At 28.3% G+C, this 144179-nt stretch overlaps 1 protein-coding gene across 1 annotated transcript; it reads left to right on the top strand.

The window, feature by feature from the left end:
• Nucleotides 1-23139: 23139 nt before the first annotated feature.
• Nucleotides 23140-115842, top strand: LOC107443645 (uncharacterized). Its single transcript, XM_021146422.4, has 8 exons — nucleotides 23140-23979; nucleotides 49366-49675; nucleotides 62750-62904; nucleotides 64266-64395; nucleotides 65412-65581; nucleotides 84931-85096; nucleotides 105300-105383; nucleotides 113660-115842. The coding sequence occupies exons 1-8, from the start codon at nucleotides 23788-23790 to the stop codon at nucleotides 114040-114042; spliced, it is 1590 nt and encodes a 529-aa protein (XP_021002081.1). The 5' UTR covers nucleotides 23140-23787; the 3' UTR covers nucleotides 114043-115842.
• Nucleotides 115843-144179: the final 28337 nt, after the last annotated feature.

The following is a 144179-nucleotide window of genomic DNA, read 5'->3' as shown; positions in this document are numbered from 1 at the left end:
GAAAATGTTTTATTTACGGTGAATTCTTTAAATATTTATTATTTAAATTGTTCCATCATAAAACTGTTTTCTTTGAGTCATTCTTCTTGACTAAATTGTTTTTCACGATAATCGACAACGGAAAAAAGAGAATTTTATAAACGGAAAACATAAAAAATATTAAAATTATGAAGTGTATCAAAAGAAATGTAGCGTTTTTCTGAGTTTAAATGACAAAGTTGTAATTTAATTTCATTCATCATTACATATATGTGTTAAACTTTTTCCAATCAGGGGAAATAGTTTTTTTTCTCTTAACTAATTGGAACGAATCATACACAAGGCTATTGAGGTAACGTAAACTGTGATGCTAAATGTTTTAAAATTTTTGTAAAAATACAGAGTTAATTCTACTGATTTTGTAATTGCTGGTTTTAAAAATAGAGATTACATAAAGCTAAAAGCAATGATATTATTGTTTTAAGTATTAGAAGAGATTTAAAAATGAATCACAAAAGTTAACTTACATAGTAAGAAAAGTTATATTGGGAAACGAATTTTTTGTTGCATTTATACAAATACTTGATCTTGTCTAATTCAGGTGTGGGGATTTCAAATCTAAAATTTGTTTTACTCTGAAGGTGACAGCCTTTTTTTAAATGACTTTTTTAGTTACTTTAGAACAAATTCATTTTTCAAAAAACGTCATTTTTTATTACAAAAAAAGTCATTTTAAAACATTTTTGCTCAAGTTTATAAAGGTTAAATATAACAAGGGTCACATAAATGTTGCACAAACTTCTAAGTGAATTAAGGCATATCATCTGGTTTAATATTGTGAGTATATCAGGTTTAAAGTCATCGTACGTGGTAAAGGGTGCTTCCCTATTATAATCTGTTCAAAAGCACACGAAGAAGTCGTTTATTAAAAGGAAGTGTCTATTACTGCGTATACCACCATTTCGAGGGATGGGTTCCTATGCTATTTTATTCCTGATGATGCGCCCTAACTGTTCTAGAAGTCTTTCGCAAAATTTACTGATACCATGAAAGTATATATAACAATTTTAAAATTAAACATTTCACAAAAAATTCACTAAAAATGAAATTTAAAAAATTTTGTTGCTTTGCGAGAGAAACCAGTTGCAGATAGGAAATCAGCTGTATCAAAAATACGTTCAAAAAATCACATGCAACAGGAAAAAAAGTGTTTCCCGGTGTTATTATAATTAAAAATAAATAAATAATATTTCAAAAATTTATTTAGAACTATGATAGTATCAGTTACTGCTATTTACTGTTCTGAACTATACATATACGTTTCTCATTCACTCTTTTATCATTCATTTACCTTTAACGCTAAATTATACGTTAATATTAAAAATGTACATAAATATTTGTTTCAAACCAAAATGGTATATGTTTAAGTAAAAATAAGAGTAAATATTAGCACCAACCAATGGAGAAATTCTGCTCTCAGTGTACATAGTTGACATCCGTATTGACAAGTAGTATCTGGTTAGTGCTAAGTATTTTCTTTTCTTTTTAATTTCATTGTATCTGAGAAATGTTTCCCTTAATTTGATTGGAAATGAAAATCTAATAGTCCTTATTTTTGAAAATAGAATAAGGTAGATGATTCCATTCTCCAAACGATAAAGTCCCTTGTCTTTAACCCCTTCCTTCTCGCTCCCGTGAAAATAACGGGGTTGAGGCTTCGCCCTGTATTTCTCGTTCCCATGATATTGACGGGCTGGAGTGTTCAGTAGTAACGCGCCAATGAGAATAAGACTAATTAATTTCTTTTGCCCGGAAAACATTTTATTTCTCATTTTACACACCAGATGGCAGTACCAGGATATTTTTAAGGTAATTGTAAATAGCTAGTTTATTTTAAACTAGTTGCCAGCACTAATCAAATACGTAATATAAATACAAAAGCCGAAAAAATTGGCACTTTTATGACAATTTCCTTGAAAATTAACCGATCATTAAGGGGTTAAGAAAAAATAATATTTTTAGGCCTATGAAAGCAAATAAAGTTTATGCCTGTGGTACTTTTCATCAGTATTAGCATTGTAATTTGAACCGATCCAAATTATGTGCAATGAGGGCCTAAGAACGTCTATTATTTCCTTAAGAAGTTGCTGAATACAATATGTAAAAATTACTATGTTCATGCACTAAAAAATGAAAGTACGGTTTTAACTACCGAAATATGGTACTGGAAACTGGAAATATTTTTTACCTTAGTAGGATCCTGAATTTTTTACATTGTAAAAGACTAGCTCTCAAAAAAAAAATTTGACTGTTATAAAAGGTGTAATATTTAGTGGTCTAAGAGAGCAATATGATAGTCGAAGTTATCGAATCATTCAATTTCTTTCTATTCATATTCATTCATTCAATTTTCAGCAATAACTAATTTTTAGTAAGAAGAATTAGATGATGCTGGTGATGATGAAATTCGACAAAATATGCATCCAAACCTATTAAAGAAAAGAGGAAGAATGCTTGGATACATATGTGATTTATATATTGATTGAAGTTCATTTCATATTATTAATCGTTTTTATTTCATGATCATGTGCCGCCATTTGCATATTTGAATAATACATTTTATTTTTATTTAACGAAAACAAATATTTTTTAATCATCACTTTTAAAAGTAATTATTAATTTTACGCATGCAAATTTATGTTTTCTACCCTCACAGCAAATAAGATCTACTTGTATACTAAGTATACTTATTGTATACTTATATACTACTTGTATATAAGATCTACTAAGTATACATCTGACAGAAAGAAAAAAAAAACTTATTTTTCCAAACATAAAAACTTTCCAATGGTCGTTGCTACTAAGAAGGGGGGATATATTTTCTAATTAGAGAATCTTATTTATTACTTAATTAAAAATATTCAAAGGTTAACATTTTTAATCTAATTATTCGCATTATATACAATTTTTAAAATATATGAATATCAAAATTAATCAAATATATATCGTATACAGTGTAATATCAATAGAAAATAGTTGAAGAGACGAACTACTTTTTAACTAGCTAATAAATTCATTTTATTAAAAATTGAGAATAATATAAAACTAAAACACAACAAAAGCTATGAATGTTATAGTTAAAAAAAACTTATTTAATTTTTTTTTTTACTTTTGCTGCAATTCTGATTCATTAAAAGACCGCAGGAAAATAACGGTTTTTGTCCATAAAAGTCAATTTTGGTAGTGGTAACAAAGGTTTTTCTACAGTTCGGGTCGTTTTCACTGAGTAATGACTCTCGGAGAGAGGCAATTTTTCATGCTATTCATCTTTCAAAATTTAGCAATCCTCAAAATGCAACATATTGGAATCCAATCACTATTTTTGTATAAAAAGGGACATAAACCATTCTTCCAAGTTGGACTTCATCCGTCTGAAATATATTATTTTCATTACAAAACTAGTTGAATTCACGAATTTTAAAAAATCAGGAGTATAATTGAATAGTTGAAGTACAATCAGGAGTTTCTTTCATATATTTCATATAGATTTATTTTAAATTCTCTTTATCAAAAGAAAATCATAATTGGATCACTTTGACTTAAATGATATACTCATATTAGAATGTCAATAAAATGTCCGTATTTTAACCAATTTGTTAACCAATTGGTGTTATCTTTTGGTCAATACTTCAATTGGCATGCCATTTCTAAAGTAATATATTTTGTTAACATTTTTTTTTCGATAACATTGACAGTTACTAATAATAGTTGCGACACAGAGACCTTCATTAACCGTCAAACGCAAAACTGATGCTCAATTAAGGTATCCATCATAATTAATTTTGTTATTGACATTTTTAGGCACGAGATTTATTCATTAAATATATTTATTGGAATCTGGTGAAAAGATTAGTTAAAGACATTAAAAGCTTTAGATTTCATCAAATAGAATCATTTACTTATATTTATAATGATCCCAGAAAATGAATTATGAATTAATTACAAAGTAATAAATTTGGTAATGCATTTTATTCTATAAATGATAATAATTTGTCCAAAAAAATCAAGGTTTGAAAGTATTCACGTCAGTTCTTCGGGAATTTATGAAAGTTGATTTGGAATTAATAGAAAGAGGAGAATTCCAAAGTGGTATTTATTTATATACTTATTTATTATTTATTTAACTATTTATTATTTTACATTTTATGCATAAAGCATTTAAATTTGAATAAAGTTATTTCTATGATTTTTCAAACACAATTTTTCGAGATTTTTTTCTATGTATACTCTAGCTGAGATTAAATACTTCAAAGATAAATATACAACGTGTTATATTTTCATTTTTAACATATAACGCAAAATGCAGAATGCAACATAAATCATAAATATGTAGAAAACAGCATAATAACATGATATAAAATTAACGTTTTAACTACTAATGTAGTTTTAAAATAAATTACAAACCTAAGTGAATTGTTTTGAACAAAACTGTTTTTAAAAAATATACAAATTTATTATCATAAAACTATTAATTTATTACCATCAAATATATATTTATTATCATTATTAGTAGAGAATATATTCGTCATCAATTTTTATATATTTAAAAATATCTTTTAGTATATTGGTATATTGTCAAGTAGATTGAATCCAATGCAACTCAGAAAGTTAAAAAGATTTATTAGGAATCTTCAAGCGTACAGGGAGTACCAGCCTTTCGACTTGAAACTGATCTCTTATTTAGCTAAATGACGGAACAGAAAATGAAGAATTAGAACATTCTAGAAACTTCTAGAAGATACAGAAATAATAAATAAAAGTTTATATCCCATTTACATTTTCGGCAAGCTTTGAGGATCGAACTCGGTATCTCTTTCTCGCCAGGGAAATGAGTTTAACCATTCGGTTTCCCAGACGCACGTCAATGTACGTATATGAATGTTAAATATTTAGGTTTCATTCCTTCAAGAAGTACAAAGGGGAAAATGGTTTATGTCAATGAAAACTGATTATGAGAAACATAAATTTCAAGTTGTGAAAATTTTCAGGAGCAAGCATATGATTGAAAACGCAAATATAAAAATATATGACTGTCACAAACATTTATTTACGCCACCTTAAAAACAAAATTTAAAATTTTTAATGCCGATAAAATATAAAATTTTGACATAGGGTCAGGACCATTTTTTCTTCAAAATTTCAATCCAATCAATACTTTCTGACTAGTCTTCCAAACGTGTCCTTCATTCGTCTACGCTTGGGGTGGAGTCGTTTTTCTCCAACACGGCTCATCTTCACTGCGCAATTACTCGCCGGAAAAAATTATTTTCCATATTACTGATTTAAGAAAACGTATTAATCCTTAACGTGTACAAGATGGCGATCCAATCATCAACAGGAATTCCTCGACCACATTACTATCCTTCTCTGGCCTGCTCAATCCCTAGATCTGTCACCGAACGAGCATATCTGTAACAACTTGGAACCGCAAGTCAAACAGAATCCGAGTTCAGTTGATTTAGTCGACTGTTACAGCAACTGTGGAACGAGATGCTGTAGCACAGCATAAGGGACTTTCTGTTTCACATCCTGCATTCGCGCTGAAGCGGTCCAAGAAGATACTGAAACCTCCATTCATTTGGGTTTTTTCCTGTAATAAATGAACATTTTGCTTTAATGTTTTAATAACTTACTTACGTTAATTTTTTATAACGTTCTTACGTTCATAAAATTTCGTTTCATTCTGACAACTCTTTCCAAGTGTGCTAGTTTTCATGACATTGAGTGCATTTTATAATCGAAACATTGTACGAGTATACTGATCTGATATTCACATACAAAAATTAATTTTTGCAAGTATTTCTGATAAGAAAACCTAAGTTAGATGGCTTCGTTAGAACAATTTAAAAGCTTTATAATTATTTAATAACTTTCCAATAATTATTTAATAGCAGTTTAATAATTTTGAATTAAGTGTTTTTTAGCTCATTCATTTTTGTTTTAGACATAACATTAACGATTGAGTTTTTAAAATGGTTATTAATAATAAAACCTATTTTTGTACTTATTTTATATTAATTGTCTTATCCACTATTCGGAAATATAAGCACTATTTGTACGAAAAAGAATCCCATTAAAAACCCTTAAAAACAATTTTTTCTTTATGTTTTTGTAGTTTTATAGTATGTTTTTATGGATAGTAGCATGCATATAGTTTTTTTTCTTCTGAGACACGATTCACACAAGTTTGTCTACCCCTGCTTCAAATCATTCATTTGAAACATTTTTTTAACCGTAAACATTTTTTTTAATGATATTTAATCTACATTACAAAACTTGTCAATCAGTTATAATATGCATTAAAGCTACATATTATTATGCTTCATTTTAAATACCTACCGGCAGATACTGCGATTTAATGGCATATGTGACGCGTATCATATTTAACGGTAATTCAAAACGTTACTCTTTCTGAGATATGGTGCGGGCAGTTGCCTATGGTAAACACCCGCATTTATTTTGATTGGCGTGTTTTACCACAAGGTTATTTAAGAAACTTACTACCATTTTTCTTTTGATAATGAAGACAAAGAACTCTACAAAATGAATTTATATTTATTCCCATTTAAAAAGAGTGTTTTTTTGTTTTGACTTGTTTTAGCTTGAATACAGACCAGCATCCTATCTAGTAATCATTGGTAACCCCAGTAATCATTTAACAAACACTGTGATTATAACTGGCAAATAGTTTACTTGTCTATCTGATTATTACCATATATTTCTAAAAAAGATGATTCACTTATCTAATTGTAAAGTAACGGCAACATTGCTCATGACAAAACTGTTATTCTTTCACAAAAAAAAGAAAAATGTATAAAATTAAAATTTTGAGTATACGTGACTCAAAAATATTAAGAGGAATCAAAAAAAAAATATTGTTAAATTTTTAGAAAAATTAAACTCCGAACTGTAATACTTTTAGTTGCATATTGCAAATTTAAAAATCGGTTTAAAATGTTATTTTATTTTAATGTGTTTTCCTGTAAACTGATTGAACAGCATTTATTGAAGTGTTTCGCATCCAACGCAATTATAGTAGAATTTTCTTGTGTGCTTTTTTGCCCTTTCATTAAACATATATTTAGTAATACTATCTGATAAGGTGAAAATTTAGCAGTTTTTTCATCTCTGTTTTTCTTCCCCCAACCACACTATAATTATCTTAAATTTGATAACTGTTCTTCCTAAATAAGTTGAAATTTAACGTAATTTCTTTTCTTTCAAATTTCATAGCACCCAATTATTACAAAATTATTTTAAAGACGATAAGATTACTACCACGAAAAAATTTAACGTAGTTTTTTTTTCTTGTACACAGTTATTATACAACTGTCTCAAAAAATTACAATAGTTTTTCCGAAATGCATGAAAATTTGGTAAAGTTTTTTTTCTCATTTTCTTGCACCTAATTTAAGAGTAGCGCAACAATTTTGTAGCAGTAATAAACTTATTTCCATAGTATCTAAAATAAAAAGGCACATTTTTGGTGCAGTTTTAATAAACACAAAATCTCCTCATAAAATATCTCGAACCTGCACAAATCACCATAATACTAGTACAGCATATTACCAAACATAATTAAGCGCTATTGGCGTCAATATTTGTAGAGCAGTTTTTTCGGAGGAGATTCTCTTAAATAAAATAGTACCATTTATCCTTCAATTTGCCTCTATCTGCTTCAATCCCGATATATATTTTCACTTTGAATTGAATGAGACCAGTTTCAAGATAGTTGGAAAATCGTTATAAAAGAGCTTATAATGAAAGTTATAAGGGTTTTATATACATGTAGCTTACTTTTTCTTCAATTATCGCCAAAAATATTTGAGCATCAATGCCATTTAAAATGGTATGAATTTTTAACTTGTCTTGTAAACGAATTAGTGCTATTACTCTATTAATTTGTCTTTTATTACTATAGTTTTTTTTCATACTAATTAGAACCTAATATAAAAACTGATTAAGGATCACTGGTGATTTTTTATGTTCTATTAAACGAATTAGTGCAATTTTTCAATTAATTTGTATTGCTTTTTTTAACTATAACTTATTCTTTAATTCATTTAATGATTATTAACAAAATTACTAAGCATCATTAAAAGCAAAAATGGCTTGGCGATATTTTACTTTTCTCTTAAATGAATTATTATTATTTCTCTATTAATTTCGCCCTATAGCAAAAAGCTTTTTTTTAACTTCAAGTGCTTCTTGTTACCAAATTAAAAAAACATTATCTGTTTCAATAATTATATGACGATTTTTACGGCTCTTTTAAATGAATTAGTACTATTTCGCCATTAATTTTGCCTTTCAGAGCATATTTTTCGTTTAAATTACTGTTAATTTTAAATTATTTGATTATATTAAAACACGATTTAAATGCATTTCTATAAACAAAATTAACACACGGATACTAATATGGAAACGTAGTTTGCCTATACTACCACGTTCATGTTTTTCATTGAGTTTATCTGACATAGTGAATGAAAAATAATTAAATGTCGAAGAACATGCACTAAACTCTTGTGACCCAAATTCTAACGAACAGCACTGATGCCAACTTAAAACAAAACAGAATCGCATGCTATTTCGCTTTTATCAATGGTGATTTCTAAGCCAATATATAGATTTCGTCTTTCCAAACATCTCTACTAAATAATCGCATTGAAATTTTTGAACTATTTTTAGGATGAGGGTCTAAAATAACCCATTTCCCTTACAGTTCAAATTTCAAGAAACTACTGTATAAATAGTTCTGGAGTTAAATCACACACGCGCGCAGACAAACTCCTAATTTTATAATTAAAGATAAAATGTGTGATTTTTGAAAGGCACCTACAAAGACACTTATAACTTTATTACTATTAATCCGCTCGACTCTATTTTTATACTTTAAAGATTAAATAAATTAAGTCTTTAAAATTAAAAAAAAATTAATTAAAAATGTAATCGTGAATTGTACTTCACATGTTTACATAGGCTCTAGACAGCAAAGTAAGAAGCGTAATATGTCATGCCAAAAATAATACTTTTTTTTCTTAAAAAATCATGCAACTTTTAAACTGTCATTCGATTCAACGCACAAAAGAAAATTGGAAACAATGTTTCACTCAATTGGAAACAATGTTTCACTTGTTCAAATAGAAATATCAGATGCGAAAACAGGAACAAGCGCAAATTTATACTTTTTGCATAAAAACCTCCTTTCAACTTCCAAACCATTCGTTTGATCGTCTTGGAATCGGTCTCATTCAATTCCCGGTGAAAAATTCGTTGGAAACAATGCTTCACTTTCCTGTGAGGACAAAAGTCTATTCTCCCCTCAAATCACCCCCATTTTCCTCAAAAAAAGGGGGAAGCGTACAGATGAGAGCAAGGAATCTTTTAGATGTTATTTATAATAACACAACAAAGCTTATCTAAACACAACAAAGTTCTTGTCAAAAGAAATATCGTAGGTATTCATTTTTTTGAAGAAACCCCATTTTATTTTCTATAATAGCTGGACTATTATATTTACTTTTAGAATAAAGCTTTTAAGTCAGTTTTAACAAATCTAGAAAATTTAGTTGTCATCAAACAACTCTATTTGTTATATTAATTCTCTTAAAAATAGCTTTTGGTGTTATTAATATTTTCTCCGATTTTTATCAACTTTCATATCTATCTATATTATATAAAACGGTAATACGTACGTATGTATGTATCAATAAAACCGATGATATTTCTTTTCTCGCGCTGGCAACAGTTTTCATTTTTAATTGATTGGATTCGGCGCGCAAGAGCACGTAGTGAGCAGCAACCAGATAACAATAACCAGAGTGAGCATTATCAGGTTGTTCAATTCAGATTCATGCACTAAAAACAAGACAATATTTAATTTAAACTCAATTAGGAATTAATTAATTAATTGAAGTGAGAATGCTTTAAAAGGCCGCTGTTGAATTGATATTTTTCTACTGGGAGCTACCTATACGTCTAAAAAACGTTTAAGTGTTTGTATTGAATGCATTGAATTTTTTTTATATTTCGCGTTTATTTACGCATTGAATTTTCACGCTTTAAAATGCAGAATATTAGTGAAGCAATATTTGATAATTTATTTTGCTAATATGTTTCTTATTTAGCTAATGTTTTGATTTTTTCACCATGTACAATCTAAATAGCTAATATACTTTTTTAAAAGCCAATAAGAACATTGGTAGAATTCTTCTACATAAGTACAATACTGTGTCTTTGATGATAAAATACTATGTCTTTGATGATAATATATTATGTCTTTGTGCTATAACATTGTGGTCATTGGCGAGCGAGCGCAGCCAGTCATGGTTCACGGCGTGAACCACATAGGATTGTGTAGCAATTCTCGGGGGTTGGCGAGCGTTAGCGAGCAGGGGGCGGAGCCTCCTAGTAATTTAAGAATTTTCAGTAAAAAAAAAAATTAAAACTGTCTGTTATGAACGTGACACAACAAAAGCTACGCCTATAATATGCAGTTTTTAATTTTTAAAACAATTTACATTTCTAAAAATCAGCACAAATTGGCGTAAGTGCTAATAACATCAACGATTATTTAAAAGAAATCAGTCAACTAACTTGATTATTTTAAACTGATTTATTTGCTTTTAATCTCAATATTTCATAATATTCTATAATAATCTCAATGCTCTATAATTGCTCAATGAAAAAAAATGAATGATTCAAAATACTATCCCAACAAAATTTCGAACTAAATATGTGAAACCATCGCTGTTATTATATAATAAAACATTTTGTTACTTACATTCAAATATTTTTTTTTTTTTTGAGTTTGATATTGCAATCTTTTTGTCGTCATGGAAAAAAAAATATCACTTAGTTTACGCAATACATACAACAGTGCCAATACGTCAATATGGCTAACATTTCGTGCGAGTAAGCTATGGCGTCACAGTTTCTAATAATTACCCGTTTCCTCTTTAGGAGACACCGCTTGCATCATCACATCAATAATAAAAAAAATAAGTAAAATAAAGGTCAATAAAAATCCATGGAGACACTATGTTTTCTATACCCTGAAGGAAGGTTATAAAAAACCGCTATAACATCCAAGGGAATAATTAAAGAAACAAAAGCTTTCTTGTGATTTATCCATCAGATTCCATTAGGCCACCATCTGCCTTGGGTACAAGCCGGCAATTAGAAGTCAAGTTATAGTACCTAAGGTAAACATTAAATTCGGTGCCATACTTCGAGCATCATGCATAAATACATGATTAAAGGCATATTGAGTATGGATTACGATTTACCGAATGCATATGTATGGGGAGTGGATGTGTATGTTCGAAGAATGGGAGGACACTGTCGGCAATTTCTTTTTTGATCAAGATGGCAATAAGGTCTTGTCTTGCAAGTCTGTGGTGAGGCTATAAGGAGGGTGACAAGCCCTCGTTGTGCTTTTTTTATTATTATTATTCTTGACTTTGTCCTGCCAAAGTGGGGTGTGGTGGTATTACCGAACTGCGATGAGGCTTTTAGAAATGTTGATTTGGGACTTTATGACCGTTGGCTCATACTGTTGTTTTTCATTTTGCTGTTGCGACATATTGACCTTGAATGAATGTTTGTGAATCAATTCTTAAGTTTTGTTGACGGGAGTAATAGTTATGGGACGATCAGAGAGCTAAGTTCTAGATCGCATTCATTCTAGAGTATGACGTAGTTTTGATAATTATTGTGAATATCAGATGCCCGCACGCATAAATCAAGGTCTTTACTTGAATACGGTAGAAGGTGAATGTGATGAGGATTGATTGAGAAGTAAAGAATCATCTGCTCGCTAAATATATACTTGGATTTATTTATAAATGTATAAACATAAAAAAAACAGATAACTCATGTCATGTTTTGGTCAAATTTATTGATTAGATGAGAAATTTCGAGATTTTCTCTCACAAAATAACATTTTGATTTAAACTTATAATTAAGTATTACGAAATGTAGTGAAAGAGAAAATTGTTTTCATAACCGCATGTTTTAATAGAAAACAAAGAGATTCATAATAAAAAAAAGTAACTCATAGTAAAAAAAAAGGATTTTATAAAATATAAACTATACTTCAATTTTTAAAATGATCACTTGTCAAATTATTAATTTTACATATTTCGTTAAGTTTATGAAATTTCAAGTTATTTATAGTAAGTTATTTCAGTAAATAAGTTATTGAAGTGATTCAAGCTATTGATAAGTAAAGACTGAAAGTAAATATTGATGTTGTATTAATAAAGAATTTCTAATTTTTATTTTCTATATCGGTAAGTATAAATTAAACCTATAGTGTTTTTAACAGGAATCACGAAACGTTGTATAATCAAAGAATGTCTTAGCCTCAATACAATTTATGCTAATAAGCTTAAATGAATGATAATAAATAAACGGTTTATAACCATAGCTATATGTTTTAATATTTCTTCTCTAACTAGTTTTCGGCTATTATATCAATGAACATTTTTTAAATTGTTAAAGATAAACAAATTTTGCTTTAATCTTTAAAAAAAACATCATTAGTTTTTAGTATTTAAACACATCTATGTTGAACTCTGCATGAAAAATTTACTGAATAACTTTTAGTTACGTAAAAATAGATTATGGAAAAATATATTATTTTCCACAATTCATTTTTTTCTTAAGTCTATTTTTTCTTATATTTTTACTGGCTTTCAAATTCAAAATTTGGCAAAATTAATTCTAATGTTTAAAATTATCTTAGCATGAAACCTTCGATTTTATTGTTCAAATTCTAAAATACGTTTCAAAACACTTGAAAATAAATTATAAGCATATAAAATTAATAATATTTCCCCAACCTCAATGGTATAAATTGAAAATGAAATTAGCTAACTAGGTACCTAAAATAATTGCATTCATTGAATTAAATTTTAATTTAAATATATGTCTGAGCTATCTTTTTAAGATTTATTTATTGTTGACAGAAGCAAAAAAATCAAGGTTATAAAATTCATTATTTAAATTTTATAAAAAAAAACTTGCTAGAAAACCGCTGTTTCATGAACCAGTTTTCCTTTTCATTAACGATCTTATAATTCTAACAACTAGATATCTCTTTGATAATAAGATAATAAGGAAATATATAGTTTCGTTCTGATACACTGATAGAAATCTCTCAGAAAAAATGGTAAAATAACAATTTATTTCATTGTTATTTCACCGTATTCAAGCAAACAGTCAAATAACCATAAATAAGACCGTATTCAAACTGTTAACTGTGAGATAAAAAGGTAACTAACTGCTTTCATCTAATATGGTTAAACAATAATAGAGTCACCTAATAACTAAACCTACCTAATAAAGTCACTTAGTTACACGCAGATGGGTACACATTATAGCTATAACTGTAAGAACTGATCTGCTAATACCATAACCGAAAGAACGGGGTTTGAGTCCCAACGTTGACCCTGCAATATTTCTTCCATTCCCTTTCATGCACATGAGAAGTTTCCAGTGTCTTGCCCTCCCCAATTTGTGATCTTGGTCGGCTCAAATACGATACTCTCATTCACGCATAACTGACAGCACCAGAAAGCTGCTAAACTATCTCCAATGTTCAGTTAACTCTCTTTTTAATGGTTTTAAAACCATGCTGGTTGTAAATGGTAAAAAAAACCGTTACAGTTTTGCATTCATAATTTTATATTCGTAGTAGTTGTAAATGGTTTAAAAATCGTAAAAGTAAAAATGTTCTGTTAAAGGACAGATTGCTGCCAGTTATTTTGCTATAATTTTAGAGTTAAATTCTGGCAGTGCATGCCAGATAATAATAACATTTAATCAGTGTAATATCTTTCAAGTACTGCTTTCAAGAAAAGGATGTTGTCCGAAAACTTTATCCAAAATTTATCTTGTTCTTTATGATCTTATCTAATACATTGTGCCATAGTAGTTCAGTGGTCAGAGCAACGGATTTCAGTCCGTAAGGACTGAATTTCTATCCTTGAAGCCCTTAAAGCTCACCAAGCAAGTGCAATATATGTGCTCATAAAATCTGTGGAATCAAAGCTCCTGTGGTTGCTCAGCAGTACCATGAGTACAGGGTCTGGCGAAAATTTCCTTCCCCTTCTCATCTACTTCTAAATTGTATAAGTGGCCTCAGGGATGAGTAGAGCTGCCATCGATCTAAAGGATTTTGACTTTTTCCATTGCGGTATATTCTCTGGTCAAACAAAAGGCACTCATTCCTTACCTTAGGCGAGATTGGCTGGTCCAAGTGTCATTAGAAATAACAACTTCTACTTCAAATTTACGAGATTTCAGGGTTTAAGAAACGTGTACTCTCCTTATAGATAAGTCTCTCATCACTGGTAAAAAACTAGATTTACGAAAAAAGTGAAGTAAAACATAAAACATTATTAAAAAATCTATGCATAAAACGGAGGCAGAAGACAAATCATGGTTTAGATTTCCGGATAGTTGTTCATTTTATTCTTCAACTTTCCCCAAGCGGATTTTTTTTTCCTTATTGTATTCCTCGTGTAACTCAAAATATGAGCTGCTCTTTTTAAAAGATCTTCTTCAAAACTTAGTCTGCACCGATATTTTAAGTCAAGTTTAAACTGATTTTTGAAACACATTTCATTTTAAGCATTAAGAAGAAAAACTGCTTATAGTTTAAACGAAAGATTTTGAATTATTTTTAATATTTGAGTCTGTGTAATTTTCAAATTCTCTCAGCAGATAAATTTAAGAAAAAAATATAAGCCAACAGAGTCCTTTTTAATAACCTATGGCGTGTTGAACTTCATACGCTAATCTTCCTCAGAAGATAATGTCCTTCATCGATTTCAATCTAAACGTGCTTGTGTTTCTGCTTTAGGCAACGGAAGTTGCCAGGTTTGCAAAGCTTCTCTTTTCATTATTTTTGCCTAATCCAAACATGCAACCTTTCTTTACTCGTTGAAAAAGATCCATTCTTGATTTCACATTCGCCACCTCATGATCGAGTATTTCAGAACATCTGCCGGCATTATAAAAGAACCATTACTTATATTTTAAACCTCCCTGTCCACAATTTTATTTCTTTTAGTCTTTACATTGTGCAGGAATATGTTCTAAAGATATGCTTTTATAGCCCCGCTTGTTATTTTCATGGCAAAAGTCGATCCAATTATCCATAAAACAATGAGAGTCTATTTTTTAGAATATCAATGGAGTATTTAGTTCCCCCAGAGCCGTAAATATTGGATTAGATCATCAAATGCGGGATCCGGTATTAACTGACTGGCCTTGAAATTACTGCATGCAATTATTATTTTTTTTTTATGTTGATGAAAGGATTAAGAGTTTTGCTGCATTTATTTGTACCTTGCTTATAGTTTTATAAAGTATTTAGTAAAATAATTAAACAATTGCGTAGTAAAAACTAGCATATAAATTTTATTAGAAATGTTATGATCTATTTATGACCAATCAAACAAGCAATTATTAGGTACTGATAGATTATTAAAATACAATTAAGATCACTGTCTATAAATAGTTGCGAATAAAAAACTTAAATTAAAATGAAGAAAATAATTTCAAAAGTTTCAAAAAGAAATAACATCAATGCAATATATTTGGTAAAAAGTTCAGAATTATGGAATATCATTGTAGTATAGTTTTGCTCTGCGTCATCCTAAAAGTAAAATAAAGAAATAAATAAAATGTATACAAGTTTTTTTAATTTTCTGTTTTTTTTTACATATTTATATGCTGAACAAGGAATTCCGTCTTGAGCTAAAAAATGATTTAGTCTGAAACTTGACAATTTTAGAATAATAACTGAAAGAGACATTTTAAACATCATATATTTTATGAAAGATTTTATTTCTTTGTTGTCAATTAATTTTGAGGGCGATGGTTTAATTCCCTTAGGTTAGTCAATATTAGATAAGATAAAATTATCAAATGCCATCCCCCGTACAATTGTCTGTTTTTGAAACTACTGCGTTTCTTGACAAACAAGTGTTGTAGTAATCACTTTTAAGGATAAGTCACAATATGTAATAGAATTGTTATTATAACAAGTTTGTTGCCTTAAGAAAATGTTTATATTCAATGATAATTAAAATGTCTGAGTACCGCAGTGGACAGATCGTTAAGATGCCGTTCCCAGCAGATCACCGAAGTCAAGAATCACTGACTGCGGTCAATGTGCAGGTGGGTGACCACTTGGATTTGTCTGCGTAGAGACCGATGGTGTGCTGTTAAACTGTTCTACCGTTAAACTATTCCTCGTTAAACTGTTCTACCGTAAAGTGCTCGACTTCAAGTGCAGATCGCCGGGCTACCAAAGAGGGGGTGCCATCCGTTCTGCAGAGGATCAAAATTGTGATGGCGTCTCTTCGGATCATCCTCAGGGACGTTTCCCAGACCGTTGCCAATAGCCCATTCCCATTATATAGCTCTATTGCGATGTAAATGGACTACAACAAAAACAATAAAATGTCTTAAAGATAAAAAAAAACACTTATTTGCATTTTTATTTTTATTTTGAAGTGAAAAGACGAAGTTTCCATTAAATTAAATTAAATTATCAAATGCAAACTCAGGTTGAAACTTTCTGCATGTGAAATTACCGCTTTTCTTTACAAGCAAATGACGTAGAAATCTGTTCTAACGACAAATGACAATAGATGATTGAATTGTCCTTATACAAGTCTATTTCTATAAAAAAATCTTAAATTTAAAGATAAAATAACAATTAAAATATCTAAAAATGAAACAGTTGCACCCTTTCCCTTTATTTTGAGTGAATTGCATGATAGGCTCTTTCGCCAACGGATAAGATAAAGGCTTCTTCTATGCTTAAAATGATTAGCCAACAGTATGAGAGGCAGAAATTCTTTATCCTTAAGTTCTGGCTTAAATACATGGCTTTAATTTTGAGTATTGGGCAACTAATAAGAGTTTTTTAGCAAGATATTTTGGAACTAAGCAAAGATAGCTTTTTCCAATTCTTTCGCGTTTCCTTACATTTGTAAAAAGTATTTTCCTTTATTAAGGATGCCTCTTTGAATGTATCATCATATAAGCATCTTATATTCATTATTATATAAACAACGTTGGTTTATAAAATCCATATTTTTTCTATTATATACTTTTGGAAATATAATTCGAATTAAGTTTTTAAATACTTTTTAACTGCTAGAGCTTTCCATTTTATTTCCATTGTACTGTGTTCACCTCTATGCATTAGACGCAACAAGCATTAAAACTCTAACTACATAGTAGCAATAATTTGCTAAATCGAAGCAAATTTTAGTAAAAAGTAAGAAAGATATGAAATGAAGTGACCCATCGTATAGCAGCTTAACATGACGTACCCAGTTTTTTACATCAATGGTAACACTGATTGTTTTCTGTTTTTTTTTCCAATAGGTTACTTGAATTACAGACCAATTTTCAAGCAACCTATGTAAGTAACATCTCACAGTATCTTTAACCGGCTTAAATAACCTATGTTCCAAGTACCTTATGTGCGGCGACTGCGTACTCTTTTCATTAGTACACTGTCAACAAGAGTAGCATGGTAGAGATGTGGTTTAAAAAAAGGTAATTTCTATTAATATGTGCAACAGAATTCCGAAAAACATAATTTTTTCTGCGAAGAGGAACTAATTTTAAGCACTGGCAGCCCACACATGAATGCTTTCAAACATAAAATATGCAAGGAGGAAGTAAAATGATATAATGCTCGTTTTCCCGTTTCTGTATTAATGTCTGAAATAAATAGAAATGTCTTTCATTTTAATGAAAATGTCGCATAATATTGATAACTAAAACAAAAGAAAAACGTATTTCCCACAGAACAAATTTGTAGCAATAGTAACAAAAATAAAAAAAGGATAAGGGCTCTAAACTTACATATATGCTGCACATATTTTATAGAATATTCTTAATATTTATCTATTTATAGTAATTGAAACAAGTAATCATAAGGAATTAATAGATAATAGGAATAAAATTAAATTTATTATTTAATTAAACTCATACACATAAGAATATCTTTTACTATTATTTTTGAAAATTTTAAACTATTGAACATATTTAAATGCGTTTAAAGCAGAATCATATATAATTTAACAAGTAAAAATATATTTATTAACCTTTAAATTTTAACAGAAAATAACTTCAACACATAATTCCATTTCAATATTTAATAATGATATTTTGTTTTTATGTAGTTTAAGGTAGAATAAGTGTTATGTCTCAAATTTGAAGATGATTTTTGGAAACATGGTAGTTTTAAAATCATCGAAATATAAACTACTAGCCATTAAAACTGCTACACCAGGAAAGTTATACGGAACTTTTGGTAAAATTGCATGACATTTATTTGTAGACATATTGCATGTAGATGTTTGAAGGATATGCAAACGAATTTATTTTCTGCACGTTCATGCAAAGCAGGTGGTGATCAGAATAAAAACTGAGATTTGTAGAAATTTCATCATACTCAATTTAAATTTGAACGCTATTTTTCATTAAAAAAAGCTGCTGTAATGCCTCGTGATAGGAAGAGAATGGCCTTCAAGAATATGTCTGATATTTTCTGAGGATAGATTATAGCTTAGTGGGCGTGCACCTTATAGTACCTCAATATAACTGCTCAAGTCGATCGAGATCCCTTAACTGCCCTTAATGCCTCCAAAACATTGAATCTAAGAGTTCAAAAAGGACATATGGAACATCGTTTTAGATTTCATCGGTTACCCACTACCAACAGACAAGAATCAAACCTCTTATGCACATTGCCACAGGAGGTCACATATCGAACCATGAGTCGAGATATTGAGTCGTTTGCAAGAAAACATGTTTCTTTCCGAACAATTCTATGCCATTTGCAGCAATATGGACAACCAATGAAGCAATGACATCCTTTACACGTGACTCCACGTCACAGATATTAGTGCACTTTCAATGGTGTGGTTAACGAATAAACTGCACACACAACTGGCGGTAAATCATCTTTGCACATGAATACCGATTTTATATACAATATCATGTGGGCTACAAATGTGCTTGTGAGATATAGTAAAAAAAGTTCGTAATTAGCGTGAATTCGACATTATTGTACAGACACATCAGCTGCAATGATGGTGAATTGATAAATCGACCACCTCTTATTTCCATTCCTGGCACTTTGCAAACAAACCGTTACATTTTAAGCGTATTAAGGTCATTGCTCAGCCCTTTCTTCAACCCCCCCCCCTCTCTCTCTATTTTTTAGCAGGGAAATCCAGGACTGCATATTGAATGTATTTGTATCGTTTTGAAGAAATCTAACTCCAATTTTCGCCACCAGGAGGGGCTGTAGAGGTTTTCCTTGCGTAATTAACAACAATTTTACTAAATATAGACCCTACTTTTATGACTGCAGCTATTTGCCCTTCAGAAACTGTTGGAGTGACAATGAACTTTAATGACCACAGTGTATTTGTTTAACAAATTTTCTTATACAACTCCATTATACAACTTTTTTTAAAGCCTTTGAAAAGTACAGTAATATGATTCTTTCGTGTTAAATTTGTTACTTAAGATTGAAACCACTGTTTGTAAAGGTATATCATTCTACAAAATAATTTGAATTTCAAAAATAACTAACGTCAAGGTGTTAAATGTTTAATCAATACATATTTCTTCTATTTAAAGCTGAATAGCCTTAAGAAATCATGTTTTTGTTTATGCCTTATGTCGATAAATTGAAACTATGCGAAACAAAAGTTCTTATCAAAATAGGCAAAAAAAAAAGCATTACAATTTACAACATATTATCCCTTTTTATAACTTAAAATTTATAACATATAATTTATAACATATATATGCATAGTTGTTTACTGTTTAGGTTGAATATGATTAAACATTATTCCCAGACTTTTCTAGCAGTGTTTAAATTATGTTTACAATTTAGTATGAATCTCATTAATATAGATATGCGTAGAATTTTCTATGTTTAAATCGACGAGGAATGCTGAATATGCTACTATCATTTGGTCAATAATCCTCAATAGAGAAGACCTTCAAGTTAATCCTTATCTAAAGGACTTTTAAAGGAATAACTGCTTACCTCTAAGGACCGATATAATCATTTCCTTAATCACACATCTTTAAATCTCTTTAAATTCTCCATCCAGCTGAGTTCTAAATGTCACAAAGAAGATTTAAAATAAACTAGAAATTACCAGCACATTAAAGTGTGCAATATTACGAAAATAATTTCAAAAAATATTCAGACCAATGTTATGCTTGGGTGGTTATTTTGATTGTATATTTGTTAAATGCTTTTTTTTTAAAAAAAAGTTCATAAATAGGTGGAAATATATATTTATTCCCAAGGATAAATATTTTTGATAGCTTCATTTTATTCTCATTATAAAATACATAAAAAAGATCAGAGTATATGACGTAAAATGCATAAATTATCCACAAATGAGGACTATTTTTAATATTATAAATCATTAACAATATACAATAAATGATCACTGTTATAATATAATAACAAATGCATTTTACTACTAATAACATCAATGGGTAAGCAACTAATAATGGGTAGGTATTTTGATTGTATATTTGATAAATGTTTTTTTTCTTTTGAAAGAGTTCATAAATGGGTGAAAAAATATTTTTATTCTCATGAATATAAAATGTGGATAAGTTTCATTTTATTTTCATTATAAACTATATAAAATTTCAAATAGTCAGTTCAAAATTTTGGCTATCTCAAAAGCTCAAAGTATACGACAAAAATGCGTAAATTATCTAAATTTATGACTAATTTTAATATTATACATCATGAACAATATACAATAAATAATCTTTGCTATAATATATTAACCAAAATATTTTACTTCTAATTACATAGTAACCAATAATAATTAATTTCTTATAATAAAATTAACAAATTAATAATTACTAATAGAATGAAAATAATAAAAACTGTATTAAAAATAGTAAATTTTTGCTTTGCATTTCAGCAAATGAAATCTTCCGATGGAAGAAACTTTTGCAGACAATCTTAGCCTGCAACAGGCAGTGGAGCTACAGACAAAGAAGAACACCGTCCTAGTGCTAAAAAAAGATGCTTTTAAATTATTCTTGAAATAATAAATTGAAAATAATAATTGAAAATAATTATTTAAAAAGTAATTGATATTAATTATAACAAGCATTTTATATGAGGGAGTTTTTTTTTCCCTTGAAAAAAATAAATTTATTACATTTTTCGTTGTGCTGTGTTATATGAAAAGCATTAAAAAAATTTAAAATCTTCGAACTATTAATTTTATTTTACTTTGAGAATTGATTTTTTAATTTTTGATTTCGAGTTGAAAAATGTTTGCTTTAAAATATTTAAAATTACTTAAAATAAAATGATTAGTATATAAATTTGATTTAATGATTTAATATTGGATTTTAAAAGAACGAGAATTCAAATAGTGTATTTCCATATATTATTTAATATATATATATATATTTAAATTATTGTTGTATTATTTTATGTATATATTATATTAAAAAAATATTATGCAGTAAAAACAGAGAAAAAATATAAAATAATATATGTAAAATATGCATAATGCGATCTTTATGTAATTAAAACAATATAAACAGTTTTTGAAATTTCTATATTGTTTTAAAGTTTGGAAAAGATTATGAAATATAATCATAAAGAAATAAAGCGTGCAAATTATTCTTTTCCCTAAAAGTTAAATGCAGGAGACAAAATGGTACAAAGTCATGAGCAGAACTGTAAAACGATCAGAAGAGCTGTTTTTCTCTTGCTCGAATTTCATTTCTAAATATTAAAAACTTTATGTATTTTTTTTTATCAATTTTTATATCATATTATTGGTTATTAATATATTCTATATGTTAAAATATATTATTAGTAGATTATAATATTTTGTATTATTGATTAAGTATATTTATAACTCGCCTTTGTGCCTCTATAACTCCATTTTGAGAAAATTAATCCAATTCATAAAACTATTTAAATGGTCATACTGACCTTTACACTGACTAAAACTGACCTTTTAAAAACTACTTATGATATCACTTTGAAATTTTTTGGATATTTGAGATTATATCAGTTGTATAATGTTTTAGCGTTAACAGAAATACTTTTTAGAGTTATGAAAACTTTTTGCTCAAAAATGATGAAACTTTTTAAAAAAAGTAAAAGTTCTCAGATCATAAAATTTAAAAAAAAACTTCTGCTAAAGTTATGTATTAACAGTTATCAGAGTGTAAATATGTATAGGTAAATATTTTGTGGAAAAAAAAACCGAAGCAATTATCTTGTTTTGATGCTGAGAAAAGGTAAATTGAAAAAAGGTCAGTTTTACCATTATTGGTATATGCCCTACCAAAAAAAAAAAATTTAAAAAAAACAGTCTACAATTTTTTTTAATGGTCTGTTCCTACTTTATTATTAGAATAATAATAAAAAATTTATAATAATAATAAAAATAATAAATAATTATAAAAAATTAAAAAATCGTTCCGGACCCTCTTAATTTAATGAAATAATGGGTGAAAATATTTTATAAATGGGGATTGATTGAATGATTAATTTATTACCTATAGTAATTATTTAATTTGTTACTAACTATACTACTAGTAACTAACTAAGTAACTAACTATACTTATAATTACTACTAGTAATTATTTAATTTATTACCTATAAATTCATCAATTAAATATAGTATAACTTTGTTTTTATTTTTATTTAAAAAAAAATTTGAACTCAATATTCCGCATCCTCAGTTACTTTTCGTCTCACAATCGTTCAGATCAAATCTTTTCACTCAGCGGTCAGAGGTACGAACAGATGAAACAAAATATAAATTAAATAACCGCACGGAAAAAATAAGGGAAAAAAATGAAAATAAAAATAATAAATAAATAAATGACCGGCTACTGAGCAATCGATATGGGATAGACAAAGACAGACCAACGAGATCCACCCGTCCCGCCTCTTCGGTCAACTTCGCTTGATGTGCAGCGCCTCCTGGTGGACAGGAAAATGCCGGCACCTGTTGAGCAAGGTGTTGCTGAACGATAGACATAGAGTTTGAGAACAAGAAGGGAGGGGTGGAGGTAACTAAAAAAATAATAAATAAAAAATAGAATGAAGAGAAACAGTTTGGGATGTGCCCCTGAGAGTACTTCTCCTAGTCTTCAGATAGAACTTTAATGAAGGATTGAAGAACACGTGTTTTGTTCTTCTCTTGGTCGGTCTTATGTAACTAAATCGAATTTATCGAACACTATATGGTAATTTGATTTAATAAGTGTCGAATATTAAATAGTTATTAACTAATATATTATAAATATAATAAATCATTTATATTCCAGAAATATTTTTTGGAATAAAGTCAATTCCATTTGTGAATAGTTTTTGACTGTGGATTATTATTATCGTTTTACCATGAAATAATTTTTTTTATAACAGACACATATTTTTATAATACTGGGAACTGTAATAAGACATTATTTTTTCATATAAATAATCATTGATGATGTGATTTTTGAATGGACTTACTTCAATATGGTGCCTTATTAATCTCTATCAGTATATTTTCCATCAAAATGATATTTTTCTGAGGACTTCCATATACAATTAGTAAACTTATGTTTGGGAAGAAAAAACTCTTTTGAATAGAATCTAGTCTTACAATTGGTGACTAAGTCAAGGAAATAAAGGAGATAATCATGGAAACATGTGTTTTGATACCAACAGAACTGTCTCTGGTGCTAACTACTTCACCATCATCCAAAAAATCATATACTGGAGCATCTGTTTGGAGCAATCAGCGCATCCCAAGAGGCTCAAGATTTCTTCCTTTCCAGGGTACAGTTAGACTTGACAAGCTAGACATCTATTCAAACCTCGAAGATAATGACGTAAGTAATATTTATGCTTTTAATATCTTTAAAAATGGTGGGATTTTTTTTTTACATTATGTTTGTGTTTAATGCATCAGAATTTGTTTTTATTTTCGAAGTTTAATAAAAGCCTATTTAAATTGAATTTAAATATTATTTATGAAATAAAATTTTTTTAAATATATTTTAGGGTTTTGAAAAAAATTCATGCCATTTAAATTAATATTATTATGTCGTTGTAATTTACTTTGCGAAATTTCATTTTCACTACTGAAGCCATGAAACTGTTCGATTCATTAAATATATTACTTTTGAAAATTTACTTAAAATTATTGCAACCTGCGCAGAGGAATAGTGAGGGTATTTTAAAGAGATTTTTCCAGGGATTCTTTTTTATTTGAATGATTCCTTTTATTTAAATATTGTCGTGAATTTGCCAACTGAAATAGAGATATTGTCGCGAATTTTCAAACTGAGATGTTTGTTTTCAAACAAAAGTATTAATATAAGTTCCATATAATGGGAAAAAGTATCATTTATTAGATATATGAATTTTCCTTTTTGAATATTGTTTATTCAGAATAATACGATATTCTTTAATATGTGAAAATGAATGTTTTGGCATGCAAATAAACTATTTCAAAATAGTTCAAAGCAATTTACCGATTGTGATAAAAAAATAAAAATAACTTAAATAGAATTATGAAGAAAAAAAAAGAAAATTATAGTTGAGCTATTTCAAAGAAATCATTAAAAAAGAATAAATTGCTGTATTCCTGTTACTGCTGATAGACATAATTTTATTATTTGAGTATAAACTGACTCAAAAATTATTTGCATTTTTCTCTTTCAAACAAATTATAAAAGTAACTTATCCAATGATTTATAAGACAATAGTAAATTTAAAATTATGTCAGATTTCCTTATAATTCGCATCATTTTAAGTTTAAAAACTTATTTAATGATATAAAAGAAAATAAAAATATTGCTATTATTTATCTAAAAAAATTGTCGGTGAGTTTTGTTCATTTTGTTCAAAAAAATTTCTTTTCTTTAAATATTTTTCTTCAATCATTTTATTATACCACAAACTTTTAAACACAAAACTTTCGCCGGTTATTTTACGAAGAGTATTACAATATTTACAGACAAATCAAAAACTGTTTCACAAGTACGAAACTTTTAAGCACCCGATATAAGAAACACAATTAATCTATGAAAGTGTAATTTATAGGGAAATTATTAAGAAAAAATAATTGACTTTGCTTATTCTATCCTAATACTTTAATAAACTTTAATTGCTCACTACAAATCAATAAAACACTACAAATTTTTAAAAAAAACATAAAATTAAATAGAGTATAATTTTTATAGCAAAGAAAATGTTAATAGAATTTTCTTTCCATAAATGCGTATTTCGTACAAGATAAGTACAAACCTTATTTCATTGTTTCTAGAAATTTCTTCAAAAAATAATAATATAATTTTAACAATAAAAAAAGAATTTCAGCATGCCTTTCTATGCAGCTGATAATCTTTTATGAATAAAGTATGATACCATCATAGTACTTTTATTTATTTCCAAATGAAAACTATCTTAATTAATTTTAGTACTGTAAATTACAATGATATATAAGTATTCGAAGTATTAGTAGAGTATTTATGATATATAAATAGTGTAAAATGATAGTAAATAACAGTTATTAAAAAATTAATGTTAAATATAATTGGATAATATATTATAAATAATTATCTTTTTTAACGTCACGATAATCTTAGTTAAAAGTTTGTTCTTAAAATTTATCTTAAATAGCATATTTTTTATGAAGTACAACGATAGAGCAGAGATTATCAGTGTCAAAAGAGCTGTTGAATACGATAATATTGTGTACATTTTCGATGACTATAGAATAGTAAATACTACAGAGATCTATAAAGAAGAAATACGATTTTTCCCAATCATTATAGCAACAGTTATGGAATACAATGATTTCAAGAAAACTTTTAATAATGATATTATCGTATGCATGCTAGTTTTACTGAAAGTATTTTTCAATTATAACTAACTGTGTTACACAATATATAGACAATATACATATCATTACACAATATATAGGCAATATAGAATTTTAAGAAAATGCAAAAATATGACAGTATATAATAAAATATCAATATTTTACTACGCATCACCATTTTAAAATTATTAAATTGCATAACACTAGTTACAAGAATAATTAAAAACCCTGAGTTATTTTCTCTTCCTAAATTTTACTGCGTAGGTAATAAAAGACAAATTATTCAATAATAATAATGTATTCATGTGTCAACTAATTACTATTCTGTTTACTCAAGTCTTTTTGCTCATAATAAACAACGTTTTGATAGAATAAACGGATATCAAGCAGTTTTTCAAGCCCACTATCAGATAAGTTTATTATTATCAAGTGAAAATTTAAAAATTTTTATAGAAACAACTAACGCCACGCCTAAAATATTCCATGCTCGTGCCAGGAATAAAACCATAACGTTTAATCAGGAGAACCATTTCAATATTTCACAATTTATATTGACAGATTATATTATTTTGCTTCATTTTGACCTTACCTTTACAAGTGAAAACTATCTAACTTTTACCTATAACAAGATCATTTCACATTAAACTAGTTATAACTAGAACTCTTATTTAATTATCTAGCCTTGACAGTGCAGAATGGTATAAATAAAAACAATCAAAATCAGTATCTATGTTGATAACGCCTATTTATTAAAACAAACACTAGCTCTATTTGCCTAAAGTTATATAATCGTTTAATAGTTAAATAGATGTTGAGCCTGTGCTGATAGTTTTGTCATTATTTGAAGTGAATACATTTTTGTAATAAATAATTAATTTAAATGAAGAACTTGGAGTTTATTGATTGAGGATGTTAACGCTTTTGAAGAGTTTAAATTGTAAGAATTCAACTCAAAGAAAATATTTAAATTTATGTTTTTTTTTTTTCATTTACTGACGTTTTATTAGTCATTCTGGTGCGAAATATATAGCCGAACGGAATTACATTGTCGCAAGCAGATACTTGTGAAACCTGAACCAAATGATCGACAAAGATAACTAGAAATAAAAAATAAAATAACAGCAATAGATTTTGCTGATCTTGACCTAAAAGGCAACGTTGAATTTAATTTTAATAACAGAACTAAGCGTTAAATTTGTAATCTTGTTAATAACTGAAGCTGCTTAGAGTCGAAAAACAAATTTCAAATATGAAGCATTTAATTTTTCAATGTATTTTTACTAACTGTTAAGACATTCATGACTGTACTCCAGCTTTTTAAAGATTTATTTAAAATGAAATCTCTTGCATTTTCTAATTAGACTATAATTATGAATTTGTAATTAGCATCAGCTATATAAAATTATTTGCTTTTTTCTAATATGTAAGATATAATTCATGGTTTTATATCCAGGCATCAGCTTCCTAATCACACTAGTATTTAGTGTGATTAGGAAGTGCACAAACTAATATAATAACTAGTTCATATCAGACTAGTGATATATTTATATAAAACTAGTGTTGCGTTATTGAAGTTAGTTAATAAAATGAAAAATATTTAATAAAATTGTTATTTCAAAATGTTAAAAAAGTTACGAAAGTGTATTTCTATTTTCTTAAAAATATGAAAAAATTATCTTTTTAATTTTCCGCAACTTTCGTTTACATTGTACTTCAATATTGCGAAGAACACTATTTAACGCAAACAATTTTATGAATATTTGTGGCAATCTCCTAATTTCTGTATATAAACTTTGGTCTTCAGAGTTGATGTTAGAATCTAACCTTGTTTTGATCTTAACAAGTTTTAGAAGCAGGCACCTTTTAAACTAGCATTTTAAACTCAGTACGTAGTTTGCGCAAAATTTGAAAAATACTTTTAATATAATTTTGTTAGAAAATATGGGTGCTGATTTTTATTTTGCGTATTAAGTAATAACAAATACCCTCATTTCTGCATTTCTTTTAAACAGAATGACTTTTTTTTAAAAAAAAAAATATTAATTGGCTTTGTGTTTTAAGCTAAGATGCCACATTGGTTAAGGCTCCTAGTTGTCATTGTGTTAGATGACAGCTTAGTGCCTTAACCAACATGCCAACGCAGTTACAGCACTGTCTTAACCGTAGGCTTCAGATCGATGTATACCAGCTTATCTGGGGAATTAGGTTGGCTGGTGCGCAATGCTTATAATATTTCACTATCATGTTATTTATTTTAAATTAAGGAGTCTTAACCTCCAAATTTGCATTTTTCTCATCTAGCGTACATTAAATATAGTTTGCAATTTTCTAATATAGCCCTCATTTAATATAATTTGTTGTTTTTAATATAGCTTAAATTTAATATAGTTTGTATTTTTCCAATAGTGCGTATGTTTAATATATTTTGCTTTTTTCTAATCTATCGAGTAATATAGCTTGCATTTTTCTAATTTAGCGTACATTTAATATAGTTTTCATTTTTTAATTTTGGAAGATTTAATATTGTTCGCATTTTTCTAATCAACCGTACTTTTCAAATAGTTTTCATTTTTTAATCCAGCGTATATTTTGTATAGTTCGCATTTTTCTAATATAGCGTACATTTGCTATATAGTTTGCATTTTACTAATGCAGCTTACATTTAATATAGTTTACAGTGATTTTAGTAAAGTTTCCATCATAAAGGCTGATACATAGGTTCTGTTAGTTTTTCTTTACATGCAAATTTAATAATTGAAAGGCTCACTTTAACAAACTGCTTTATCCAAAATAAAATCAGACTTATAGTTTCATTTTTTTTTTCTTGTCATTCTTCCAAAACAAGTTTTCAACATTTTTGCGCTTTTCCAAATATATTATTACCATATACATAAAAATTTCATTTGATAACAAAATTTTTTAAGAAATTATTTAAACTATTATTCCTTTTGATGTTGCCGAGCTATAAAAATGAAATATTTTAAAATTCTTTTGAATTCCGAAAGGAAGAGTGACACGACCCCCTCAGATTTTTAACCCAGGTGGTCGTGATCTATGGTAAAAAAAAAAGTGAATTATGGATTTTTCTCCATTATTGATAATCTAAAGATGATATTCGTCATGCAAAGTCGGCATGGTGTCTCGCGTGAGCGCAATATATTTAAAAGGATGAAGTCTCAGACTTAAAATCTTGAAGAAAATATTCGAACATATTTTTCTTCTTTAAAATGTAATTTTGTTCTTTTTTTTTAAATATTGCTAGACTATTTCATTCTTGAGTCAAAACGAATAGTACATACACACAGAAATAAAATTCTGGTGAAATTACAATTCTGTATGGTAATGATATCTCTAATAAATAAAAATAGTAAAAAATAAATAAAAAATTAAAAAAAACATAATTTTGGTTAATAAAACCAGAATATATGGTGTTTAAACCATTTAATTGGTATATTTTCCGTTGCTGTGCTAAAGTTTTACCGGAAATTTTAGCTATCAAAATTATATTTCTCTTTCCAATTACAATTACACAAATTCAGTAAAAAATACCAAACTGACAACTATATTTAACGAAAAATTGGTTTTCGTGCCATGCTCTAAGGTATGGTGGTAAAACTACCGGAATTTAACACATTCACACACATCAGATTTTACCACACATTAAAAAACTATATTTTATTGCTAATTTCATCAAACTCATTACCAAAGTGCCTCGGTAAAGTATACCGATTTCTTGACGTTCCCATAGAACCAGAAATATGGTAAATTTTACCTTATTCTAATAGTTTTGGCTATACTTTTCTTCTCAGCATCAAAAGTATAGCATCAAAATATGTGCTATATTAATTATGCGCTACATTAAATAAGGAAACTGTATGCATAAAACAATATTTTATGCTTAAATAACTAATAATACTATTATATCATAAAGAGTTTAAAAACATTCGAACAATTTCTTACCTTTTATAATCTAACACTTCAATCTAAATCAAGCTTCAATCTAAAGTCATGAAGTACTTGCACTGTGCGCATTCTGTACTCAAAACAATTTTATTCAATTTTGTCACTTTTAGAGATAAACATAATTTAAATAATCAGTTTATAAATAATAGTATTTTTATTAATCTTGAAAAGAGGGATTATATTAGAAAAATATCCCTCGTAGTATTTAAAAAAAATCTAAGTACTAGGTGAAATAAAACGTTTCGAAATATAACATGAAAGTAAAAAGTATAAAGTAAAAATGAAAGATAATTTTTGAATTTTGTGTGATGTTGTTTCACGTTATTTTATAGAATCTATTTCTTTAGTTGATTAAAACTGAAATTCATTGAAAACAATATTTCTCAGTTTTACACCGAGCAAGAAACAATTGACTTATTACATTTCAACAAAGTTCCAATGCGTATATAGTTTTGAAAATTTAAAAAAATAATACTAATAAAAGAAATTTCATCACTAATGCTTAGCTATGCATTATTTCCTTCGATTTATGAATCCAAACTGAAAAATGCATGAATATATTTACATACATGAAATTCCTTCTCTTATAAAACAAGATAAAGCTGTTTTCTGTTTATTAAGTCTGAAATAAAATTGATACAGTTTGCACAAACAAAAAACTTTACATCACTTTATAAAAGCTAGAAATTAAATACTGACGCAAATTTTTCTTAAAAGTTTTCCTTAATTGTGGTTCTTGAACAAAGTAATCGTAATAACTATGCTATTATGACAGACAGAAAATAAGTAAATATATATTTTAAATACATTAAACAATCTACTTAGCTATCGTTTACACCTTTAATGATGACAATATTGTATAAAATCATAATTAAAGCTAATATTTGTCAATAATTAATACTATTTACTTGCTTATAAAATGTAATTAATGTGTTTAAACGGCTTTCTGTTTTATTGCTTAACCTTATTCCACATGAAAGTGGTTTGCCTTTCTGAGTCTACTAGCTTTAGTGACGCCGACGAAGAATAACTGATAACTTAATAAGTGATAAAAAGGGAAAATATTATGTGTTTTATCTTTGTTTTCTAAAACATTTCTTTCTTTTTCGAACACAAACTAATTAATCGTCTTTATTTTATTACAGAATGGAAGGGGTGGTATATATAAATAAAAATTAATAACAAAATACATTTTGGTTTCTAAATTTTGCCTTAAACATTTATATCACGTTCATTATCATCGTTAATATTACTCCACAGTTAGAAATTTCTCAGTAAAAATATTAGGTGGACTGGAAAGTAATGTCGTTTCGGCGCAGTTTATATTTGTAATCAAGATTTTATTTTTAATCAACAATGCATTCAACCTAGTTAGCAAAAGCCTTTCAATGCCGGATCGAAAATCAATCAAAATAGATCGAAAAAAATAAATTGGCATTTAAGACTAACGAATATTTATTGCACCGAAACGACATTACTTTCCGGTCCACTTAATAGTTAAATACCAATTTATTTAATTGTTATTTTTAAATATTAAACCAAAAGAGTCAATTTAACATAAGAAAGATGATGTTTAAACTGTTAAGTGTGGAAAAAAATTTGGATTGTTTTCTTACCTTATATGGATTAATAACCAGAATTCTATTCACGCCAACTAATAAAGCTATTTTCTTCCATGCGTTTGGGTACATACTGTCGCATAGAAGGTATTTGGTCCATCTCATAATCGATTGTACAGGGGTTCAAATCCCAGTGTGGATACATCAATATTTCTTCTATTCCATCAATACATAAAGAGTTTCCAGTAACGATTGGTGACCCTAGACTATTAGAATATGAAATTATTATTTACGCATAAATGCACAGCACACACAGAGCTCTAAAATCCATTTAAGTGTTATTTTTACGGTTTAGAAACTATGCCAGGTACAAAATGATTACAAAACTGTATAGTTTTGTATTCACGGTCTTATGACCTCACCATTTCTAAACGATTTCAAAACCATAAATTTAATTAAAGTTCCTAATCATGAAATTTTTGGCAAATCGGATGAGCGTATTGCTGCTGGTTACGTTACCGTAATTTCAGAAAGAAAATAATGACAGTGTGTTATTCCTTAACTTTTATTTGCTTTCCTATTAGAATTTTACTAAAAATATTATGATTCAATAGTAAGGGATTAAATTAAATATTAAAATATAATGCATTGAGATCGTTCCTAGTAATAATAACTTAAAATAAAACGGATACAAAAAAGGAGAGAATGACTCTTATTGAATATCACATTGATAGCGCAGGTCTTATTGCTTAGTTGAAATAACAAATAGTGCCCCGTTTCAAAAGTTTCATTTCAGAGAGAATTATTGCATACATATATTTTTGAGTTGTGGGAATACGTTTAGTTAGCTAAAAAGATTACTAGCATTTTATTTATCTTTATTAAAATTGAAAGTATTTTTTCCACCTTCATTATTGAATCTTCAGTTTAAATATAAATATTTTGGAATTAACCATTTGTTTTTTCAAATATTTGACACAATAAAAATAGCCTTAAACTAAGAATTTACAGCGGAATTAAACGAACTGTAAAGCAATCGTCTATATGTTAATTTAATCTGCAAAACTTTCAGGATGTTTTTTATACAATTATATTCTTACTTATAATTTATCAATCAACCTTATTATTAATTATTTGTAAAAAGAAGACTGATTAAGAGAACTATTACTTCTTTTTTATTTATTCTCTAAATTTTTATTTTTTTTTAGAAAAAGATTTTTTTAATAATAAAAGTTTCATTTTAAAAATATATACTAATTGAATATCTTTAATTATTCAATTATATCTAAAACGCATATGAAATAATTCAGATTAATTCAGATTAATTACTTGCTAAAATAAAAATATATTTTTAATAATCTATTATTTTTAAATTTAAATACCACTATCAATATTTTTTATCTTACTCATAAATAATGTGGTTTAACATTACAAAAAGGAGTGATTTATGACATCCTTTTATATTAGATGATAAGTTATACATTACCGTTGCATTTTAAAAGAGACAAAATTCAGGTCAATTCCACATTAAAATAAAATCATTATTCTAATAACTTTATTTTCAAAGATTAATTGAAATTGTATTGAATTAATTCGAGATAAAATTATTAATTAATTTATAATTGCAACGTTGATTTCATGAGTAATTACTTTAAGTACCAACATCAAATAAAAACACGCGTTGAAGTACCACTATAATGCCCTTCTTAATACTTAAACATTCAATAAACAAATATGTGGATAAATAAGTTTTGTAGGGAGCATTACCTGCGCTGAATTACAAATAAAATTTATTGCTAATAAATAACAATTATAATGGGTGTGACAAGTTTTCTATCAACGCAAGCATCACAACCCCATACTATATAACAACTTTTTAAAAACTTGCTAAATACCGTACTGACCTACCTCATGCCTTACGTTAGAATGGCTCCAGCTATTGTTATAACAAAGGACCTCATTTATCACGTCTATATTTTGAAGGTTATTAATTGGTTGTAAATATACACCTGGTATTTTAATCAAAATTAGGTATTATATTAAAAAACGTGCCTGTTATTGTTTTAGGCGTGTGATTTTGCTGATAAAATAGGCAAAATCATTGATGTGATTAAACAAAAATTAATAAAAAGTACATCAGGTAAGAATTTTGCAGAAAAGCAACCTTCGGTTTACAATGCAAGGTTTTTTATTTTAAATTAATCGATACATTGAACTTTAAGTAATTAATTTAGCTTTATAAATTCAATTATGATACACGTGTCAAAACTTCTTGTGATTGAAATAAAAAGCGAAGAGTATAAATATTCCAAATCAATAGATAATGAATTTAGAATCATATTTCTGAATTGTATTTATTGTGTAATTAAATTTTCTGACAAGATGAAGCATGTACAAATTCTCACCATGATGATAATAATATCTCTTTTAACTTATCTTAAATCATTAAATTAATTAATAAAATTAAACTATCTATCATAAAAAAATCTATAATTAATTTAACTGTAACAACATATATTTTATAAAAATTTATATAATGTATTTTGTAGCATTTGTGATATTAATTATTTAAAAAAAGTTTTGTGTATAATTTCAATTTCTCTACAGATGGTGAACTTTTTTACTTCTCTTCCTAAAGACAAAATGGTTTAGAAAAGCACCAAAAAAATTTAGATAAAATATACAGTGATATTAATAATTACAGAGATACGAGAATTCAATTGTATTTTTAACAAGTGTAAATACGTTTTTTGGTTTTTTTTAGAAGCAATTCGAAGAGGCATCAGTAAAACGTTTAGAACGGCAGTTTCACGTATCTGATTCATATATTTTTTACTTCATAGAATTGTTGTGAGAAATCAAGTCTCTTTATTATTTCCTACAGGAAAGAAAAAAGAATTTAAATTTTTTATACTTTATGGGCATAAAAAACATAATTCTGGGTAAGATAACCGATATATACGGTATTTAATTCCTCCATTAGGCAATTTTTCCGTTCATATCTTAACGATTTACCGGAAGTTCTGGATATCAAAAATATAAATCTTATTACCAAACAGTTAGTATAAAAATATGAAACTGAAAAATAAGTTTAATCGCATAAATAGCCATTCTTTAAAAAATTTCTTGAAGCATTTAATTTGCGCAATAATTTAAATTCACCAAATTTCATCACATATTATAAAACCTTATGTTACTGTTAATTTTACCAAAATCATTACTGCAGCACTTTGGGAAAAAAATACTCACCTTTTTTTGTTTCCATTGAGTCAGAAATACTGTGAATATCACCATATTTTGGTTGTTTTTTACCATACTTTCTTTTCTCAGCGTAATTAGGCAAATTATGAAAAACAAATTTATATAACTACCTTCTTGAGGGCAAAACAAAATAGAAATTTGATGATAACTTCAGAAAGACATTTTTACTCTCAGAAATAAAGGTTAACGCTTGAACCAAATACCTTAATATTATTAAAATATGTTTTCATGCAATTTTTTGCAAATTTAAAAACACGTTTCAAACTGTATTCCCGTTTGAGATAAACTAAAACATTATGAAAACAAGTTTAAGATGGATAAATTCGCACTATAATATGTTTCACTTTGACGTCATATTATGACTGTAGCAAATTTAAATACTATTTAAGTTCAACACGCACCTAAAATTCTAACAACGCACTTAGGGGCAACTGGGATCATGAATTGTACAGATTAGATAAGATTTAAAGCAATTTATGCCAAAGCGCTTATTTTAAAATTGATCAGAGAATCTGCTTTTATAACGTTCTGTTCTGTTAATATTTAATTCTTTGGTATTCGAAAAACGAAATATAAATAGAACGGAAACAAAGGAAATCGAAAGGTTACTTTTTGATTTTGAGAATTCATGCCTCTTTTCACAAAGATTTAGTTTCTAGAACGAAAATATAATTATATTGGCTGAATGTTCACAATTAGAATTCACGATTACCATTAAAAACAGGAAGCCAAGAAATAAATAGAAAAACATTTTCCTATGATTTATGAAAAGCAAAGTATTAGTACTGAAATAAATATGCAATACTCAAATATGCTTCTTTGTTATTAACTAATTTTATTCAACCAAGATATTATTACTTCATTTTATTATTAGTTTTGCATTATTTTATTATTATTTTAACTCACTGAAAGTTCAAAATTAGAGGAACGCGGTATAAATATTTCCCTTTATTATTAGATTTGCATTATTTAATTATTATTTTAATTCTCCGCATGATCAAAATTAGAACAATAGTGTTTAAGACAAAACAGGAAACAGATATCTTGTAGTTCATATAAGGCAAACTGTTAGTACTAAATTAAATATATAAGACTTAAATATGCTTGAGTTATTTTTATCTAATTTATACTACCAATATATTAAATATTTTATCCTATTAGTTTTCTATTATTTTAATTATTAGCTTAATTCACTGAAAGTTCAAAATTAGAAGAGCAAACCATTATCATTTGTGCCAAAGACAAAGCTGGAAAAAAATTATTTATGGCTTATAAAAGGCAAACTGTTAAAACTAAATTATGCATATAAGACTTAAATATGCTTCTGTGTTATCCTTATCTAATTTATATAACTAAGATATTAATATTTCATCCTATTATTGGTTTTGCAAAACACCATCTGAATATATATCGTTATAAAGTCACGAAAAAACCATCTGCCACAAGTTGTTGAGCTCTATTTCTCTAACCTTGTGAACTCTAAAATACTTTAAAAGATCAGAAAATCCCAATTCATAACTCCAACCTGTAAATCTGAGAAATCATGTTCTTTAGAACAAAAGAAATCCAATTCTTACATCTGTCGCTAAATTATGAATTCTATTCACAATATAGTAAGCGTGTTACAGTGCCTGAAGGTTCACATAGATTCTGTCTACTTCATGTTCTGGATTCTGAAGCAGGTGTTGTATTATCTTTAGTTCCTACATCATAAAATATCAGAGGGGATTAAGGGACCTTCATACCTAAAGCATCACCTGTAGCAATCAGTTTTTTTTTTTTCACTGAAACCAAAAGCTGAGTTTGATAACGTATTGTAAGATTGGATTAAAAAATTGCATTTTTATTTTTTAAACAAATGCAATATGATTTTCGGGACAAACACTTACATTTTAGCACTATATAAATAAAATATTTTAAAAAACTACATTTATAATTATTTAATAATATAGACAGATGAATAGTATTATATTTAGTTCTTATATCATAAAATATCAGAGAGAATTAAGGGACCATCATACTTAAATTATCACCCATAGAAATTAGTTCTTTTCCACAAAAGCCGAATTCAATTTTATATGGTGAAAGTGGTTTTATAAAATTGAATTAAGATTTTGAAGTATAAACCAGTGATTAAGATGATAATTAATTTAATTCAATTTAATTAATTTTAGTACTATATAATTGCTATTGTGAAACTATTCTTTTAAATATTTTACGAATCTAAACGTACAACTAATTTGAGTAAAATATTTCATATATATCTATTTATATTTAAGAAGCAAAACTCAAGTTGAAAAAATAAAGAAAACTCATTGTTAATTTCTTGACCCGATTCTTCTGCGTATGATTAAGGTGACTGAATGGTAAAGAATAATTAATTTTAATTAATAGCTGCGTAGTTGATTTTTTTAAATATATTTTTACTTGTAATTTTAAAAAAGTCCTCAATGAATAATGAGCAAATTCACCTAAACTGATCGTTGGTTTACTATGTCCAAATTATTTGGATCAGCTAATAATTAAATTATTCAGAAAGAAAAGTTAGTAATGCAAAAACGATTACTATACATTTATAACTGATACCTATTTTCTTATTGTTGTTGACATCTGATGTTATAAACGTTTTAAAAATACCACATGCATTTTTATTTGAATTTGCAGCTATTGATGAAAATTAATCAGTTTTTCTTATCTAAGTTTAAAAAATAATTTTTATTTTCAAAACTGACAAGTTCATATTTATTTAAACCAAATTTTACATCTTTATTGTGCATAAATAGCAAAAGTTTTTGTCAAAAATTTATCTTGATGGTACAGTTAAACTCGTTTATGTCTAGATACAAAAAAAATCATACATATGTGAAAACACCTATGTGAAAGAGTGGTAGTACTTGCTTGTTTTTACCAAGTATATATTTCTTTCTGTTAACTATCATTTTATCATTAAAAAATACTTTGCGCTGACTTTAGATCCAAATGTATATATTTATAATATTGATATAATACTATCGAAACAGTGAGAAAAAATGTATGATAGAAACTTCTATAATATGGTAAAATTTACAGTGTTTCTGACTCTATGGGAGAGACAAAAAATTCTGCAATCTTTACCGAAGTGCTTTGGTGATTTTTTTCCTTAATTAACAATAAAATATGGTTTTACAATTTGTAATAAATTTTGCTAAATATGGTAAAATTTGTTAAATTTATCATGTTAACTTAAAACATTATCATGTTAACATAAAAGTCATTTATTCGGTTAAATTCTTTATCAGTTTTGTAACTACTAAATTTGTGATAATAAGAGCTGTATTTTTGAAAACTTGAATTCCCAGTAAAACGTCGCCATATGAACGGAGAAACTACCCAATGTATGGTATAAATACCGTGTATTTTGATTTATTAACGTAAATTATCTACCCATTTTTTTTTTACCAAAAGTACAGCATGCTAATTTTTTCAGCATTTATTTTCTCTGTGCAGAACTACAATTAAATTTTGTTTCTGTGAAATTAATCCAAATAAGAAAACACTTGCGCTGTTTTTTTTTTATTTTTAAAAAAGAACAATTCTTTTAAAAGGACACTATCACAAATGGATAAATTCCTCTTTTTCTCTGCTCCCATTAATCAAATGACGCAATTTTACTACTATAATAATTTGAAATGAATTTATTCCTTCTGAATCCTATCCAGACTCTTCCATTCTTACAAATCTAAAATCAACAGACTTATCACGTCCTACAATGCAACTTTTAATGAATAGCCATTAAATCTAGCAATATCCTTTCACTTGAAACTTTACTTTTCGATCTGCATTGAATCGCTTGAGTTCACTCTTTAGGAGAGGGGGGAGGGCTTTCACTTCCGAAAGCAGTAACTTCCAGACCATTACTTAATTATTCCCAATCTCAATTCACGCTCTCATTGTATCACTTTGAATGAAATGGATGCACGTGCACCACCGCATCCACAGGGGTGAATTGCTCGCAATCATTGCCATCTATAGCATGTAATGGCCAAAGTAATGAAACCATTTAAGGATCACAAAAGAATGGTTAACAAAGGAATGCAACGCTCTGCCAACTATGAAATGGGAGGTGTTTTGTCCGCAAACCAACCATGTCCGCAACAATGGTCTGGAGCCACCTTCAAGACACGCGACCGGCTAAAGCCAAGTTGACCGATCGGACAACCTAGAACTCATTGGCTTAAGTAGCCGTGACAATCGTTTGATCTTGAAAACTGTTTGATCTGATATCTTTGACAAAAAGAGAAAATAACTTGTTTTAAGATGCGGTGAGATTCTTAAAATAAGTCTTACATCGCATCGGTATAATCTTAAGTTTATTTCAAACGGAAATGTCACTTATATTTGCTGATAAAATATTTATTACCTTCTGTAATAATCTAAGTTAAAAAATACATGAGCATTAAACAGAAACATGCATCAGGACATCTGTAATTTTATTTTAGAAGTTTACAAGTAAACGTCTGTTCCAATAAAGTGCAAAAAAGAAATAAATTTGCTCTAACAAAAATAATTTGAAAGATAATCGCTATATTGTTATGAAATCCATCACATACATAATTAAATATAAAATCTCTTTACAATTATGCATTATAAAGTACTAAAAATAGTATTTAAAGTTATAAAAATATTAGCAATTTGAAAAACAAATGCAATATTAAAGTTCTAAGCAGAATATAGTTTAATTTGTAATTACCAAAGCAATTTTAGAGGCAATGTTAATATTACTAAAGTTGTATCTCGAATATTGAAACACTAACAAATTCCTGATCAAATTACGGCATAAATTTCCGGCACTTTGGGTGCCTTATGTAAAACCCATTTTTACCGTATAATACTATACAGTAGTTTTTAGAATAATATTTATTTAATTGGAGTGACTCAGTAATTTTAAGATAATTATTACTGTATAAAGTATAATACATGAAATTTTTTGTTCTGTAGCACGTTCCTTTAAAAATGGATTGTACGATAAACAGTACTGTTACTCTTAACCGTAATTTGATCCGGAATTTTTTACAATGAAGTTACGAAAATAAAATGTTAATTTGATTGGAAACTGAGAGATTACTTAAGTTCTGTAGAGAATATTTCTAGTTCCAATGACAAAAATGATCTGAAAGACAAATTTGATATTCCAAATGTCAAATTGAGGACATGAAATATTATAATAGTAAGAACAATTTGAAAGGAATTTAAAATATCAAAGTTGTATAGAGAAATTTGTTGATGTATGTAATATAAATTATTTTGGTGTCTGCCTTATGTGCTTGTAGAGTCTGTTGCCTTAATGAATTTTGACCATTAAAATGATTTCAAACAGCAAATCGAGAGAAAAAATCAATTTGCATATAATGAAATAACAATTTGAAAGACAATCGCTATATTAAAGTTATGTAACGAACCCTTGTAGGTAAAATAACGAAAAGAATTTACATTACTCTTACAATTCACATAGTCTTTCTATCGTATTCCTTATGTGACCGTAGCTGATGCTACTTCAACAAATTTCGATCATTAAAATAATTCCAAACAGCAAATAAAAAAATAAAAGCAAATAAAAAATAAAAAACAATTTACATATTATAAAATAACAATTTATTTTAAAGATAATCACTAAATGTAATTACGTGAAAGTAATTTAACAAGGTAACTCAACTGTGAAACACATTATCTACCCTTTCAACTAAATACACAAATTAACCGTTATATGGAATGCATTCTAACGGTATTCCAAATCCTTCATGAGAAAAACGGAAAATGTTGAAGACGTGTTGTGACATGAATCACCTTCGCATAGCTTTACGCATGGTTGCACCGTGTGAATCAAGCATCTTGTAAAAATATTGCATAATCAAGCGTGCATTTACATGGGAGAGTTATTTTAACCATAAAAACAAACTCCATTAACCGTTAGCTTGATTTGAACAGATTGTAATATTTTTTCCTTTTGTTTGACTCAAGTTAATTATCGATTAATAACGTGTCAAGTTTGTCGCAAACCGTTACAACCGTCTTTAATATTCGTTAGATTCCAAGGATGAGTATTATAAAATGATTATACATATTCCAAAACTGGCGATAAAAAATTTGTTTATAGTCTATAGCAATATAATGCAGTGCATACAAAATATATCTCATGCGAATAAAGTGCTTGACTAACTTGACGCAGTTTAGAAGTCTTTTTTTTCTTCTACTTTTTGATGCTCTGTGAATGCTTTTGGTTCTTGTACCGCACTTGCACTTTAATGGCTTTTCTAGTAGAAAAAAAAACATCATAATTATGATAATAAAGCTAAAATATAGGATACTTAAACCATTCATTTGTTTTAAGCATTCATTTAAACCAGCGACGGTTGTACACTTAAACAACAAATACTGTTATCTTATCATATTTCGTATCACCCCACCATCTAGTATAAAGGCAAAACTGAGAAGTAAATTTAATTAAAATAATAGTTTTTATACCATGCTCTGAAATATCAGGATAAAATAACGGAATTTTATCAAATTTATTACCACACAGCATAGTAATGAAAACATATTTTATTGTCATTTTAGCAAAAGTCATTACCAAAGCATTTCGGTAAAAATTACAGTACTTTTGGGTGTTTCAATAGTGTCCAAAACAAAGTAAAATTTACCATATTCTGGTAGTTTTGACCTTACGTTTTTCCTCGATGTTACATTTTAAAGAATGCTTCAGTGTCTAGGCTCCATTTTCAATATTATTTTCGAGCAATTTGCAGACTTTTCAAAATTTATAATAATTATCTCTGCGGTAATATGAAAGTTAGTCATGATTTGGGCAATTAAAATAAATTTTAATTTTCGATAGTAAATAAGTTTAGCCGTATACATTTTTTTATTTTACGAACATGACAAGATTCAATGACCGATTCTTAATTAAATGATTTTTAAATACCTGTCAGAACTTTAGTGATGCTATTTTTTTCTCATTTTGTTAATCTTCTCCAAAGTAATTAAAATTCTTTGTTAACCAAAGATTTCAAAGGCGTTTTTATTTATTTCCCTCTATCTTCCTTTTCTTTTCTCAAATTCTATGATATGCTATCTTAATTCTGACTATAAATGAGCTACTTTTAAATAAATAAGTCGCATCATTGCTCATTATGGCAACAAAAATACAACTTTGGTTTTGTAGAAGAAATGAAAGCTTGGATTTCGTTATTACACGCATCCCTTCATATATATTGTGTAGCGTAGTCTCACCAGTTAGACCTCCACTTATTCTAAAAGGTAAAGTGACATTTTAACCGTGCCAGAAAAATAAACTAGTGCGAATGGAACCAAGATACTGACAAAGCAAATAAATTTGTGTCACTTAGTTCTCCCTGCAAGAAATGCTGCTTATTTATTGAAAAAAAAAATTAGGTACTGCGTTCTATAAGAGTACATTAAAAAAAGAAAGTAAGAAGTACTGCTATATATTGCAATAGTGCATGTGAGTTTTAAGATAAAATATTTTAATGCATATTTGAAAAAAAATCTTTCTTAAATGTTTACATTAAAATTAATTTCAAACTCTACTTTACAATATACTACTTAAAATTTTATTTCGATCGTATTTTTTAAAGAAAACAGTTTTAAAAATGATGTAACATCCATAATATCTAAACTTCGATTATCCGAAGTGGGTCCTGATTTACTCGGATAATCAAGTTTTTAGTTTAATTGAAAAGAAGTCCTTCAGAGTAGAATTCTGTATGACATCATCTGTTAACATAAAAACTGTTAATATAATAAGAAAAATAAAAATTAATTTTAATCAAACATTTGAACATGAAGGGTACGGAAATGCACTTTATTTTATGGTTGGCTGCCCTTTAAGAATAACATCGATTAATATTTCTTTTAATAATAGATTTTAATATACGCTTGTGCTCTGAGGGCTCTCGGTTAAAATTATCTAATTTTCCAAATATGTTCTACGGTTGAACAATTATGGAAGAAAATTTTAAAGCAAAACAATTCCTTCATAAAGAATAGAAGAAAACGTCACATTATCAACCGATAAGATCACATCTTAACAAATGTGACCTCGACCTATAACGGACCCAAAATTTCTCTTCCAAAGTCTCAGAGAGACATACCTTTCCGCCAGGTACCTTCAAACTAATTAAACTCACCCAAAATATGTCGAAGAATCTGTAAGAAGAGAGATAAGATTCTCGAATAAATAGTTCCAACACGAAAGCGACAACTCAACTCCACTCAGCACGTAATTGACGTCACGGAAAGCCGAGTAAAATGGCGATACAAAGATACAAACTCCTAATGCGATAATAGTTGTCGGACTCATCTTCAAGTCTGGTCAAAGACTGGAGTTACGGAAAAGGGTATTTTATTATTTTTAATGTTTGTGCAACGATGCGGTGAATAGAGGAAGAAAAGAATAAATAGTCGAACAAGAGAGGGGGTTCTAAAAAGGAAGTGGGGGTTGAGGCGTATATTGTCGTGTGCGTGTCGAACGTTCAATCTGTCATTGGGATTCTTCTCACTTTGGATATTATGGAATAATTTTTCCTCTTCTTTCTCATAAAATCCTTGCGGCTATGACTTTGACTGTTGTATTTATTAGGGAGTGGGTTTATAATGACCGGAATAGATGACTTATCCATTTCCCAGATCTTTATTTTTTTACAATATACATATTGCAAGCAAACTAACGAAAGAAGGACATTATATATATATATATATAATAAATACAAGAAAACACGAAGAAAGTTACGAAAAACAATAAGTTTCATTTATTGCGCTGCTGCAAGTAAACAGAACTCATTAGATAAGTTCAAAATGCAGAATAAAACAAAGAAAAATTATAGACATGTGAGAAGAAGAAAAAAAAGGGGGGGGGGAAATAATAAGTAAAAAAATAACAAACAACAGTTTAAAAAGAAAAAAAAAGGACGAAATTTTATTTAAAAAACCGGAAAAAAACCGGGAAAAAAAAGATATAATCTTTTCATCAGCCCACACGATTGTATCCGCAATCTTTCTGCGAAAACATTTTTAAATCATTCTTGCAAAATTCCCGTCCATGTAAGTTGATCTGATTTCGTTACTCGCTTTATAGTCCATTTTTATACAGTTTTTTCTTTTTCTTTTATTTTATTTTATTTTCTGTTTTTACGTGTTATTTTTACTTTTTGTGTTCTATTTTATTTGTTGTAATTTTCATAAAAAAAATTTTCGAGTGCTCCTCACACTTATGTATTAATATATTTTGCTTCGGCTTTATTGATACAATATCAGTAAGCACTCTGTTTCGCAGATATAATCGTGTGGGCTGATAAAAAAGATTATATCTTTTTTTCCCCCGGTTTTTTAAATAAAATTTCATCCTTTTTTTTTTTAAACTGTTGTTTGCTATTTTTTTACTTATTATCCCCCCCCCCTTTTTTTTCATATGTCTATAATTTTTCTTTGTTTTATTCCACATTTTATTATTCTACATATATATATATATATATATATATATATATATATATATATATATATATATATATATATATATATATATATATATATATATATATATATATATATATATATATATATATATATATATATATATATATATATATATATATATATATATATATATATATATATATATATATATATATATATATATATATATATATATATATATATATATATATATATATATATATATATATATATATATATATATATATTTCTACATCAGCTTGCAAGGAATGATCCTCAGAGATCTAATTTTTATGGTTTCTTGGTCATCTGTGTTTACGATAAACACATATTGTTCACTATATATTACATATATATGAATAGAATTTGGAATAAATATTTTCGGGTATTTTATGCAATAACTGCACATTATTATAATATAACAAAACTTTTATAATTTGTGGACTTTTTAGTTATTTATTTGAGAGGTTATAAATCTAAATATTATAAATAAAACGGTTTTTTGCTTCGTTTTAATGTTTTTCTAATAATGTTAACCATATTATTTCTTATATTATTTGGAGTTAGACTGAAAAATACATTTGAAAAGTAGGGCTTGAGCTTCTGAATCTTGCGTAAAAGAAAAAATAGAGATTTTAATTTGTGGGCAATTTCTGAGAAGGATTTTGAAAGTTATGATAATTATAATATATCATGATATCACATTTTCAAAATTAATCTCTCATTGTAGCAGCATTATTACTGGTGTTAAATTCTATCGCAACTTTAACTTCATATTGTTCTCTTTATAAGAAATTACATTGCTTTATAAAAACGAATTAAATGGCTATAACAAGGAAAATGATTTTATAAAAAGATTAAATTTTGCACACACTATTACTTAATTTAATCTAAATTTTTAATAAATATTATTAATCTAAATTATGAATTAAAATATAATTATTCTAAATTATTATTAATTTAAACGAAATTGTTGTTTAAATTTAATCTAATTTAATTTAATCTAAATTTCTCGAAATTTAAAATCTCCTGCGTACATCGTAACTTTCAAACAATTAATTTAATGCTAATTAAATCAAAAAACATTTCTTTTTCTTTACTTCATTAAATTTCTTTAAGTTCGTAACAAATTTTTCATTAAAATTAAGTTAAGCGTGTTAAACCGTGAAATTCTCAAGTGAATATTCATAAAATATTTTTACACAAATTAATAAAAAATAACGAATGATCTAAACATTTCTAGAAGCGTAAAAACACGTTCGAAAATAAAAATCAATAAAATATTTTTTAAAAAAGAAGTTAAAATGATATTTATATAAAAGAAAATTAAAACCAATTTTCAACAACGCTGTAAGCAACTTAAATCCTGAACATAATATCTCCCTAGTGAACCGTAACTTCTAAGTAATTACTTTATCGCTAAACAGCACCGAAAAAACTAAAAAAAACTAATCCACTTTTTCCCTTTCTTCATTAAACTTCTTCAGGTTCATTATCCAACATTGTTGCGACATTCAAGAAAGATAAACTCTACTGATATATAACCCCTTTCCATCATCTGTCTTGGTGACCATACACGCGACGGTCAGCAGCGTGGAACCATTTTTCCGGTTCAGATGACGCAATGGATCCCCCAGAGTCAACTTCTCCTAAAACCTTTATCTTTGCCACCTCACTAAAGCAAAGATAAGAATCGCGTTACTTAAATGAACGAACACTAAACAAAAGGTTGGTAATGACTAGCATTAAAAATGGTCATTTTCATTCTTTTCGTTTGTTCAGTTTTTTTTTTTACCTGAAATTGAGGATGAGCTTGTTTCCTTTGTCAAAATCCTGAGGAAGTTGTTCCGTTAAGAAAACGCGTTTCCTTTTATTCGGTTGAGAGGGTTTACGATATTTGTACAATTTTTCCATACCAGTGATTTTGTTATCGGCAGACGATCTAAAGCATATGTATTTATGAAACTTAGTTGAAGAATTTGTCGTTTGCATCTTGAATGGCTCAAATTGAAATGACAAAGGCAATTATTGTCAAATCAGAAAAGGAGAGATGGAAATGAATGTTGATGTGTCCATTAAAGTGAAAATTAATCTTTTAACCCTGAAGATCGAGGTGAATTGTTCTTAAATGTGAGTTTTATTTATAAAAATTATAATTTTAATTTAAGAACTAGGATTATTTTGAAAATACTTAAATCATTTTTTTTCAATGGTTGCTTGAAAAATATCACCCATTTCTTATTCTCTTATCTCTTATTATCTCTTATCATCTGAGGTTAATTGTTCTTAATGGTAGACGTTAACCATTATGTCTTGTTGCACAAAATGAGAACCCAAGCTTACTTTGTGGCTATGTAAATTAAAAATTTATGTTTATCTTAGTTATGAAGCTCTAGATAATACCGAAGATTTTGGCAATATTACTTTAATTTACGTAGCTTTGTCTTTTGAAATTAACCTAAAATCTAATAGAACTTACGAATTAGGTTTATTCACGTTGCACTTAATTCAAAAAGTAATGTAACATATCAATTGGGCATAATTACACTGTTCTATAAGTTTGAATCTAACTCTAAAAGCAATTGAACGTATGAATTAGATTTATTTACGTTGCTCTGAAATTTTGAATTCTTAATAGCAATAGAACAATTTTCAATAGTAATAGAATTTATGAATTAGGTTTATTTACGTTATTTATATTTTAAGTCGAATTCAAAATGCAATAAAATTTATAAATTAGAAATTGGATCTCAAAAAACAAATCTTATAACATTAACGAGTCAAATTCAAATCCAATTTTAGTAGTTAATTTTGTTTTCGGTTTCTGTGTAACTACAAGATAGATACACATTGATGATGAATCATCCGGCATTCCACTGTTTTTTGGAGACATCTGAGAGTGAAATGACGATATCGACAATGATTATTTCAATTATTGGTTCAATTCACTGATTAAAAATCTGAAAAAATAAATAAAGTGACTTAAATAAAATAAATTAAAAGACCAAGGATGATTTATTACAATAATACCAAATACCATCAGCAGTACAAAAAGGAGTTTATCTCTGATTCTGTTTACTGATTTGCACAGCAATTATTATGCTGTTTTCCTGTTACTGAAAACAATGTAGAGATTATTTCCTCACATCGAAATAGTACGTCATTCTAATCGCAAAAACAATTAAATTACACTTCAAAAAATATCTTATTATTCCCATGGGTAAGATTATTCAAAAACTCGAAAACTCTTGTTAAAAAACTAAGTGAAAAGTATTTATCCTGGTTTAAAACTCAAATTTGTGATACAAATTCACTATTCTCTCATATTAAGTTGCAAAATGTAAGGCAAGATCAATATAAATAATGAAACTTTTAATTGGAGACTGGAAGTTTAAAACTCAATAAACCAATGTAATTAATACTTTTATTTCACACATTGTTTAAAATTTCGCTTTAAATTACATATTATTTTTCTTCTCCTTACAAAACCTTAGAAGGTATCAGGTGATAGAACTAAAGCAATCTTAACAATATCATTGCCTCGAGCTTTTGTTTAAAACTAACTTTGTTAAAAGCAATTTAGTTCCTCAAATTCAAACGGTTCGTGCCTCGAGATAACAGCCGTTACCAGTTTCAAAACTTACGGAAAGCACAAATTGTGATTCTTAGTAAGCCGAAAAATCAAGTTCTTAAAAAAAGTCTCACGTTGACGCTGGAAAAAAAAATGAGGAAATAAATAAATACGAGAAAAGAGGGTGAAGGCTGATAAAATGTAAGAGACGGGAAAAGTTAGATTCGGCCATTGTCTAGGTCGTGCAGTCGTAAAACTCAGTAGGAAATAGCGCGGGTCGTACCCAAATACCTCTATTAGTTACGTCGCTTTCACTTGAAGAATAAAAACAATGCTTTCAATAGATTATGAAGCAATAAAAGCCTATAAGCAGTGTTAAGAACTGTTAACAACCACAAAAATATTCGCTTTTTTAAAAAAGTCTTTTGATTTGAAAATATTTCAATTAAAGTTTGGCAGAAAAAATCCATTCTTTTCTTATAAGTTTTAATTTTCTATTCTAAGAAAAATTGAATAATGTGCAGCAATAATATTAAAAAAAATTCAATGCGAGATTTAAAACAGCTTAAATTCAGCGTTTTTTCTCCCCATTTAAGTATTGCATTTATTGTCATTCTGGCAAATATTGGAGCAAATATTAGCAAACTTTTTGACGTTTTTCTCACCTTATTTTGACAGTGATTGGCAGTTAGAGTTGGTAACGCCTTTTAATTTGACATAGTTTTCTAATTATTTGATCCAACTTGCTACATTTGCTTAATTGTTTTTAATAATTTCATTTTTGTGCGTAACAGAGGCTCATTTAAAAGAAAAAATTCAGATTATCAATATTAACATTTCACATTTTAAAGCACATTTAATTTTATAATTTTTAATCAGCTATTAATAAATAAATTTCTACTTAACTATTTGATTCAATAAAAAAATCTCGCCCGTTGAAAGGAATTCATAATTTTTTAGCAGTCACTTTATGTAATGTTCATAAACTAATACAAATTTTGACACAGTTAGAACTTAAATGTTTCAACATTTTAACAATCCTAGATAAGTATTCTCTCTAATGAATTGATGACACGCTAATATTTTTATTCTATAGCATTTGAAACAATCTAGAGCTTTTCTGAAATATTCAAAAGAGTGAATGTGATCAGAAAACGGTTTCTCAGAAATACATAATCTTAAAGTAAAAGCGTTTGTGTAAAATTTTAACTTGCATTAAAAATAATGCAATTTCGTTTTGGCGTTCTTTTAAGTCAAGCAAGTGTATTTTTTTTTCGACGTTCTAAGTTGACATATCACTATGCCAACTTAATTTAAGTTGAAATATATAATTGGAGTATATAGTTGTTCCCAAACATCATATTAGAGCATTATTTATCGCATCATCAGTTTGATTTAAGAACTATTTCAACTTTTTATAAAATTCATTCATGTTGTAGAAATATGTAATTTTTTATCTATTAATATATTTACTAATTCTATTTGCCCATGTAAAATAGAACCTCACACATTTGTATTTCTTTTACAGGTTCGATACAGGTTTGGTTGCTACGATGAAGTACAAAAACTGGACTGCCGCAGAGTCCGGCATTGCAATTGGATTCGCTTCTTGCGTTGTTCACAAACTCTTAGCAATGACGTAAATCTTATAGGAACACTGGTAAAAGGTGAACCAGTATTTGAAACTGTAAGAACTGTACCGTCAAATACCGAGCTTATTGTGTACCTGGAGAGTGGCAGTGAAACAGACGATTCCTTACGATCTCAAATGTCTCTTATGGCTTGTCGCACTCTTACAGCTGCACATTACAGACACGCAATGGGTCTCATTCTTGAAGGTAAGTTGGTATAGTGAAAATTATTCTCTAATATTCAAGTACTTTTTATACTTAAATCTATTCTCCTTTTATTCTCGGTAAAGCATGCTCATGTACACTCATGTCTTGTTTATTTATACCGGATACGGCTATTAACGTCCAGGACTGATTTATTAACACTTGAAAATAAACAAGTGAATAATATACACATTACATTTGCTCCAAAGTAACCTCAACCTCACTTCTGTACTCAACTGTAAGTTTCAGAAACAATTTTTGAAGCCCACTAACATGTTCTTCATCTCTGGCGTCAAAATTTCCTTAAAATCTTCGGCATACTTGAATTCCATTAAGTTTTTTATATTACTGCAGAATAGCGGTTTGGGGGTTTAGCCTTTGCCTGCAACAATGGGTTTAGCCGTGGTTCAACCGTTCTAACTGCTGTATATCAGATATCAGGGATTTTTTTTTTGTGTGTGTCTGGGTGGTTTGGAATGCAATCTAGTATAATGTTCCTAGTTTCAGAACTGGAGAAGACAACGCAAAGTTGGGTGGTTTCGATGCGTGGTGAGGAGATCGGGTGTTTATTACCGCCATCTGCCCTCCAATCTGAATTGTAGAAGCGCAGTGTACGCTTATGCTAATATTGTCGTTGGATTATCATGAAGGATAAATCCCTGCTCATTGCCTATAGCTGATTCCATTAATGTAGCTTTACTGAGAAGATTACAAAGAAAGCAATCACAGTTTTTCTTTCTTTCTTTGAACTTAAATCGACAATTCTTCTCTCTATTCGTTCGGTTGTTTTCTTTCTTACTATGAACTCACAGCAATAGCGCTTGAAAACATATTCCGTTTTACAATAGGTTCTAATTACAGTTACCTATTTTTTTTATAATTTCATATCAGTGGCAATTAACTTCAACTGAAAGGAAGATTTCCTTCAGGCCATCAAATTTAGAATCATTTAGGCATCAATTTAAGCTTAATTATCCTTACACCTCGATTCAATTTTATAAGCCATCAATTAAAGTTTTATTTACATAACCATAAATCGGAATGCAACAAGCAAAAAGGATACTCATAATCCATACAGACATCTCCAGGAAGTTCGACACCATTCTCTAACCATAGAACTATCTTCAAACTGGATCGAGTTCTGAAAAAAATGGCATAGTGGCGGTTACGGTACGCTGACGCCTTCAGTGGCAGACGTCAAAAATATCATTTAAAAGAGTTCCACAAATTGATGGGGATAAACTTGACGTGTCTCAATTTTCACATCAAGGGTCTAGGAAGCCTGTTATCGTTCTCTATGATTATTTCTTGGATGCTCTAGTTGGTGAATTGAAGTCTCCTTTTGAACGGAATGTTACACCCGTTTTGGAATACGGCAAAATTGTTTTTTCATTTTTTTATTTTGCCTTTTAATGAAGGATAGAAAAAGTAAAAAAAAGAGAAAAGAGAAGATTCTTGGTAATTCATTCAATACCTTCAGGTCGATCAACTGTTCGGGCCCACCTAACCCTGCGGGAAAGAAACCTTCAAATATGTTTTTTTTCCATATATATCCAACATCATATGTTTCTAAAATAAACAGTTTAGATTTACGAAGTGTGGCCTTCTTTTTCGAAAGGTTACTGATCGCCATGGATGAATTTGGCTTCCGAGGCAAACGTTTAAAATTTGTATGGTGTTACTATACTAAAAAAAGTATAGTTGCTATTTTTCAATTCTATGCATTTTAAGTAAATTTTGCTTATTACATTTACAGTGCATTTTAACTATTCGTGTAATAAATTCTAATAACGATCAGACTATTCTTTCCAAAAATTTTATTGTATTAATCGTTATATTCTGCGTTATTCCTAAATCTTTATCTGCAGGGTAGAAAATGATATGCTCGCCACCGCGCAATAACACATTCTCTCCATAGCGTCCCTTCCCATATTCCACTTAAAGACATATTTTTTTTGTTTAATTCTGATGTTTTGGGCTTGTTTCGTCAGAATGTTTTAAATTAGATTAGATGCTTTTGCAGATATTCACTTCATGAAGTCCTCAAATTATGAATCGAACATTGCGATTCGCGATTGTAGTTCGTGAATATCATTAGTGTTGAAACGGTATCCAACTAGGTTTAATGTTAACTCGATATCCAAACTGCGCTTAGTGGTTTTCATGATTTACAAATCACAACTTCTATTCATTCAATTTTAAAATACAGCATTGCAATGTATTGTGACGTAGTCTATGAATCACGTGTCATAATCCTTCAAATCATAAATCTTTATTCATATTGTGATGAATTGCAAAATATATACCGAGCTTTGATATTACTGCATTACGATTTGAGCATCATATTTTGCGATTAGTGATATTCCAGTGAATTACAATTTGGAATTGCACTAGGATTCGCATTCGCGTTTGTTAAACGTTACTTTTCAAGATTTTTATTACTAAGATTCTTGCTCACAACAACTCTCAAAATGCAAAACACGCCTTTTTTTTCTTCTTTTTATTATTCTTTTTCTCACATCGCCATTTGTATTGCGTATGCTCATGAGTGCGAAACTTATTGATATCATTAAAATTTCACAAATGAACTTCAAATTCCGCAGTTATCTACAAAACATTTTTTTTCGATTGCTAATGCTCGCCTTAGAACACTGCCAATTATTCTTTGAATAATAGTACGTGTAAAATTTAAGTACATCTTTAGATGTTGCAATTCAGCAACTCAGAATTATCAGCAGAAAAAAAAATACATCTTTATTCAATATTTTAATGCAGAACATATTTGTTAAGGATTCATCTAATTATCTGTTGACCAGCATGGGTTCTAAACGTCCTTAAGTGACGTTGAAGTCAGCACATCAAATTGCAGTAAATATTGTTCAATCATAAGTCTATATAGTAAAATAATCATGAGACAGATGCTTCAAAAAAAAATTTTCTCCTCTATTAGTACTGCATTTATTTATTTTTTTTTTTAACATTTCATTCATAAAAAGAGCTATGCGCAATACAGTTTTATTTCAGAAATTGAATGAGAATCGAGTGATTCTTCAACAAAGAATTGACCTCATGAGTACAATTTGTTTTAAAAAAACTGTTTGATAATTACATCAGCGTAAGCATTCAGAAATTTACTGTCAAAAGGAACGCTCAACTGTCAATCGATAGTGAAAAGCAATCTTTAGTCTGGAGAAAGTCTGAAGACTAATTACGAAATCAGGGAGCAATAGAACATTTATTGGGAGAATTCTTTATGCTTTTATGAAGAATTTTCTTTTTTTTCCCTAATGTTTGAATAACTGAATACTATGTATGGCATTTAATAAAAAAAAACTCATTTGATTGGGAAAATCTTTATGCATTTTGGTTTTGGAGAACCATTTTTACATATGGGCGGTTTTGGCAACTATGGATCTTCTCCCTTTTGGTAGCAAAAAATAAACAACTCTTATCCTTATGCAAAATAATAGCAACTCCCACTATTTATTTATTTTTTAATTTTGAATTTTACTGTAGCAATATACATGGTGAAGATAAAGTTTTCCTTCTTTATTTTTTGATCTTGATGTTTGAATCGCTGAATACTATGAATAACTGAATACTTTGAATAACCGCATACTATATATGACATTCAATAAAAGCAACTCGATTGATTGTAAAATCTTCGTGCATTTTTTGGGAGCCATTCAAATTATTACGCATGCATGTTTTTGACAATTAAGGATCTCCTTCCCTGCTGGGTAACAGAAATAAGCAACTCTTATCCTTACATAAAAATGTAGCAATGCCAACCAGCCTTTTGCTTTCACTTTCAATTTTACTGTAGTAATCTAATTTAGTGATTAAATTACGATGAAAGATGTAACTTTTAAAAAACTTATGTTTTTATTTGTTTCATAAAATTTTGATTCGAATGCTCTACAGGAATCTTTCGTATATCCCTTCAGTAGTTATAACTCATTAAAGATTTCCTTTTTTCAATTTTCTAATTCTCGAATATTTACTTCAATTTTTGGCTTATACTTTTTCCCTATTTTCCAACTTTTTTGGCAATTAAATAAAAGGAAAATAAAAGATCTCAGTCTCATACGTAAGCACTGCTGACACCCTTCCACCCTTTTTGTTAGTCTAAGTAAGCAAATTCCAAAGTCTTTTTCTCCCTTTAGCATCTGCGTAATTTTGAATGACTGTCCAGAAATCAGCTTTGCGTTAGTTCATATTAAACAGTTGTACTTTTATCCAAGGCTTGAGAAAAGTTTCAAATTAAATTGAAATCGAGATCCCGAATGTGTGCAAAAGAAGTACCTTATTTCGCTTAAAAAAAGCGTTGTTCTGATTTCAATTTATTTATTTTTTTAGTTTATAATAATTTATTAACCACATAAGAAAAGTTCTGTTCTGAAAAAAAAATAGTTAGAAAAACTTTATGCGTTGCAAGCTAGAATAAGAAATGAGGTAGTGATTTCGGTTTTTCCTTTTGTTACTTCTTTATTTATTAAATATTTTTTTTGGTTAGACATTTTAAATAATTAGCTATGCAAAAATCTGAAAAGTTTATTAAAACATAAAAAACACGCTTTTTGTCTCAGAATCCTGAACATAAATCCAATCAGAATTCGTATAAGAATCCTGATCAGAATCCCAACCGAATTCATTTCAGAATCTTCTAAGAATCAAATGAATTGTTAGCCTGCATTGGCTACTTAATTATTATATTCGAACTTCGAATAAAATTTTTAACCTAAGTATTATTCGTATACCCTTATTGAAAAAACCCTTATTAACCCGTATAGAAAGTATGGCATATTATTGGCCATTTAAAGCCAAATTCAAATTGTTTTAGAATGTTTTAAACATTATCTATTTAAATGTGAGATTTCTGAAAAAAAATAGGCAATTTGCACTTCCAAAAACTATTAAATTTAAACTTATATGAGATGTACATTTTTTTTGGTAAAGAAAACCAATTCAAATGTTTTTTACGCATGCCAATATTTTAAATTATATTTTTATTCAAATTATATCAAATTACTTTTTAAATGACCAATTCAAAGAATTTATGAATTTGAGTTCATAAATTAAAAAATGTAATACGAGGCTATTTCATGGTCTTGTCCCTTACGGAACACATGAAAGTATAAATATATTTGTCAAAAAATACTTCATAAATATGCATCTATGTCTGAAATATCTAAGTGCTTAATGCGAGCACATAATAATTTTGTTCGTATTTATAAAATAAGAAAGTAAAGATAGAATTTCCAGTTTTCTCTCCTATGTTGAATCAACCTATCTAATAAAAAAAGCAGACTGCTTTCATTTTAACTAAATAAGTAATAGTTGAGGAAGCAACCGAAATTGATGTAAATTATTATAGAACTACCGTCATGCTCCATTTTACTTTATTCGAAAAAGTTCATCGATCCTTATAGACAAGAGTACAAAAGTGAATATTTTACAAGCAGATATTAGACAACTAATAATTACAAACTTGATTTACCTCCTACGCATTTTTTACAATAGATCTACTATTCAGTGTCTTATAAAATATTTTATCACTAATTGTTATATTGTATGTGACATGATGCCGCGCAAATATTTAGCAAAAACCTATGACCTGCATCGCCTAACATTTGGGTGCGAGCTCTTCATTCAAATAAGGCTAATTAGTGAGTACACAGTAGAGATAATATGAGCTATTCAGGTGAAATGATTTAATCTTTTGTCTTTAAGTAGAAAAAATAGTCATATTTTCTTTTTCGGAATCACTAAGAAATATTTCGTTTCTAATGAAATGAAAGAGAGTACATAAATATAAGTACACCCTTAAGAATGGTAATTAAGAAGGATTTGGAGTAAGCTGTTAGCTGTCAAATGTTTTGACCTTAAATGTTGCAGACAGGTCTAGACGTAGTTCTATACAACAGTTAAATGTTTTTTATTTATTTTATTTTTTTTAAATATAGTTCTTATAAAGAAAAAAAATCGAAATATGTAATATTTGGAACTCTTAAATTATTTCGTCACAAATAGTTTCAAATTATTTCTAAATGAAATGTTTTGAGTCAAAATAAAAGTTGCATACAATTCCTGACGGATTTACATACGGTAATTAAGATTTTTCAAATGCAGAATTTTTAAGAAAAGAAGTTTAGAGTTCTTCATGTTTGGTACTTTTAATTTATGCTGTCACAAATAATTACAATTTATTACTAAGTTAAATGTTAAGAGTAAAAAAAAAATGAAAGGATGTTAAAGATAAATGACTTTTTAAACAATGCTGCAGAATATTCTATTTTTTACTTACTTGCATGTTCCTTTATTTTATAAAGTTATGAAAATTGATGTTATAATCCTATATAAGTACTGGGAATTCCACATTGCCATAATTAGTGGGAAAGATCTTGCAAAGAAGATTTTTGTACAAAACCCTACACTAGTTTAAAAGAGTAAATGATAAAAAAATAATAGTTCTATTCCGCTGAATCAAATTTTGGAGTGAAAGAAGTAAACAGCTGGTAAATAAGTAGATATTATTGTAGGAGACAAATGTGATAATGCGACAATATGTATGACAATACCTTGTACTGTAGGAGTCTTTAACAGTAGGCCTTGTCTCACTCTGAGCTGTCAGATCAAATAAGAAAATGATTTTCTTAAGAGCCTCAAAATACAATTCATCTATATCCTAAATATTTTGAAAGAAAAGCTGTTATCCACCGAATTCAGTAGAACCTCAATTATTTGTTATCCGATTCTGACACCCTTTCTACGGTATATGGTGACGGCTTCTGGTTCATTGATCACGATGCTTACTTTCTATATATTGTGAATATTAATCACATGACGCGATTTGTAAATCGGGAGAACACAAATCGCGGTGAACGAATTGTGGAGCATTAGTATCATGATAGTATTGTGTGGAAGAACAACCATTCATTTTCACAATTCCCATAATTTAATGCAATGTTTGTAAACTTGAGCAGCAATGGTTCAGGGTATAGAGCGTTTGCCTTCCAATTAAGTGTGGTGTTCAAATCTCAGTGATGGCTGGTCGATACGAGTCAGCATTCGGCTTGCACCGACCACAGTGATGACTTGAAATATCCTCAATGGTAAATGGATCATGCGTTAGAGTCCCTTTGCCGTCAGACTAACCGTTGAGGTTCTCCTGGTCTACTTCTCCGTGTAACGCAAATGCGGGTTAGTTCCACCACGAAGGCGAATTTCCCCCAATACTTGATCCAGGAGTTCCCTTGTCTTCCGGATTGGGTTTAAAAATACAAGGTTACGGAGTTGAATATTAGTAGTCGGCTGTTCAACGACGGTTATAAAACAATATGTTTGTAAACTTAGAAGAGGTAACTAATGACATATTTTAATTATCTAACGTATTTTACTGTCCTACATACCACTGGTAAAATTGGGAACAGATAATTGATATTCTAAGTTGTAATGCATGATGTTTTTCAGTTATTGACGATATTTTCTTTTTCATAAACATGACAAAAATATTATTGCACAAAGTGTACAACTGACGAAAGTGCTTTTCGTTTCATAAAACATTAATTGTACTGGATTGAACCAGGTAGTAGGATCGTTACATCTGAAGATAAATTTACAAGCATAGAGACAAATACGAAATGCTATGTTTATGTGATAGGCTAATTAAATAATCCTGCTCCTTGCAAGTACCTACCTTTAGTTAGCCATACGCAGAGCAAATCGAAAAAAATCTCCGGAACAACAGAAAGATCTTATGCTTGTTGTAATAGATTCATATACATTTAGATTAAGTGAAAAATATGTCATTCAATATTAATTAATCATAACTTATTCCAAGCAATTTAAAATGTCTCTAAGTAGCTTATAATACAAAACCTTATTAAAAGGTTTGTTATAAATCCTAAGAAAATTCAGTTTCATTGAAAAATTATCTGCATATTTTTTTAATTAGCCCAGAAACATAGACTAGGCCAATTGATTGCTGAAAAACTAACAGATTGGAGGTTACTGAAGACTTCCAATTTGCCTGGTGCATTACAAATTGCCAACAATGTTTACAGAAAGCGAAATTTTTCAATATCGTTTAATGAGTTGAACGGAATGAAATGAAAGTCGAACTGAAAACTGAAACGGATTTAGTAAGCATTTAAAGGAACTCAGCCGTTTTTCAATTTATTTTCATAATGAGATTTTTGTTTGGCCCAAAGAAAAATGTTGTCATTCTGCTTGCCACTGTTGCTTGCGCTATTAAAAAAAACTTTCAAGCATATTTGATGAATATGTAATAATATATTTCCAACACTGAAGTTTGGAAACGAAGTCATCAATTCAGAAGCACACTGTTTAATAATTTCCCATTCTCCTGTAAAATTTAAAATGTAGGATAATGAAAGTGTCATGAACAACCATCCTTCAATTAGTCTTATATGTCTTAATACCACCTGTCACCTTGTAAAAATCATCATCCATCATCATCGACCTTTCTGAAGTGTCATCTTTTATTCCCTGTCAAGATATACGTCTTATTCTCAGAATCCAAGATGCTGAAATGCAACCCAATTCCAAGAAGGTCTCTCTTTTGAATATTAAAACTCGGCCCATTATTACCATTTGAATAAAGATGAATTATCAAAAGAAAAATTACCAGTCTTAAAAGCAACTTGATGCCAAATGAGAGCTAATTCGGTAGTATTTTGGAAGCGAGCCCAACACCCACAGTCGGGCAAAGCGGCTTGCAAAATAACTAGAGGCTTCTAATTGCGATGGATTTGCATAAATGAATGCTTAATTAGGCGAGGGAGGGTAGTCGGAACATTACTGTACTAACTGCTTAGGTTATTCTATTAAACAGCCTGTTGAGAACAAGTAGCAGATGTATTTTGTCAGCTTATTGCTCGCTAGATGCATTTTAATCAATGAAAATATGCTTAACTTTTCATTAAAATGCGTTTTAAGTGCTTCCTGGAGAACTTTTGGTTTAATTGCTTTATTTAAATTACTTTACTAATGTTGAATGCGCAAAGAATATAGGATTGCGCATTTTAAGTTTCACGTAATCTTCCAGTTATAAGAAAATTTAGTTTAATTATACTTCGAGAACTCGTTGTTTAGACAAGCAAAATTTCATTTTGTTTCTTTCATCTGATTTTTTTTTAATTATTTATTTAGATTAATCAAGTTTTTGAAAGCTTTTATATGTGTTAAAAGGTTTTTCTTCTTGTTTATGTTCGATAAATATTTTTACTATTATAATATTTGAAATATAAAATTCAAATGAATAATTAATAACCTTAGGGTATTATTTAAAATATAAATTATTATAAATTAGGAAGAAAAAAAAATTTGAAAAATTAAAGACTTTAATTGTTGCTGTATATGATATTAAATTTTTGTCGAATAAAATGAAAGGTATGTAAATAACACTGTTTCTTTTTAATTATTTGAGGTGATGCATATCAAATCCATACCAAATCTCTTAAATACCAGAACGGTTCCTTTATTTATTCATATTTGTTCAAAGAAATTGTTCCGTACGTTTTTATCAGTGTTCTTAAATTTGTTCTGATCCCATCTCCAACGTTCTAACCTTAATTTCTTAAGCCCCAAAAGCTCATTTATAATATTTGTGACGTTTTTTTAAACAGTTTAAGGATTATCTCAAAATTCAGTTGAGCTAGCTTTACACTGCTTCATACAAACTAACTCGTTTCTATATCACTGTTATTTAAAACAAATATTTAACTTTGTAATTTAATTATAAATTGTTATTTTACTTTTATACTACTATTTACAATTTTAAATAATTAATTTTAAAAGAAATTATATTTTTAAAAAATTTTTATTCATTATTTTTTTATAAATTTTTCAAGTTACATCTTATAAATTTTTTTTAAAAGGAAACTTCTGATACTTAATTCTGATACTTAATCAATGAAAATTAGATATTTTTTTAAATTCCTTAAAATAATGTCATTTTTGTTTATGAATTTATTTTTTTGTTCTAATAAGTTGTTGGAACTGCTGAACAAATATCTACATTCGACAAATGTTTTACATTCTAAGATACCTGAATAAAAATAACATCAGTGTTTCGTTATTGATGCCTAAAGAAAAACAAAAATATGAACATAGTTCACTGTCCTATGCCATTTTAAAAAAGAAATTGTACATTATAATACTGAAATTCCTTCCATCTAAATTGTTTTAAGCATTTCAAGAAAAATTATCCATTACTATTGAACGCATATTGAGTATTAACAATTTAACTCTTTGACGATCAAATAAAATATGACATGCCATTTTTTGTCTCATGACAACATCGAATTCTCAATACTCTCGAATTAGCGACTTATATTTAATGCAAATGCCATAAAATAGTCATATCTTTTTAATTAATGTTTAAATCTGAATTAAAACGGCCCTGGGCATTTTTAGTTTACCAAAATTACTCAGTGCGGTTAAACAAGGCTTTCTCCATGACCAATAATAATTTATATTTCAAAGGACTCTACGGAAATACTTATGACTGCTCTGTTTCAATTTAAGAACACTCCATATCATGGCGAAAATTCTTTCATTTACATTAGTAATTTAAAATTTTAGCTATAGAAAACACATAGACGGGCTAAACAAACACTAAAATTTGAAATATCTTTAGTTATTATTTTCTTTTTTTAAAAGTTTGAAATTGCAAATAAAGTATGTCAGAATTAAACCTCTTCATAACAGCTAATTATGTCATAACTTGATTACAATCTGACAAATAAAAAAAATAATATCTGAAACATCATTTAATTCTTGGTAAAACAGAACTCATTTTATCTCTAGTTTAAATTTAATGTTACGAATGGAGCTAAAAGAGAATCTACCGTAAATGGTATCTCTTCCCTTGGTATGATGCTCCCTTATTAATTAATTAAAACGCGTTTTGTATAGTAGCTTTTGACTCAGTGACCTTTCACAATAATAAGACTCTTGAAAAATGCTTCTGCAAACAATAATATACAATGGTACAATTTGGATGAATCATGATTCCAAAATGGTGCGTTTTTTAATTTCTCTTCTTTTGTTTTGCAATCGATAAACTTTAGCACAGTTTATAATCAATCAAAGGTCCATCTCTTCCGCTTCAAGATATTTCACCTCTAAGGCATTGATTCGACAGCTCCTCATTAATAAATGACAGGCCATTGAGACAAAATATTGTAGTGTCTCCAACAGGTAATGGAGATATGTTTTTGCTTTTCCAAATCCGAACCCTCCCCGAAGTAAAGAACGAATAAAAAAAACAAGGTCGTTTGGTTCTTCTTTTACAAAAGATCGTCATTGATGTGTGCCGCGGGTGATGTTCATTTATGCAAATTATTGATTTCAAACATAGAAGAGCGGGAGACTTTGGCGACAACATTCACATATGAAACCTGTCATTGTGAACTGGCGAAAAATATATGACCATATTTTCTGTCTTTTTTTCTTCGTGACAAATTATTTATTGCTTTTTCTTACGAAAGAGGTTGATAAAAGTTGTTAAAAATAAGGAAGGCATGTTTGAAGAAAGGTATACATAAGTCAAAATAACTGATAGCAATCTTTATTTAATAAACACTTTTACGTCCTGTTTATGTACTATTAATATACTTTATCCGATAGTTATGAGATGTTAATTATAAATATAATGAGAGAAATACATAAATCATATCATCTAATTGTGTTTATAAATAATATTTTTGCGTCTTACTATTAAAAAACAATGTCTGGTAATTTTTGACATTCTTTGATAAATATCAACATTTATACACACTATTAGAGATTTAAGATTGCTGGAGCATAATATGGTGCCAATTTGATGGAACTTTAATGTAATGCTAATTTGAATTGCATTACCGTAATTCTTTAAATTAGCTTCATGATTGCTTAGTTTGAGTGATGGTTCAGTTTATCACTTCATTAAAGTTGTAGCAGAAATATGAGCACCTGGTGCCAATATTATGCCAATATATATGCTGATTCCATCTTTCAGAAAATGCATAAAAATTTTAGTTACTTGCTGTAAAATATTACTAAATACCATCATTTCTACACAAGCAAATGTTAATATTTATTGGAAATTTTATATAAAAAACATTCATATGCGCTAAAACTCAAATGCAACTTTATTTTTCTTTTATGTAGGAAAATATCGAAATTCACCATGATCAACATTGAAAAAAAAAAAACATTTGTATGATGCTATGACTGAAATTCCTATGGCCCTATATTTCCCCTCGATATTATTTCTCCTTTGCACTGGAGAAGGTCGACATTCACCATCGTCGATGTTAAAAAAAATATTTTTATATCATTAAGACTAATAAAAAAAGGGCTAATATTAACTTGTTTAATGTTTGGCCAGAAATAAAAGGTACATGATGAAGGAAATACTCAGTATTCCAATTTAAACTTACTTCGCAAATTTTGAACTAAACAAATGAGGGATAATTTTATTTTAAAATATGTCATTTAATGTATTTAAAAAAAAAACTTATCTTCAATATAGATAACTTCATTTAATTGTTTTCATACAGTAAAAATATTTTTAATATATATTTTTTTTAAATTCTATCGTTCTAAGCTTATCATAGCTCCCACTACAAACATCTGGAAATTAATTTGAGGTTATTCTATTTCAGACACACCATTAGATTTGTCGCGTTCTCTGTTATTAATTTTAAAAAAAATTAACTTATCTTCAATATAGATAATTTCATTTAATTGTTTTCATACAGTAAAAATGTTTTTTTTTTATTTTTTTTTTAAATTCTATCGTTCTAAGCTTATCATAGCTCCCACTACAAACATCTAGAAATTAATTTGAGGTTATTCTATTTCAGACACACCATTAGATTTGTCGCGTTCTCTGTTATTAATTTTAAAAAAATTTACTTATCTTCAATATAGATAATTTCCTTTAATTGTTTTCATACAGTAAAAATGTTTTTTCATATTTTTTTTTTTTCAAATTCTATCGTTCTAAGCTTATCATAGCTCCCACTACAAACATCTAGAAATTAATTTGAGGTTATTCTATTTCAGACACACCATTAGATTTGTCGCGTTCTCTGTTATCGTCTCGAGTACCAGTGATGACCCTTGATGTCCCTCAACCAACGAGGACATTAATGACACCTCCCTCCGAACCAGAAGAAAGGAGATCCGTATCAAGTGATGGTTTATCACCCAGTGACGAAGTAAGGATATTTTGAATATGACATATGTGTAGTTTTCAGCGTCAGATCTGATAATTGTAAATTATTTGATTTTGCTTTTACATCAACTGTTAAAAAATTCAGCATACACCATTTCTTTGTTATTTATTTATTTAATTAATTTTTTTATTATGCATAAACCTACTTGAAACCTGAAAAATCATTGTTCGTCTAATAGAACGTGTCACTTCACAAAGAATTAGAAAAGTACACAAGATGTAGTTCACGAAAAAAAAATACTGGTAAAATTACCATACTGTGTGGTAATCACATTCCTTCTTTAAAAAAAAAAAATCTGATTAAAAAAAACAAAATATAAGATATTTAAACCATTCATATTGGAATTTTTCCGTTCACATGACTTTCTGAAAATTCTGGTTTTCAAAATTATAGTTGTTATTACCCAGCATCTAGAAAAAAAAATACAAAACTGAAAAGTAATTTCGACCGAATAAATCGTTTCTATTTCATGCAAGCATCATGATCAAATTACCAAAGTTTACCACATTTGCCTAACATTAGCTCATAATAAAAAAAACATATTTTTTTTGTTAATATTTACTTAAATCATTACCGAAGCACTTTCATGAAAATTATTGAGCTTTTTGCTGTTCCCCTAGAGCTGTAGGTAAATTTAATCATATTCTGGTAGTTTTGATCACATTTCCTTATCTCAGTGCAGTTTTAATACTTTGTTGCATAAGTTAATGAAATGTTTCATTCTGCATAAGCAGGAAGGAATTTATGATTTCTCCGAAAGCATGAAAATATGAAAATTGTTCGACATTTATTTGTTAAGAGGAATGCTTACTACAAGCTGTTTACAAATATTTGTAATCAAACTTGCACCGAAAAGAGAAGTAATGAACAAAATATTGCAGTAAAATATGAATTTTCTTTCAAAAATGATTTCCGTACAGGATGAATTCCGTACAGGGCTGAATTCTGTAGCATTGTAAATGCTTGATATATTACACGCCATTATTATTTAATACATTTTTGCACGTTAGATTTTTTATAGATGATAATATAGCCATATATAGTTTATCATTTAGTATATGGTACATATACTAAAGATTCACAATAAAGTTTAAAACAAATTTATAATAGTGTATTAACGAGAAATAATTAAGGTCTTGCAAATAAAATAAAAAAGCTAAAGAAATGCAATTTGAACAAAAATATTGAAGAAAACAAAAAGTCAAAAAACACAATACAGAAAATAAAAATCTAAAGAAAAAAAAAACGTCCATTACGTTTTGAATAATTATTTGATGTGTGATAAAATATTATTAATGTCATTCTGTTGTTTCCAATAAACTTTTTTTTAATTTATTTCCTAGTCTTTGAATAGTGAAATAAGGCCAACAATAGTAAAGAAAGGAAGAGAAAGAACATTACTGCCATGTGAAGTTTGCGGGAAAGCCTTTGATCGACCATCCCTTCTTAGGAGACATATGAGAACGCACACCGGTAATTCTTTTTCCTCTCTTTTCTAAGACTATTTTTAAACCTCAAGAAAATTCTTTGTGTATAGTTTTCTTTTTTAAAACCGAATTCCAATAAACGTAAATGGATTTTTTTTTGTTAAAGCTGGCCTTTTAAAAATGACTAAACTGCAAAAGTTTAAACTCAGATCTAATTTGGCTTTGAGCTTTCAGTCTATTGTTATATTTCAATCAGGATTTTTTTCTTTTTTTAAATGTAGAAAGACATTTTTCGTGCTTAATAAAAGAGTTGTTAATATTTCAGTTCAAATTATTATTAGACTTAAAGATTGTGTTTTAGAAGCAAAAAGTGACTTTTCATCGATACTTAATCCTAGATTTTTCTTTTTTAAATTTATTTACACACAATGAAAAGTGAAAATGACAAAATCTAATTGTAAGTATCTTTTATATTAAGTTAAAATTCTAGAAAATAAATGCAAAGTAAAATATCCTTTATAAGGCGAACTAGATCTTTCTAATTTTTTTTTTTTTTTTTTTTTTTTTTTGTTAATGCTTCTGGCACGCAGCAGATCCAAAAATGTTCATGAATCTTGAAATTTGTGTATTTTTAAGACTCATTTGAACTCTGTTCCACTAAATTTTTTAACGCCTCCCAGGCGGTGTGGTAGATAGAGCCTCCGCCTACCATACTTTGGACCATGGTGTTATTCTCAGAGCTATAGGCCGGAAGTTTAATCAGAGTGTACTTTCTTTATGTTCGAAAGTTACTTTTATGTAATGTCCCAGGGAGATTCAAAGACGGTATAATGTCCACGCGCAGTTAGGTAGTTACGGAGCTTACCATAGGCTAATTATTTGCTCTATCTATCTGCTTTTAAATTCAAATTTATAATAGTAAACTGAGAGCATGAGCTAGTATAGTCTCTAGATCATCATATCATCATTAAGGACCGATTTCCAACTGTTACCAACATAGTGCAATGCAACAAATGCAGTTTTTAAATTTTATATTTACATTTCGTTTCTTATTATTTTTAGGTGAAAAACCTCACGTATGTGATGTGTGTGGTAAAGGTTTCAGTACTTCTAGTTCACTTAATACACACAGAAGAATTCATTCCGGTGAAAAACCTCATCAATGCCATGTCTGTGGAAAACGGTTTACAGCAAGTTCTAACCTGTATTACCATAGAATGACACATAGTAAAGTAAGTACCATATGCATTAATAAAAAATCTATTTTCAATTTTTTTAAAAAAAGGAATTTAATCTTTTTTTATATGAAAAACCGAAACCTTCATTATTTACTTGAACTTTCAACGGGAGTTCAAATAATTGTAAACTGTAAAAAATTTCGAATCAAATTGCAGTATAAATTACCGATACTTTGGATGTATCATCCGTAAAATTTATTTTGCCTTAAAATCGTTTTATACCGTAAAATATTGTACGTAATTTTTACAGCAATATTTATTTAAATGGAGTGATGCATTGGTTTTATGGTAACTATTACTGTAAAAATTACAGTGTGTTAGATGTTTTGTTTTTGTTGAAATTTATTATTATTATTATTTTTTAAATATCCACTTTTTTTCATGGTAAAAGTACCTGCTCCCGGAGTGCTGATAAATTTTACCGTCATTTGATCCGGAATTTTTTATTGGTAGCCTTGTAAAATGGTTAGTTTAAAATTGAAAAAAAATATTGATGCTAATTTTAATGAAAGTCTCGCAAAATCGTATATTTGCTTACAAAAGTATGGGAGCATCTGAACTTACATAATCTGAATTGTATTATGTGAAATATAAAACTAATGATAGTAAATACAAAACAGTTATATCAAATTACTTAATATTATATTCATTAATTATTATTATTCTTTTTTTTTTACAAAAAATTTATTCTTTCTTTAAATATACACTTAAAAGCATTAGTTTTTAATAGTGCCATAGTTCTAGATTAAGTTTATCTTTTGAGTCAAAAGTTTTTAGCCTATTTTTTTTTTAAATATCCACACAATAATTTTAAAATTTACTTCTAAAGAAATAACGCAAAATAATTCACATGAAGTTCTCACTGTTAATATTAAGTTAATTGCGAATCCCTAAATCTTAGAAAGTACAAGTTCAGAACATCAAAAATATACAACGGCAATTAAATGGTTGCTCAATATCATGTTTACTTGAAAAAATGTTAATTAAATTACTGGATTAAAAATAAGCAATGATACTAATCTCAACTCTGATCAAAATAAATACCGATTTCCACAACAAATTATCTGTAACGATACGGAAATAATTAAAAAGAAATATAGCAATTAAGTTCTTACAAGCTTACCACTGTCACATAGGGCATGGCATTATTTAGGTGAACCAAATGAGATAAATTACCTTTGAATTTGATAACTTAATAAACGTTCCGCTATTTTTAAATAAAACTGGTTTTTGAAAGTCAATTTTACCATATTTAAGAAGAAAATAGCGCAGTTTGAGCTATTTTAACACAGAAAATAAAAATAAAAAAAATACAAAGGTTCCACCCAATAACCTCTGGTAGTAATAAACAAGCTGATAAGTGAACTATTGATAAATGTGAGCTTACTAACCCTTTATCAGTTAGCCCGAGGTTAGACAATGACCCAAACAGTTTAGAAGATTTTATTCTAATCAATTTTATCGTTTTACATTAGATAAAACGCCATAAGTCACTTGCGTTACTTGTTTAGACATTGACAGATCAAATGTGATTATGCACACTTTGAAATAATGCATTTATAATTGAAGCCTAAAATGATGTGCAATGCATATCAAATATTCCATTACTTCTTTGCAAATTTTGTAGGGTTTATTTCTTTGCGAAACTTACGACTAAAGTTGGTTTTGTTTGAGGTTTTATATGTCTTATATGAATTTTCAGTCTTGAACGATACGTTGTTTCTTTGAACAAAAATAAGCTATTATTAAATAAATCTTTATTTTTAGTCTCTCTCGGCAACTAATGTTTTTTTAAGTTTATCTCACCTTTATCTTCCATATTTCTTCAGCAACTTAACTTTTTATATTTCAAATCACTTTTTTTTCTTCTCCTTAACGTTTGGCATGTCTTGAAAATGAGTGCCTATTTTTGAGCGCTGGAAACATGTCAACTTTTTCTTCCAATCTGTATATTTCCGTAGCATATGAAATTTCATTACCTGATTCTGATAAGACAAAAAAAAAAAAAGATCAAACAGTACAAAAAATTAAACATTTTGCTATCAAAGATATCACATTAGGGTCAAATAAAGTTTACATCTTTTTATCATACTGGTTGGAATACATTTTAAAGGGATATAATATGTAGAATATCGCTGAAAAAATGATAAATATTAAACATTTTTTTATTTAATACTTAATTCCAAATAATTGTAAATTTCAACCTTAGATAGAAAACATATGCATCGAATATATTATTCACGATTGGAACTATATCACTTTTTAAAAATGATATTTTATGTAAACTAATCTAAATTTAAGTTTAAAAAAAAACTGCAAACACCGCAACATACAGAAAAAAATATGAGATTTTCCACAAAAACGTATTCTCTCAATCCCTTGTACTTAAACAGGAAACTTTAACGTTATAGAATTAAATCAATTCTTTCAAAAAATCTAGGAAACTGATCTATATTTTACAGACAAATGATATAAACTATTTGAATCTCTAAGGTATATTTATTACCATCCAGATGTCTTATAACTAAAAATATAAGCCTTAATATATAACCTTAAATATCCTTAAATATAAGCATTATTTAAGGACCCTGATTTTCAAATTTCGTAGGATGAAAATAAAGCTATTTCAAATAATGAAAGAAAATTGAAACTTAATGATTGACTAACGAATAAAAATAAAAGTAAGAATAAATATTCAAAGAAAACTCATTTCAATTAAAAGCCGCGACCAACTGATAATATAATTTTTTTTAAATAGTTCCACAAAATTTGCACAAAATATTTAAAATATTATTTCTAATTTTTATGAATTGAGTTTCCGGTCGTTAAGTGACATTTTTTCCTAACCTAACATAAGAGAATAAACTCTAGCGATGACAACAGAATACATCACTTTAATAGTTCAATCCATACATTTCTTCTTTTTATTGCCTAAGTATGCTTTGGAATATAAAAGAGGAGAATTCATTGTGTCAACGCAATTGAAATATTTATAGGTACAGCGTTTTTGATCATTTAATGTTCAACATAACTTATTTACTGAAATAAAATCATTTGACCACACAGAAGCAAAAAGTGTGTATTCGGAATAATATTTGCTGACAAATGCGTCCTCTACAATTCAATGACGAAATGAACACGCGTAATTTATAAGTCCATGAATACAAAGTATGTGTTGTTAAACTTAGGTCTAAATTTTTTTTTCTCTGTCATTAATCAATAAGTTTATTTTGAGCCAGGAGATTTCTTACACTGTAAAAAACTTCAGATTAAATTAAGGTATTAAGTGGTACCTCATCCATAAAACTCACTTTACTGTAAAACCCGTTTTTACCATAAAATATTATACCGTATTTTTTACAGTAGCATTTATTTAATTAGAGTATTTCAGTGATTTTTACGGTAACTGTTATTGTAAAAATTGCTTTACATCAGATTTTTTAAACATGTCATTCCCGTAAAAATAAATTTTACGGTAAATAGTACCGACAACCTGAATGCCGCTACTTTTTACAGTAATTTGATCCTAGATTTTTTGCAGCGTTCTTAGTATTAATTATTTATGTAATTCATATAAAATCTTTCATAATATGTTTTCGGAAAAAAAATCTGCATTCATGCAAAACTGCATTTTTCCGTACATTAAACAAAACAAAATGAAGCATTTGAAATACAAATTTCTAAAAAAACATTTATAAACATAATCTAATAATATTATGAGAATATTTAAAAATTGAAGTACATTTTTTTTATTTTGATTGCACTTAAAATCTAAGTCTACATAAAATTGAGATTTATTTTAGACTTTTTTCGAATCGTTCCTATCTATTAGAAAAGTTGACAAGTTTTCTGCTTTAGAGTTGATGTTAGAAAAGTTTATTATCCAAGACTAACGCCAATGAACTTTAGAAATATTTAGAAAGCTGAGAATCTAAGATAAGTTAATATTTGCTTTGACCCCAAGTTGTCTGAAAACGGATTCTAGAAAAGTTGTCTAACAATGTATATTTAATATATTCCGCCATTAATTTCCGTAGACTTTCTATCTATTTTAATCTGTATGCTTTCGAATGATCTTGGAACGAATATTAAATTATTTATAATATATGCGATTCCCACGCAAATATGTATCGTAATTATCGAAAAAAGAAAGCAAACATCATTAACGAAAAATCATTAATCAAAATTATGCTGTTTTCTTTAACTTAAAGGGAAAAAATAATAAATAACCGAATTATTACTGTTTTAATGTAATATGAACACAGGTATTCTGTATCATATTTTAGAAAAACCTGTAATTGTTTCATTTTCTGTATATTTATGTAAACTATCATTAACTTTCATAAGGTTTACAGCATACGTCAGTAACATAAGGTTTACAGCATACATCAGTAAAAACAGCCTTGATATTTAATCAGTTTTCTACCTTCTTTTTAATAAGATATTACAACTAATAGAATAGATTTTTATCTGATTTTTCTTACAATTTTATTTTCAAATAAATAAAAGAAAGCATGGTAACAAGTTTTTTAAGCCTGTTAACAAGTTTTTAAGCCTGTTAAAGTCACACTATGCATTGATAACTAAGCTAAAATTCTGATTATAGTTCATATCAAAGTAGTTTCTTCAAAGTTCATTCTGAGGTGTCTGCATCGTTTGCAGATACCATTAAATATCGAAAGAAAGAAGATTTTTCTTTCACCGTCTTTGGTTCAGTTTTTCTTACGATAAATCTCACCTATCGCGCAAAAATGAGTTAAATGTTGCAACCTCAAGTTGCGATCTGTACCCTGTGACCCTTCCATGACCTCATTAAGCTGCAATTAGTACCTGATTTCAATAACTTCTGCTCCTCTTTTCCTTTTTTTTCCTACTCGCAACCACCTCCTATTTCCGGCATTTAATGATTTAAGACTTGCAACCACGGCAAACTTCTGAAGAAAAGGGTTTGGTAGCTTTTAAATTTGTTTTTGATGCAACTGAGCTTTGTGCTACCAAATTATCTTCGCTCATTTGCATAGCCCTTGGAACGTTGACTCAAAAACCCATTTACATCACATATAATTCATTTGTATTTAAAAATATTAATTGCATTTAATGCAAGAAATGTCTGAAGCATAGTTCATTTTAAATATGAAGCATATTTTTTTACTTAGTAGAAAGTAATTACGTATTTCTTCTTCAGCTCGTTTACTTCAAATATTTACCTTTTTTCCCCTTTGAATAAGCTTTAGTTTGAATAATATTTCAAATCGACATTGTTTTATTTAAAACAACAAAAAAAACGCTTGTGATTGGTTGTTTGACTAAATCGAAGTATTAAATAAATATTATTTGCAAATTAAATTATCATTTTTTAATTTGAATCATTATTTTCAAATATGAATAGTATTTAAAACCACAAATGTATGAAACAGTTTATTTTAAGTATGAAGTATAGTTTATTTTAGATATGACGCATATTTTTTTACTTAGTAGAAAGTAATTACGTATTTCTTCCTCAGCTCGTTTACTTCAGGTATTTAACTTTTTTTCCCTTCGAAAAAGCTTTAGATTTGAAGAATGTTTCAATTCGATATTGTTTTATTTAAAACAAAAAAAAAGTATGTGATTACTTATTTGACTAAATTGAAATATGAAATAAACACTATTTGCAAATTAAATTATCATTTTTTAACTTGAATCATTCTTTGTAAATATGAATAGTATTTAAAGCAACAAATGCATGAAACATAGTTTATTTTAAATACACTTGATAGAAAGTAATTATGCATTTCTTCATCAGTCAATGGCATCAGTCAATTATGCATTTCTTCATCAGTCAAAGCTTTAGTTGGAAGAATATTTCAGATTGATATTGTTTCACTCAAAAACAATAAAAAAAGTGTATGATTATTTATTAGACTAAATCGAAATATTAATTAAAGATTTCAAAGTTAAATCATTCGATTTCAGAGCAACATTTAGAGATAATGCTTTAACAATAATTAAATACCTTGCTATAAATAATATCTGTAAATAAGTAAACCAGGAACTATAAAATCTCATTGAAGGCTATCAGATTGACTAGCAATTAAAATGTTCTATTGCTATATAAACTTTTTTTATATTATATAAACTTAATGAATGAAACAATCATAATTTTGAAATTTTAAAATTACCAAAATTTAACTGATGCAACTTTTTCGTTATTTAACTAGAAAGTGGCAAAGTATTCTCGAAACTCGTAAATCAAAATTTATTTTAAAAAGCATTTAGCAAAACAAGAAAGCTAATCTATAAACTTACATACTCTACAGAATGGCCAGAAATATCATGCCCTTGTAACTAAATTAAAAATCGTTAATATTAAAGTATAAACCATGAACGAGAAATGTCTTGCACTACATGCAAGAATACTTCATTAATTCTTAACTGAAAATTTATTCAAGAATTTTGGTCTTATTCACAAGCTTTAATAATTCTGAACATTGCTTTTACTTTTTTTGAAGTATAAACTCAAAAGATGTGCGCTTTGATAGCGTGTAAAGTCTCCATGTTCTGAAATCTTTGCAATTAGGACAACGAGTCACGTAACATATCACTGTATGGGCCCCAATAGTCTTCTTAATGGCACACAAGTTACGCAAACATTTCCGGCTGAAGACATGTTTCGATTCTAAACTGGTGACTGAAACTTCCATTTTCATTCATCCTTCCGCCGGAAATAGGAAATTTAAATAAGTCAGCATGGATTCATATAAGTTTGATTAAAAAATAAAAAATTCAACATCCTAAAATTTTCCTAAAATCTATTATTTTCCAGTTTACAGCACCTAATAACGCATTAAAAAATAAAATTTGGCCAACACATGACTCTGAAGAGAAACAATTTAAAATATGTGAAGTATTTTTAAGAAAAGCATTTAATTTTTTTAAAAATAGTACTCATTTTTAAGAACTATTCATTTGTTTTTGACTCAGTTTAGTATTGTCTCTCTATGAGGAAAAATTGCACTAGCCCAAATTCGATTCACGTCCTCAACATTCGAATTTTTTTTTTCAGATCCCATATTATGTTTTCATATATAATGTTCTTAGTGGTAGACAAAGCATTAGTTTGGAATAAGTTTTATTTACAATTTGCACATCATATTTGGTTGCACCTTATTTTTGCCCACTGTTCTTTATTATCTATATTTTCAGCAAGAATAAGTCTTAGGAATTCCAAGTTTCCTTTGTCCCTAATGTTCATGATGGATCAAAGGGTATACCCTTAAAATATCCTAAGGCTACGGTTAAAATATCGCAAACGATTTTGGATTAAAGCAAACTATTTCAGATTCAAATAGACGATCGATTTTTCTTCGATAACAAATGTTAGTTTTTAGATCAATTTTATAAATTCAGTCTATGAGAAAGAAACTCATTTGCTTCTTTATCCAATACTATGTTTATTGCTCTACATGGTACACATGTCATGGAATCCCTAATCAAAATCTTTAACTTCCAAGCAGTATCAAAGGCTATAAGCCCCAGCCAAAACCACAAAATAGATCTCGAGACTTTACAGTATTTTTTTCTTCTCTTAAGACTTTATAGAAACTTCTCTATACCAAACTCTACCTTATTCCCCTTCAGAAAGTAGTTTTTCTTCATTCGTTTTACAAAAGTAATGCATTTAGTTTTGTTATTTTTATAAAATAAAATTAAGGAAGGCTACAGAGGTACTTACTTTAAATAATCAACCTCATATTTCCTAGACCATCCAAGTTGCGTTATTTAAAATTTTAATCAACCGAAAGTATCAATTTTACATTAATTCGAAAACAAAAGTTAAAAACTTCAAACATAAAGAAAACGGGGTTGAAATTCTTAATTAAGCCACAGAGTTTATGAGGAATGTGAGCTTATCCAACCTGATGCTCAACTCCTCGAGCATGGTAACACATCCAGCTCATCAAAACGTAGTGGGAAATAAATCATTAATTGTTAAACGGATCCTTCAGGCTATTTACTCAAATTATGAATTCATGCATGTTCATGATTTAAACTTTACGACCACAGGAACTTAATCCACCGTCTACTGGTAATAAAACATCAATTTTATAGTACATCAAAAATCATTTATACTCAAAGTCTAGGAAACTTATTAACTACTACATTAAACGGTACCCTCATCATTGAGAAAACAACTCCCAGGAGAAGGGCCATATCGTTTTCTATTTAATCACATTGTAATTCCTGCAGCAGAGGCCCGCACCAATTTGCTTGAATAAAGGTAGGGCCGTTTCAGAAGTGCTGACGTTCTTAAAATACAACCGATCCCTTTTACCATAATGCGCGGGTGCGTAGCAAATAAATTACAGCCAAAACCAACATTAAAGTCGTTTCCGACGATGGGTAGTGTTGAAGTAAAGCGCCGTTCGTAAAAGAAGGCGTGTTTATGTTTCTTTTCTCATATGCAAACAGTTTTGCTTGTAGGGCTATTAAGAATGGAGCGGATAATTTGAAAAACTGTTATGCGCGATGAGGTAATATTCATTTAAATGGTTAAACTTATGGTAAAAACTGAAATGCTTTTCGGAGCTATAAAAAGTTTTAGGGTCTACAGAAAAAGTTAGTGTGCACTTAGAAAAAAAATGAAATAGTTAAAATGAAAAAAAAAATACATGATTAATTATTTAAAACAAGGCTCATGAGAAAAATAAATTAGTCACTTTCTGTTAAAATATTATTCCTGCATGATGTTTAATAGAAAAGGAAATATTTCGATTGCTGTTTTAAATGCCGAAAATTTAAATATCGTAGAATAATTTACAATACAATTTTTATCTAATAATTTTGAAATATTTTTTATATGATTTTTAATAGATAATTAAATTTAATCTTGTTTAATAATGTAATAGATCAATTGTTCAAATAGATGTTTATATTTAATAAATATTTGATTTTAATAGATTTTAAAAATTTTATTTTATTTGCTAAAATTTTTACGCATTTGGAAACTTTGAAAAATTAAAATTGCTTATTTAAGTAACATAAGGCAATTAAAATTATAAAATGCCAATTAGTTCATTTGACAAAATCAATAGAGAATCATTATCAGTTTTCAGTTTTTTGTCTGATTCAATTATTTGATAAATGACAATTACTAAATTTAAATAATATACTTCGTTTATAGCTAATTTCATTAACTTAAGCATTGCTATAGATAAGAAAAACTAAGGAAAAGTTTAACCATATCATATGTTTTAATTATGATTCTTCAAATGAAACATAAAAAAAAAACTGAAATTTTATTAAAATAAATATTTTATAAGCATTACGTTTTTGAAAGAGGTAAATTGTCTTCTAGCTCTCAATTTTAAAACGTACCAAAACACGGTCTCAATTACCGCTATTGTAATCAATTGTAAATTATATTAAACTGGAAAGCAATTTCTAGCATAAAATATGAAGGCAGAATTTTCCAGTATTTAAACACTGAAAAACAGCAGGAAAAAGTATAAACTACCATTTGAAAGAAAAAAACAATAGCATACAGCTTTGTAAAATAAATCAAGAATGAGAAATAGATGCAGTTATACAATAATGTACAACTTCCGGTTACAATACACTTCTGTAAAAACACTTAACTACCTTCAATGTATGGCATGCAAAACAATGAAATCAAGGACAGCTAAAAGAAAACAGGATAATAAAAAAAACAAATAACATAGGATAACATAAAATATAACTACTGTCTTCATAATAAGCATCAAGATAAGGTCTGCAGCTTGAAAAAAGGAGGGGTCGTGTATATTGAGCAACCTGGACCATCTGCCTTTGGACCAATTTACCGATTGTTAAGTCGGCCAAAACTGGAATCGATTGAAAGTTCCAAATGACCAATTGCAGCGGTGGCAGGTGAATATGTCCACAGAACTACCGGTATTGAGGGATACCCAGCTTCATCAGATCGTCCCTCAGTTATACGTGGTACGTATTTACACGCACCTTTACCTGTATGAGAAGAAAAGTGGTAGTTAAAAGTTGGGAACGTATACTGTAATTTCCGCTTCGGTAAAAAAAGAGATTTCAGCTGCTTTCTTGCCTCAGTCTTCGATCCGCCTGAGGCTTCTTTGGAGATATTGCAGGTGGTTTAATAGAAATAATATTGCTAGAAAGCATGGTAAACCGTTGAAAGTCTGAAACCAACGCAAATCTGGAAGCCACGTGTATTGTAATGAATAAAAAAGTTTAACGACCCATACGTTGTCTTCTGTAGCTTTAGTCATATTTTATGCTGCATCACCTGCCGCGAAAATTTCAATAAAGTTGCTTAATTAAGGATGAAGTCTAAAAGCAATATTCTTTTATGTTTTAAAACGACGGAGAAAATAGCAATCCGTGAGCCGTAGGTTATTCGATGCCGTATTATTGAACATCATTCATGTATTTTATAAAAAAAAAATTCTTTTATTAGTTTGTGTACACAGCATTTTTAAACTTTTTTCTTATTTTATTTTTGCACTACTTTTACTTTACTCTATTTACTGGATAATCTCTTAAAATTATTTTTTCGAAACGTAAAACAAATTTCAAGAAATTAAGTTTAGTTTATGGAAAATAGATTTCACTGAATAATAATTTGGTAACTTAAAATAGGTATTGGTGTTATTTAAATAAATGTCATAAGGCTATTTTAGTAACAAAAAAGTTATTAAAAAAATAGAAATTAGTGACTTTTTTTTAAAAAAAAGTTGTTTTTTAGGATGAAAATTTACATTTGATAGTACAGTTTCTTTTTCCAACAAACATTTCTGTTTTTTTTTATTTGAGAAAAAAAAAACAATTAGAGTTTTTAAAAAAACGCGTATTCGCACTGATCACAGTGCTGACATAAAAATTATCCTCAGGGCCAGATAGACCATGAGTTAGAATCCCCTTGTCCTCGGGCTAACTTTGTAAGGTTTGGTGGTGTTCCTCTCCATGTAACGCAAATGCGGGTTAGTTCCACTAAAAAGTCCTTTACGAAGGCTAGATTGTTCCAATACTTGCTCCAGGAGTTCTCTTGTCTTCTGTGTTTAGTTTAAAACTACAAGGCTATGGAGTAGAACATTGTTTGTTGCGAACTTCAAAGTGGATCAGCTGTTCAACGCCAGTAATAAAATACTCTAATATTTAAAGTGGAAGCAACATTTTGTTTCTGTTTGCATACTACAATTAATAACACAGAATTCAGTTTTCCCGTCAAAATAAAAGTTTAATTTCTCTTTATGTAAGAAGTTAATTTTTTGTACAATTAGTCATAAAATAATTAATTCCAGATTTACTTTTTTTTTTCATACAAAACATTAATGCTAAATATTTTTTTTTATACTTTATCACTGTTTACTAGAAATCTAAATACTGACGTTTCTTATACTTTAACATTATGAAACAAAAAGCTTTAACAGTATAAGAAAAACCGCAAAATAAACCACCAAAAGCTTAGAAAAACATTCCACGTTCTAAACTGTTTTATTTAATCCTAAAGTAATATTTTCACTTCGATATCATATCAGTATACCTGATGAAGTATCAGCATAACGCCCTCAAGCAGCTGACACCTGATCTTTCAGGTAACAGCTCTTGACCTTACAGATTTTTTCAGAGTTGCTAATGCGACGTACTGCGAGAGTAAAATATCATGCCTACTGATTTATGCTGTTTTTTGATTATCGAAATATTATTGCTTGCGTGGTTTGCTGCCGTGGAATTTGTCATTTTTTCTTTACTTTGTCATAAAACAATACATAACAGTAGCGGGTGGTTTTGGGAGGTGAACTGTATAGATCTCGGATCGGGTGTTGTTCTTAAATAATCATAATGTTTTGTTTTAGATTTGTTGATGCAGGTGTGCGTTTTAGATGATTTAACTTGAAAATAAAATTACGGTGTGATGAATGCTATGGAAATAGTTATTAAGAAATTGCGCCATTTCAAGGAGAAAAAAGTTCTAGTGAAATTACCATTCTGTATGGTAATGACATTTCCGGAAAAAAAATTAACTTTGATTAATGAAACTAAAATATACGATATTTTAAATTTTCATGCGGTAATTTTTCCGGTCATATAGTTAAGGTTTACCAGATATTCTGGATTTCAGAATTGCAATTCTTATTACCACACATTTAGTATAAAAGTGTAAAACTGAGAAGTACATTTTAGTTAAAGCAGGTGTGTGTCATAGATAATTTAACTTGACAAAAAAAATTATAGTGCGATTAATGATGTGGTAAAGAAAATTGTGTTCTTTTACGGAGAAAAAGTTTTAGTAAAATTACAGTACTGTATGGCATTGACATTTCTGAAGTAAAAAGAAAGAAAACAAATAATAGTTAAAATATAAGATAATAAAAGATAGTTAAACAGTTCATTTGGAAATTTTTCCGCTTCCTATAGTAATGGTTTACTGGAAATTCTGGTGCGAAAAATGTAAAATTCTGAGAAAAGAGAAAACATTTCTGGTAAAATTACAGTACAGTTTGGATATGAGATTTCTGAAGAAAAAAAAACCATAACTCTGGTTAGTAAAATCAAAATATGTGGTAATTAAACCATTCATTTTGTAATTATTCGGTTCATGTGATAACAGTTTAACGGAAATAATGGTTTTCAAAATTATTATCCTTATTACCACGCAGTTAGTAAAAATTCAAAACTGCGAAGTAAATTTAGTCGAATAAATAGTTTTCATGCCATGTTTTAAGGTATCATGATAAAATTACCAAATTTTACCAAATCTAACAAATTTTTCTCAGATAAACCATTTTTTATTGTTAATTAACCAAAATCATTAGAAAAGCGCTTCAGTAAAAAAATTTTGAAACGCGAGTTTTTTGGTGATTTCATAGCTTCATAGAAATACTGTAAATTTTAAATTTTAGCATATTCTTGTAGTTTTTATCATATTTTTTTCTCAATTATAAAGTATAGTCAAAGAAAATGTAATATTTTTAACATTAATCTAAATATTATTATTGTTCGTAATGCGGAAGCTTAAAAATATTTTTATTTTGTTTAATTGAATGATTTCGTTATAATTTTTTTTATTATCTAAAAATAGTTTTAAGCAAATAAGCTAGATTGATATAATTTGCAAAACGGTTAACGAGTAACTTCGTTTATTATATTAATTGGATACATCGCAATTTTTAAACATGCGTGAACATATCTTGATGTCATAACCATAAATTAAACTTATAAATTTATTTTGAAAAATAAAATTAATTAAATATTTCCTTGAAGTTCCTTTAACTCATGCTATGGTAAAAAATTTATAAAATTTATTTTTCTCCATATTTTATTTTCTATCTCCAGCAAATCTCCAACTTTTGTCAAAAATAATATTTAATATCCGTATGTAGGAAAAAAAATTAGCAACTTTATTTATAAAATGTGAATTATTAACTAGTATTACATTTTGTGAAATCACTACAATTTAATTACAGTATATTCCAAGTAAAGACTAAAACGAATATAAAACAAAATATCGATTTTTCGCCAATAATCAATAGTTCATACATAATTCAAAATGAAAAAGAAAATACTTAAGACATAGCCTTTCGTTACAAAAAAATTAAGGAATTCGTGGTTTTTATACAGAAATATACAATTAATCTTTTAATTGCCACTCAAAATTTGTTAAGTTTTTGACAATTATATGTTATGACACAATAAATTCCATTCCAATTCATTTCTTTTTTCATGAAATACGTTTTTTTTTCTTTTTACAAATATATGTGCAAATTCATGTCTGAAATTTTAATAAAAAATAAGTTATTTACTTTTGAGGCACAGGATAAGAATATTATAATTTAAATTTAAAATGTAGCCGTCAAAAAGAGTTATTAATACAAAAGAAGTACGTGAAGAAAAGTTCCGAGCAAAAAAAGAATATGTGAAAAATTTTACATGTTATTAGATCTGATATGCCAGTGACCTTAAGATAAATGTTTATTGGTGATAAATCAAATAAAAACTGCTTTTTCAAAGAAAAAATTTTTCTACTTCCGCATTTTGATTTCATTTAACATCTTTCAACTTCTGATCGGAACAAAAATATCGTCATGTTTTCAGTCTAATTACAGTACTCGAATTCACTGACAACAACCATTCAAAATTATTACCCCACGATAACACTTGCTTTGAGACCACTAAAAATTACACAAAACCATTCAAAAAGATAAACAAATTCCATCGTGCCGGTAATTCAGTAGCTCTTTTTTTCCGATTTCACATGCAGATATCTGTACTTTGATATCACGACTTGCAGATTTCAGCTCCAGTTCAAAAACTAATGTCATCAGAGGACTCAGATTAATCAAAAGTTATGTTTGCGTCATGGATTCTTTTAGATCCGAAGAAGTTGTAATAATAATTAGCTTGTCAAAGTCTACAAAGTAGCTCTTCACGTTTCCCAGGGTACAGGTCTCCAACTACCGACGTGATCTACCCTCTAAAAAAACGTGTGTTATAGATATCTCTTATATTTAATGACTGCGACTACCCTTTATTGCAGTGGAGGAAACACAGGTGCAATATCACGATGTTTCTTAAGGCTAAGGCATTCCGCCGCCTGGATTGCTCATTAATTTCAGCTCCCTGCCATACTGCTCCTTGAAATATCTTTAATGAGATATAGGAGGCTGGAGAAATATCTTCTGAAAGGTACTTGGCGAAGATTTCGTGAGGATTGGGTTCCTCCCTTTTCATTTTTTTTTAATCTTCCTGATTTACTAACGAACCTTTCAATTTTTCAGGCGATATTGATGGTTTTGTTTTTATATCTTCACTTGTTATTGAAATTGAACAGATTAATCTTAGATCTTGAGTCCAAAAATACAAAGATATTTTATTGAAAATTGTTTATGTAAATGATTAGTGTTATTTTGGTGGTTTGAAATTATATTAATTGTGAGATCATCCAGGGGAAAATAAAGGATGTGTTTTTGTCTTGAATGAAATTAAAATAATGTGTAAAGATAAAAAACAATGAAGAATGAATAGATGGATAGTTTCAAAAAGATTAAAGAGAAGATAGTTTTAATACAATAATGATGCAGAATTAACATTATAAAACAGAAAGGATCGTGTTTCCTAAATTAATAAGGAATCCATCAATATTTTTAGTTATATTGATGGTTGTGTTTATATATCTTCACTTGTTATTGAAATTGAACAGATTAATTGTAGATCTTGAGTCCGAAAATACAAATATATTTTATTGAAAATTGTTTATGTAAATTATCAGTGTTACTTTGGTGGTTTGAAATTATATTAATTGTGAGATCATTCAAGGGAAAATAAGGGATATGTTTTTGTCTTGAATGAAATGCGATAGATTAGTGATTAGTAAATGCGATAGATTAGTGATTTGAAATTATATTAATTGGGAGATCATTCAGGAAAAAGGTTATGTTTTAGTCTTGAATAAAAGTAAAACAATGTGTAAAGAGCACAAATAATGAAGCATGAATAAATGGATAATTTCAAGAAGATTAAAGAGAAGATAGTTTTAATACAATAATGAAGCAGAATTGCCTTTACAAAACCGAAAGGATCGTGTTTCTGAAATTACTAAGGAATCCATCAATATTTTTCGTTATATTGATGGTTGTGTTTTTATATCTTCACTTGTTATTGAAATGGAACAGATTAATCTTAGATCTTGAGTCTAAAATGCGAAGTTTTTTTTATTGAAAATTGTTTATGTAAATGCGATAGATTCAATGTTTTGAAATTATATTAATTGGAAGATCATTCAGGGAAAAGGTTATGTTTTTGTCTTGAATAAAAATAGAACAATGTGAAAAGAGCATAAACAATAAAACATGAATAGAAGGATTGCTTCAAAAAAACTAAAGAGAATATAGATTTGGTAAAAAAAATGAAGTAGATTTGTTATTATAAAACTGAAAAGATCGTGTTTCCTGACTTACTGAGAAAAATACTCAATATTGCACTAAGTTCAAGCGATATTGATGGTTATTTTTCATAGATATCTTCATTTGTTATTGAAATTGAACTGATTAATCTTAGATCTTGAGAGCTAAAATAAAAAGATATTTTATTGAAAATTATTTACATAAATGCGATGGATTAATGTTGTTTCGGTGGTTTGGAATTATATTAATTTTGAAATAATTCAAAGGAAAACATTTTTGTTAAATTAATAAAATTCACACACCAAGGATAGAGAATGAATTATGAAACATAAATAGATGGATCATTTCAAGAAGACTTAAGAGAAGATAGTTTTGATACTATAATGAAGCAGGGTTGTATTATAAAACCGCAGGGATCGTCCATCTGATTATGTGACATTATCTGTGTTATTTTCATGAAGTTTTACTTTGTTTTTACGTAACAAAAAGATAATATTTATCTATTAAAATATTCTTGTTAAAAAAATTTTTTTTTAATATAAAAATACATTATTTGTTGTCATTCTAATTAATACGATTCATTACTGTATCCTAAAAGAACTACGGATCAAACTACTATAAAAAGTATTGGCACTCAGGGGGCTGGTAATTTTCACCGTAAAATCCATTTTTACCGGAACATGTTACGGAGCATAATATCTGATATACCGTAATTTTTGCAGCGAAAATTGCCGTAAAATCACCGAATCACTCGAATTAAACCATTAGAATCAATCTAATCTAACCATTAATCTAATCAAATTTAATCTAATCATTAATCTTTATTAATCTATTCTGACCAATAAAATTACCATAAAGTCATGTATTAAAAAAATGTCCCTGAATTTTTTTTGCAATGATTTGGGAATTATAATAAAGCATGTGCTATATTGAAACCTTGCCCTGAACTCAAATGTTTTCTTTAAAATAGTAAAATGCGGGTAACGGCCAAGTCCCAAACAGGTTTCAAAAACGAATTAACTCCGAGCATGCATTATTAACTATAACTGGGATTTTTTGTAAATAAGTTACAATGTTATGAGTGATTAGTTAATAGCTCTCACCACAAACTATTATGTATAATTTTTCATGAATTATTCATAAATTAGTAAGACAACATTCATTTCCTTAGAATAGTTACGAACTTCGAAGTTAATTAGTAAAAAACCACGAGCATTTATTTTTATTATGAAATTACTGTTTTTTCATTAGAGATTATTAAAGGTAAGTTAATAATATTAACCGCTTTTCTGTTATGCATATTTTTTCAATTAGGAATGGATAGATAGGACTATATTTTTTTCGGGTTTGTGATCATGTAGAAAATGGCTCAACTGATATGATCTTTTATGAGTTTTAATTGACCACTCCTTTCTAATTTAGCGTTTCTTAAGAATTAATTAAAATTAGAGTAGGTTTATTTATGTAACATTTTGAGAAATCCAGTAATTAATAAAAATTGTTTTAAAATATTATCGACGGAAAGAAACAGGAATAGTTGTATCATATACTTTCACTTTGCTAGTTTCAGCAAAATATAATTCAATATCAAAGATACTTTTTTTTTGAAAAAGTTAGAAGAAATTTGATGTCATTGTACTTCAGTAATTTAATTTTGGTTAATTTAATTTCGGATATTGGTGCTGCCATGACATTTACATGGACTAAAAATTTTGTCAGATGCATCTGCATCTAATTTAAATAAATTAAATGTGTTTTAGATTATTTTAACCCGCTGTGCATTCATTCATCACGACCTACCAACCTCTAAGCAAATTAGAATTTATATGATAAAACCGATTCACATCAAAACAAAAGTGTCCTTATTTCAAGCGCCATACAACATTCAAAACACGCAGACAATTTATTTTAAAGTTGCTGAATAGCGGTTTAACTATACCAGAAACTCCCTTTCATAAAAATAAAAATAAAACAGAAATGTATTTAGTACAACGTTCTAAACAAAATACCATCATTTAGCAAATCTTAATAATCTAAAAAAGAAACTGAAGAAAGCGGCATAAAAAAAATTTAAAAAATTATCTGGGTGTGTGGAACCGTCAAGCCTCGTTGGAACATTACCGAAGTCGGCGAGGATCTTTGCAGAAGACAGGGCAATGTTTAAGGAAGAAAGATCCTCGTAATCCAAATATGAGCGTATTACTGCCTCTTAATTTGAGGTGTGGTGCTTATAAAATAGAACTACCAAGCACGTGATATTTTTGTACAATAACTGTGAAAGATTTTTGCCCAGAGGTATTGGGTGCGGAGGTAACGCGTCTTCACCATCATCTCCAGACGCTTTATGGTAAAAAGTGCGCTTTGTTTCATCCAGATCTAGATAACAATGAATTAACTGTTACGTTCGGTAATTGGATATGCGGTGTTTCACCCACATTGCACCTTTCTAACTATGAGAAATTTAATGTTGCTGTTCTTCTGAAAGGTAATTGAAGTTATAGTTTTATGAGTACCAACATGAAAAGACTTTCTTGGAATTAATTAGAGCGTTATTTTTATAAGAAAGGGGGAATTCAATTAAAAAGACATATTAGGTTGAGTCTATAGGTTGAGTTCCTGTTAGGTTGACAGTGGTGTATATATCTAGGTTGGTGCAAATATCTGTTAGGTTACCAAACTATATATTAGGCAGTCTTAAAATTTTATCTTGATGAGTTAGAATGGATTTCAGAAAAGTAGAAACTTTTTTTTTAATGCTTGAGGCAATAATAGAGAGAAAAACAACTACAAATGCAGATGCAAACGGTTTGGATATGATCATCAGTATCAAATACTGAAACTGATTCCTCAACATTATCAACAGCAATAAACATATTTATTATGTTTAAATGCGTTTTGTTTAAATTATGACTTTTGTCTGGCATTGATATGGCTATCCCGGCCTTTTCCTTGTCTCTTGGTTGGTTCAATATTGCAAAACTATTTAGTTAAAAATTAATAGTTGTAAACTCAGAATTGGATCGGCTATTTAACGCCTTTTATAAAATAAAATAAAAAATGATCATATCATATTTTGCTGTTATAAACCTTTATATTAGAAACACTAACCAATTTAAAATCCATTAAATAAATTCTTTCAAACTGTTTGAAGGCATTCATGGAAACTAATCACTTATTATTATATTACGTATTGTTAATCAATTCATTACTGAAATATTTTCGCAAATATAATTCATCATTTGCTTATCTTTTTTTAAATAATCTAAAGTTATGACTTTTAGCAATTAGTCTCTTAAGACGTTTTTTTTTTTTAAAAAAGTCCAAAAAAAAATGACGTTTTCTTTTTTTTTAAAGCAAATTTACAAATATTATGTTTTGTAAGTAACGGATAAATTATGTCTCTATTAATGAATGATACTTTTATTTATCCATTTTCTTTTTCTCTTTTAGGAAAAACCTCATAAATGCAACTTGTGTTCGAAGTCATTTCCTACTCCAGGAGATTTAAAAAGCCACATGTATGTCCACAATGGTTCTTGGCCTTACAAATGCCACATTTGCAATAGAGGATTCAGTAAACAGACTAATTTAAGAAATCATCTCTTTCTGCATACAGGTAAGAACAATAACACATCTTGCAATAACAATCATTTTATGGTTTCTGGCCGCACAAATATCATAACAACAATAGAGAACTCAGCAAAAAAATAAATTTTTAAAAAAAATAAAAGAATAATATATAAATAAATAAAATTAAAATAAACATAGATGTTAGAAGTAGAAATAGTATCTTTTTACAAGCAAGAAATAACAATAGCATCTCGTCGAGTAACAATCTGAGCTTAGCTTGATTTGTCTATAGTTCGTGGTTGAGTAACTGACTGCCATATTTTCATTAGAGAAATCAACCAGCTAACTGATTTACTCTTATCTCTTAATCTAATCTAATAATCTCTTCCTGCGTTCAGTTCCTAAAAAAAGAAAAATTTCTAATAACAATCGCCACATATTCGAAGTATGTGCATCTTAGTTTTTGGTTTCGTAAATCTTACGCTCTGTAAAAAATTCCGGATCAAAGTACTTAATCCGTATCATCCGTAAAAAACATTTTTACCATATGATCTTACAACGCACTTTTTACCCTAATTTGATCTGTACAATTTTTTGAAGTGTACTATTTTTTACAGTGTACTCAGTACATCCCATTGTAATTCAAAATAAAAGTTAAAAGAATGGTATAACTTTATAAACTATGTATTTCTGTTTCTACATAAATATCAAAGCTAATTTTCAAGAACAAATTGCTTGAAATATACATGAAGTAGGAAAAAAATAAAACCCAGTATTAAAAAAAATCTCTAATATTAGCGATAATTTTTATTAATCAATAAATTAATTTGAAATCTTAATAACTGAGTAATACAATCTCATAAAAACATTCGATAATCAGATTTGTTCAGTGATAATACACGAAGCGGAACAACCTCCACGAACTCGTCACGCATGAGATTCGAAATAACGACGCCGTGCACATGGTAGTTGACAAATTTTTTGATGAGTAAAAACTTCTATTCTTAAACAGATAAAAGAAAAAAAAAGCGTGGAACACTTATATTATTTCTTTTATAAGGAAATAAACCGCAAAGCAGATGGTGTCCTCTTCTATTTTAACCTAGATCAAGTGAGCGAATGAAAGATGAACAATTATTTCCATGCTTTTATCTAAAAATTGATGGCAACAGAGATTTCTAGAAATATGAGAGAATGAATGACAGACTACGAAGATTGCTTTTTTTCATATAATTAAAGGGGACGTACACCCTTGAAAGTTCCGGATAGGATTACCACAAAAAAGTACCGTACTCTGATTGCAGCATCCGTAAAATCCATTTTACCGTAAAATCCATTTTACCGTAAAATCTATTTTTGCCATAAAATCTTACACCGTAATTTTTACAGTAGTATTTATTTAATTACAGCAATTTAGTGATTTACAGAAAATATTACTGTAAAATTTACAGTATACCATACTTTTCAAGGGAATTCTATCCGGATTTTCTTATAATGTATTAAAAAGCGTTAGGTCATTTTGGAAAATAATCATCGTTAAATTTTTTATTTGCTTTATTTTTATTGTGTAAATACTAAATAGTGAATACCAAATCTTAAAAATAATGCTCAATTTTAATTTAATACTTTACCATTACAAGCAACACTTTCATAAATCTATAAAATGCTCTTAAATTTAACATCATTTGGTAATTTGGAAAAATAAATAATATTAATACGATTTATTAATACTATTTATTTATTAATAATATTAATAATATTTATTATGATTTATTAATTTATAAATAGTAGTAAAGGTAAATAGTTATAAAACTTGCTTAAATAGTTCAAAATAACAAAAATAAAATTTAGTAATGTTAATTTCAGAATTTTTACGTTGTTTGTTATTTTAATTTAAAAAAACTATTTTAATTCAAAAAAAGTTAAAGTTAAAAAAAAAAAAACGAATCTATAAAAAATTTCTTAAAATCAACATTAAAAGAAAACAATATGGTGTCATAAAAATATAATTTCACCTTAGTTATAGTTCAATAAACAACTACATTCATATTTATTTTTCCTCTCATTATTTATAATGTATTTATTAACTCACTATTCATAGTTAATTTATAAACTAATTATTCATAGTTTCAAAACAAAATGTTTTTTAACATTCAAATTAGCAATTTTCTCATATACTAGTTGCAGTAATTCACCAATATATTTTACCATTTTTACCTATATTTTTCAAAATATGGAAACGACCCCCTTGTTTCGTAGAATTATGCCCTTTTTCATGGCGTAATGCACCTTCATTCAACAGGTGTCAGTTAATAGTTGTAGGCGGATTGCGTTGACCATATGTTTTGATGGGGAACGCGGAACAAGTTTAGAGTGCGCCACCCCCTCTTAAAAGCAGACATTTCCGCGGGCTAAAAAATTAATTCCGAATCTTAGGGACGGGCTCTTCCCGTTTGTCCAGGGGATGGTCAACGATGTAATTAGATCCGAGCTGGTCCCGTCTTCACACATGGGATAATGCTATTTTTTACGGGTGCGGAAAAGGCCTCGGGGACATTTAATATAAAGTTTTTTCTTTGTTATTTTTTCTTTCAAATTGTTATTTATATTTTCTTATACGGAAGAAGTTCGAGGTTATAGTTTATTACATTTTGGATTAATGCGTTTTAATAGGTAACACTTCATTAAAATTAATAAGCTGTGACGTATGAAAAACAATTTCAATGTAAATCATAGCTTTAATCATATTTCTATTACTTGGGAAAGTATCACATATAATGATGCTAATAAGCTTTTTCAATTTAATAGTATTTGCTTCTAGTACAATATAGTGATATTTCACTCTCCCAACAAAATATGAATGTTTAAATAAAATGTATCATTCTGAAATGTTATAAACTGAATAATTTGTTTTAGATAATTATTTACACTTCGTCAATTTAATAGTATTTGCTTCTAGTACAATATAGTGATATTTCACTCTCCCAACAAAATATGAATGTTTAAATAAAATTTATCATTCTGAAATGTCATAAACTGAATAATTTGTTTTAGATAATTATTTACACTTCAAAAATAATTGAAATTTTAACAATATCAGCATTTTAAACCGTAAACCCGTAAAAAAATTTTTGATACGTTCATAAGGTTTGGAGGAGTCGCAATGACTCTAAGGTGGGAAGGATTGGGGTTCGATCCCCAATGGAGACTTGAAGCTTCAGGTGGAAGGATACCAGCTTGCCTGAAAAGTGAAGACGGTCGGTGCACAATGTTGACTATATTAGAACGATAATGCGGTTGGTCACGAAATCGCGAAGCCTTAAACTTCATTAACCCCTTGTTCTACGATAGACTGTTCTGGGAATACTTCAGTTCATTTTATAAGCTTTTGAACTGAGTCGTTTAAACGGTGACATAAATCCTAGTATAATTTCAGACAAAAGGATTTAAAATCCGAAATTTTTGGTTTTAGAATTCGAGCTTTCTCAAACTAAAAATAATCATAAAAATAGTTAAATATTTGTAAAGAATTATATGGAAATAAATGAGCGATACACTTAATAAAAAATAACTGTGAAAGAATTTATCGTAAAAACTATATTTTTCTCCATAAGAAGTTTTTTTTTAGCATTATCTAAGGGGAGATACTGTGTTTTTCTACTTTCATGTCTGAATAATTATATTGTAAACTAATAATAAACAACATTTAAACTGTTTCAATTTGAATTTTTACTTCATTAGTCCCTTTTGAAAACCTCTCTGCTGACAATTATTACTGCTACAAGACATATTACTATAGAATAACTACTTTTTACTCGCGTTTAAACCTAGTTGTAATCGATCAAGCGAACTCATCATGAATTACAAATGAGATGTCAATCGTTAGCTTTAACCACACCTTCCATAAACAAAAAACAAAATCTTGTTAAAGTGTACTTTGTATGCAAAACTAAGTCTGGTATTATTCAAATCGAAACTGGAAAGAACGATATTTTAACTTTTAACACTTTTTGATTTTTTCTTGGCCTATTTCTTTCAACATTTTTTTAAATTTTTTTTGACACTCGCCTTGATGAATGTCTATGATTAAAAATTAATCATCTCTTGGTGCCGAATTTTTTTTAAGCACAAATAATAGAATATATTTGCATTTTTGTTTGCAGTGAACTGCTCTTTTCACTAAGTTACATACCGCAACAGTTCCATTGAACTAATATTAATAAGATTTAAGTTGCTCATATTTGTTTTTTTTTTATTTCAGTTTGAATGATAGTGAAAGGCTATTTTTTATTTAATAAGGCCAAGGCTTTGCGTGCCTTAAAAAAAGGTTTTAATTTTTCAAATTAGACACGCAACATTAGTATCAAATTAATGAAACAATTTTAAAACATCGATTTCCTTCGACACGTGTTTTAATTAATACTTTTTTTTCGTTCTTTTATTTACAAGTATTGTTAAGCTCCAGTTTTTGTTTTAGAACATAGATATGATAATTGTTTTAAATAGTTTTAAAAAAAATTTGTTATTATATGAAAAATCTCATATTCATTTAAGCAAAAAATGCCACGATTTTATTTTATTGATAAATTGAATTTATATAGTCATAAGTATAACATGAAAAGCTTCTAAAACGCTCCAAAATCGCGTCATAGTTTTGTTTCTGACAAAGCGTTGCAGTACGATGCAAAAAATTCCGAATTAAATTGCAGGTGAAAAGTTCCGACACTATGGGTACATATACCACACATTTAGTAAACAAATACAAAATTGAAACTTAAATCTAACCGAATAAAGGACTTTTATGTCATGCTTTAAGGTATTATAACAAAATTACTAAATTTTACCACATTTGCCGGACTTTATCATACTATAAGACTATAAATTGCTAATTTAAAAAAAAAAATTGTAAAAATAACCGAGATTTTTTGTGCGTCCATAGAGCCAGAAAAACAGTAAATTTTACCATATTCTGATAGTTTTTACCATACTTTTTTCTCAGTGTATTAAACTTGTTGCAAATATCCTCCAGACTGAATGGAACAGTCTGGAGGATGTACTTTACATAATCACTTGAAAGGAATTAATTGAATTATCAATGTTTATAAACTTCTAACAGATTCATTTTACCATTTCCCCTATCTAACATTACACTTAAAAATAAAATTCTGCAAGTTTTCATAATCCCAAATATTCCATTCATGATTAAACCCGTGGATAATAACAATGAGTTTAACAGTTCGTAACATTTGACATATCCTCAGAAGGTTCATAAGAAATATATTTTAAATGTCAATCGACATTTAAAATATATCAATTGTCAGAATATTGTGTGTATAATTGTCAAATGTCAACCCTTTTTTCTTGAATTTTCTTTTTAATTGTATTTAAAGCATGACATAATAATTCAAGAGATAAGTGTATCGTATCTTGAATAGGATCGAGTTCGTTAACTCTAACGATTTTATTTAACTCATCCATTTCTAATATTGTTACATAGTGACTCAGAATTGTACCACATAAAAGGTCATGGTTCATGTCAGTGTGACCTCCATATAACGGATGGGCCTCACCGGTACGGCCCAAAATGCGGGGGCAACCCTCGCCTTACGCCCTGGCTGCATTCTTCAGGGCGGAGGGGGTATTCCCTTGCTGCTATGGGAGCATTTTTGGGCGGTTTGGAAAACCGCCCTCAGTTTGTTAGGTAATGCAACTCTGTTTGCCTTGTTGTCTTTTTTTGTCATTTTGGTGTCTAGCACCTGCGAACCTCGATTTTCACTGCAACTGTCGCGATACCTCCCTGATGACGTCACAGGTATACCCACCTATTGTGTCTCTAGAATTTGCTTAATTGACGCGATCAGCACAGATTGCCAAAAGGTTGTTGTGTTTTAATTATCACGTGACAGGGTAGTTCTTACCCTAACTCATTAATCAACACCGATATATTAATGAATTCTTAATGATAATGAGTTTAGAGTGAGTGGTAACGAAGGCGTGAAGTTCCGAAATTTTACAAGGCTAATGCATCTTTGTTTAACCTTAATATTTTCTTAAAGATCAATATTTACTACATTTTCTAATCAAATGCGATAATCGCTGCTTAAATAAATAAATGATACAGAATTGTATATTATTTATAACAAAATTATAGGGCAAGAATAAAAATGATTAAATTCTTAAACTTTCCCTAAATGTTTCAGTTTGTAAACTTCAAAAAACTTGCATTTTAGTTATATTTATTACAGATACGTTTTCAAAATTAAAAGAAAAAAGTCTTTAAACCATTTGACATAGTATCACAACTACCAAGTATATTGCCTCACAGGTAATAAGAAAATATTATGTTTAGCAAATCAATTTATGTATGCAGTGTCGGATTACCCATTAGGCCAGACTAGGCCATGGCCTGGGGCCCCCAATGATTAGGGGCCCCCTTAAAATGAATTTCTTGAAAAAAAATTTAAGAAATTAAGAAAAACAATGATGTAGCGTATCTACCACTACAAAATTACAACTACACTTCACTAGTATATAAGACATGTTAACTCGACTCTATGTTGGGGTACCTTTTCATAGATGAAAAAATCAATTTTAAATATATATGTTATGATTATAAATGTTATGATTATTTTTTAGTTCCAATTTAACAAAATAAAGTAAAATTTAATTTATTATTATTTATTTTTATTTTAAATATGCTTTCTTAAATGAAGAGATATATAAATACTTTTATATTCCAATAAATAAAAAATATACGAGACAAAAAATTTATCAAAGGGCCCCAAAAATTTGAAGGGCCTAGGGCCCCGCGTACGCTTAATCCGGCACTGTACGATGGCAAAATCTTATAATCAAAATTTTTTTAAAAAAATATTAATTAGTTTAATCATTGTTTTATATTTAAATAAACCCAGAAAAACTAATCATATCTTTGTAACTAATGCTACGTAATTAAATTTTAACTTGTCAAAAAATTTACTATTTTTGAAAATCTATACAACATATTGACTTATTTTTGCTCATATTTTTTTATTAGGACTAAAAATATCTGATTTATTGTGTACATAGTTTGATTACGTGATAACATAAAAATTTATACGCATATCTACAAAATAAATATCAAAACAGCACAATGTATTAACACATTTATATGGAAAAAGCTGTTTCTTGCAATTAAAATAAAACTTTTTATTTATTTATTTATTTATTTATTTATTTATTTATTTATTTATTTATTTATTTATTTATTTATTTCAACTTTTTCACTGCTTACGAAAATATAAAGGGTTGTCAGTTTTATCACACAAACTTATTTAACATTGCGTACTCAACATGAGCAAAATTTATAAATATCTCTAAAAAAAATTTATGTTTTTTTTTCTAAAGTCTAAAATTTAACTCTTACAAAGAATAGAAAGTAACTACCCGAAGTATCATTGATGATTTTAATTAACAAAAAAAAAAAAAAAAAACACTTGTTATGTGTCAGAAATTTTAGGTTCCAATTTAACGCTTTATCTTAACTAAAATAAATATTGAAATAAAAGCAAATAATATAAAAACTAATCTATGGAAACACTGGGATAAATCTTATATATATAGTTACATAGGTCCGTGAGGACTCAGGCGATAGAGCGTTCAACGTAAAATCAGGTGAACCGGGTTCGATCAGTAATGGCTCATAGATACGAATTCCGCATCCGGCTTGCACCGACCAAAGTACTGACGTAAAGTCCTCAGTAGTAGACCGATCAGGCTAACCGTGGGAGGTTTTCGAGGTTTCCCTTTCCTTGTAACGCAAATGCGGGTTAGTTCCATCAAAAAGATCACCCCGAAAGTAAAATTCTCCCAATAATGATCCAGAAGTCCCCTTGTCTTCTGGATTAGGTACAAAATTACTAGGCAATGTAGTTAAACATTAGTAGTCGTAAACCCAAAAATTGAGTCTGCTGTTCAACGACGGTTATAAAGTAAAATATAATTACATAATCAAAATTTTATTAGTCTAACTACACTCAAAGTCAGGGTATTTTTAAAAGTACCTATTGAAACATCTAGCTATCCACAGAAAGCGATTAAGGGGTGTCAGTGGGGCATATACCAATAATGCTTGAACTGACCTTTTTCGATGTACCCTTTTCTCAGCGTCTAAGCAATATATTGCTTCAGTTTTTTTTACACAGAATATTTACCTATATATGTACCTATATATACTATACTATATATGTGCCTGTTTATATGTACCTATATATACACTGAGAACTTTATTTTTTTAAAAAAGTTCATCATTATAAAAAAAATCTTTCATAACTCAAAAAGCATTCTTATTAATGCTAAACATTATTTACAGCTCATTACTGACATAATCTCAAATATCCCCAAAAAATTTCAAAACAATATCATGAGTAGTTTCAATGAAAAAACAAATCGAAAAAGGTCAGTTTTAGCATTATTGATATATGTCCTCCCCTTACATTATTATTATCTCCTTATTATTATTGATATATGCGACTCCCCCTAATTTTGCTAAAGATTACAATAGTATAAATGATTCCAATAAAGAAAAACATTACAAATTACAAAACATTAAAACATTACAAATTCTGAAATTTAACCCTTTTTAGGTGAAAGTTGGGATTATTTTACCATATAAATACTTATTTCATTCCTAAGTGTCACGATTTGCTCCACTCATCATTAAGTTTGCCAAGGCTAGCATTCAAATGAATTTGAAAATCAAATGAGCCGTAAATTCTTGAAATGTTTTGAAACACTTTGTTTTTTTTCTTCTTCCTTCTACGACATATATTTCTCATCTATCACAGTAGTGTTTAGGCATAACACCCTTTTATGGGTGTCATATTTTTTGTGAATGAAAGTGCTGCATAATAGAGTGGGTGGAATATCCTCTAGTATTTCAAGGTGATAATGTTTTTTTTTAGTTTAAATGATGGCACACGATGAGACAGTAAAAACAATGTGGTTTTGTACAATTAGGTTCACTAGTGGATGACGAAAGCTTCATATGCATGCATTAATTTTTTAAAAAATGTTTTAGCTACTATTGTTAATATATTATAATACTAATGTTGTGGCAGTTTTTAAATGAAAATGATGATTTTTATGATAATTAGTTTGTGCTACAAAGAAATACATTGCAACTTGAAAGACATAATGAAAATAACTTTTTTTTTTAATTATTTACTTTAATAACACAAGTCTTAAGTTAATCATAAAATAATATCTGGAAATATAAAATCAGTAATTATGAAATCTTAAACCAATCATTATTCAGAAATTATTCATACAGAATATTCATATTCATATTTATAGAATTATTCATATTCCTTCATATTATTCATTCAGAAATCATAATATAGAAATCATAATCTTCAGGAACCTTAAAGTTTTAAATCCTCAGTCATATCCTCTCACGCATAAAAAAAATAGAATTAAATCACCAAGTATATCCTCTGGCATTAAATAATTAGTATAAAATCCTTAGGTAAATCCTCAAATATCAAACAATTAAAAACTAGCGGATTGTGACATATTGAGCTACCTAATCTGTTGGGATAATTATTCCAGCCATACGTACTAATAAAATAAATCATCGAGTCAAATATTCATAAAATTAGAAATTATCATGCTCTAGAATCATTGCTATAATGAAAAATAGATTACAAAAGCGTTAGATTTGATTATCATCGTTAGATTTGGTTATGATTACTACTTTTAAATTGCGTTCTTCAAATATTTCCCTTGTGAAATAATTTCTTTTCTTAAACTTTTTTATTTGTTATCTAAATTCCCCTCCATAATTTGAAGAAATAATAAATTCTTTTTCAAATTTTAACCAAAAAAATAAAATAAAAATTTATTCAAATCAATGCTAAAACATTTTTTAAATCTCTTTTTCTTATTTAAATTAGTACCAATTTCTAGTGTTGTTTCTTTTAGAGTACTCAATGATAAATTTATACTGGAGGTAAGCAAATTCCAAGGAATCGTAATCTTTCAGAAAATATTAATTCATCAGACAGATTTGTTTCAAAAATATTAATAAGTTTAGATTCTTTCATTACGTAGAAATGCATAGTATTTGGTTTTTCTTATCTTTCACAGTTAAACTCGCTACATCACAACTTTCATCTTGAAAAGAATCTAAGTCTAGGTTTGATATATTATGAAGAATGTTACAAAATTTTCGAGAAATCTTATCTTCTATGGTATATTATTACAGTTCCTTTCTCCTTAATTTTAAAAGCACGAAAAGTCCCTATAAAAATAAACTTTGTAGGACGGAAAAATAAAAAAAATATCACATATTCCCATTACAAAAGATTGCACAATGGTCAAATTTCCCACAAACATACCTCACGAATCTGAAAATAACACCCCTAATACCAACTTCACGACTCATAAGTAACATCAGTAAAGCACCTACGCACTAAAAACACGACCCCAAAAAAAGAAATAAAAAATATCAGAAGCCCCTCTTCAAAAGGGGGTTCTCGATTGATTCTGACTAGATAAGTACATAAGAACAGCTTTGCTAAGTGTGGGGTGCTACGATGTACTATTTAGGGGTTGCTTCTGTACCTGGTTGCTGTGAAAACGATAATAAAAAAATTCCAAGACTCATACAGTTCCCAGCACGAAGCTTCGTGTGTAATGAGAATGTAGTAGCTTTAGTAGATGATGAGGGGATGATCTTGGACGGGAAACTACCCGTGCACTGCGTGATTCGTGATTTATCATACTAGTTCGTGACAGACTATGCCGCTCCCGGTTGATTAAGAACAAGCTACCGCCTTCTTTAATGAAGCTTACCCCCAACAGAGGTTCTTTGGGTTTATTTTTATTTATTTTTTTCTTACCTTTCCTCCAAAGTGAGTTTTGATTTTTCGACTTCTGGTTATTTAACTTTACTCAGGTTTGTTTTCATGTAAATTTTCTCTTGGCGAAGGGAAAAAGAAATTAGGACCACTGCAAGAGGATTAACTCGCTAGTGATGTATTGCATTGAGTGAACTCATTTAATCCTAGAGTTCGTTTTAAGAAGTAGAGACATTTGTTATGTTTACTGTGTGATTTGTTAGGCTTTTAGTTCGATTGAGGTCAATTTTTTTGCTTTTTTTTTCGTATTTGGGTGTTATTTTTCTACTTCTTTTTGCGGATGTTTTGTCTCCCTGAAGTAATTAATTTGTGGTAACGTTGTTTTCCAATTCGAGATTTCACCTGAAAAAGAAAAACAAAAAAATATAAATCTTGCTATTACTTTATTTTGTTACTTATGTTTTTACAGAAATGCACATACAGAGATATAAAAAACATTTTAAGTTACACTGAGAAAGAAGAGTATGGCCAAAACTATTAAAATATGATAGAGTTTACTGTGTTTCTAGTTCTATCGCAACACAAAAAAAAAATCAGTAATTCTTATAGAAGCACTTTGGTAATAATTTTGGTAAAATTAACAATAAAATTATGATCACCAAATTGATGTTAATAAGGGTTACAAGGGGTATTTAAAAAAAAAAATTAACCGTTGAAATAGCCTTAATAGTTAAATGGTCGACTTTTTTACAGTAGAACATAGCAGGTAAATATATAGCAGAAATGGTTCGAATTTAATTTCCTATGTTTTCAAAATACTATAACAATTTCTGAAATTCTGAACTGAAAATCTGTTAATATATTAAAGGCAGGTCTTACATTGCATAAAAAATGTGTCGTAATTAGCCTATTATCAGCCTTTCATCCCTTTAGTGGGTCGATAAATGAGTACCAAGCATGCTCGCACGCACCCTCCCAGCACCCCAGAGCTCCTGCACCCCAAAGCCCAAGGTCAAGAAAACTGAGATGGGCACAGTAGGCCTTGGCCCTCTATGGGCTGTCGTGCCTCTGCGTTTAGTTTAATTAGCCTATTGAAGTAAAGAAGCATCGAGGAGTTTTCAACAAACAAATAGCCTTATTTAAATGTATATAATACCCTAATTTGTTAAAGGATAATTCAGATAAGATTAATATGTTAAGTATCGATGTGTCATTTCGTATTTTGAACGATTCTTTTTTTCTTCAACAACACAAATACGAAAGATTTGTACTGTAATAAATAAATGGTTAATTTGTTAGTTTTGATACTTCCAACATGAATTTTGAAAATTATTCATGTACGAAATGTATAAGTTTCCAATTGAAAAATTTTTGGCCTGTTGTTTCTCTGAAACTTGCCTTAATAATAAAAGAACAAAAATATTATATTTTTTTATTAAAAATAATTATTCCGTATTAACCATTTAGCGGAAATGGGACTGTCGGTATCCTTTTAATATATTTTCTCTGACACTCTAATTACAAACAAAAATGCATTTTGGTATTTTTTAATTATGTAAAAAAACAGTCTTACAGTTACTTAAAAAAATCTGTAAGACTGTCGGAATGATATTTATACTAAAACATAAAATAAAATAAAAAATATTTTGAAAACATTTTTTTTTCATTCATATTTAAAACTTTGCAAATAAATAATTTTGTAAATAAAAGAAATTTTAATGATGAATCACTGTTTCTTTTAGATCTAAATAACAGAATATAAATGCAAATTTTAAAAAAAATTATTATTTGAAAGTGAGCCGTGTTTGAGAGATGTCACTTTTAATACAGAAATTGATCACGCTGTATTTGATGACCAAAAATTATTGATAAGTTAAATATAATATTTTTTTTTCGATTTTGAAAGAAAAAAGTATGAAAAATATGTTTCCTGAAAATTTTGCGTCAAAGGGTAAATAATAAACATTTTGAAAGATTGTTTTTATAAAAGATTTGAGAAATGACTTTTTATGAAAAATGGTATCTCTAAATGAAGATTTTTTTCAAAATGTTTAAGTCTTAGAGTATTTTTTTACTCAGCTAAACACATTAAGAGTGTAAAAGGAATTTAAAACATGAAATAAGCTTTATTTTATTTTGAAAAATCAAACTAGGAGCGTTAAACTTCAATGGCAGATCTTGAATGAAAGGAAGCCATTAAATACAGAATCACTATAAAATCTGCAGCGGAAAAAGTAGTGAGATTCCTTGAATAATTTTTTCAGCGTTCATTCATAGAATCGCAGCTTCCCGTAGCTTTCAGAATTAATTAAACTGGTTCCTCTACTAATACTTTAAACCCAAGTCAAATATTTGTTTTCTTCTAAAATTGTCTTCTTGCAAAATGTTATTTTTTAAACAGTTTTGTTATGTCATTATGTATTAATTTTGCTCTACATAATAAAGCACAGTAAATTAAAAACAAAATCTTTCAAACCATATTGATTATTAAAACAACTATAAATATTTTACAACAAATTTCTTTTTTTTTTAAATTTAAATCATTATTATTATTAAAATTTAACAACAATGAATTTAAAATATGCCTACTAAATGAAAGATGTTTTTTCTCCTGTCATAACTATATATATGTATATATATATATATATATATATATATATATATATATATATATATATATATATTATTAACGTTTATAAATTGGTAGTATATACATTATTTTCGAAACAGAGTAAAGTTAAAATAAAAAGTATCAATACTCAAGATGCCGGTATTTCTTTTTATAGTTAATACCACTTTTACCATAGCATGTTAGGGGAAAAAAACTAATTTAACAAAATTTGTACAAATATAATTACCGTAAAATCACTAAATCACTGTAATTAAATAAACATTTCTGTAAAAATTTTAATATTTTACGGTATAATGTATGATAACGGATGATGTACCCAAAGTGCTTGTAGTTTCTACACTGCATATTTAAAGTTGTAAAGGTCTTATAATGTATTTATTTTTACCTTTCACAATTATTAATTCATTAAAACGGCTATAATTTATTATTTTTATCTACCCTTGTTTGCTTTAATCTTAGTTCAATAATTTATTTTACTTATACGGGTAAGAACAATTTTCTCAAAATTTACCCTAAATTACTTTTTAAAAATTTTAAATTTTAACTGTCAAATGTAAAATACGTTTTAAATTTTTTCTTTCTAATATTGAAGAGAAATTAGTCATTTATTTTCCCAACTCACTTTGACACCTGCCCTATATACTTTCCAAAATAAAGTATTTCAGCAAAATATACACTAATGCAAAGGAAAAGAAAATGTTTCTGAGGAATATGAAAAATGTTTCCTTTTCCAAAAATAAATCCATTTTCCTACGAAACGTGCTTTTTATCTTGTTTCGAAATCATAAAACATATTGACAGTCTTCTTCAGTCTTCAACCAAGATTTCTTTGAATCCATTTCGAAGGAAAAAAAAATTTCTAGCGCCATAACTCAAAACACCAGACATACATTTAATAGTACTTACAAGCCGGCATGCGACTTGTAGCCATGTCAGAACACACATGATCTAAGAATGTTTTTCAATACCAATCCAAAGATGTATGCGTCGGTGCGTCAAACGTGATATACCCCTCTATAGACGATATCACGCAAGTCAAGAGCAAATCCAACCTAATACTCCGCAAAAGCGTATTTCCTTCTTTTGTGATTGAAGCTTTCTGTTCGTTATAGCACATTCCACAGCAACGAACACAAAAGCAAACAGTGATGAAGTGCGCACTTTGTTGAGTTGGTGCGTCGTCTTTTTTTTTCCACCTCACCCCTGAAGAATTCTTTAAAAGGATTTGTACAAAATGGTATGTTGATGATTATAGATAGTACTTTTTTATGCGGTTTTGTTGTCTGCGTCCCCCAATGTTTTATGGCGATTGAGATACATATGATAGACCCAGAGGTTAGTGGCGTAAAAATTGGATTTTTTCCCCCCTCTTGCACTGTATAGTGACCTTTCCAAGCAGCCTGTATTGTTAACTGGTTGTTAAAATCAGAATTCTTGTGATTATATCTTGTTTTCTTGCTAAAGTCCTATAAAAGGTTCTGAGAGAAAATTCTTTATGTTCGGAAAAAATTTTAAAGTGTTCACGCTTTTTATTTTCATTGTTTTGATAAAAGTTACTTAGGAGTGGTTAATTAACTCACTGGTCAAACTGTTGTAATTTTCTATTTAATAAATGAAATTTCATACCTGCCAACTTTTAATCCTTATGGGGATGATTTTCCCCAGTGGTAGTAAAATCTAATTTAAATTACAATTTTACAATTACAAATTACAATTTTAAAATACAAGAATGTACGCTGTATATTGAAAAAGCTTATGCAGACTACCATGGCAGTATTACATATTTATATATATGCTTAATTATTTTAAAAATAGTGGTGATCAAAAAGATTATAAATTAAGTTTATAAATGAAACGAATATATAAACTGCATATATTTTACTACAACATTAAAGATAGAAATAAAATTTTACGCCAAATTCGTAAAAGTTGGCAGGTATGAAATTTAAAAATGTGATATTTAAAAATTATTAAAATGTCATCAGTAGTAAATATCACGATATTTAAACACGTAAATACAAAAAAAATTAAGCACTACTTACATTTTATTAATTGAGTGTTTTAAAAAAATTTATATTTTTAGAAATGCTTTTATACACATCTGAGTCCTTAAATTTATTTAAATTGATTGGTATCTTAAATTATTGATTGGCTTCCCAAATAGTTATATTTCGCTTATAAGGATAAAATAATTTTGCAATTAAGAAATATTATTTAAATCATTATATTTAATGTTTGTTTTCAAAAAAATTGAACCCATTAAAAAAATGAATATTATGAACCTAAATGACAAACGTACGCATTTAAAATAGACTAATTATCAAATTATTTATGCATTTCTTTAAAGTAAATTATTCGTAAATAATGCAGATAATTAAAAAAAAATTAGCAATTTCAGACATAAATATTTATTTATTAACTTTTGTTAAAATCAAGCCGATTCGCTTATAAATCATTTTACAGTTTATTTTAAATCAAAGGGATAAGTATCCTTCAAATAAATTGCTATAGGCATTATGAAATTAAATAACTTTAGTATTCTTTCCAAACCTACATTTTTCCTTTCTAAACTTAAAATATTTTAGTACTTTTTAAGAAAAACTAAAATAAATGTATTAGTTTAAACTTTCCGAACTGTTGTTAAAAAATAAAATTCATTATGAATTATAACAATGTTTGTTGCAAAGTTATAGGCGGAAAATATTGATTTTCATAGTGAGATGGATTTTTTCTTGAAGTTATGTTAACGATACGATATATTTCAAGCTTCTGTTAACCTCAGGAAGTTAAGTACTTTTAAAGGTGATAAATATGGCTGATATCGAAGCAACATTGGCTACTTTAGGTTTATAATCTGATGATGTATGGAGCTGTCAGACTTGTCGGAAAATAGATACATTTATTTAACCTTCAAAATGTGACTGATAAGGCAGAAATATGTGAAGAAAATATTTTGGTCTTGTTGTATAATAAACACATGTATTTTCAAGAGTAACTTTCTTGTTATGGGAGAAAATAAATGAGCTATAAATTTGATTAATTTTCATCACTTGAAATTATTTGAGAAACGAGATTGAAATTTTTTTTCTCTACTATTTAATGCAACTATTTCGGGTAAAACATTTCAATACTTGTTTTTATATGTACAAGATAATTCTTTCATGACCTCAATAATTTTTATAATTTTAAAAGAAAAAGAGCTTGACTATCAGGTTTTTCGTTGTAACATTAACTTTCAGCTTAGATACTGCAACCTGCCAAATAAACTATTGCAGTGAAATTTTTTTGAAAATTTTTGAATTGAAGGAATGAAAATTTTTTAGTTGCAATTAGATACAATTTTCAAAAATAAAAAATTAAAAAAAAAAAAAAACGTTTATAAATATGTTTATTAACTCTTAGTTGCGTGGTTCAATTATAAAAAAAAATTGAAATCTCAGCATTTTCCCTAGAAAAAGCGTTTTTACGCTGCCTTATTTACCCCAGAAACAGAACATAATACTTACATTAAAACTTCTTTATATACATCTTATTCACGATTGTTAATTGTTAAAGATCGGAATAAATGCATTTATCTAGAAAATTCCAGATTATTTACTTTGTTTTATTTTTACAGCATGAATAATAACTCTAACTTATCCTGATGAGAAAAAAAATAATAGTTACTTTAATTATTATTATGTTTAGTTCATATATTTATGCATAAAGATAGAAATCTAAAGCTTGGAAAATGTTTCATTTGCAATAATTCTTGAGATTGACCACATACTTGCTCTGATATGATAATGAACTTTAATTTATACTACTGGAAATTTTTCATTCCATATTATTTATACGTAATGACAGACCCATAAATCTACAATTATAGACTAACTTATCAAGTTTGGAACAATAATGTATTATCTGTATTAGTTTTTATGGCTGTTTACATTCTTATCCTGATAAACTATAAAACCATGTGTTTGGCGAAGCATGTCCTTTTTGGACCTAGTTCTAATAAACCATACTTTCAATTCTATTCAATAATGAATGAACTAAACCGCTTTTTTTATATTATAAGAAGAAGTCAAAAAATAACTTTATTTTAAGAGGGTTTTTTTACTTAGAGTAATAGGAATAAAGTTTTTTTTATATACATATCTTTATAATTAAAAACTTTATTTTTGTTGCTTACAAATATCGATCATATCGATTTATTATTTTAATAGATTAACCACGGTCAGTCTATTAAACTAACTATAAACTAATCTTTATCACTCTAGAATAATTTTCTAAATTATTTTAACTGATGTCAGTGACTGATTAGTCTGCTACTGATTAGTACTTTCTCTTATAAGAAAAAAAGTCTTATCTAGGTTACACGCCACGCTATATTCATCTCTTATTGTATATTTAATCATGATAGAAATATTAAATATATCATGACGCTACCAAAAAGAAAGATTAATTTATGATAGTACTAATTAAGTACTGATCCTGATGAGGTAACGAAGTTTTCATTTTCACTACTTGTTATATTTAATCCACATTACTTATTGGCAACGTTAGAAAGAGTAACCAAGTTAACAATTATGTACAAAAAAAAGTTTGAAAATACTTATTCTTATGACTTATATGCGTCGTTTAATAATGAAAGAAATACAAACGAATTTTTCTCGCTTAGGAAAAAATATAAAGCACAAGAAAACAAGAGAGTCACGGTGTGCTATGTTTTCGAACCTCGAGGGTACACTTGGCATTGCTTTGGAAAACATTGAAAGTCTTCTTCCTTGTCGAAGATGTTACGAAATTGGGGCGTGGTACCATATTTTACTTGTCACAGCAAAGGATTATTTTTATTTTTTATTATTTTAAACTGAAAGGCGTGAAAGATTTTGATTGTGTTATCGAAATATCAGCTCTTTGTTAAGGTCTTATCACTGCGTACTCTGGTAAAACAAGTAAAAAGATTAACTTGGTCACAAAGTCAACCTACTTGGCTTCTTATATGACATATTATTCGGTTTAAACAATAAATCCGAGGAAAGAAAATATTTATCAGAGACGTTAATCACAATAAATATTTTTAAGTTTTATTTTTTACTGATCTAGAATCTGTCTCAATTTTGCCGTAAGGTTTTACAGAAGCTTTTCAAATCAAATAAAAACTAGAGCAAAAATTTAGTCTTTTGTAAAAGTGTATTTGACCCTTATATTCTTAAAATTTTCCCAAACAATGTATCCTCGTTGTAAAAGATATATATATATATATATATATAACATGTAATAACATAATATATAAGGATATATATATAAAGATACTTAAAGGAAATATATAACATTCCAATCTTGAATTAAAAGCGTAAATAACTGGAATGATGTTAGGATAATATTATAAAATAATTTAAAGTCTATAGCTTACTTTTGATGTAAATTTCGAAAACATATATTTAACGTATTGTAAGGCTTTATCTGATTCATGAAAATATAAGTTTAGTTTTATATTTATTCATATTGATGAAAGGTTACTTTTTTAATCCATTGGGCTTCATTTTGACTCAAAAAAATCATACCATACGCAATAGTAAGATGTATTTTATAAATAATGCATTCTTTACTTTATTTTTCTTTGTCAAAAACAGCCAATATAGACTACTTCAATTCAATATTCATGAAGTTATTATTGAAAAATTGCTTTTATTCACTTCGATATTAAATGGTAATTGTAAAAAAAAATCAAAATATATAATTCACCACGTTGTTAAAAAGACAAAATTTTAGCGCTAAGTTTTAATCACTATGAATGATAATAAGTTTGAGCACTATGTAAAATACACAGTGTGTTGAATGAATAATTTGCCAAATACACATGGTGCTAAGCTAAGTGAATCATATGTAAAATACATATGGTGTGAGCTGAAACATTTGTAAAATACACATGGTGTTAATTGAAACATTTCTAAAAGCACATGGTGTTAAGTAAATTATTTGGGCAAGTTATCAGGAATATAAATTTAACTAGCCCGAATCATCTGCAGGAGAAGGTGATTCAATTTAATTTGAATAGCCTTGGGTTCATGTTTTTTTAAAAAAACTTTTAAAGGAAATGTCTACCATTATAAGAAGTAATCATTTTGAAAGGGGATATTTTTGATGAAAGAAATAATTAATATATAACTCTGCTGAATATGGTAAATTGTGTTACAAAATAGGTTTTTACACTAGAATAAAATATAATATTTATGAGGGGTTTAATGACTGTGTAACATAAAATTTTGAAATCTTTGAGTGGTACTGTAAGGATTATAATTCGCCTAACACAGTTAATAGATATATCAAAATTATGTTATACACATGGGATACTTCGTACTTTGTTTCACTCAATCAAACTGATTCGTTAAAATCTAGTTTCGAAAAACATTTTAAATAAGTAATAAACTAAACTACAATAATGAAGAGATAGTTATAAGTTAATAGAGAATATATTTCATGTATAACTAAATATGTGAAAATCATTACTTTCCTGAAAATTCTTTTGTCTAACATTTGTTTTTAAAATGCAGCTTTAGTAGTTTGAAAAGAGGTATGATTCTAGCAAATTTCTAAGAATACGTTTGAAGCCATTGGGGCGATGTGAATCGTTTGTGTAATTTTCTTACAATGAATAACATGAATTATATATTAATAACCTATGTATTATTTAATATAAACCAATATATTACAAAACATAAATTATATTTTAAAGAAATTGTTTGCTGAAACGTTGCATTGAATGTTATATAAGTAATTTTTATTTTTAGGTGATAAACCACATTCCTGCAAGCACTGTCATAAGCGGTTTGCGTTGGCTTGCAATTTAAGAGCACATTTAAAAACGCATGAAGGTAAGAACCAATTCATTTCAATTGTAAACATTTGTTTGCAAATTATGATTGTAATTTAACTTTTCTCACTTTTTAAATTTAATCTATTAAGAAAATTTCATCTTTGAAGTCTGAAGATCACTCTTGTTTCACTAAAAAAGTAAAGTTTCAAGTTAAAAAAAAATAGTACTTGCTTCTGAAATCAGTTTAAAGATACATAAAACCCCAAAACTAATCTAAATCTTTTCAAGGAACATTTTACGAGACCAAAACCTAAATTATTATTCTGAAAGAATGTTTATAACACCGGGATATTTGCTTAACCCTAACCTTCATAGCATTCATAAAATTAAAACTATTTCTTTCCAAATAGGAAATTGATTTGCTCCTCATAAATATCTTCAATTAATTTTGAAGCAAAGAATGTGTGAAAAGCTTTCGGCCTTAGAACAAAACCTGATTGTCTTAACCTGATAAAGAACGTTCACACATAGTATCGAGGCATATTAATAATTCATCAGGATTGTGAATTTAAGACCATTGCGTCAACAAAAAAATACAATTACAATCATTCAATGAATGATGAGTCTACAGTAAAAGTTTAAAGGGCGTATCTCTATCAAAAAAAGTTACTTATGAAATTCGAATTGAATAAATGAAATAAATTGTGAGCCCTGTAGGGCTTGACAGAAGTTCGATTGGTAGTTCCATCAAGAAGTGGATTTATTCCATTGCCTTTGGATAGGAAATGGAAGTGCATTGAAATTCAAGTTCGTCACCATATTAATCCTATTGAATTGATTAAAAATGAAAATCAATTCTCATACATCAATTCCTCTTTATAAGCATCCTTACTTTGTTGTTTTCATTTTTTTCAATTTTATACGACAGGTACGTTTAATCCATATCATGGCAAAAGAATCAATTAGAATTATTAAGATTTTTTATCATTATTTTTTTACGGCTTCTTTTACATTAACATTTCACTTGGCAAATTGGCAACAAGTCATCGATGTGATATAATTAGATGCTGGATTTGAGGAGTGGCTCGTATCAGCAGTGGTCAGCTGCTTCATATTATTGTTTTATTTGTACCAGCTATCATATTAATTTATGAGTACACTTCAAAACTTGAGAACTATTTAATTCAGTAGCTCAAGCATCATCAATAAGAATAATTTAATTTTCTAAGACTAGAATAACTATTATATGTAGAAGGCGTCTATTTAGTATGAATTGAATTAATTATACATAAGAATAAAATTATTCTAATATTGCCTATTAAACGCAATTGGTTGTAACTTTTCGTGTTTCGTTAGATGTATAGATGTTAGAAGCCGATTTTTTCTTCACTTTTGCAAAAAGGTTTTAGCGAAAAGTTGTTAAATCTTTTATTTTGCTAACTAATTTGATGTTGATTGACTGTTTAATAATTAATTGATTCAACTTTAGTTGCAAATAAAAACATGCAATAAAAATTATTAACTTCATTTTACTGAAATTTAAGTAATTCCAGTTCTTGTATTAATTTCTAATTTTATGTTCCATTATTAAGAATTCATTTTATTAAAAAAAATAGGCAATAAAATATATCAATTGGTATTCAAAAATATGCACAGCTTGTTTAGCAAGAAATATAAATTTAAAATTCTTATTTACATGTTAGAATGTGAGAAAATGTTTTCATTTTATAGAGATTAAAAATAAAAATTTTATATGCTTGTGTTAGTTTACATCATTTTTTTTTCTTTTTTTTTCATTGGAGAAAAAAATATCAAAAAATATGATAATAACAAAACAAAAAAAAAAACCAGAATGACCTATTCAATTTCGAGTCATTAAAAATGTGTATCTTTTTCTTAAAAAAAAATAATAATTTTCGCTTAGCTGTAATTAACATGCGCAAAAGCGAAGGAAACAATTAAAACTTATCTGAAAATTCGAAATAAAAAAAGTAGTCCTTGACTAATGAGTATCGCTTCAAAAATGTACAAATTGAAAGTAAAAGTCGACATGTTTCGAGCACTCAAAAACGGGAACCCATTTTCCAAACTTGACCGACGTGAATCTGAAGATACAAAAGTAATTTGAACTATGAAACGTAAAGTTTCCAGTGAAAAACGGAAAAATATAAAAATGTTTTTATGTAACCGTAAGTGATATCTTAAAGCATTTTAAGATCATCTATTTAATCATCTTATATAGTTGACAAATAGGTATCTATTTTTTGTTATTTTGCTGATAAATTGCCTCAAAAACAACATAGTTTTATATTTCAAAAAATTTGAAATAAAGTTTATAATAGTTTTAAGAAACCCAAAAAAATTCTTCATGCATAAAGATTCCACCAAGACTAAACATCCTACCATTGGCCTTTTTAAATTGCAGTTCTTTAAAACTTCTCAAAAGATAGTTTTTCGTTTTTCTTATTATTATTTCTAAGAATATTACGTCAAAGCTGGCGAACTTCACCTTGATTTTGCCGCCATTGAAACGCCAACGTCCATTCAAATGTCAAAATAAGATGATCAAACTGCAAATTAAATAATAATCGCCAGTTAAGCAAGAACTTTAGCAGTCCTTAATATGAATTAACTAGTTTCTTTGGCGATGAAGCATAACAAACATCCACTAATGAGTTTTTCCTTACTCTTTGAAGAGAACTAACAGTACCAGCTGTTGGCAGATACCTCTATTACTTGTTACATGCGATGGGAAGAAAAAATCCATATAACACCTCGACCTTTTACCTGTTATTTACATAATAACCGGTTTTTTGTGTTTTTATTTTAACTTGAACCCCCGAGTCGGGAGCTATAATAGGATGTTTAACTTTTGCTATTTACTGCTTTTAAAAGTAGTTTTTTTTCCCTCTTTTACTTTCAACTCATTTTTTTTTCATTTTCATCTCTTTTTTTTTTTTTTTCGTTTTCATCCATGCGTAGAAGCTAAGAATCTTTTAAAGACTGTTTTTAAAAGTGCCTTTTAGCGAGTCTTCTTAGTAATTATGTCCCTTTAAACACTGGTTGTTGTTTTTTTTTAAGAGATTTATATTTAGTTTACTAGGGTCATGTTAATATAAATTAATTATTAACACAGGTAAAGTACAAAAGATGTAAACATGTTTTAGAATTGTATTTGAAAGTGCATTTCAAAATTTTCTCTCTATAAATTTTAGAGAAACGACGTTTTAAGAGTGATAAAATGATAAATATCTGGTATTAACTAATTCCATTCTAAAATTAAATTTTGATTTGTTGTTGTTTGTTTGGATATTTTTGGCAACGCTGTAAGGTTTCGTGAAATGTAATTACATTAACACTCAACTGGGATTGTCTATAATCAATTTTAAAATAACAATACGTTTACGGAAAGTCTTAAATTCTGGAAATTACAATCTTAATGTCATTGATATTTAAATTTTTATGCTTTTAAAATAAAAATTACATTTTACTAACATTAATAAAATATTAGCATGTGCATTTATTATTATTTTTTATTTTATTCGTTCTCATCCTTCCGTGGAAGATAAGACTCTTTTAAATACTGTTTTTAAGAGTGCAGTTTTAGCAAGTTTTCTCAATAATTATGTCTCTTTAAGCACTAGTTGCTGCGTTACATTTTGCTTACTAGGGTCATGTCATTATCAATAATTAAATCTCGAATTACTGACACATGTGAAGTACAAAAATTGTAACCATAAGGGAGAAAAATATTTGCTCTCATTAAATTTCAAAGAAGCAGCTTTTTTTTTTAAAAAAAAATGATAAGCAATAAATATCTTGTATTAACTTAGAAATAATTTGATTTTAAAAATAAATTAGTGTCTTTCTTTAATATAAATGAAAGTTTCATTTTTTTCTTATTTAAGTAAAAAATAAATGTTTAATGAACATGGATAATTTTTGGCAACGCTTTACTGTTTCTTAAAATTATAATTGCACTAACATTTAACTCATATTTTCAAGAATTAATCTTAAAAAAAAGTAGTAGGTTTACGAAAAATTTTAAGCTAGTATCATTGTTATATAAATTTTCAAACTTTTAAAATAAAAATTACATTTTACTAGCATGAATATTAACTAAGCATGTACATTTTTAATCACTTTCAAATTTCTCATACACTGAAAAAAACTTCTATTAAATAAATATTTTTATCCAACAAAAATTTTTTTAAAATATCTAATACATCAATTTGTTAGCTAGCTATATTAAATTTTTTAGCTAATAGCTATTCTTGATTCATTTATTCTTTCATTTCATTTATTCATTCATTCCATTCAGTCATTTCATTTATTTCATTAATTTATATTCATCCATTTATTCATTTACTATTCTTCTTTATTCTACTCATATTTTAAAATAACTCTAATTCTCACATCCTTCACATCAATTATTTCAGCTAATTCTCGCATCAATTATTTCAGCAATGGTTTTTTGCAACTAATTAAAGAAAAAAAAGTTAATAGATTCTTCTAAACTTGACTTGCATTTAAAACTTAATTTTTAAAGAAGAAAACAAAAGTTAATAAAAGCCATTTTGCAAAAAGATTTTAACGAGTATGCATTTTTAACACTTTACATGAAAACAACGAATTAGTGACATTTAAAAAAAATTTAAATAAAACAAAACGTTTTGTTTTTCTGTATTATTGACGTATTTACGACTGAGAATTCACAAAATCTAATTTACTACACTTTCAATGATCTTTAATGTCACTTTTTAAAGTAATCACTACAAAAACTACTCCTTATCTTTTCCTCTTCAATATTCAAGAATCTTGATTTAGACATCTCCATTAAAAATATATTAATATGTCAGAACCATATTAAATAGTAAATTATGGACTGCAAAGTAAGATATAATACTGCAAATCTTAAACATTGACCCACTTTTAGTTCTAATACATGACCATCAGAACGTTCTAATTTTTTTCCTTGCTTCTTCTTCCATTTCTGTAAAAGGTCCAGCCCATTAATTTTTTCAATTTTTTTTTTATTCATTTTTTAAAAGCGTTAAAGATTCCATACACGTCTATCATTGATATGTTCGTTTGATAGGACGTAGAAAAAGCAAATCGGATGATGTGAAGAAATATTTTATCGATTTGAAATCGCAAGGAAATAATTAGAGATAATTGCAGATCTCAACGCAGTTTCTAAGGTAATTCAGTAAGAAATCTTCCATGGGATTTTTGTTTTGCGAAATCAAGCATGCGTTGAGTCGAAATAATGAAAATGCGCATGTGCATTATATTGATTTCGATCACTATAATACCAATTAATGAAAAAAGTTCTCATATGAATAAAACATAAAGCAATTTTTAAAAGTCAGCTGTTTTGACCTCTGTGAATATGCAACCTTGATTCAGATCCTTCGCAAAAACAATTTGATTCTAATTATTTTCATAACGCCAACTACTTTATTGTATATTACATTTTGCACGGTAAATACAGTGGATTAAAAATTATGAAAAATATTGTATTCATAATCAATGCTCAGAAATAGTATTTTAATCTGAAAATAAAACTTTCAATTTGGTCTGCTATAACAGAGATTCAGATTTCACTATTTGTAAAAAAAATCTTAATTATAAATATTCAGAAAGAGTAATCAATTCTTATAACACCGATTACATTTTTGTTCTGTTAATATAAATACTATACTATAAAATACATTATATTTTACAAATATTTATAATTATTGTAACAATGAAAATAAAAATTTGTTCTGTAGTAGAAGAAATTTAGATTTATTATATGCAAAAATATTATATTTATAATAAATATCCAGAAATAGTAATTTATTCGAATAATACAACTTAAAATTTGCTCAATTAATGAAGAGATTGGCATAAAAATATTTTATTAATAGATTATTTTAGAAAAAAATATTATGCTTATAATAAATATTTAGAAATAGTAATTTGTTCCACAAACTTAATGTGCAATTTTCATTTTAATACAGAGATTCAGATTTTATTGTATAAAAAAATATTATATTTATACTATTTATTCGGAAATAGCAATATATTCTAAAAACGCAACATAGAATATGCTGTGTCAATAGAGAGATAGAGGTTTATTCTAGAAAAGCGTTTGACTTTACTATTTTCTTTATTTTATCTTATTCTATTTTTTGATAAATAAGATTTCTTATGCTTATATACAATTAAAATCTGGCGCAGGAAAAAAGGTAACCAATTTGGAAATAGATAGTAACTAATTTCGGTCGTTAATGAATCCATTGGACTAGGGTTACTAAAATGTACTCCATCCCCTTATTTTCTGCTTGAACTTTTATTTTTACTAAAGTAGTCAAATTTTAAGAATTTTTGGGGAAAATTCATATAAAAATTTAATTTTGATCAGAACAAAATTTACTTTTAAATTTATTTTATAAAATTTAAAACTCCTTGAAGAGATTTTTTCCAGTATTTTCTTTCCCCAAATTTCACTTTTTCAAAAATTTCAAATTGCATTTTTCCCATATTTTGTAATAAAAATAAAAAAAAATCGATGAAAAATAATAGGATTTTATTATCTTACGTAACCACTGCTTATTCTCTATCTTTCCTTTTCGTCAACGAAAATATGTATATCACAAACCCCTTCCCCCTATAGGTGCTCACGCATTATTTATACGGCCCCTTTTCGTTAAAATTAACGAAACGAGATTCAGCTACCCAAGTGAAAAATTCGTAACTTTCCTATCTATGATTAACGCAAGAGAAACCGTGGAAAAAAACATAAATGTATGGTTTATTTGTGCTTTATCACATTGCTAAATTTTGAACATGAGCTGGTTTGGAAATTCGAGCTGGTTATGAAATTAAACGTTTAATTCGCAAAAAAAAAAATTAATAATAATAGCCCCATACATATATTTTTTTTAAAAATTAGTATTCCAACCTATTTTTTTCTGATCTATGAAAGAAAAATTGCATCTAATCAATCAATCGGCATTCTTTTACATCGATTTCAGGCTCAGTAACAGCAATGAAAAGACTATGAAGGCATTTTTTATTTTCTCAATTAATATTCTTGACGCATTTTTTTTCTCGTTTAAGAAAGGCGTGTACTGTGACGAGTCAATGTCATATCATCAAATAAACATCTTGTAGGCGCTCCTTTAACATGTAACATGATAAAAATCGAACAAAAAAACGGAACATCTCACAGGCTGGCACAGATAGGGCCATAACCAACCTTGATCTATATTTTGTAGAACCCTTGTACGATTTTTTCCTCATTTTTTAAACAAGGTAGGACCGAAATGTTTTACATTATTTTTTTATTCAAATGTAGCTATTATTTTTCACCAGTGATGGATTGTTATATTTTGCGGTGAGATTTTTTTGCATAAGTGCTAAAACTGAATTTTGAAAAGCTTTTCACTCACATAGATTCAATCTCCATTAAAATTGATACGAGTTTAAAGATAATAAAGATAATTTGAATCAACTTTTATAATTAATACATTGATTTTTATTTAGTCATTTCATAATTTAATTTAGTTCTTTTTATCTTCTTTTTTTTCTTAAAAGTCAAAAAAGCGCAGTAAATCACCATTTACTATTGATATATATGGTGCCCAATTAATTTTGATAGTATTTTCCAACTGAATAAAAAAAAAACTAGCTAAATTTAAGCATAAATGGTACCAATTTATTTCGTCCTGGAGAAGCTAAAAAATCACCAATGATATTGTTGACACCAATGATGTATTACGGTAATCGAAGTTAATTTAATTCTTTTAAAAATACTTATAAATATAATTAGTAGATTTGGTACATATTAAAATTGAACCAATAATGTGTAGTTTTAATAGAGATACTGTAGAAGTGGTTTTTTTCGGGCATTCGAAAGGGATAAATACCCGAAAAAAATTGCTTGATCGAGGTAAATTTTGGCAATTATGAATTGACTTCAAACAACATAATGCAAAATATTATTAAATGGAGTTAACCATTATTTTGTATGGATTGAACTATTGAAAACGCGTTTAGCTTAATCTAATAACGCAAAGCCACTGGCAAGCAGAAAAATTTATAATAGATAAATAAAAAATGTGAAACTAGTATTGTTTTAATTACTGTGATGGTACATGCCTGTCAGTTTTGAGTATGAGTCCGTAGTATAGTTCAGTTATGATTTATTGATTACTTACGTCTTTTTTTTTTCATCCCGTACAGAATACGGGTATTTAGTTTGATCTATATAATACTTAGTTTAATTATCTACATGAAATTTGTGTAACATGTTTTTTATAATTTCTTTTTTTTTTTTTTCATTAGGTGAACAACAAGAAAAATGCACACAATGTGGCAAAGGTTTTCCATCCGCTGCTAAAAAATTGACTCACGGATATTGCCAACCATGCTACCAAAATAGCAACGGGATAGCATTAACAAAGAAATTCGAAAGCCCTACCAGGGAAGATGATAGAGACTCAACCAGGTCACCAACTGCAGAATCTCCAACAGAAACTGTGAGTTCCATCAAACGGGAGAGATCACCAGATTTAGCTACCACTTCACCCACACCTCCGCCGCCAATGCTACTTGGCATGCTAGATGAAGTCATGCTAAGATATCGCGAAGCTGGTGGTATGATACCACCGTCATTATCGGCTCTTCGGTTTTTGGAAGGGTTACCGGTGATTTCTCAAAGAAACTGAACCAAAGTATCAGGAAAATATTATTAATTGTGATTACGATGTTTTTTTTATGGACTAGCGTCTTGTATGGACTGTAAAACTCAAGCACATATCTACAGCGCACTTATTTTGATGTACACTTGTACTCTTAGAACTCACTTTTTTTTGACTGGAGGGGTGTAGTAAATATTAGATGATTGTTTTATAAAATGTGTAAATACTAGTTTTTATTTTATGTTGGTCTTTGTTTAAAGACAACGTAAAAAAATCATTATCATTCCAATTTTAATTGTGTTGTTTCCTAGTATGTAGTTTTTGAAGATGGGAGAAAATCAAATTTCAATGTAATATTTATTTCACTATAAATTTTATTACGTTCTTTTTAGCCTATTTTATGTGAAAAGTACATAGTTCTCTCTGGAAAAATTGCAGGCGAAATCAATTATTTTTTTTAAAACGAATATTAATAAAGTATCAAAATGGTAATCTGAATAAAGTAAGATCAATTTAAAATAAAGCCTTGTTATGATCTTATTAATTTAAATATTTTCATGGGATTAAATTAACTGCATTTTTCATTATTTCTCATAGATCTTAAAGGTAAAATAGAATGAAAATTTTAAACTTAACTAGGGATATCAAACTTCCACTGGAAATTAAAATGAAAATTTAATTAAACATTGCTATAATAAATCATACTAAAATAACAGCAATTATATCAAATCAAAATGAAGAGATTAAGCAAAAATTTTATATCAGAATAGAAAAATATTCAAAATAGCTGTAACAGTCACTGTAAAAATTATACACTCTTAACCTTTTTGTATATAGATATATTTTTGTTAGGAAATATTTTTACAGGTTATTCAAACTTAACCAGTGAAATTATGATATTAAACCAATTATCATATCAGAACGAAAATCAAATTTCGATCAAAATGTTAAATCAAACAAAGAGATTAAATCAAAATAATGAAATTATGTCATACAATTCAAATGCGTCTTTCTTGTTAAAGTAATATATTGTTAATCTCTTGATAATTGTTAAAATGATATTTTATTATCGGATTTGTGGACGTATTTTCACTGGATATATTGTTAAACATGTTTGGCCCTTATAGAGAAAATGAAAAGATTATTCATCTTCACATCAGTATATTTGTTAAAAATTCAATTAATTGTTTTGAAAATACATAATTGTTAAACAAATTCTAGTGCTAAATATCATTTTTGGAATATTTTTATGACATTTGCTAAAGACAAATATGTTCTTTACAAAATGTGCCTTTTCTTTTTGTACGTAAAAAGAAAAAAAATATTTTGTACGATCTCTTTACTTCATTTGTACAAAGAAAACTGTGCCATCTATTTTTATACAACTTTTACACTTTGCGAATGCGTGTTTTACTTAATGTAAATCTCTGTGAGCAGTTTGGTCATTTTTGTGGAATCAAAACATTGAGCAAACTTTCTTCCGTCCATTGAGCAACAAAAATCAAAATGTAAATCATTCATTCAAAAATTTATGATGCAAATTTATTGCATTTGTTAAATATTTCATTATTTGTTTGTAATTATGTTTGAGAAATGATTTTGAATTGTATAATTTGGTTTACTGTTTTATATGGTGATGTTGAATTTGGTGTTTGTTAAAGAAAAATCAAAATTTCATCTGTTAAATGTAAAATATTTTCTTGGTATATTCTTCACAACAGTAATATATCATTTGTGTCTAGTCAGTGCCACATTTTTAAAACTGTATTACTTATTTTTGCTGTTTTTAGTATCCAAAAATTAAAATAAAAATGCTATTTTATCTAATTATAGATTTATTACTTTACTGTTTTGTTTATTTGCTATGTAATTAATTTTTCTTTCAAGATGAAAACTCAGCTGAGACAGACTTCATTACTTTGACCGAAATACCAAAAAATCAATCCTATCACACAACGAAAATTAATCATGTCACAAAATTCCCTGTCGGAAGGAATCAGGGTTCAGTCCTCGATTCTGCTAAGACCCACTGAATATATGCTCGTAAAATCTGCGGAATTGAAGTTTTGTTGTCGGTTACTGAGGAATGCCATGGGTACAGGTATCAGGAGAAAATTTCCTTCCCCTTAAGATCTATGTCTAAATTAAAACAGAAATTCAGGAATTGACAAATGAGTGGTTCCCCGACATTTTGGTTCAAGACGTACTTTTACACTTGCGTTGTTCTCTTGTTAAATAAAAGGCTTAACTTAATAACTTAATTCGCAAAACGTCCAATGGTTGCTGAGCTTGGATTGTCCAAGAGTCACTAGAAACAACAACAACAACAAAATTTCCTAAAATAAGTACCACAGTCAATCATGGCCTTGAACTTTTCAAATAATTGTATCAAAATCTCATGTGCCCAAAATTTCAAAAAATCAATAATATCGTAAAATTTCAAAAATATGTACCAAAATCAAACTTGTTTGAAATACTAATCATCTTGTAAATAACAGAATCAATCATTTTCCCAAATCCTTAAAATATGTACCGAAATCGAGTATGCGTTTAATTTACATTTAAATTAAATTTTTATTACACTATTTAATAAAGTTTTCTAAGTAATTACTGAATTTCCAAACTTGTTTGTTCAGCATATTATGGTGCACATTTAAACAAGATTTTTTTCTAATGTTAAATTCGAATTAATTGTATTCTGGAACAGTACAGAATATTAATATTTAATTTATTTCTTTTAAATTGATTTAATAATCTCTCAAACAAAACTTCCTTGGTGGGTGAGATAAAAAAAAATTATCTAATACGAAACGAAAAATGATTGGGGAATCTGTTGTTAATCAGAAAAAATCTACATCAATTTTCACATTTGACTATCTACAAGCACACACTGTAAAAAATTACGGTAAAAAGAGCAGCATCCGTAACATCACTTTTACAGTAAAATTCATTTTGCTATAAAATCCATTTTACCGTAACTTTATTGTGACATTTTATACCGTTATTTTTACAGTAATATTTATTTAATTACAGTGATTTTACAGAAAACATAATGCAAAAATTACGGTATATCAGAGTTTTTTGTAAAATGGATTTTTCGGTAAAATATTAGTGTAATTTATTCCTTAATCTTCATACAGTGTAGTGACAACAACAGATGGAAATTCAATTACGAGCTATTTAATTATGCTTACAGCCCACTTATACTTTAAGTTTGAGATGAGTTAAGACACCTACTTAATATTAATATGTTCTGATACATATAAACATGTAATTTTAACAGACCTTGGCAATCTTTAATTAATTGTCTTCTGCTCTGATTGACTATCTTCTGACATAGCTATATTTGGAACCAAACAGATAAATACGCCTTTGGCTGGTGGAAATATAACAAAATAACAAATCATCTACAATCGTTTAACTTGGTTGAAGAGTCGCAGGTATATCCGTTAAATGTAATTGGAAAATTGAAAGAAATGGTAAATTGGAAAGTTGAAAGAAAGAAACGCTAAAAGCCCAAATTGAGGAAAATATTTTTTTCAATACTGCTATTTTCATATTAAAAATTTGAAAACCCAATTATTAAATTACGGCAACTATTGTTCAATTTCATATCCTTGTAAGTCTGAAACCAATCTAGAAGACAAGGGAACTCATGGATCAAATATTGGGAGAAATCTGTCTTCGTGGAGGACTTTTTGATAGAACTAACCTGAATTTGTGTTACATGGAGATGAAAACCTTCCACGGTTAGCCTGACGGCAAAGAGATTGTAACACATGATCCCTCAATCACAGAGGATATCATCAGCACTATGTTCCGTGCGAGCCTAGAACGGAATTCGTATTAACCAGCCGTCACTGGAATTTGAACCCGAGTTTCCTCATTGGGAGGCAAGCGCTCTATCCTCTGAGCCACCACGACTCCAAATCATCAGCATTCTTGGATTTGATGTTTTATACAGATTGCGATGTACACGAAATAATGGTTCTAGAACATGTTTACTATACTAGCTTTCTAGAGGCAGCTATTGCTTACTTCCATAAATCTGCAAAGTTTCATTCAATGAAACAGCCTCTTAGTGTATGTAAAAGAAATATTGAGAATTAATTCTGACTATATAAAAACTTACAGATATAGATTTCAATTAAGTAACTCTGTGCTTTTAATTGAATTTTGACTAACTATTTTGACGAAATTTATTAAAACATCTGATTCTTGTAAGAGACGAAAAAAAAGTAAAATAAATATGAGTAATCAGTTTTTTGTTCCATCTATTTTTCATTTAATATGAAATCTTCTCTGTCGGTTTAATCAAGTCAATTCTGTTGTAAACTTCTTCAGTTTTCATTTAATAAATTTTAAACAATTAGAGAGGATTTTACGTGGTTTAAAAAATGGCGAAAATGCAAAATTTTTATTTACCAAGTCAAAAAAGTATATAATTTTCGCATATTTGGAATGATTTATACGTATAAATAATCAACATGATTAGCAAGTAACGCTTGAGGCACTTTTACGGTCTGAAAAAAAATAATCGTAGTTGAAACCATATTAAGTTTTCTTTTTACGGGAAGTTATCATAAACACAAACAATTACGTAGGTGGCCATACAGAATGCATGTAATCAATTTCCTGATAAATAACTAAGAAACCAATTCTCTCCATTTCCTACTTTTATTTACCGATTTCTATCGGAACTGGTTCATCATTTCAACTATTCTTTAACGAACCCAATCTTAACTAACGACTGACTTTTCTTTATGCAAATGAGAAATTCAAACTTGAATGAGGAGATGTTATCGATTTTTTTTCCGTGGCATCTCCATAAAAAACGACGAAACAAAATATTTCGACCTTACACTTCTTTATGCATCTATTCCAAGGTTCCATACAGAAATGACCACTCCCAAATTGAATTTCGAAGACAACTACATCAGAAATAGCTTCAAGTGTGCTATCAAGGCCGGAAGACCTGTTTACATGTGTGTCCAGTTGGGAACAAGGCCAAAAAAAATATTTCCTTATTATATCTCATAGATTCAATCGATCGATAGCAACATATACTACACCAATAAGGTGTGACCAATGGTATCATAACGGTTGAGGAATCAAATATCATTTCTCGAACGGATAATCATCAAAACTACTTCTCTTTAACGCATCATAACCTCGATCACGAAATAAATCCTGTTCTATCGTTAATTATTTTCTGGTACTTTTGGAAATTACTGCTTTTTCATCACGCAATCTCACTGAAATATGCAGTAATGATAATGTAGCTCAATAATAATAACATAAAAAAGAAAATATTTTATTGAGAATTTTTATTTCCTTGCAATATATAATTTGATCTATTGTAGGTCTCCTCTTTTCTGATTTCATAAACGGTTTGATGGTTTTAACAGATTTCTAAGTTCTCATTAGTATAATTCTTTGATTTCTTCTGAGCTTATCAAAGTAGTTGCAATGATTTCAAACCAACGTTTGCTAAATTCAAATTGGCGTGATGAATTTTAGCTGATGTAATGAAAACTATTTATCTTCAAAGCTTTCCAATCTAGATCACGAGATAAATCAGTCTCAATCTATAAATATATTCTAGGTTTTAAAAAAAAAACTACTTCTTTCCAATAAATCAGTAATAAAGATCAAAAATTTTATAAAAATTTAATCTTATTGGCTAATTTCTTTTCTTTATTCCCAAACAAATATTGCTTTATTACATGGTAGTATTTATCTGAGCTCTTAATTTGTTATCAGTTTTCGTTAATCAAGTAATTTTACCTGAAATCAGAGTTTAATGTAATTTTCTTAAATTATTGTTGTTTGACTTATTTCCACAATTCATGCAGTAGTCTTCCTTAATATAGTAATTATTAAATAATTTTGAACGACATTGAATTTCCATTAACCTAAAATACAACGCTGTAGATGTGACGAAAAATGACTGATATGTAAATTTTGATTATGCGCAGCCCTTTTCTTATTATTGCACCAGTTCTGTTTTCATGTTTGTGCAAGTCAGTTTTTATCTTATTTTGAAACTAATACACCTATAACTTATTTGTGCCACCAAACAGAGAAAATCACAACTCAGACAAGCTTGGAAAGACAGCGCATTATTTAATATAATTTATGAAAAAAATATGGGTGCATAATTTTTGAAATGTATACCCTCATTAGACATACTCTAATGTATTTATTATCTTTAGTCCACTCAATCAATATGCTGGATTAGGCTTTGCCTACCATGGTTTGGATCGAGGTTTGATTCCCCGTGGTAAAGGCTTGTTGTCTAATTGGAATGTACTTTTTTCGATCATTTCGAATAATTTTGAATCTACTCTAATGTAATATCTCCGGTGGTTTCATAGTAAGGAATGTCCCCGCATGGTTGTTTGATTGGGAAGCGTGAAGAAGAAACTGGATACTGCCACCATCTGTCTATAGCTCTTCAGTGCATACATGCGCCAGTCTTTAAGCATAAGATCCTGGCCTTCATATCCTGGCTAGTGTCTTCGTTTGTAATTAAAGATTAATTCTGGAATGCCACCAATAGTCTATTAGCTTAACTCTTGTGCACAGATAGCAGCCAAATCAAACAAAACATTATACTTATTTGCTTGTTTCACTGACTGCAGTAAAAGTGGGGTCCTCATAAAGTTTGAAATTTGAGTTGTCTATTATCTATAACATTCGGTTTCTTTCCAGGGAGTCATGGCACTAAAAACTCCACATCCACAAGCTTTAGAACAACAGTAAGATGATGGCTATGTAGTCAGCATTGTGCACAGATTACCGTTACTTCTCAGACGAACTAGTTCTCATTACTTTCAACCTGCGAGGACTGTAAGCCGTCTCCTGGAGTAGAATTCAGTTCTCATAATGAGTGCAGTACCTTAACCATTGTGCAATCACTGCCTCAAGTACTAGTTCCCAGAGAAACTAGTACCCATAACTTTGAAGCTTTGTGGACTGCAAACCGTCTCCTGGAGTAAAATTTAGTTCTCATATTGATTTCAGTACCTTAACCATAGTGCTATCACGGCTTCAATCACCCGTTATTTTTTTCTTATTTTAAAACAGAAAGGAATCAAGTTTAAATTTGAAATACGCATGAATAAACGTTATTTGTTTTTGTTTAGAATGCATAATTCTTAACTCTCTGCAGTGATGTGGTTTTCAACGCTAACCACAAAGTAAACAAAATAATGGAAATATTCATTTTAATAAATTGTTCTATTGGATACAAACTAAAATAATTCTGATCATTCTGGTGTTTAATTATTAAATAAATTACATACATACATATTCCTTTTCGCTCCGAACTGGAGCATAGGGCTTCTATGGAGCTTTCAATCTCACTCTATTTGTGGTCAGATATTTTGCCTCTCTCCATGCCTTTCGTATTGTTTTCAGTCAGCTTACAATCCTTCTCCAAGTATTTTGAGATCTCCCGCTTTTTCTATTGTACTGTGGGATCAAATCAAGAATTTGCTTTCTTCATATTTTTCAGGTTTTACGTATAACATGATCAGTTTATTTCCCTTCAATTTTTTTAATATTTCTAGATCAATTGGTTTCTGTTTTGCTTTTCTAAGGATGTCTGTATTACAAATTTTATAGAACCACATGACACTCAAGTTTTTCCTAACCACTTAACGATCAATTTTCAAGAAAACGGTCATAAAAGTGTCTATTTTGCCAAATACGCGTATTTGATTAGTGATAGTATCTAGTTTAGAATAAACTAACTATTTACAATTACCTTAAAAATATCCTGGTACTGCTATATGGTCCGTAAAATGAGAAATAAAATGTCTTCCGGGCAAAAAAAATTAATTAGTTTTATTCTTATTGGCGCATTACTACTGAACACTCCAGCCTGTCAATATCACGGGAGTGAGAAATGCCGAGCGTAAACTCACCCCGTCATTTTCACGGGAGCAAGAAGGAAGGGGTTAAACAGTTGTTAATAAATACTTCGAAATTTTTCACGTTATGTATAAGGATAGATTTAACATTAGTATTAAAAAACCAAATTTTTGTTGAATTTGCTGCGTTTTTATTCTTCCTGAAATTATTAAATAAATTCGTGTCTCTTAGAATTAAAGCTATTAAATTGATAAAAATGTGATGCGATTAAAAGTATAATTTAGAAGAACTTTCAATACTTAGAGAGAAAGTATGATTATCAAAAATTATATATCGCTCAAAATATAATGGTTTCCATTAGTTTATATGAAGTATTTTCTTAATAACTGTATGGTTTCCAAAAATGTTCGTTTCTTTTCTTCGAAGTATTGTGCATTAACGCTATGGGAAACAAGCCACTTTTTTATTACTGAGCAAATATAATGCGGAGCAGAAAAATTCAATATATCTGCAGCTGGTCTTTTTTCGATACATTTCAACTGCCGTAACTTTAGCTTACTTTTCAAAACAAAGTTTCACTAAATTATGGAGTTTTTAAGCTGAGATATTAAAAGAAATTTGCATTCAATTACCCGAATTTTCTGATCTGTTTGAAGTCGCATTTGATTTGCTAGACGCATCTGTTTGAAAGAAGTAATATATGTCCTTTAAGAGAAAAAATAAACCACACACTGTTTTCCGGTGAATGCACTAAGCACTTAAAAAGAGAAAAATAGTTCATTTTGGTCATAAAAAGCTGATATCTAGCTGAACTTTAAAATTATTATTACAAACTCAGAAACCGAGGGCTTAAATGCAAATCTTTGTATATTTCTTAAATTTTGATATCTGATTGTAGAAAATAATTACTCCCTGTTTGAAACTGGATAAAGAAGACGATTTCAGTAGAAGAATAGTATTTGCTCATCAATAATGTATTTTGCATATTTTTTTCGAATTTCTCTAAAGTTTTACACTTTTGAGAATTCTTTCCTTGGATAGAATGTGTTGTTTTTTGCTAAAAATAGCGATAAGAATATTTTCAAACTCTTATGTCAGATAAATATTTTTTGCCATTGATATTATGCCATGGATATAATTTTGCCATGGCACGAATTTTTAAAAGTCTGAATTTTCAATGTCTGGTGTATATTGCTAATTTTTTCAATATCCAAAGTTTTTAACGTCTTTTAAATGATAAATAATGAAAAAATATGCGTTTTTTTATTTACCACTCACAAATGCTTTCCTTTAATAATGATCTGATAACAGCTTTTCATGCCAGCTATGTATTGGTTACATACTTTTGTTTTTCCCGAGAAACATGATTTTTGGAATGAACTTTTGCAATCTTATAAAATAATAAGCTTCCTCTAAAGATCGTATTTTTATTATGCATTATAACTTAATGAAAATTTTGAAACGCTCATTCTAAGCTCACACGTTTCAAATAATCTCATTAGCGATATTATTCCTCTAATACAGTTTTAATTCTACTTCACATGTTCCCTTCGAGATGTTGATAGATCGTTTGTGGCGAACACATATCATCTTCCAAAGACTTGAGACTAGAAGGTCGTTATCTTGATGACGAATAGTTATTTCAATATCATCGTACAAATGCAGAACAAGATTTAAATCTGAAGACTATCGGGACCAATTCAAAAAACTAAAATTTCCGTCATGTTCTCCAAACCGATTCTTGCAATACCAGCTGTATGGAAAAACACATGGAAGAACATTATTGAAGTTAACTCTCGTCATTGGAGCTTTATGAGGCATCAGTTTTCTAAGATAAATTTGATAAACATTGATGTTTAAGTGTAATAGCTTGTTCATATTACACAAGAGATCTTAGAGCATGCTAGTACTGCAGTAGTTCACTAGTGGAAAGCTCGTGAAACTATAGCTCATTTGTATAAAAGTGCTTAGTGGTCTTATTTAAGTGGCCAATTAGTTCATGTATGTTGTACTTACATCTAAATAGTACAAGAAACGATTTTTTATAGTGTGATCTCTATTTCGAAGAATAATGATAAATACTTTCAAACAATTAGACTAGATGTAAATATAATCTTTTATTTCAAATCCAAACCTACTTCCTATTATTTTCACGTGAGACTTATTAATAAAGTAACGAAAAATTTAGTACATAAATTTGTTTTCATTGAAAATTTCTAAATTTAATTAACAGGATTTTCACATCCACAATTTTTTGTATTCTAAAATCATTGGACAAAGATGACCTCTTAAGTTGTTTGGCGCAAAACAAAACGAATAATAACTAGCTTATTTTACCACATAGATTATATCGAGATTTATCCTTCGTATTCAAAAGCAAAAGAAAGTAAAAGCCTTTATTAATTTAATGTTAAAAGCAATAACAACAAGGAAAATTAGCTAACAAATGAATTAAATAGGATTTTAAACTTTTCTCTTAAATTAAAATCTAGTCTTCATCCCTAATATTTCCATGTGATACCAACTGGTAAAATATTGAGGTTTTAATTTATAAAAAAAATCGTTATCATTAAGAATTCTGAAAAGGTTAGTTTAACGGGATAATAATAGCCATAAATCCTAATAAACTTTTGCAATCTTACATCACTGAGCAATGACGAGCTCTTAAGCTGTCTGGCTTCAAACAAAACAAACCATGAAGGAACTTCCATGCTTCCATATTGACCATATCGTGACTTATCACTCCTAATGTAAGAGTGGAGGAAAGTGAATATCTTTATTAGCTCAGTGTTTCAAAAATTCTCCAAACAGTAGGTTCAACATTTTCACGATCATTTGTCACGATAAAACCATGACCTCAATCATTCGAGTGATGAAAAGGATGACTTTGGCTACTATTTCCAGGAGAGAACGGTATCACTTAACCCCTACGTTCTTGAACTTCGCCAAGAATTCCCTACGAAGCCGTTACGCATTAATTTTTCCATGTTTTTGATGATTATCACGAATTGCTAAAAGAAACACGAATTTGTTTAGTTTAGATTTAGAATTTATTAAATTTTATTGCTTGGTTTTGTTCAGCTTTTTTAATTATGAATTTGCATTTTAATAGTTAAGGGTCAGCGGGAGTCTTCTTTAAGCTTTATGCAATAAATTTGCCAAATTAAAGTTACAGAGCAGAAACGAATTAACTATACTTATAATGAAATAAAGAATTCTGTTATGCATGTGGTTTTTTGTGGATAGACATCAACGAAAAATAAGATGGTAGCTATCTATGTGAAATTTTGCACTTAAAAAACTGGTTTTAGATTTAATTCAGGTTTTTTACAACATTTTTTCTACATTTTGCAAATATAAATAAGGTTATATTTAAAATTATTGTTCAAATTTAACTGTTAACATACGTGGGCTTGTATTTCTAATACAGAGAACGGCTTATAAACTTTCGTCAAGCTGTAGGGCAGAAAATATAAATTAGAGAAAATCAACAAGATACAAAAATAAATCCAGATTTATGATGTGTTTTGAACCATTAAAATTTTCTCAACCTTTAAACTTTTTTTGAGGAAAAAAAATTTCCCAACCGTGCTGTCCCAGAATGTTTTTTATTTTAATTGTTTGAAAATCATAATAGCATTACAGTGATATGTCTATATTATAGTCAAAAGTAATCGAAATAGTGAATCCGATAGTTCAATGTACGTACTCAATAATTTTTTTCTCTGGTCTTTCAACTCTGCTTAAGAAAACTTTAGCATATTAATAACAATGAATGAGGATGAATGCCTAATGAAAATATTTAAGTTTACGCGAAAAGGGTCAGTTGTAATTCAAATAAAGCCATCATTGAAAATGCTTGGTTTTTTACATAAATACAACGCTTACGGTCGAGTTAACAAAGACAAAAATCTAGATACTGATAAAAATGTTAATAAAACAAACTTTTATGAAGGAAGAGTTGCAGCAAGTTCGTAAATATCTTGCAGATTGCTACAAAAATGAAATTTATTATTATAATCGGAACCCAAACTGAAATTGAACTGATAATAAATAAGTGGAAACTTGTTCTTCTGAAACAACAAAAGAAATTGCTTATGCATAAAATTGTTTTTGACAACAATGTCTTACTAGATAGTGGGCAAAAGAGATGCTCTTATTAACCAATTAACACTTACCAGTAGCAAACCGGTATAAGCACGATGTTGAGCTAATAACAGCTTATTAAATCTATGAACAAGAATCATGATGTATTCTATTTAAGACAAAATAAATGCTGTTAAGAAGCACTTTTAAAAAACAATGAATGAAGACAGATGAATATCAGTTACTAAGATCAAGTCATGAAAACAATGGTTAGAGAAAGTAGCATGATAATCAAAGGTTTTTCAGTGGTTATAAATCAATATTTCGTTCAAGACTTGGTGTTAAAATGTGTATTTAGCACCACGATTTCCTTCTTAATGCTTCACGACGCGTGTTTTTTATCCCTACCTTTTAATAGATATGTGTTAAAGTGTACCTGACAATTACACACGAACCACAACTACTTTAAGCACCAACAATGAGATAATGAATGGTTGTTAGAGATTTAGAAAGATTGGCGATTTTTTACAATCAACAGCTGACTATGAGTTTGATGTAATTAATAATATAAAGTCACCGAAAACCACGATATATCGGCAATTTTTTTAAATCAACAGTTGACTTAGGTTTGATGTAATTAATAATATCAATTCACTGAATATATAAACCACCATATAAATTTATTCTGAGTAGTTAAAGGTATCAAAGAATCGTCCTAATTTTGGTTGATGATTATAGTCATTGCATTTTGTACAGTAAGTCTATGTTTCTATGCACGCGATTTTTAGAACTTACAAAATGAAATAATTCACCCGAGTCCTGTAAATAACAAGTGAAAGGTGCTCCCTGCATGCCGCCCTTAAGTTATATTTTTTTCTGTCTATAACGGAGAGCTTTATTTTTTTAAATAAAGATTATGATAAACTTCTTTTCGATAAAGATCACGAAGAGGAGATTTTAACAATAAAGGTTAAATAATTACTTAAACATTAAAATATGTCAAATCGTTTAAAATTAGATTGCGCATTGATTTGTAAAAGGTTCAATTAGATATTAATGAGCTAAATAATTAAATATTGGTTACGCTGGTTTATTTATAGAAAATATGAAGATACCCACAATATTAATTAAGATTTTTACAGTGCAAGAAGCCCGGTTGACTAATAGCACATTTCACTTCCATACCACATGTCCTGCGTTCCATCCCCAGACTAGGCAAAGTTGACTCAGCCTTTCATCTCTTCAGTGAGTCGATGAAATGAGTACCAAGCATGTTTGGTGACTAAACATTGAGGGTTCCACGCTTGGCTTACTACTCAACCGCAACGTTTACTTTTACACCCCAATACCGAATGTCAAAATAACTGCAACAGGCACAGAAGGCCTTGGCCCTCTATGGGCTGTCGTATCATTGAGTTTAAGTTTTCAAAGTTTATTCAAAAAAATTCTTTAAGAACGCAATACGAATACAAGAATAAAAGGCAACTATTCCCAACCTAGTATCAGTTGTCTTACTACTTTTGAAACTTTCCCTGTTTTCCAAAAGTAAATTTGTACAAAAATATTTGTCAATTCACAATACTAATTCTGTGCATGTAAATGAAACTTTAATGCAAGTGGATGAATGTGCGTTTACATGAAAAAAGTTAAAGCTAAGAAGGAAATATTTTGCGATGACTAGCTCTGGTTTACCATAATTGTAATAATAAAGGAAAAATTACGAAGTTCATAATAAAGATTAGAAGAAAGGTGACATTTGGAATAACTAAGCTTTCTTCCCTTTTCAAATCATTAGATTAACTTTGTATCTGCATCGTTTTTCTCCTCCATTTACAACAAAAATACCATAACTTCCCTTGTTTTAATTTTAAAAAAATCAGACATGTAAATTAAATTTATCTTCTTCAAGGATCCTATTAGTACTTTTAAGGAACTTAAATGTAATTATCGAGACATTAACTGGATAATTTTCTATGCAACCTTGGATACATAGGGTGAACCAGACTCGCTGTCAAATTTAGATTAAAAAGAAATGAGATATATCGTCTATTAAGTAGGTTACAGAGTACCGCACATTGTTGGAACCTTAGAAATATATTAGACTGTTAACAACAAAATTCTTCCCATCGCTGTCACAATAGCTCATCTTAGTGCTCTGGAATCTTTTATGGTTTAACGACATCAGTTCTTAGTACCCCATATTCCTTGGAAATGCATCATGCACTGATTTGTTTCTCTTAATCTCCTTCCAAACCATAGTTTTTCGTGTTTTGTATTTTTCCTCTATTTTAATGTACTTTTTGGTAGCAATCCTGCATTGTTTTTTTTTTCTTTTTCTTCTTCGTTTGTTTCTTCCGTTTTTTTACCCATCATATAAGTCTTGAAAATGGACGAATGTTTTTGAATGCTCGAAGCAGGCTGACGCTTTTAGTCCTAGTAATTTTTAAAGCTAATTAAGTTTTCCATTAAGATAATTTTTCTCTTACATTTTCCCGCATGTGCTTCTCACTTTTATTTTTTTTAACCCTCCTCTAAAGAAAATAATAAAAAATACGAAACCGAAACAATTTTAATTTGTATTAGTTTTTCTAAATTGAAAGGCAGAGAGAGGATTAAATTCTTTATCAAAACGACAAAGTAGCTTAGTTAGAAGTTTTCGAAGATGTCCATACATAGAAACACATAATTTTTATTTATTTATTTATTTTTACCATTTGAAAAAGAATTAATTATATGTTTTGACCCAACAAAAAAAGCTCAAAATCTTTAGGAATTTTATATAATAAAACACCTAATTACTTTTATAAAATCCACCTTGTATAACGTTTCGTACAAATTATTTAATACAAAGCCGAACACATTCAATTAAAAGTTTTTTTTTAAATTAAATTGAAACAATTTCTCATTTTGAGTTGTGCTTCTGAAAGTACCAATTTCTCTTACTTCACCCATTATGGTCATGGATACCACACTGAAGGCATTTTCCAATTATGAAAATTGTTTTGTTCCTTTTTTTCCCACAGTATCCCCACCCTTTTCTTTTACCAACAAAGACCTTCACGAGAACGTTTAAAGTGTTTAAAATAACCTTTCACCGTGGATTAAGTAGTCACTGTTACCCTACAGTTATTGAAGTTGGAAGTAAAAGTAGGACAAACCTTAAGCGATTATTATACAGAAAGCGTGAAGTTTAAATGCATGGGATTCCATTTACATGTTAACAAAATTGTTTTTAAACACTTTAATGTAGTTCTAATTGTATATCTGTTAAATGGTTTTTCTTTATCTTGTATCATTTTGTAACTATCAGCGTTTATCTCGATTTTGGGGGTTGCATACAAATTGGCAGCAAATCTTGATCAAATGTTTCTTTTACGAGACATTTGATCATAATTATGATATGTTTTTTATCGTCATTACGACTATAACTGCTTATTTTATGAAGTTAAAAAATAATCGATGCGTTTCGTAATATTTTAAAATTTTTAAAGGATTGTGTATTATACCTCTTTTTGAGTAAAATTCCGGATTATGTTATAACTTAAAACGTATCTACCACCTCAGTAAATTTTAAAAATTTAAAAATATATATAATTAGAATATTTAGGATATTAATGTTGTATCATTTAGTTTACTATCAGGATTATCTCGATTTTGGGGTTTGCAAACAAATTGGCAAATCTTAACGCAAAAAAGTAATAATAATAATAATTTGATCATGGTTATGATATGTTTTCCTTATCATTACGACTATAACTGATTATTTGTTTGAAGTTAATAGATAATCTATGCATTTTGTAATATTTTAAATTTTTGAAGCATTGCGTATTATACATATCTTCGAGTAAAATTCCAAATTACGTTATAAATTAAAGCATATATATCACCTTAGCTAATTTTAAAATTTTAAAAATATACTAGGAGGCTTCGTCCCCTGCTCGCTGGCTCTCGCCAACCCCCGGGACTGCTTTCGCCGTTTATTTCGGATTGCTTCGCAATCCGATGCCCGCTTTGCTCGAGTATTGGATACGTTCTTAACGTCTAGCTTTTGTATACTTTTTTAAACACTGAAGTTCCGAAAACTTTAACTGTAGAAAATTCTAAACCTGTGCATTTCAATATTAATTTGAAATTGCAAACAGTTCACATATTTTTCTTAATCACACTATTCAAATTTTGAGAAAAGTAACTTTTGTAAGTTTTGTTTTAAAGTCTTTCCCACCAGAGGGCTAAAACCATGTGTTGTAAAACAGTATGAAATAGTACTGAACGCCGGATGTAAAGCATCGGCTTCGATAAAGATAATTTTGTGATAATTTTTTTGATAATTCGGGGAGAATTCACCCGATTAGACATATGATATGTACACTACGTGCTCCTGCGCGCCGAAGCCTATCAATTAAAACGTATTAGCGTTTTATATAATATAGATTAGCCATATGATGCTCACTACGTGTTCTTGCGCGCCGAAGCCTATCAATTAAAAATGAAAACTGTTGCCAACGCGAGAAAAGAAATATCATCGGTTTTATTGATACATACGTATTAGCGTTTTATATAATATAGATATTATGTATATATAACTTAGAGCACTAAGAATATTGATGCTGTATCATTTAGTAAATTCCAGAGCCTATCTCGATGATTTTGGGGGTTGCATACAAATTGACAGAAATTGACAGAATTGAAGAACAAAGAAAATGAGATCATGATTACGTGCATTTTTTAAAGTTTCTTATCGTTATAACTATGGAATAATTTTTAAAGTTAAAAAAAAATCAATACATTTCAAAATATTTTAAAGAATTATGTATTATATCTTTATACGATTTAAATTCTGAATTATGTTATAAATTAAAGCTTATCTCATAGCTAAAAAATTTAAAAATTCTAAAAATATATAATTTAGAGTATTTAGGATATTTGATATTATCAAGTATACTTTCATGTATAGACTATTTTCCTTTAAACAACGTTCATCCCTCCTCCATTTCTTTGTTACTGATTAAATGACTCATAAAATGACTCTTAAAATGACACATAAATTGTTCTTAAATTTGCGTCAGAATAATAAATTGCAAATAAACTTATGTCCGACTTCAGCGCTATGCGTGAAAAACGAACATTTCTGCAATTTTAACTAAAAAAAACTATGAATCGACTTATGAGACTTATTATTCTTTCTATAAGTAATATCCAAAGTTTGAAAGTTATGAGTAGATTGAACTATTAAGTAAAATTTTCCTGACTGATTCAAAGCTGTTCAAATCATGGTTCAACTCACCGCTTATCGATATTCAGTAGAAACTTATTTTCTTCGATTAAACATTGGTGGTTTGATGCATAGCAAACCATGGTTTTCCATTTTTTAAATGACGAGAACTCCATTCTTCTATGCAGAGCAAAAAGATGGCTGGGGGCTAAATTCTTGAGCAAAAAAAAATTCTCAGTTGAATCTCTCTAAGGGTTTAATAAAGAAATTCTCTGAACTAATTATGGAAATAAAATTAAATAACATGATAAATATTAATTGAAGAAAGGAATTCTAATAAAATTACCCTTCTTTGATTGTAATGACATTTCAAGTAAAAAAAATAATTCTGGCAATTAAAATGCAATATGTATGGTATTTTAACCATGCATATGTAATTTTAACCATTCGTTCATATAATTTTCCCGTTCATACGATGATAATTTTCCAAAAGTTCTGGCTTTCAAAATTACAGTTCTTATCACCACACATTTAGTAAAAAAATAAAAAAATGAAAAGTAAATTTTATCGTACAAATGGTTTTTGTGCCATGATCTAAGGTATTTTGATAAACATTTCAAATTTAACCACTTTTAGCATCTTCTGTTACATACCATAAAACCGTATTTTCTTGTTAATTTTACCAAATCAGTACCAAAGCGATTCAGTATAAATTACCCATCCTTTTGGTTTTCCCATAAAGCCAGAAACGCGGTAAATGTTACCATATTTTGGTAATTTTGATAATATTTTCTTCACCCTGTCCTCTATTTTTTTCACCCTGTCCTAAAACGGGTTACTTAAGATTGAATTACATTTAGTTTCATTTAATTATTTAAGAGTTTAAATTGTCCAGAAATTAATAATTTATTACGTATATATATTTGCAGACTGTTCAGGAAAATTGTTTTATCAATTTATAAGATTATTTAGTTATAGATTGATCGGATCATGGCTTTCAAGAACTTAATACTTTAAAGTCAAAACTAATTTAATATAATTAATTCGAAATAAAAAATAAATAAAAAATTTTATTGAATTAATATACAATAATTATCGTTAGTAATATAAATATTATTATTATCGTAATTTTAAAAATACTTATCCATAGAATACGTCTCCTGAAATGAGTAAAGGGTATGCGAAAATGTCGGAAATTGAATAACATGTAGGGTAGGGTGGCCTAAAGCGGGTAGGTTAACAATAAACTTTTAAAAGTTGTAGTTTTTGGGCTTTTATCGCAGCGTTTTTGATTTTATTTCTTAAGAGAGGTCTTGAACTTCAAAATAAAAAATGATTATTGCTTTATTTTAAATTTTATGATTATTTATTATCAAAAATAAAAAAACTCTGAAAAAACTCGCTTTGCCCTACAAGGGGCCTAAAGCGGGTAAGCCGTTCGGGCAAAGCGGGTAAGCACCATAGATTTTACAAATACATGAGCATATTAATTTTCTTAAACAATAATAATGAGACCTTATTCACACGTATAATAAACGTTAAAAATAACATTTAAATAACAACTTTAGACTTATTTTATCAGTCTCAAATTATGATTTGTTATTCTTGATATAGTTCGCGAAAATATTCTTTTACAATTTTTTCTTTGAAGCTCTTTGTTTTTTAGTTTCACCTGGTTTACTTGTCGAAGGAAGATTTTTAAACAGCAGCATTAACAAACAGAAATTTACTAACAGAACATTAACAAACAGAAATTTTAAACAGAAATTAACAGCAGCATTGTTACTAAGACGTTTCTTCTTTTCTTCCTTTTATATTTGCATATTTTCAAATGGTGAACTTGTTAAAACTTCATTTTTTTAGTCTTACGTTTACGACTAGTTTTGTTTGGAGTAGGTTTTGGAAGCGGTCTAATATCCAAAGGCTTCACATGAGGTGTCAATGGCTCTTCTACTGGTTGAAATGAATTGTCACTAGTTGCCGTAAAACATGAAGGATCATCTTCAACAGCTGAATCATACGAAGTTTCTCCATTTGTGAGTCGTAGCGAAATCCTTGAAGCTTGAGAGTAATTGTGATCCACGTTTTCAAATACAGATGTAGAAGTAGAGCAATCAGAATTATTAGAAAGACACAAAGAATTAGAAAGACGTATCTACCCGTTTTGCCCTACCCGCTTTGCCCAAAAGCATATTTTTTGCTAAAAATTTATAACCTTAAATAAAATAAAAAAATTAAAAAAATTGAACATCGTAGTTTATAGTTAAATAGTGTTAGAATAATATAATAATATTGACAATAGAAAAAATAAGCCGGCTTTCGACTAGCCACAAATTACATACCTTGAGATTTTTTAATACACTTGTTAATTTTTTTATTTTGTGCTTAGTTACGCCATGTCGCTTTACTTCTGCTCCGCTGGGACTGATTGAAACTCGTGAGTATTCCGGTAATCACGGTATACTTAGATATCGGGGCTTGCGCGCCATGGGGCGGGATACAAATGCTTAACCGCTTTAAGCGTCCTACCCGCTTTAGGCTACCCTCCCCTAAACAAGTTTAGCAATACATGTATGCAAGTTTACCAATACATATGTGTAAGTGCATGGTTTCTCAGTAAAAAAAATATGATGTTTTTAATCACAGATTTTTGAACAGAGAAGGATATATTAAAAAAAATAAAGCAGAGTATTGCATACATTTACAAAATATTATACGGACAATCCTTTAAAAGTCAGTGAATAATATTTTAGAATCTCATTCTATTTATAAAGAATTAAAGATATTTCCAATCTACGTTAAGTTTTAAGATACAAGAGCGTCATTATAACGTTAAAATTCCGTCAAATATTTAGCAGGCAGAATCTCGTCTAGCAGAATTCTGATCATCTATTCATGATCTAATATCCTGAAAAGGTTTAAGCAAAACATTTGGCATGCCTTAAGCCAACAAATCATAACCCCAGCAGACCAAAATAATTCCAATCAGGCCATTTAATATTGAATTGCATAGAGTTGCTAATAAATTTTAATCTAAAATCTTGGCTTAATGTAAGTAAAAACATAAACCAGGTCAATTTGTAAACGTACGAACAAATATCCACTTATTGATTCCAACTTGCAATTCCTACATTTTGCGATAAATGTTTTTTTATGACCGAAATCTTCGTGTAAATGAATAAAGGAAATAGTTTATTTTCATAAGTTTATTTATTGTTGCGTTTTACTTTTTCTTAAGTCCTTAAAAAAATAGCCTCTCGCTTATTTAATTATTTTCCCAAAATTTGAATAAAATTTATGTCTTTTGTATTTAAATTCTCTACTTTTTGCTACAATATAATAGCGATCAATCTTTTGAAACTTCTTACTCCTAATGCAATAAGCATCAACTGAAAATGAAAGTCAATTCTCAAGGTCTTTTCAAAGGTCATTTTAGAATTGTTTTGCATTGTGTTTAATCACGGCCTCGATCAGTGTTTTCTGTTTCAAGCTAACAATAGAAAAAGAAATCGTTTAAGAGCTTAAACATTGGAATTTGTTAGGGAATAATGTAAATCAACTTAGTAAATAATAACTTACTTAAATTGTTGTTGTTTTTTTCATTCAATATGATGAGGCTTATGGAAACTGTTTTTATTTTTCTTAACATAATTAGGCTCGATTTTCGAACGCTCTGCCTTGATTAAATGGAGTTTTGTTTATCAGATATAAAATAACCGGTTTTTTAAAAGCTAAAAGAAAGTAATCATTAATTGGGAAAGGTTGAAAATAAAAATTGAAAAACGAAATGTATTGCAAAATAGTGAGTTACAAAATTAATATTTAACAGTTCAGTTTAAAATAATTTATATTAGTTGCAAATCATAATAGTTATAAATATGTATTTTTTAATTAATTGTTTTTTAATTTTTTGTCAAAATGATAATAGTACAATAGTAGTTATTTTTACTATTAACTAATTTAAAAAAATTACGTAATATCTTTTAAAACTAAAGAAGAACTAATAGCTTAATATCGAAACTAATAATAATTGTTTGTTCAATGCAAGTATTTTCATAAATTGCATAAACAAATATATTATTTATTCAATGCTTTTAATGGTTCATAATCTACATATGCTTGTTTTAATGTTCAAATTACGTATTATCAATTACGTAACTACAATGTTTGATACGTAATTTCAATTTAAAGTTAGGTCATGAATTATATGAACTAATAATAATAATTTTTTAAACTGCATATTATTATTGAATAACTGTTAACTGGGGTTAATTAAACTGAAATACTTCTTGTTCATACGAATTTCGTCATTTCACGAAAAATATTACTGAAAAAAATAAAGAAAGAAATTCGTAAAAAATATATTTCAAAAATCTTGTATATAAAATATTATTAATATATAGAATCGCTTAATAGTTTACACCGCAATGGGACATGATATGCTTAATATATGTTTAATGATGGTATATGTTTTAATAAATTATATGTGATAAAGATAATGACAGATAATAAATATAATGGCATGATATGTTTAAATAATATGTAAGCAAACTTTGTGAAAAAGATATATTTTAATTTTAAAGAAAACCTAGCAACACTTATTATACTGTTAATGTAAATATATTTTTTTGTTATTTGATTTCATACACAAATAAATTTTTTTAGTTTCTTGCAAACAATTCTGCATAATATAACTCATTTGACATAATATTGATGAATCTTTATAAGGGATTTGATCAAAACTTGTAACTTCCAAAAATGTTTATCTCCAAAACCAAAGTAAAATCAGCAAATTTTTTATCATGTTCACAACTTTCAAGTTTTCTGGACTATAAAATTTAGCTTCATATGCAAAGACACTGGGGGTATCTTTTAAATTAAAGCTTTGTGCAGACGCGCATTAATATGGAAACGCATATAATAAAACATATTACTTATCGTGGTATTTTCGAAGAATAGATAAAAATTATACAGATAATATACTTCTTGTGATTAAGAACACTATCAGTGAGAGTTTAATGTACGCACGCCTCAACACAGAATTACGTTACATTCATTGCATCATAAAATATGCTGTTTTCTGTGGTAATATGCAATAAGAGTTAAAATAATAAAATGCATAAATAAAGCTATTAGTGTAGAACCATGAATGAAGAAAGCAATAAATTGTCGATTATAAAAACTATTAACAATTAACAGATTATTACATGAAAATCTTTTATTATAGTTTGCTGAGCATCCATTATTCTAATCTACCAATTATTAGCATTTTTATTTGATAAATAAAGTTATTAGTGATTTATAAAACCATTAATGATTGAGAAAGCTATAAATCATCGATTATCAGGACTATTAAAAAAATAACAGATTATTACATGAAAGTCTTTTCTCATAGTTTGTTGAGTATTCGTTAGTTTTAATCCAACAATTATTAGCATTTTCGATTTGATAACGAAGGTTATTAGTGATTTACTAAACCATTAATGATTGAGAAAGCTGTAAATTATCGATTATCGAAACTATTAATAATTAACGGATAATTACATGCAAATATTTTCTCATAGTTTGTTGAGCATCCGTTAATTCTAATCCACCAATTATTAGCATTTATGATTTGATAAAACTATTAGTGATTTACAAAACCAAATAATGAATGAGAAAGCAATAAATTTTCGATTATCAATACTATTAACGAACAACAGATTATCAAATGAAAATCATTTCATATAGTATGTGGAGCATCTGTTAATTCTAATAAGCCAATTATTAGCATATTCGATTTAATAAAAAAATTTGTTAGTGATTAACAAAACCATTAATAATTTAAAACCTTATAAATTATAGATTATCGAAAAAACTATTAACAATTCGCGGATTATTACATAAAAAACATTTCCTATAGTTTAGTAATCATCCATTAATTCAAATCCACCATTTATTAGTATTTTTGATTTGATAAATGAAGCTATTAGTGTTTAACAAAACCATGATTGATTGAAAAAGCTATAAATTATCGTTTATCAAAACTATTAATGATTAACAGATCATTAAATGAAAACTTTTCTTATAGTTTGTTAAACATTTGGTAATTCTAATATGCCAATTATTAGCATTTTTATTTGTCTATTTATTCAAAAATGCAGATTAATCGTGACCTTAATTTTTAGGTCAGTTCGTTTAAGGATGATCTCAAAACCTTTTACTTTAAAAAAATGGAGTGTAGTTAAAATGAAATGAATGCATCTTTAAGCAACTCCTACAGGCATACTAAAGTGTCAAATCTTATTTAAATCACTGGATTCTCGTTAAAGAATTCAGTAACAAGAAATGCATTTAGAATATGTTGTTTGAATCCGATTATCTTTAAATTAATGAATAGCGCAAAAAGTATGAACAGTTCCATTTATTATTTGTACTGTGACATTAAAAGAAGAATACCTGATAAGATAAGTGCAAGAACGTCTCATTCACAAACGACATTTTCCGAGATTTGAAGAAAGAGAAAAAAATTGAATGAAAGCAATGAAGTAGATATTCATTCAGCATTTAATTCTACATGCATTCATACTAAAAATGTCACTTGTTTTTATTATTTTCATTTATAGAAGGGACATTTTTCTTTATAATATTTTATGGAGAAATTTTTTTTCCTTGGTGGTAACAACTTGATGATACCCACAGTCTTTTTTTAGAAATGCTTCTGAAATTATATTTTACGCAGAAATGAATTATATTTTTTACATAAATTTGATGGAAGCCAATAAGATTTGGATTAGAATTTTTGCAAATTTCAAGTAGATTCCTTTTCATCATTGGTTATACATTGTATATGAAAAGGTAGTTCAAATCAAACTTAAAATGCAAATATTCTGCCCATCGCTGGTGCAATAACGTCCAAAGTTATAATAAAAGATAAATGGAGTATACCACAGACTGCATTAAAGTAATTAAAATGTTCACGTGAGAGCACGTGAAGTGAATGTAAGGTCATACAAAGAATAATGCATCCAAAACAGAGAGTGTAATAATGTTTTTAACAACAGAAGATTTTCGTACCATTCCTTTTGTTTGGCAAAATTTTCAGTTGTCATTAGTATCTTAGATTACCTCAAATAATCTCATCAAAATCATATAATGGATTCATTTGAAATCATGTTGTCTGCTTGTCCAGTGATACTGCGGATCCATTGTTGATATTCAGGACATGAAATGAAGTTAATAATTTGATAACTTTTGACCTAATAATTGTATTTTTACGCACTAAGACTTAATCATAACATTTCAAAGACTAGACCTAATAAGCTAAAACAACAATATTTTAAGATACAAAATCATACACAAAAGAGATCATTCTCTGGAAAAAAATTCCATTTTATCGACGGAATATGGTTCCAATATTTTAGGTTGGTAAGTGTTTGACAGTCTAATCTCTTAATATTAATTTCTTTTCCTCTTTATTTCCCTAACTATTCCAAGCTTTTATGCAAATTTTAATTTTTCCCTTTATTACATAGATTAAATTGGTGCATAAATTACCGTACAATTCAATTTTTTCCCAAACTAATAAATAAGAAAAATGAGGGGAAAAAATACAAATAAGAACATTACTTTTCAAGAAATTTTTAAATAAGCAAGTTTTGTAATTGGGTGCAAAATGTTATTGATTCACTCGTTAGTTTTGGCGATATGGAAAAATATGTCGAGAAAAAAAAGGTAAGTCGGCGGGAATATTTCAGGAAATTTAAGGTTAATCATGTAAAACATTAGCATTTGAGTCCTAATGCACCATTAGATCAAAATCATTAGTAATTAATCTTCATCATACACTCAGAAGTTATTGAAATTTCATTTTTTTTTAAATTTTATTGCTCATTTTTTTGCACGCCTCATGCAGTTTACGAAAAATGTCACCACATGTGTTCATATGAATTATACAGTGTTTGACTTAAACAGCAAACTTTCAGCTAGGAATGCCATTGCGTTCATAACCAACTACATCACCAACTATATAATAGTATTGCACGTTTTTTAGTGCACTTAAGCATCTATCTTAGGGCCGTGTGGGGACATAGGGAATAGATCCCACGCTACCCAATGACGTGAACCAGATTCAAATCCCAGCGATGGCTGGTGGATTTGATTTCTGCCCATGGCTAGCACCTTCCTCAGTGCTGATGTAAAATATCCTCAGTGGTAGACGAATCATAGGTTAGAGTATCCTTGCCATCAGGTGAACCATGGGAAGTTGTCGTGGTTTTCCAGTTGATGTAACTCAAATGTGAGTTAGTTGCATCAAAAACGTCCTCCACGAATTCGAATTTCTCCTAATTCTTGATCCAGGAGTTCCTTGTCTTCTGGATTGTGTTTAAAATTACAACTTCTAAGCAACTTAACATTGGTTCCCAAAATAACCCAAAATTGGATCGAATGTTCAAGAACTGTTTTTTTTTTTTTAAATCCTCTATTTTAGCAATACACTACATTTACTTTGAATGCACTCACGTGAACTGATTAATCAGTCTGCAGTTCACTCTCCTCAGTGGTAGACGAATCTGCAGTTCACTCTCCTTATTACAATCTGCAATCTGCATTTCACTCTCTTTACTTGAATTTATAACCCTGAGAATGGACGTTGCTATCACCAATGCATTTCTGGAGCTATCACGCATGTCCACTTTCCAGACCTTATTTATAAGTGTTTTTAATTATAGAATAGTTAAAAAAAACTTATTTTTCTCCAATTTAACTCCCATTAGAATATTGATATTGTATCGCTTCGGAACAAATCTGGACGAAGAAAAATATTCTGGAAAAATTGCAATACGATATTTCTGGTAAGTAAAAATAACCTTAATTCTGGTTAATAAAACCAAAATATACGGTATTTATACCGTTCATTTGGTAATTTTTTCCTGTCATTTACCGGATTATATCTTTCACCGGAACCTCTGATTTTTAAAGTTTTCTTATCACCACAGATTTAGCAAGAATAACAAAACTGAAAAGTAAAAATGACCGAATAAACAGTTTTTATGATTTTATGCCATGTTTTGTGGTGTCATGATAAAATTACCGAATTGTCCGACAATTACTAAATTTTATGACAGATTATGACACTACTGAAAAGTAAAAATCAAGAATAACAAAACTGAAAAGTAAAAATTGCCGAATAAACAGTTTTTATGATTTTATGCCATGTTTTGTGGTGTCATGATAAAATTACCGAATTGTCCGACAATTACTAAATTTTATGACAGATTATGACACCATATTTTGAAGTCAATTTCACCAAAATCATTACTAAAGCACTCCGATATAAATAACCGAGCATTCAGGTGTCTCCTTAGAGCCGGTGAATTTTACTAGATTCTGGTTCATAATTCCATACTTTTTTTTCACAAAGCACAGTTAGATTTAATAAACAATTGTTAATACAATTAAAAGAATCTAATCCGTTAGCAAATATATTTTACACCATAAAATAAAATCTATTATAATGCAGTGATTATACATAGATGTTCTTAATTCATATAATTCCATATTATAATACAGTTTTTGTTTCATTATAAGACCAGCGTTTTTTTATATCAATTAGAAATAAATATTCGAAATATAAGATTTACATATTTGTTTATTCTAGATCGTCAACCTTTCCTAAGGTATAATAATGAAACAGCGCGTTACCTGGTTTCTTTGCGTTTTGTTTCTTACAATCAAACTATTTGCTTAACGTTCCAATCAGCGATGCCATCAGGGATACGTGTTGTTAGGTGATATCCGTAACCGGCTATTAATATGAATGGAACATATTTTTGTTGATGGTAATTACAGTTACAGCTACAATCACATGTTACTGACATCTTCTGCGATGTCGATTAAATAAAATTATATTTCATATATCATTCAAGTTCGTTCCTCTTAGTTTTCGTTGATTGACCAGATTTTAAGTCTTTTGATGTAAAATCATTCTTTAGATTTTATTTCCCGGAGATAAGATTGATGGTTATTTTTTAGTTGGAATATTTTTTTTATTTATAAAAACAGTATTTATGAAAATTGTTTACATAACACTAGAGATTAATTTTATCATTTAATGTTATTTTTGACATTCTAAGATTTATTTGTGGAGAGATTCCTTCAATTTTGCATCTTTAGCGTCATAGCCCGATTATTGACCTAATATTTGTTTTAAAAACAAGAAGTTTAGTAGAGATTAATTAGAAATACACTCTCAATTCGTTTGAACTTTGAGTCATTAATATCAATAGCTTGGACTATAATACGGTGCAAAATTGCCTTGTGAGATGTTAAATTGGACAATGTTTCTGTCTAAATAAGGTCAAAATATTAAGTAATCAAGTATAATCAGCAGTGTAATTTGGTTTTAACTTTGAGGTTTAATGATAGTAACTTGGATAATAATACCGTACAAATAGGCTTAATAAGGTGCTGAAATAAGCAATGTTTCGGGTCAATTTGGTACATGGTACTACGCAACGTAAACAAATAAAAAGAAGCTCTATGATTTGTTTTAAACTCAGAGTTGTAATGTCAGAAACTAGGGCCAGAATACGGTGCAAATTATCTTTATAATGTGTTAAATTTATCAAAGATTCTGTTCAATTTGGTACCACGAAATCAAGTCTTCACAGTTCCACAAAATCAAATATAAGAAACATGGTAATTTTGTTTGGCTTCGAATTATAAGGATTCAAGAACTTTGAAAGATATTACGTTTTAATATACTCCTAAATTTCTAATGGTGTAAAAAAAGTATTTGATTTGAATTTATCCAGCATGTGTTTAAATCTCATAATCGCAGAAAAATTGAACAATTCAGTAGTGAGATACATTCCTGATTATGAATTGCGGAGAAGAATAAGGTTACTAGGTTTTTTTTTAATTGTAACATCATTAATAGTGTATATAAGTATTTCTTTACAAATTGAAATATTTAAAAAGGTTATTGGAATCAAAAAAAGTAAGTGTAAATATCACTCATTATCATTATTGTCGGACAGCCCAATTTGAGCCCTGGCCTTCTCGAGGATCTCCATCTATCCTAACTTGCTCCCAGCAATGGTTCTCCCTTCTTGATTCCTCTTGAGATTTCATAGCTGTGTTTTTTTTTTACTGTATGCTAGCCCTTATCCTAACCATCAACCTGGAAGACCAGTGGTGTTTCACTTCGCCTGGCACTCAGCCTTCGACCTGTCTGGCTTGAGAGTCCCTACCAGTAGCTAAGTTACCGTCGACGTAGGTCTCTGGGTGATTGATAAATATCACTACGTATACTAAATGCTCTATAGTTAGAAGTTTTGGGGCGTTTTAAACTACTATATTGATAAACCCTATTATTTAAACCTTAATATTTTGCCCATTGAAACCATATAGTAATCTTTATGCTTAAATATCTGATACTATAATTCATTTTTACCTGAAATACTTTACTACTATTGAAATAAATTTTCACAATAATGTGGTTTTTCTAATAATATCATGGTGTGATTTGAGATAATTTTTTTCTGCGTATGTACTTGATTGGCGGTCTTTGCAATTTAGTAAGACACGGCGGAAGGAAAACAATGTTAATTACATTATTTTTGAACCCGGTTATATTGAATAATTAAAAATATGAATCACTGTTTTTTCTCTTCAGCTGACTGAAATTTAAAGTATTTAGCAATTTGTTTCAAAATATTATAAATGAAGAAATCTGTTTCGTAACATTTCCGAAATCTTAGTACATTTTAACGTTGAATAAATTTATTTAAAAACTGATGTTATAACCAAATATGCATGTACAACAAAATAATGTGACATCGATTAATTATTTAAAATAGTTAAATAGCCTTATCGATATGACATTTTATTGAAATATTAAAATTGAGGGTCTAGTCGGAATACAAATATTTATATGGTCTCAAAATTTTAAACATTTCGGACAAAATCAACATTTCTATTAAAAAAATTCAAAAGAATGTATGTTTGCTCTGATTAAGATTTCAATCATAATTTAAGAAAAATAAGAATGAGACTTTATCTAATTACAAATGTTCTTTAACGTTTCTCCACAAGCCAATTTAAAAAACTGTGCCGAGATGTAAAACAATTCAAATTCGCAATAATTGCTACTTTATGTAGTTTAGAGCTATTAATATTCACTGCGGAGATTCAATTAGATTTTAATTTCCTTCCATAAAAAAATAATGTCTTTTGTTTCAAACTTAAATTATATAAAAGTTGCTGTTAATTTAATATTATTTACCGACTCTTCTCGCATTGAATATAAAATTATTATTTCAATTAAATTATGAACCTTAGAGCAATTAAAACTGCCACTCATGAGAGAAAGTAAAGCAATTAAATGATATTCTAACACATTATATTTCATCTCGCAGTAGCTATTTTGTTTAATATTCAAGTCCTGGTTACTGATTTTTTTTTTGGTAGTAAATGAGATTTTTTTATCCAGTTCTACATTATTAAATGTTTCTTCCGAAGTTCAATTAGTGCTCTATTTGCTGTTGTTTTTCTTCTGGTTAGATAAAAAGTTAACAATAAACTTTTCATGCTCTCTGATCACTAGTGTAGTATTTTATTATAAAGTATAAAAATTAAAACATAAAGTTTATAACAATATGGAATGAAATAACAAAAAAGTTTAACAATAGAGTTCCTGAATTTAATATTATTTAGAATTTAATATTATTATTATCGTACATTTTCTCCCCTGCATTCTCAGAAGTAGTAGGGTGAAATTGTCATTTTGAATTGTCAAAACCCTGTGACAAAAAGAAATTGTGTTATAATACACATTAGGCTGTCATTTTATTGTAAATACCTCCCAAGTCACGATGGCTTAGGGTATAGAGTGCTTGCCTCCCAATTGAGCCTCGTTTGAATCCCAACGTCTATTGTCGAGTTTAATTCAGCTTCTGGATGGCACAGGCCACAATGCTGAAATAAAATATCCTCAGTAAATAGA

The sequence above is a fragment of the Parasteatoda tepidariorum genome, chromosome 8 (assembly GCF_982258835.1).
Source record: "Parasteatoda tepidariorum strain Cologne lab strain chromosome 8, Ptep-v5.0, whole genome shotgun sequence".
In the NCBI taxonomy this organism is placed as follows: Eukaryota; Metazoa; Arthropoda; class Arachnida; order Araneae; family Theridiidae; genus Parasteatoda; species Parasteatoda tepidariorum.
Note: the sequence above shows the minus strand (reverse complement) of the source record. Positions and strands in the feature narration are given on the sequence as shown.

Bases quoted from the DNA above. Each gene is read 5' to 3' on its own strand.
- LOC107443645 (XM_021146422.4), top strand. From the start codon at position 23,788: ATGGAAACATGTGTTTTGATACCAACAGAACTGTCTCTGGTGCTAACT. The intron at 49,676-62,749 runs GTAAGTTGGTAT...ATTCTATTTCAG, and splicing joins AATGGGTCTCATTCTTGAAG to ACACACCATTAGATTTGTCG. The intron at 62,905-64,265 runs GTAAGGATATTT...TTTATTTCCTAG, and splicing joins GTTTATCACCCAGTGACGAA to TCTTTGAATAGTGAAATAAG.